General features: G+C 35.1%; 9 protein-coding genes and 1 long non-coding RNA gene across 24 annotated transcripts in view; 6 read left to right on the forward strand and 4 right to left on the reverse strand.

Moving 5' to 3' along the window:
- Positions 1-2,780: 2,780 nt before the first annotated feature.
- LOC111193709 (membrane-spanning 4-domains subfamily A member 4A) lies at positions 2,781-10,501 on the reverse strand. The gene is made up of 5 exons (XM_049479646.1): positions 10,330-10,501; positions 10,115-10,225; positions 8,187-8,243; positions 4,027-4,110; positions 2,781-3,006 (listed from the first exon to the last, which is right to left on the reverse strand). Exons 1-5 carry the CDS (start codon positions 10,492-10,494, stop codon positions 2,863-2,865), a joined length of 561 nt encoding a protein of 186 aa, XP_049335603.1. The 5' UTR covers positions 10,495-10,501; the 3' UTR covers positions 2,781-2,862.
- Positions 10,502-15,339: 4,838 nt separating this feature from the next.
- LOC103032983 (membrane-spanning 4-domains subfamily A member 4A) lies at positions 15,340-22,452 on the reverse strand. Its single transcript, XM_022675238.2, has 7 exons — positions 22,370-22,452; positions 20,367-20,562; positions 19,741-19,848; positions 19,599-19,655; positions 17,990-18,133; positions 17,104-17,217; positions 15,340-17,016 (listed from the first exon to the last, which is right to left on the reverse strand). Exons 2-7 carry the CDS (start codon positions 20,559-20,561, stop codon positions 16,948-16,950), a joined length of 687 nt encoding a protein of 228 aa, XP_022530959.1. The 5' UTR covers position 20,562; positions 22,370-22,452; the 3' UTR covers positions 15,340-16,947.
- Positions 22,453-27,055: 4,603 nt separating this feature from the next.
- Positions 27,056-36,844, forward strand: LOC103027401 (membrane-spanning 4-domains subfamily A member 4D). The gene is made up of 8 exons (XM_007252155.4): positions 27,056-27,165; positions 28,972-29,212; positions 30,434-30,544; positions 30,723-30,779; positions 31,516-31,668; positions 32,618-32,719; positions 35,519-35,608; positions 36,346-36,844. The coding sequence occupies exons 2-8, from the start codon at positions 28,973-28,975 to the stop codon at positions 36,418-36,420; spliced, it is 828 nt and encodes a 275-aa protein (XP_007252217.3). The 5' UTR covers positions 27,056-27,165; position 28,972; the 3' UTR covers positions 36,421-36,844.
- Positions 36,845-37,843: 999 nt separating this feature from the next.
- Positions 37,844-52,819, forward strand: LOC103027108 (uncharacterized). Its single transcript, XM_007252154.3, has 9 exons — positions 37,844-39,608; positions 42,947-43,198; positions 44,312-44,419; positions 47,462-47,542; positions 48,515-48,652; positions 48,847-48,957; positions 50,942-51,022; positions 51,862-51,942; positions 52,106-52,819. The coding sequence occupies exons 2-9, from the start codon at positions 42,968-42,970 to the stop codon at positions 52,208-52,210; spliced, it is 936 nt and encodes a 311-aa protein (XP_007252216.3). The 5' UTR covers positions 37,844-39,608; positions 42,947-42,967; the 3' UTR covers positions 52,211-52,819.
- A 1,365-nt stretch (positions 52,820-54,184) lies between these two features.
- Positions 54,185-72,615, forward strand: LOC111193710 (uncharacterized). Its single transcript, XM_022675242.2, has 8 exons — positions 54,185-54,315; positions 57,968-58,207; positions 59,490-59,597; positions 60,392-60,451; positions 61,384-61,518; positions 61,627-61,737; positions 71,582-71,662; positions 71,826-72,615. Exons 2-8 carry the CDS (start codon positions 57,989-57,991, stop codon positions 71,928-71,930), a joined length of 819 nt encoding a protein of 272 aa, XP_022530963.2. The 5' UTR covers positions 54,185-54,315; positions 57,968-57,988; the 3' UTR covers positions 71,931-72,615.
- Positions 65,979-69,567, reverse strand: LOC125802234 (uncharacterized). Its single transcript, XM_049479595.1, has 2 exons — positions 68,412-69,567; positions 65,979-66,165 (listed from the first exon to the last, which is right to left on the reverse strand). Exons 1-2 carry the CDS (start codon positions 69,478-69,480, stop codon positions 66,083-66,085), a joined length of 1,152 nt encoding a protein of 383 aa, XP_049335552.1. The 5' UTR covers positions 69,481-69,567; the 3' UTR covers positions 65,979-66,082.
- A 160-nt stretch (positions 72,616-72,775) lies between the features above and the next one.
- On the forward strand, positions 72,776-83,866 carry LOC103032370 (membrane-spanning 4-domains subfamily A member 4A). Its single transcript, XM_015606578.3, has 8 exons — positions 72,776-72,885; positions 74,447-74,732; positions 75,593-75,703; positions 75,940-75,996; positions 78,309-78,452; positions 79,836-79,949; positions 81,710-81,790; positions 83,158-83,866. The coding sequence occupies exons 2-8, from the start codon at positions 74,466-74,468 to the stop codon at positions 83,254-83,256; spliced, it is 873 nt and encodes a 290-aa protein (XP_015462064.3). The 5' UTR covers positions 72,776-72,885; positions 74,447-74,465; the 3' UTR covers positions 83,257-83,866.
- A 1,511-nt stretch (positions 83,867-85,377) lies between these two features.
- LOC103032048 (membrane-spanning 4-domains subfamily A member 4A) lies at positions 85,378-116,180 on the forward strand. 3 transcript variants are annotated; one of them, XM_049479597.1, is made up of 8 exons: positions 85,378-85,485; positions 88,030-88,299; positions 90,567-90,674; positions 107,731-107,787; positions 111,436-111,591; positions 112,457-112,570; positions 113,630-113,710; positions 115,089-116,180. In XM_049479597.1, the coding sequence occupies exons 2-8, from the start codon at positions 88,051-88,053 to the stop codon at positions 115,185-115,187; spliced, it is 864 nt and encodes a 287-aa protein (XP_049335554.1). In that variant the 5' UTR covers positions 85,378-85,485; positions 88,030-88,050; the 3' UTR covers positions 115,188-116,180. The 3 variants fall into 3 exon arrangements, with proteins under 3 accessions (XP_049335554.1, XP_015462063.2, XP_022530961.2); XM_015606577.3 differs by lacking the exons at positions 107,731-107,787; positions 111,436-111,591; positions 112,457-112,570; positions 113,630-113,710; positions 115,089-116,180 and adding exons at positions 93,300-93,356; positions 95,391-95,516; positions 97,458-97,571; positions 99,380-99,457; positions 99,623-100,113; XM_022675240.2 differs by lacking the exons at positions 85,378-85,485; positions 88,030-88,299; positions 90,567-90,674 and adding exons at positions 104,888-104,981; positions 105,258-105,628; positions 107,485-107,595.
- LOC125802235 (uncharacterized) lies at positions 90,973-93,293 on the reverse strand. 13 transcript variants are annotated; one of them, XR_007439259.1, is made up of 5 exons: positions 92,267-93,293; positions 92,165-92,232; positions 92,114-92,130; positions 91,978-92,079; positions 90,973-91,858 (listed from the first exon to the last, which is right to left on the reverse strand). It is a non-coding gene; the product is annotated as an uncharacterized LOC125802235 (long non-coding RNA). The 13 variants fall into 13 exon arrangements; XR_007439268.1 differs by having other exon boundaries at positions 90,973-91,245; positions 91,450-91,858; positions 92,114-92,232; XR_007439270.1 differs by having other exon boundaries at positions 90,973-91,092; positions 91,382-91,858; positions 92,114-92,232.
- Positions 116,181-123,287: 7,107 nt separating the features above from the next.
- ms4a17c.1 (membrane-spanning 4-domains, subfamily A, member 17C.1) overlaps positions 123,288-144,179 on the forward strand; it is a 25,769-nt gene continuing 4,877 nt past the window's right edge. The window contains exons 1-7 of the mRNA XM_049479285.1: positions 123,288-123,519; positions 126,372-126,558; positions 131,243-131,356; positions 131,448-131,504; positions 132,080-132,226; positions 132,990-133,097; positions 133,234-133,311. Coding sequence (XP_049335242.1) covers positions 126,400-126,558; positions 131,243-131,356; positions 131,448-131,504; positions 132,080-132,226; positions 132,990-133,097; positions 133,234-133,311 — 663 coding nt within the window. The 5' untranslated portion in view covers positions 123,288-123,519; positions 126,372-126,399. The remainder of the gene's footprint in view (positions 123,520-126,371; positions 126,559-131,242; positions 131,357-131,447; positions 131,505-132,079; positions 132,227-132,989; positions 133,098-133,233; positions 133,312-144,179) is intronic.

Raw genomic sequence — 144,179 nt, forward strand, 5'->3', positions numbered from 1 at the left:
GTGTTATATACTATATATATATATATATACGTATATATATATATATATATATATATATATAGTACAATTGCATATGTTGAAATGCATTAGTAAATATTATACATAATATTTTCCAACATATCTTATATAGGGGTTGTAATCAGTCATTTTTAACTACAGTTAAAGGGGGAGGTAATGAAGGTTTAATCCATACAATTTCTTTTCTTGATGTATGAAAACCATCCAAACATTATAATTATGTTTATTAAAACCTAATAAATAGTTTATTAAAAATCTCTTTTTTTAATTACTACATAAATGGAATGTGTTTAAGTATATAACAGGTGTTGCGTGTTAAGATCCTTCTTTTAAGCAAACACAAGGTGTCACTGTTGAGCAAATTATTGTGGTCTTACAATCAGCCCATCATATAAGTTGTTGGAGATCTATGTGTGCTTGAGTTAGATTGTGATAATGTACCCATGCTATCATTATAGTACAGTTCATTCTCTTTAAACTGAGTTAGATTGTGATAATGTACCCATACTACCTATACAGTAAAGTGAATTATTGGTCAGTAGGTGTTTATTGCACTATATTGCTCTGCATACCTTCAACCTGCATTTGTCAGATCAAGAAGCTGCTATCATATGTTGTAAATGCAGTTATTTATAGGTCACTACATGAGTCATGAACCTGATAAAATCGAGTCACATCAAATCGTACATTTAGAACATAGCAGAGACACATTTTAAAACCAAACAGAAATAAAAAAAAATTACAGAAACTAGGTTTTAACTGATAACAAATTTACTCAAATATAATTCAACAGGAACAAATTTAGAATTTAACAGAAACAAAGTTCTAAATAAAAACAAACTTAGAATTTAACTGAAACAAATTTAGGATTCAACAGAAACAAAAGTATATCGTAACAGAAACTATTATAGAATTTAACAAATATTATAACTAAAGAGAAACAAAGTTTAGAATTGAACAGAAACCATGTTTTAACTAAATATAAACAATTGTTAAATGTAATACAAAATGACTTAACAGAAACAAAGTTCTAAAGTAAAACAAATTAAGAATTTAACAGGAGCAAATTTAGAACTTAACAGAAACAAAGTTCTAAATGAACAGAAACAATATTGCAGTATAACAAAACGTTAAAACTAATGGTGTCAATCGATAAAAAAAAAAATCCGATTATTCACAACAAAATTCTGTGAATAACTGCGATTGCTCGCATTTGTTTTTCTTCAGACGTAAATTATTATAGTGGATATTTAAATGTACATAAAAGAATGAATGTTAGAAATGTAAAATGCAATTACATGTATATTAGTGGTGTCAATAAAAATAATAGTATATACTTGTATGTTTGAGGGGAGGTAAAAATCAACGCACGGTTCTGGAATAAAGAATGCATGATAAATTGGACAGTAAAATTGGTTGTGGGGATTTCTAAATTAGAAACCTAATTAGAACATTTAAAAAATATCAGAGATGAGGAGCAGTGCAGGAGTAAGGGTGTGTGCGTGTGTGTGTGCGCGCGCGTGTATGAGTAAGAGAGAGAGAGAGAGAGAGAGAAACATCTCTAACCGGCTCTAAGCTGGAAGTCTGAACCGGAGTGTTACTGCTGGACCCCTTATGAGCGCGCCCTTCAGTCGTTCAGCCAGAAAATAGATCAGTGCGTTGGGCGGGGTGTCACTCCCCGATCTGTACCCCCTGCCCGATTTGTGCCGCGCAATGTAATTGGCAAGGTAATGCCAAGGTGTACTTCCGCCCACACTGTCGCAAACAGCTCGTACACTGTGGTGTCAAAATTAAGGATTTTAAGTTTTACAGAGCTGTGCAGAGTACATTTTCGTTAAATTCAGCATTCACGCCATCCTCCAACGAAGGAATGGGCAAGGAAAGTGTGTGTGTGTGTGTGTGTGTGTGTGTTGAGAGAGATATGGGTTCGCTCTCATGCTTTTTCTGAGAGTAAAATAAACTGATATTTTGATGAATGTGTTGTACCTGTTATTTATAATAATTTGCTGTGTATTTTAAGAATAAAAATAATTTTTAAATGTGAAGTAATTTACAGACTTGGTATATGTAACAAAAAATAAATAAAAACACCGCAGGCTCACACATTTTAACAGATTATTTTCGATTTTTAATTATTTTAAACACCTATCTGTCTATCTAGAATTCAGAAAACGGAACTTAAGCTTGATCAGCGATCTCACAGCGCCGACAACTGTTGACAGCCGTGGCTGCCCGATCTGCGCCCCCTGCTCAGTGTGCAGTGCGCATGCGCGGCACAAATCCGGCAGGGGGTACAGATCGGGGAGTGACACGGGGGCGGGGCAGATTACGGGCGGAAGAAGGAGTCAAATTTGGTGCCTTAATTAACTTGCATTAAAAAAATAGTAATGCGTTACTGATTACAAATTAAAAGCGTGCGTTAATGCTTTAACATTGACACCCCTAGTTAAAACGTAAGAGAAAGAAGCTCTAAATTTAAAAAAAAATTAAATTGATCTTAGGTAGGTTCAGGGAAGTCAAGCATTGTCCGCAACTAGACGGTGGTTACAGGATGTGCGGGGACAAACATAACCTGCATCTGCAAAACAGATTGGACAAGTAAACCTGTATGATCAGGAAATATGATATCATTTTGTGACTGTGCACTAAAAGATGCCCTAAACTGAAAAAAATGGATAAAATAACAATGTGGTAAATAGAATTTAACTATATCTGGGCATTTTTCACCCCAATCAAAGCGACATATTTAACATTTATACACCAAAACATTTTAAATAATAAGTAAATGCATTATGTGGCACATTTAAACACAAAATGTAAACAATAAACATTTACCTAAGTTTATTATAATATATAGGAAGATATTCTGTCACTGACCGGATCATTGCAGCAGGTGGCTTTGCAAGCAAATGCAGAAGTGCAGATGGAGATGATGAACTCAAGCACAGCTAAAACCAGCTGAATGCCAGCAATTCCATATGACAGTCCCTACAAATAAGTTTTTTCCAGAGAAACGTTTATACTCACAATTACATTAAGGTCTTGCTACATGCTTAAGAAAAAGTTGTATCAAACCTAAAACATGTATAAAATACAACAAAAACATGAAAAATCCTTCACTTCACTGGTAGATTCTTTTCATTTTATTTCCATGATGATTGGAGCAATAGAAATGCTCCAAAATTAATTCACTGTTCTACTTGACTCTTCGTCTCAATTTGATTTATATTTATTAATGAACGTCATGGGCTGCAAAACCATGGGTGCATTTCGCAAACATCAATGGAGCCTAGCATTAAACTAACTTGTTACAATGCATCGTTACAATAATTAAAATCTGAAATACAGTAATTTCTGAAAAGTTCGCTGTACCTTGTTGGTACCACAGAAACCAGGATGTTGGTTTGACTAAAACTAGGTCCTGAAACTAGGTAAAAAATCCCACAGACTTGCCATTTCAGCTGAAGCACCAAAACACAGTATGTCCCAAACGTAAAGGTAGGCTGCTGTTATCAATGAACCACTTGTGCTTATAATACTGCATACTTTACTATTTTTATACATATGTGGATATGTCTAAACAAATTGCTTTTCTTTTGGGACTATTACTTGTACAAAGACCTGCATGTATTCATCCACATTTTAATTATATTTCATTTAATGAGCATTTTTTAGACCCAAAAGCTTCTCAAAAGTATGGTAAACCTGTGTCTCGGACATCAGCCAGTGTATTCATAATCGTTTGGTTTAATAACTTTATGTGAGGGAGTCTTTAGTGGCTGTACATTGTTCACAATAATAAAGGTCCACCAGAACAATTTAAAATTGAGTGTTGTAACATAATCAGTAATTTCTACACAATGCACACATTTATATCTCATAACAATCAATGTGTTCCATTTCATAAATACATTAATTTCTACACAAGTTGGTTAAACAACTTACACACAGATCTTCGGTAGGACGTGAAGATTCATAATAATAATAATTTCTGTTACAATGAATTGCTATAGCAATGTCAATAGCCAGAACGACGATGGATATTCCTGCAGCCACAGCACTGAACACATTCATGACCAGGGAGCCCTTCACCTAACAGAGCAGAGAAACAGAACATACCAGCATGACATCAGCAAAGTCTGATAATACACTTCCACATGTGCTGTCAACCTGGGGTGAATATGTGTCGTATATCTAAATATCAGAAATAGGTAGATTTGTCCCCCTCCTGGTGGTGTCAACCTGTTGGTGGAGGAGGGTGGAGGTGTGTGTTGCGAGCATACCTGTCAAGTTTTAGATTTAAAAATAAGGGATATTTTCCTCTGTCCGGTTAAAGTCGTCCCACCAGCCCAACGAAGGTTCAGTATCCCTTTCCTACATATTATTTTAATACAGCCAAATTAAAAACCCTTTTCTAGATATTTAAAAAAAGTTAAGATTTCATGTCTTTTTTTGGTATAAATGCACGCTTTTATATTATATATTTTGTATTTATTTAAAATTGAACAAAGGGTGCACAAATTCTGCAAAATGTCTGTAGGTGACCTAAACATAGTATCATGAGCTTTTACTAAAAGGACATGGACCAGATATATTCCATCAGTAAAAATTAGTCCTAAGGGGCCTACACAATTAATAATTTTTAATTAATACTTCTTTCTTTTGATCACTCCACCCCTGATCTGTTCAGTTAATTTCGGTCTTCTCCACATTTCTTGTTAAGCTGAGTCACAAGCTGTAATTTTTTTTATTTTAAAAGGTTTAATCTGTGTGTTTTGTTTCGGAGACGAATATTTTTAAGCAGCTATCAGAAAAATCTCATCACAGTTTACATGATTTGCCTACCGTTACCTTTCTTTTAGAAAAATCGCTGTGTCCATATATGTTTTAACATCAGCTGCTCCGACTAGCTGCCTGAACAGCGACGAGGGGCTTCCCCACACTGACCCTCCTTTGCAAGCTGATTGGCTGTTTCTCCTGAAAGGCGGGACTTTCTCTTTGAACCGGCTCCACGATTGGTTAAGAGACACAGAGCGGTCAGTGCCCTGTCTCCTCAATAATATATATTTTTATTTTAATATAATACGGGAAATTTACGGGAAAATACTAAAACGGGAGGACGGCGGGAAAGAGGAGTAAAATACGGTAGTTTCCCGGCCAAAACGGGAGACTTGACAGATATGGTTGCGAGGGATGGGTCCAGGCAGCTGTTATTTATAATACTTTGCTGTGTATTTTTAGAATAAAATTATGTTTTTTATTTAATATATATAAAAATTCTTTGTTAGCTTGAGAAAAAGTACAACTGGTCAAATACCAACCCCCATAAGATGGGCATAACCCAAACAGGTTTGTTATAATGGTAAACTAATTACATTTCTAAAATGTCTTATTCACCCGTTAATACTAAATTGATAAGGCGTAAAATGTTTATATATCAACTGCTCAAGGACAAAGAAAATTATTTTCTGGTTGATGTTTGTATTTTGTTTGTAATTTATCTCCCAGTCTATCTAGATTACAGAAAGATAAACTGCTAGTTAGATAAGGCCTACGCGAATAAATGTGTTTTACTTATTATTTTTTTTATTCATTCATTCATTTGTTCATGACAAGCATTATAAATTGACATTTGAGTATGTAGATGTTAATGTTATCTCTGAAGGTGTGATAAAATGTGAAGTAGTTTACAGACTTGGTATATGTAAAAAAAAATTACGAAAACACCACAGTCTTATACATTTTAACAGATTATTTTCGAATTATAATACGTTTAAACATGTATCAGTCTATTTAGAATTCAGAAAACGGAAGTTAAGCTTGATCAGCGATCTCACAGCGCCGAAAACTGTTGACAGTCGTGGCTACCCGATCTGTGCCCCCTGCTCAGTTTGCAGTGCGCTTGCAGACAGTTGCCAACTGGCTCTGGTTGTTATGTGGTCTTTTACTTTGTTTAGGCTTGAGTTCAGATGCCTGTTCAGAAATGTCCTGCAGTCAATAACTTCACTGACGGTTCTCCACATTAACAATAAGCCCTGTGTAAGCTCTAGCTAAGGTTGAGTGGACATCAACTGCCCTAGCTGATGTTGGCTACCTATTAACTGTTGTAGCCAATGTTGGCAATACATTAACTGCTCTAGCTAATGTCAACTTGACTTTAACTGCTCTAGCTAATGTGGGCTAGCTATTAACTACTTGAGCCAAAGTTAGCTAAACTTAATTGCTCTAACTTATGTTGGATAGTCGTTGTTAGCTTGATTATAACTGCTCCAAAAGATGTTTGCTAGATGTTAACAGCTTTAGCTGATGTTGAGTAGACATTACCTGCTCTAGCCATTGTTGTCAGATGTTAAGGGGAAGTTTCCTTTTTAGAATGCTATGTAATCCAAGACTTGGCTAAATCCCTGCCTGGAAAACTTCCTATGAATGCTTTAGTAGATGTTAACTAGACGTTTACCACTTAAGCAAATGTTTGCTATAGACATGAACTACTCTAGCCACCATGTGCTAAGCGTTAATTCCTTTAGCTGATGTTAGATAGATGCTGACTGCTTCAGCCAGTGTTTGCTGGATGTTAAATGATCTAACCAACGTTTGCTTGGGGGTCATTGCTCTAGCCAATGTTGGTTAAACGCTAATTACTTTAGCCCACTGATTTTGTTCAGTTCAACAATTTTAAATGTGCGAGTTCTTTGCAAACCACAGAAGAATTTGCAATAAATGTAAGGAACAAAAAAGAAATGTTAAGACATCCTTTTCCCTAAAAGCTGGTACCCAGCGAACATTTTTTTGGTTACCAGTTTACTAACATTTTCTGAATGTTACAACTACTGTTCTCAGAAGGTGAAAGTTTTCTGGATGTTCTTAGAATGTTTTTATTTAATGTTTTTAAACACTCTGGAAGTTTCGCTGCAGTGTTACTCAATGTTTTAATTGTTAGTTTAGAGGATGCCACTTTTAATATTTCCATAATTAATGTAGTTAAGTATTTGTCTATCTGGGAACATTATGCAATAAACACTTTAATAACATTGTAATGTAAACCATTATTATGTCACATGCTTTTCGAACGTTCCTGGAACGTTATTTCTGTTATAACACATGCTAACCTTCCTGGAAACTTTTCAAAATGTTGCCAAACTTTGTCTCCGTTAGTTGAGTATTTCATAGTGGTTAGTTTGTCATAGTGGAAATTGAAAATGGAAATTTCCATCTTCATGTTCCTCCTACATATTCTACTGTGGGTGTGAGGTTCTTGAGGTCAAATGCTGTGTGTTCTCTGACCAAAGATGTACGGTGGCCGAGAAAGCCCAGCGCAGTGCAAATTGAAAAGCGCTGCAAAAGCACAAAACACATCCATCAAAATTACAACACAGGCGCAGCAAATAGAAAAACGCACTGCAAAAAGAAAAACGCGCTGCAAATAGAACCACAACACAAGTGAGTCACAACACAACGGAATTTTCCCGGGGGACCTTAAAAGATGCTGTACCAGCTGTGTACAAAGGACAGTAAGTGGCAAACAAGCTTCTGAAAAGTAAGTTATGTTTATTACCTGTGATTACCACGGTTGTGTGCATATTATTAAAAGTTCTGCTTCACAAAACGCCTTGTTTGCCACTTATTGTTCTTTGTACACATAGTGAAGTCCGAGACGTTACTGAAGACGCAGCTTAGCTGGTACAGTATCTTTTAAGGTCCCCCGGGAAAATTCCGTTGTGTTGTGACTCACTTCCGTTGTGTTGTGGTTCTATTTGCAGCGCGTTTTTCTTTTTGCAGCGCGTTTTTCTATTTGCTGCGCCTGTGTTGTAATTTTGATGGATGTGTTTTGTGCTTTTGCAGCGCTTTTCAATTTGCACTGCGTTGGGCTTTCTCGGCCACCATAAAGATGTCTTTAGTTACTGTGCTCAAATATTTCAACTTTAGCTTCAGCTGTCCACAGCACATTGCTCTTTGTCTGGGTGTTATCTGCCACCTTCTTTGCTAAAATAGGGTCTTAAAGTTTGAACTAGGACTGACTTCTCCAAAATCCTCTCTAATGATGTTCTAATCATCTGCGGTATTGCCTTATCTCATAATACTGTTCGAATGAAGCTCAAATGTCCAGATGTTTAAATATTTTCAAAAAGAAAAAGGTTTTGATTTAATTGATTTATTCGATTACTTACCAAACAGCCATGTGCTTTCTTGCTTGCACCAACAGACAGACCCCCTGAGACCATATACTGGCATACAAACAGATAAAAAAAGAGGTATGAACACTAGATTAGACTATACTTTATAGGGCATTATTTTAACGATCTATAGCGCACTAGTTAATTGCGCTGTGCACAGTTGCATTTAGGGGCGTGTCCTGTGTCTGCAGCTCCAATGGCGCAAAGGGTGTGTTTTAATTCCCTTAATTATTCATTGGTGTGTTTTGGGGTAACGTGAGATAAGCCAATCAGTGTGTCTGTAGTTATCCCCTTTAAGAGCGCTGACTTCTGTTCATTCCTATTTTAAGAGAGCATAGGAAACTGCACAGTCACGCTGTGAAGATAAACCCACAGCTCAAATAAGAGTAATGTTATTTTATTCTCTATTCTGTTTATTGTTTATGTAAAAACTGGGTTTGCAACACTGAATATTAATCAAGCAATCGATTATTTACACTGGATAGGGACCCTCATTTACACTTTAAAAGGGATTAAAAATATAAAAAGAATAGAAATAAAAACTGACATTTACTATAGACGAATAAAATATATACATATATATTTTAAAATAGGAAATTTTAAAAAGATAATAAAAATTGACATAAAAAGTAAAGAATTTATATCTTATGAATTAAATAATAATAGCAGTGAAATTAAAGTACAATGATGAGAATGATAAGAAATTATCAAATTTATACCAATAACCTAACAACATGGGAATCATTGGAAAAAATATATATACATTTAATACTTTGATTAATAAAATAATTAAAATAATTAAAATGAATAAAAAATGAATAATGTAAAATATAAACTCATTAAAAAAACTAATTTAAAACAATCACAGGCTTTCTGCGCAGAATAATAAAAGTTTCAGTTTCAGTTAGTTTCAGTTTTAAATCATTGAAACAGCTCATCAAAACCTCAACCTATCCTTTATATTTAACAATATTTGATTAACTTACAGGTCCTTACTTATTTTAATTTAACTAAACTGAGTTTATATTATTTCGCGCTGAATTCAGCTCCACGCTGCGAAAGAGAGAAAGAGAGAGAGAGAGAGAGAGTCGCGACGCATTTTGCCTGATTTCTCTTAATTAATTATCAGTAAATATGTGGCTTTAATAGTGAGTTTATAACATGCATTTTCCTTATTTATTACAACGTTTTTTTTTTTTTTAAGACAGAGGTTATTCTGCGCGCAATGCTGCACACGCTGCAAGCTTTTCTTTGCGTGCCTGACATTTAAGAGAGCTGGACAAGATTTTAACTAGCTAAATTAATAAATTTAATAATTTTATACATTTGCCCTGGTGATAAGAAACATATAGCTTTATATTTCTGTGTATTTCAAATGTTTTAAGATTTATATAATTGACAGGCAGCCTCAGACACCAGGATTGACAATTTCAGTGAATTTCAGTTAAATAATAGCAAAGTTAAATAAAATAAATTTATGTTCAGTCAAAGTGCTTTTCTATTTTAATTTTCCATTTCAAAAACTCCAGCATTTGAGTGAGAATAAGCATCTGTTGAAATTCTTAAACAGCAGAATGCCTGTGTCTGCTATATTTTAAGCTACAGTTATTAAGTTTGTGTACCGAACATAAATATAAACCCTTTAAACTGTCAGAAATAAATATAACTAATAATAATTTATAGTTACTGTGCAGATTTTAAAGTATATTTTATTTTTTATAGTTGATTGCTGAAGGCTGTGGGTGAGGTATATTTTTAAGGACGTGCGCAAGGCGTAAAAATAGACTGTTGACGGGGTGTACAATGGCAATGCGCCAGGCTACACGCCTTGCGCAGGGTGTATGATAGGGCCCATAGTGTTGCAATGAAAACAGCAATCATGAAGGCAATGGTTATTAAAGTTGCACAAAATGTAAACTCACAAACACTGCTCCCCAAAACATGACACCCGTGACCCTGGATACAGACTCAAAAAACAAGGCAGACACAATGCCAAGCATAAACGTTATGATCCCGATCATGATCTGCACAACCTGTAAAATAAATAAATAAATAAATAAAACAAAGCATAAAAGACAAGTACAAAAACGCCTAGAAATAATACTTAAAAATGATAGTATATATATATATTTTTTACCCCTAATGCTTTTGGATCTCCTTTAAGGAGTTGTCTAAATAGGCCTTTAGTGGAGGCTCCTGCTTCAGTATTTTGGCCATAATGTCCCGTTCCAGCTGGTACCACATTGGTCACAATGGTGAAGCCATGGATTGTGTTTTCAGCAGGTTGAACACTTGTGGCCATCTTTAAAACAGTCTGCTAAGAATCACAAGAATAGAAAGAAGAATGAAATATGGCTAAAATAAAAATCCCTAGTGAAAGTTAAAGAGAGAGTTATATAGTACAGGAATACAGTAAAACTTCAGAAAACAAATGTCTAGAGGAGAAGTAACTCAAATGCAGACGAGTCACCAGAATAAAAGATGTCATTTTTTTTACATTCCACTTCAAAATAGTTTCACACTAGATCGGATAGGAAAATCCTCATTAATGGGATTATTCATGTAAACACGCTGACACAAACACAGAAACACACCAAGTTAAATGTTATATTTCCTTTTGAATAAAAATTAAATAAAATTACTAAAACAAAGTAACATGAAAAAGAAGAGACATTTACCAGAACGATAAAGCTCCCGATGCTTCTCGATCACTACTCTTCATCTGCTGGAAACTGTTTGAGGTTTTGAAACATGAGGGGCGTGCACTGACTGATTTTTTTTTGCATGTCAATCTCTTTTTTTTTATTACAGAAAACGTTTCTACTAGCCATAAAAGGCAGTGAGTTTGTAATGAAATTCAGTGTGACATTAAATTAAACTCAAATAAATGTAAAATCACTGGTCAAAAACCCAAATAAACAAAGTTAGTTTGTGGTCAGTAAGTGTGTTTACCTGTAATTAACTCTATATAACAACAATAACCCAAATAAACACAAAGTCTTTGGTCAGTGAGAATATCTACCTGCATATAACTTTATAAAACATTAGAATAAACGCAAATAAACATAAAGTTAGTGGTCAGTGAGTGTGTCTACCTTTAATAAACAATAAATAATACTAATATAAACCCAAATAAACATAAACATAGCAGCCAGTGAGTGTCTACCTCTAATAAACTCTATATAACAATAAAAAACCCAAATAAACATTGTCAGTGGTTAGTTAGTGTATATACCTATATAACAAATTCTATATAACATTAGAATAAAAAATACAGTCAGTCAGTGGTACATACTTTCAGTGGTCAGTGAGTGTATTTACTTGTAATAAACTCTATATAACTTTAGAATAAATCCCCCAAAACATAAAGTCAGTGATTAGTGAATGTATCTACCTATAATAAACTCTATATAACATTGAAATGAACTCAAAGAAACATAAGTCAGTGGTCAGTGAATGTATCTACCTGTAATAAACTGTATATAACATTAGAATAAACTCAAATAATCATGGAACTAGTGGTTAGTTGTCAGATTGTCATTAAAATTACTGGTATGTTGGCTGAGATGTAGGGCAATTTATTTCCTGTACTCTTATGCTGTCAACAGGAAACCGCTTGTTTTTTTTGCATCTGCCATCTGCAAAAGTTGTGGCTGGCTGACCTCAATTTTTCATTTGTTTTCGTTTTTTTTTCATGACTTTATTTCAGGAGTTCTATGTAAAACAAAAATAATATGCCATATCATATATTTAACTGCTTGATATCTTGAGAAAGTAAAAAAAAAAAGTCACATCATATTTATTAACACATTAGTATCAACTAAGAAGGTGTATTTCTTTAAGTTAACACTGGATGATTATATTTTGAGCGGTGGACACTTTCAGGTGGTTTCTAAGCAGCTTGCTGCTAAACTTGTAGTCACTTTTAAGGAATATTCACAGGGGTATACTCGGTGCTTGCTAACGATAACCTAATTAATTGCTAGGTTATTTTTTATAAAGATGCTAAATGGATGATTGATGGTTGCTATCAGTATTTAAAATGGGCTGGTTCAGACAAGTACAGAGTTCTTGTCACGACGGCCACTGCCCCTGCTGACATACCCACTGAGCACTTCCTTTTGCGTCCACAGTTAATCCTGTTGGATGTGGTTCGTCCTTTATGCTGGTATGCTGACATTACCCTGGATACTGTGGCTCTTGATACATCACAAAGACTTCCTGTCTTGGTCACAGATGCGCCGGCAAGACGTGCACCAACAATTTGTCTCTTTTGAACTGGTATGTCACGTAAAGTCAGTGGTCAGTGAGTGTATTTACTTGTAATAAACTCTATATAACTTTAGAATAAACCCAAATGTGAGCCTAAAGACTAAAATCCCTCCAATGTTGTACAGGCTACAAACACAGAGACATTGCGGCACGTCACGCTTCCCCGGAATGGTAATTCGGTTCACCTGTTTCCCGGTATATTTTAAGATGCTACTATCCTTCGTTCATTGTCGAGTATTGCCTTTTGTTCGCATAAAGCATTGTCTGTTTTTTGATCTCCCATAAATTTTGACCCTGCTCTGTGTTTTTTGACCTCTGGAATTCTGGAATTGCCTGTGATATAATTTTGCCTGGTTCTGACCTTGGACTGTTTGGTTTGTTGTTTGCGTGCTTTTTGCCCCTTCACTTAATCTTGTATATATATATATATATGAAGATTTGGCTGTAAATAAAGCCTTTATAGTTCTACATCTGCATTTGTCTTTGTTCTGTCTGGCTACCCTGACAGTACTGACACTTGTACTTTGGAATACCAGGACATTTTCCTGCACACTGGGACTTCTCAGAAGCCACCGGTACAAAAAATGTTACATGTTACAAGATTAAACATGTCTGTTTAAGTCAGTATGTCTTGTCCAACAAAATAGGGAAGAGTCAAACGCATTAATCTGGTAAATGTTGTACTGCGATTCACAAACTAATACTAATACTTAATCATTGATGTTCCGCACTGTAGGTTTTATTAAATCTCTGTGTTAGTTTTATGTATAAAAAATTAATACAACTATGTTTATATTAACCAAAGAAATCTGCCAATGGGCTAAGCTATTTTTTCTTAGTAAAAAAAAGAAAACACAAAAAGACCAGTCAGCAGAGGCTATAATAACACACTGAACTGGTTTATTCTTAAATCCTAGTGGATCAAGTTAAATAAAAAATATTTACGCCTGTAAACACTTATTCTGTACATAAGATAATATCCGTAATATCCAAGTAACCATATGATACTGGAGACTGCAGAAATAACAATCCATCTTGTTGTAGTCAGATGGTATAGGCTTCTGTGTTTTATTACAGGTAATATTAGGCTGCTTTAGGAGACATTACTGCATTTTTTTGTACATTTAAAAATAAAAAAGGTAACTTATTTGATACAACAATTTTTTTGTCGCAAATTTTATTTGTTGTATTTTTTTTTGCATTTTAAATAAATGTATATATAGCTACTACTAATTACAATCACTACATTTTTCTTTGTGTAATTTCATAAACCTTTAAAACTTTTTTAAACAATTTTTATAACTTTTAAAACACTGCTGTCCTGAACATATAAAAGAATAATAAAAAGACATGTTTCAGCACGAGAAGAACAATAAGCCAGAAAGAGTAAAACAAGTAATGTGTGGTTCCCCCTATTTTCGGCCAGTTCCGCCTATTGTGCAATTTCCTTTCTCTCTGTGCCTATCGCGTTAGAGAAATTCAAAACACATTACCTCCCACCTTATAGAAGCACTTAAACCTTATTTTCACAAACAATCTCTTCAAATAAACCCGTTATTTTAATATCACTAACTTAGATGTAAATATGTGAAAAAAATGTGTGGCGCACACTTCGCATTTTCGTTTTTTGTTTTCGATTTTTAATGTTGAACACAATTTAGGGAGCCTAATTTTAAGGGAACAAGGGTGTCGCCATGTTTTCCTGATACAATCAGAGTATGGATGCCCACACAGGAAAAATTCGGTCATTAAACACCACTGGGAGCTGTTGGATCCCATAGGCACAGTGCAGAAAAGCCATGTCACAGACAAAGAAATTTGATTTGAAAATACACATTATTACACACATTATCAGACACCAATATTATGTTAAGGGTTGTTTTTATTAAAATAAAAGCTTAGGTATATATATTTTCCAGTTAATGTAGGGTATTTAAAGCAAAATGTAAAATGGCCGAGATTAGGGGACCCTAATGTGGGGGGCGCCAAACTAACCAAATCTTTAATTCTTAAAAAAAACATTTTCATTCAAAGTCAAATAAATCCTGCATGTTAATCTACACAGATTAACTAAGACTGAGAATAGAGGCCAACACGCTATCAAGCTTTAAGAAATGGAGCTACTTGGCTATTGCAACAACATTGCTACATAGCTAGCTAGTTAGTGATATATCTGGACAAACACACCAACAGTTATGGAGTAATGTTACTCTTACACCAAACAGAAGACATTCCCATTAAATCTGTTATATGTACAACATGTTTTTTTTGGCAATGATATTTTTACTCATACTTGCTGCTCTTCAGTGTTTCTCTTTCTCAGTACAGTCTGACTAGCATTATCCTTGTACCTTCACAGCTTTCACCACAAGTTTTTTCACTATTTATCACTTCCTACATCCTCACAGACACAGACTGAGAGTTTACTTGTAGGGCTGAGTGATATGGAAAAAAAAACTTATCACAATATAGTTTTGTCGCAAAATTTTATTTGTTGTAAAATTTTAGCATTTTAAAGCATTTATCAAGTACAAAGTTACTACTAAGTACATTTTTCTGTAAAAAGAGAAATCACTATATACACGGCTTGGACAATGAAACAGAAACACCTGGTTTTAGACCACAATAATTTATTGTTTCAACGGACAGTTCTGGTGGAAACAGGAGAGTTGAGGTGCACATTGAATTCTGCTGTGATTTGTTTAGTCGTGGTTTTATGTTTTTTGGATACAATCTGGGATAGCACCCAAACATCCCTTTCACACAGCTTCCTCTTGCGTCCACAGTTAATCCTGTTGGATGTGGTTGGTCCTTCTTGGTGGTACGCTGACATTACCTTGGATACTGTGCCTCTTGATACATCACAAAGACTTGCTGTCTTGGTCACAGATGCACCAGCAAGATGTGGACCAACAATTTGTCCTCTTTTGAACTCTGGTATATCACCCATAATGTTGTGTGCAATGCAATATTTTGAGCAAAACTGTGCTCTTACTCTGCTAATTGAACCTTCACACTCTGCTCTTACTGATGCACCAGGCACCAATTTAGCCAAGAAACCTCCCACACTAAAATGACAGGTGTTTCAGTTTTATCATCCAACCCCTGTAGTTTTCCATATCAGTCGATATCAATATGTATCCCAATTTAAATCAAATCACTTTCTGTCGCACTTAAAGGTTTCTTTTTGCTCATAAATGAGAGAATAAGGGAGTTAGTAAATAGTTCAAATTTTATTTAGTCAGAGGTTAACAAATGAACATTAGAACATTATATTACTGTATAAATAAAAAATAAAACACTCAAATCCTGTATATTCAAAGATTAAATGTCACAGTATAACAACTAAATTCTTTGGTCAGTTCCGAATTAATAAAACATTTTAAGCAACTTTCCAATGTGAAAAAAAGAAAACATAAAATTCACTCAGTTTTCCTCAGCTAATGCTCCAAAGCAAAATAGAAAAAGACACAATAAATCCCCTTTAGTGCAGACCTGTCTCTTAGTGCTGTCAAGTTATTATTTGCACCGGACGTACCCTACTACAGGCTCCGGTGCCAGGAAGACAAGTCTGTCCACTGCCTCGGGTTTAAAAGCTGTCCTGTCACAATATTACCACCTGTGCTAAAGACCCTCTCGGCCAGGGAGTTGGTAGGTACTTCAACTAGCTGCCTAAAAACGTGCTTATTGGCATCATATCCTATCGTCCGGCTCGAGACATTGAAAGGTTGAACGAGAAACACATTTACAGTCGTCGCTTTATTGCTGAAACTTCTAATGTTTGCTGTCGGCAAGAACTACACCAAAATAACAATAGACTAGCGAGCTAACAAGCTAACAGGCTAAAACTTGCACTCACACACACACACAGACCCTGCTCTCTCTACCTCACATTCTCACACACACACACACACACACACACACACAAACCCTGCGCTCTCTTTTGACACAAACATTAGCTTGTGAGCTGCTCCGCCTACGCTTTATTCCAGCCACATGATTGGGTCAGCGTGGCGCTATTCCTATTCTCATTGGTTGTTTCTGTTGTTTGTCAGAAACATTCCCGGAACAAGTTATATCAAAGTTTTATCGACTGTGGCTTACATTTCTATCGAGGGATAGTTATTTCGCGATAATTATTGCTCGTTATTGTTTTATCGCAAACCATTATTTCCTGAGAGATACGCTAAATGCTAGCTTAGCATTAGCTGGCTGAGGTAACTGACTGCTAGTGTACGTCCGTTCAGCTAAAAGACTGGCCGCTTTCTCTGTACATTTTAGCCACGTATCAACCTTGCTATAGCAGACCGAAAAGACAGAATACAGTTCAAATTTGTTTTTACACATTCTGTAAGATCAATCTTCTTAGATATAGAAAAAAAAAATTTTGGAATTTATTTAATTTAATTATGCAATTTAATATGCATTTCTTTGAACTATCAACTATCAACAATAAAAATAAGTCATGAAGTCAGGTGTACATTTACTCATATGGTGGGGGATTGACTGCAGATTGGTTAGACACGTTGGGGTTGCTGACCACAAACATCACCTGGAAGAGGAAAATCTTTTGTTAAATTGTATTCAGTGCTGGAAACACAGTATTTTCTAAGAATTAAAGCCTTTTTATGATTCATACCGTAGGTTGCATACAGCAGGTAGCTTTGCATCCAAAGGCTGAGATGGAGATGGAAATGCAGAACTGCAGCAGAGTGAGAATCAGCACCATTAGGAGAAGCAGATAGGACGCAACCTGAAAGAAGGCCCAGAATCATTATGTGTTTCAATTTAATAATGCATCAATATCAATTTATTTTTGATAAAAGAGATTTATTATACAACCCCTCCAACTTGGGAATAACCCTCGAATCAAAGTTTGTGACCTTACCTTTAAGTCAAGGCTGAAAAACTTTTAAACATATACAATTAAACATGTAATAATACATGAAGCTCTGATACTCTGAGAGTATGGTATAGAGACTTATGGAAGATGAAGATGTTTCTTATTTATTCACTAGGGATGCTGGTATTTAATGCATGGCTCATGTCTGTGCTACCTTCTGGCTCCTCCTATAAAGTGCTGTTAAAGCCACCACCAACGTTCTAGTCTATAAAAAACACCATTCTTCCGAAAGTATCCAAAAATCTCTCAAATACCCTTTTTATAATGGTGATTATGACACAATTCTGACAGGTGTTCAACTGGTTTGAGATCATATGATTCACATTGAGTGGTTTATTTGTTTTAATTCTGGATTAAGGTTACAGGGTGTTTCTTTAGAATCTTAAGCAGGTAAAGTCTGTGTTAAGATGGTGAGGACCAGAGTTCAATGCAGTTTGGTGTATTTCCTGCTCTAGCAGGTAAAAATACAGTAGGTGTTCTTAAAGAGGAAAATCACAGAATTATGCATAACTCTGATCTAATGTACTTTGGGGTAAATGAGTAAGATTTAGATAGATATGGAATAGAATTCATTATCAGTTACACAATATAACATTAAAACTAAAACCCTGCAAATACTTACGCTCATGCAGTAGACAGGGTAATAGGAGTAGTAATAGGAATGATACTGGCATAAATTCATTGATGACAAATCAGCGACCAAAATAATAAAGACAATTCCTGCAGTTACAGCGCTGATCACATTCATCCCTAGAGAGCCTTTCACCTAAATAGCAGGGGCAAGAGAGAAAAATAAACAATTTACCAACAAACAGCCACTCATATTACCATTTTTACATTGGTAGAGCTTTTACTCATTGGGTTTCAAAGAAACGTTGTAAATGTAAAATACACTGATCAGCCATAACAATAAAAAATACTGATCCCTGCACTAACCAGGCATAGGCTACAGGGACACCAAGTGCACGCTACTGCAAACAATCTACAATCTACAATCTGCCTGATGTTTTGGAGGATTTTTCTCAATTGTCTGTGTTTTAGTCAGGAGAACTAATATTATCAAGTAGAGTAAACTTACCAGCCAGTACAACTCAATAAAATTAGTTCAGAGAACTTCAACCTAAAAGCTTAAAAATGTATGTGTAGCCACTGAACAAATTTGATTTTAAACAACTTTTAGTCACTACACGTGTCAATGCTCTTTCTACAGTGTTAGTTCATCCAGCTTTCCCATAAGGCTCCTGGGTCCATATATTTGCATATTGGGTGTGGCCTCTCTCTAACCTACCATCCTTGTGTTGTTTGTTGCCCAAAACTAGCTTATCCTAGACATGCAGCTGTTGATTATCAGATTATCAGATGTTGTAAGCTATAAGTGCAAGTTCCTTATATTCTGTGTTTCTTGTGCTCACAGTGTGTTGGCTTGGAGCTATGGGTTAATATTATACTGACCCAGTATAATGCTTCCAGTATGGTGAGAATATCTATGTGTATGTATTAAATAAACTACGTTCTTTAAGCCCACAGGCCAGTTGAGTTAATTAAACTGTTGTTGTGTGAACAAAACTCAGTTAAGCTTAATAAACTTTACAGATTCAAATATTATCATCTAGATTTGACTCATTTGACTTAAAGTTAAATAAACTTTAAATTGTAAGTATTTACAACTTAACTGAGTCAAATCAAAACGAAAACTTGACTGAGCCAATGAATATTTTTTTTTCACTGTGGCATATACAATCGTACAACAGACGTTTTTGTGTTTGGACATTTCCCCATGGGAACCCATTCAAAAGTGTGTGTAAATGTTTGGACACTTTAGAGGGGGGGAGGGGAGAGGCAGCAGAAAGAGGGGCAACCATTTACATTTTTCAATGTTATTAGCGCACTTTTCCAAGCCAACTTTTAAAGTTTGTTTACGCACGTCCCCCCCCGGATTACTTTGTAAATTTGTTTTTTTGGCTTTAATGTCATGGCAGATCTGTGTACACAGCAAAACAGTTTACATTATTAAAGCTATTATCATTAGCTATAGTTCTTTAGCTTTACCAAAAAAACTAAACAAAAAAACTTTAATCTCAGAAAACATGTACCCATATCATCAAAACCATCAATACAACTTTTACAGTACTTTATGTTCATACATTTAGTGGACGCACTGTACTCTATAATGCTCCATTACTAACTGCCTGACTACTGTAATACAAGAACCATGGAAGATATTTACATACCACACAGGGATGAAGCTTGTTCTCTGCCAAAACAGTCAGAGATCCAGCGCTGATGTACTGAGAAAAGGAAGTCACAGCTATTTTAAACCAGTTTCGTTATTAGGAATTACTTGTGGTGTACACTCACTGAAAAAAGACTTACAATTAAAGATCCCCAGAATGCAATGCCACTGTACAGGAAAGTGGATCCACCTTGGCTAACTGCAATGCCAGATGCAATTGTGAAGACACCAATCATTATTTCAACAACCTGTGTGGGAAGAAACAGTTAAATCAGTAGTTTTCCAGGATTTGACTCACAGTATGGCAATCTGCATTACAACCATTGATTAACAGAGAAAAACACTTATTATCTGGCTTAAGTGGCACCTGGCAACAATGTGTTTAAAATGAAATGGAACTGTACTCATTTTGTTTATCCCTTCACCCTGTACCTCAAGTGTTACCTGTGAGTTGTTTATTTCATTTTTATTGTGTCAGAATTGTGTCATTTTTGTGGCGTTTTCACCAGTGAAGAACAGGGTGAAGGAAGAATAATAAAATGTGCAGAGAAACTGATAAAGGATTACAGTCTTATAAGTTCATTAGAGCTGATAAGATTGACAGTAAGTGTAGAAACAAGAAGGTGGTCATAATATTCTGATATGACTGTACACTCCATGTACTTCGTAGCTAAGCAATGTTAAACTTTTTCATTAAACTCTTATAAATATCTGCTACTGTAAATGAAAATGTGTGAAATGTGAATAAAAAGAAGTCATAATTTACCCCCAGTGCTTTTGGCTGTCCCTTCAAAAACTTTCCAAGTAGACCTGAAGAAAGGCTGCTCCCAACACTCCTGACCGGCAGCGTTACCATAGTAGAAAATCCTTGTGCAGGCACATTTTGGATGATCTGAGCTGGAGCAGTTTGTTGTGTGATCACATGGGTGACGACTGGAACTGGATTAACGCTGGTGGACATCCTGCAGAATGTGTGGAAATAGAAAAATTTAAACTTGAACTTCAGACTGGTTAAACATACAGAGCAAATTTTTGGATTTGGAAATCCTGGAGTTAAACAAAAATGTGTGAAAGTGTTCAACTGTGTGAGTTTATTCTCCAACTTAAACTACAAGTTGAGTTGAGGGGAACTCTTTGGTGGTGTAGTATTTCAGAGTTTATTCCAAGATGTTGAGGAGCGTGACTGAACTTTCTAATGGGAGTGTCCCCCAATCCTAGCTCACCATCAGTGTGAAGTCTTGCCCACCATGGCTCCTTCCATGGGGGATTTCATGACATTTTATAGAATGTTTGTTTGGTTTCCAAACATTTTGTTGGCTATAAGAGCAAGTTATCATTTTCTGCACTTTTAAGTGTGACAAAGTGCTGGAAATGCACTGAAAACAGTAGTGTTTTAAGTATTATGATGTTCTTTGGTAATGTTAATTCAATAACACAATTTTTAAGTTGTTTAGGTGCATTAGTTGTTAACACTGTGTAAGAATTTATGATAAAATTAAGTCTAGTTGAGAGCTGTGTTTTAGAGGTAAAAGTCCAACTCCCAGAAAAGAGTTACTATAACTGTTATAGAGTGTATTCGATGGTCACGCATATACACTTAAAATGAATATCAAATTAACTCTCAGGGAGTTTATACCAAAGAATACACACAATAATGCTGTGTATTATCCAACAAACAAATCCCCTCAGAGGATCTTGGAGAAATGGTTATGGAGAAATGGAGAAATTATACATTATATTTAATAAAAAATAATGGGAAAAAATGTCACATATTTAAAAGTGCCTACATTGCTGCCTACATCATACCTTGTGTATTAATACTGAAGCCACCCAAACTATGAAGGAACACATAAGGAATCTTGTAGTAAACTTACAAGTGTTAAACAAACCAAACTAAAATTACTCTGTGAAGCATTTAGGTGGATCTTATCTGGGGTGCTGTTAACTTGTTTATTGGTTTCTGAGGCTGGTAACTTTCTTTTCTGGGGCAGTTCTGATGAGTGCCAGTTTAATCTTAACGTTTTAAGGTCTTTGTGACTGCACTGTTCTTGAGATTTTTTGGATTGAATGATCTTCATTTCTTAAAAGTATTTTTTTCTTTACTTAGTTGAGAAGTTCTTGCCCTAATATGGATTAAAACATTACTAAAACAAAGCTATTCACTGTATACCTGTAACTCTACCTCTTCACAACTTTACAACTGATGCTCTCAAACACATTAAGAGGACAAGCAATTCAAGTAATGAACTCTTGAAAAGTTCAGCACAGCTGTTAACTGAAAGCTATTCCAGGTGACTCTACCTTATAAAGCTGACTGAGAAAATCCAGCCAAGTGCAAAACTGTCATCTAAGCAAGAAGTGCTACTTTGAAAAATCTAAAACATAAAATATGTTCTGATTTTTTTTTTAACACTATTTTGTTTGTTAAATAATTCCATGTTTTTCTTCACAGTTTGTATGACTTTTGTATTCTAACCTTTTACCATGTATAAAATATATCGACTTAATATTATGTAAAACATACAAAATATTGTGCTATTCAATACTCGTCATTGAATGTGTTACTGAATATGAATATGCCAAAATGTACACTGTGAATATTGCAATTAAAATAATAAATGAAATGAAAGTAACAATGACATTTAAGAATATGAAAAAAAAATAATAGACTTGTTTTTATTACAATATATATTTGATTATTTTTTAATTATTTTAACTTTTCCATGTTTTTATGATTCATGTTTTAAAATAAAATATATTTTTTGTTACCTGATGAAAGGGAATGATGTTGCTGGCTCTTGCTGGTAGTTCTGTGGTGTGTCTGTTTCTCTTGTACTGCTTTACATACCTTTTAACTTATGAAACAGCCAGCTGATCATGCACATGAGTTGTTGATATAATGGGGACATTGTTTTTGTATTTCCTTGTTTATTTATTTTCCCCCTTCCTTTTAATTTTGCAGAGTGAGTTTATTTTGAATTATGTAAAGCAGCGCTGTGTCTAATTTTCACCTTAAAATAGCAGATTTTGATGGTACTTTAACTGTATAACAGAAAGGCCAATGAAAAACTTTTAGTTTACTACACGTATCAATGCTCTTTCTACAGTGTTGTTTAATACAGCTTTCCATCTTTGTGTTGTCTATTGTCCAAAGCTACCCTATCCTAGGTGTGCATAAGATGCTGAATTCAGCGCCACCCAGTCATCTGGTTAGCTGGACTACTATCCAGCATGCTGTCCCGCACATCATAAAACACCAGTTCACTTCTCTGCCCAGCTCCACTCCATTTTTAAACCTTTCTAGATTGTTTATTACTTGCTCTTTAGTGCAAGGATATCCTGGCTGAGATAAATCTTCCTCTAGTTCATCCTTCAAATTTATCCTGAAACTCTGGAGAACACCAAATCCAGAGTTAATACTGTGTTTCCTCAGCAGACCGTTGTGCATTCTCAGACACGCCCACAGATGTTGTTTTTTGGTTCCAGAACCTACTTTTGTTGTTGGAAACACAGCGAACCAGAACAGGGCAGGTTACCCATCGGTGGAAAAGCACTAAGTGGGATAGGCTGTAAGAGTCCACTGCCTCTGTTCTGTTTTCCTAGTTGTCACTGTGTTGGCTTGAAACTGCAATATTATTTATATTAAATAAACTAAATTCCTAAAGCCCACTGTACTTGGAAAAAAGCAGCTGCGTTAATTAAACTATTGTTGTGTGAATGAAATTCAGTTAAAGTTGAATAAGTTAAATAAAGTAAAATTGTATATATTTACAGCTTAAGTCAAATAAATATGATAACTTCACTGAATTAAGTTGAACCAATAAATAGTTGACACAGAAAATGTGTTTTTAATAAAAAAAAAACTTCATCTGAGGTTGGAATGGTGTTGGTATTTTGAAAAGTGCAGGATAGACTTTAGAAATTAAAGAAGAAGATGAAGAAAAAGATGCATTGGATTGTAGTTGTGCATTGCACAGCAAAATAATAAACAGAAAAATACTATTACTCGGAAGGAATCATAGAAACGCATCCTCACTGTCACAGTCAGTATACCATCAACATGATCCTTAAACTGCTATATTAAGGTGAAACTGATACATGATTCTGCTTTATATAACTGAACCTGAGTTGACCCTGAAAAAGCACAAGTGAGCAAGTAAACAAATGAACACAGGCAGAGTGTGGGGTGGCTTATACAAAGCAAACTTTTGGAGTTCAAAAATCTGGAGTTAAACAAAAATGTGTGAAAGTGTTAAACTGTGTGAATTTATTCTCCAACTTAAACTACAAGTTGAGTTGAGGGGAACTCTTTGGTGGTTTAGTATTTCAGAGTTAATTCCAAGATGTTGAGGAGCGTGACTGAACTTTCTAATGGGCGTGTCCCCCAATCCTAGCTTACCATCAGTGTGAAGTCTTGCCCACCAGGGCTCCTTCCATGAGGTATTTCATTATAATTTTTATGATGGTTGTTTGCCTAGCTAACATGTTGTTAGCTATTAGAGCAAATCGAGAGCCTCGAGAAAATACCAGCAGCCGACTTTCGATCTTCTCTGAGCCCGGAAACGACAGCGGTGTCTCTTCTGAGGAGCGGGGTGGAGCCTGCATGATAGGGGCTCACCCCGGTTCTGTACAAAGGACAATTTTATCCGATTTTTTGGACTATCACAATTTCCTTTTACACCTTTTTGCATGAAGTTTTAAAACCATGGACTTGCTAAAAAAAAAAACACGGCCGTACACAAAGAACAATAAGAAAAAAACATGTTTTTACCTTCATATGTATGTGGACAAAAAATGTGTTTTACCATGTATGTTATTTTACTCGTTATTTATTTATTTATTCTTTTACCTTTTTTATGGAGTTTAATAAATACATGGGGAAGGGATTTTATTGTTTTAAAGCACCATGTGTATGTATTTTAAAGGAAATGTGACGAATTATTGAACTTTGATTTTATGAATGTACTGTTTTTTTTAAATGCATGGAATCTTTTTAATGTTTTCCACTTGGCTTTTAAAAGAGATGTATTGGTGACAAGAAAAATTGTCGTATTCTGTGCTGTTATGTCTGATAAAGTGCTGGTAATGCACTAAAAATTGTAATGCAAGGTTAAACTTGCCATGCAATTTAAATATACAGGCATAAACTTGTTGATAATGAAATTGTTGTAGTTAGTAATAATGCTTTTTGTTGTGATATTTAAATTAAAAACTGTAGAACGCAATGTATCTTGAGATGCTGTATGAAAACAGCTGCCACCTGTATATTTAACTGTAGCATTAGTGGAAAGACTGGATGGTTAGATTAAATAAGCTTTGTTGTTGAGCCTAAACACCAGGCAAAAATCATCTACTGCATGCAAAAAGAAATTATAGACTGTCACATGAAACATACACTGAAAAAAAATGTAGTAGGATTTACTTAAAAAACCTTAAAAACTTTTTTCCACATAAAAACAGCAAGTAAATTTATCAGAGCATATATTCAAGGAACACCCACGCATATACACTTAAAATTAGTTGATATTAACTCTCAGGGAGCTTATTCCAAAAAACAGAATTTGCTGTGTGGTGATCATCTGACATCCTGAAGTAACTACAATCTTGATGCTTGATGCAATCAAATGCTTACAGCAAACCACTGATTTGTGTTGCCGGCCAATTATTTTCCCTACCACCTTCATAATATTAGACAGTTTGCTTTTACTTAGTAATGTCAGATGTTCACCATTAGAGGCCGTTCTTTAATTGGGCCTCGACCAAATCTGTCCTCCATTGGGGCCCCCAAATCTGACCATCCCAGCTACAGTAAATACGCCAAAAAACAATGTTAATGTGTTACTTATGTAAAGTAAAGAAAAAACATATTTCTATTAAAAAAAACAACAGAAATATCAGTAGAATAACGAATTAATGTCTTAATACTAATTGTCCAAACACACATACCCCCCTCCGTTCCTTGCATTGAACTAGTCCATAATATGATGACGTAACAATGTGCCACACGACGTGTTTCCTCTAATTACATCCACGCCAAAGCAAACACTGGTAATTTAAGGTTACACTGATAGTAAATAAACACAAGAGTGTTACTGACCAAAATAAACGCTTTTTAGAGAGATATAAGTTATGTGTAAATATTTATAAGACAATACCTGACAATCTGTTTTAATGATGTTAATAAACATCACTGTGACAGCGCCAGTCACAGTTTCACTGCAGCAAAGGACGAGGACGTGAATCACTTATCTAACCAGCCTTTACTAATTTCTGCCCCCAATACCCTTTCAATAACCTCCAATAGCCTTTAATAGTCTTCAGTAGCCTTCAACAGTCTAACCTTGCAGCCGTGGTGTGTCCACTAAACTCCGTGGTTATAAACATCCTGAGGTTAGCAGCGCTAACTGACCTGTTTATAATGTAATCCGAGCAGTGACTCCGTGACTCTGCTCTAAACTGCTGCTGTTAGCTACTTGGGCTGAAAGATGAACTGTAGAGAGCTGTATTATCCGGTTAGAGAGGTTAAAACCTTTATTTCATACACAAATGAAATTAAGAAAACTGTAAAAAACGCTCCAGACTGACTGGCTGAGCCTGTAGCCTGTGGCTGGGCTGTAGCTCTGACTGAGTGAAGACGGCGGGGCTTGTGCTGCTGCTGCTGCTGCAGCTCCGACTAGTGGTTGGATGAGGAACTGCAGCTTCCTGTAAGCGAGCAGTTTCACCGGTTTCACCAGTTTCATCCACACACAGCTCTGATTAACTGCTTAACCCTGAACTCCTGAATCAGACCGGCTAAAATCAGAAGAATATCTGCCGATTGCCGATACCATATTTTGGCTGAAAATCGGCCGATACCGATACACTGATTGTTCCATCTCTAGTTATTTGGTTTATTTCAAGAATGAGGGGCCCTTGTTTATATTTTGCCTAGGGCCCCAAAATGGCTAGATCCACCCCTGTTCACCACGCATATATATTAAACATCAAGACACTAGTAGAGACAGTTATTTCAACATATCCTGTTTCCCAAAACTCTTGTATCTCCACTTGTGTTGTTTTTGCACTTTTTGACATAGTATGACTGTGGCAATACGTTTCATGATGAATGAACCAATAGAAATGCTCAAATTGACTTGAATTGAAATTAATTTGTTTTGTCTGACCCCCATTGAAAGTTAAGAAGATATTTTCTTCCCTTGTAAAAATGCCATTTTGTAGTTTCTTTTTATTTTATTTTTTTATAACATATTATATACAGTAATGCTTAGTACTATATAGTGCTGATATAAAGTACATAAAAGATAAAAGTAGGCTGACCATAAAATGAGGCTGTGGCTGCGCTAGACTTTCACCATGACTGATAAAAGATACATCATGTGATTATGTACAGGTGAGTTTAGACAACATTTATCACAGTTTCCTGGTTAATGATGTATCATGTTTCCAAAGGTCGTTTAAAAAGGAATATGTTGTTTTTTCAATCAGGCCTCGAGACTTCAGCAGAAGAGAAAACACCAGCAGCTCCTTAAGTTCCCCACAGAGACGAAAGCTGAAGTTCACCTCAGGTAAAATTAAAACTCTCAATGATTGTCTTAGGCTTGTTTCAGTAAGTGGATTTGATGGCATGTCTATCTATATGTTAATATATACTGTAAATACTAATATTTTAGACTTTGGTTGGTGTGAAAATAAGCTTAGTTTTGTTTTTACAAGACTATTTCACACACTTATTTTTATCGATTTTCTAAAACACTGTTATTTATCTGAATAAAAAAGACCACCTGATTTTCTGGATGGGTTGGTGACTGACTGGCTGGTTTACAACATCATATTGGCTCACGAGAAGTAGCATAGCATAGCATAGCCTTGTTTTTAAGGACAAAATTTATTTAATCTTGTATTTTTCTGATAGTCCTAAATATTAGTGGAGACATTCTGTTCAGTGGTGTGTAGAAAGCTTAACTAGCTCAACAGATGGTAAAGTCAGGTGACAAGGGTTAATTTTTTTAGATTACCGTAGAGACTGAGGTCATAAGGCCTGATTTCTGTACCAGTACATATTCCCATAACTAGTAAGGAACTTTTTTTTAAATTTCTGTCGCCAAGTTTTGCCCAGCTTTGACTTGATCTATCTCCAGTGGTTGGGGTTATGTAAATGTTAAGGTGTAAATATAATGTCAGAACTGTAACATAACTGATTTAAGGTTTTATATCTGGTATTGGACTATTATACAGATCTATTTTAGTGTGCTAATTATTTTAAAGGAGAAAAGGCAGTGTTTGATTTTCACAGTTAGTTTTTTTTTCTTTATTTACGTGTATCCTTCAATACTTTAGCTGTATGAATAATAATGTATAAATCTATTATTAATTGCACCAAAAATGTGTATCAAACAATAATTAATAAAAAGAGGTTATGCAAAATGTGAAATAAATACATTTTTAAGACTTTTAAAATCTCAAAAAACAATGTTCCTACATATTCCAATCTTTGTAGCATACAGTAGTTTAGATCTGCCCATGTATAAAAGAAGCAAACAAGTAAGAACATGAGGCAAAATACAGGGCAACCAATTAAAACAGATTTTGTTTTAAATATATATATGCTTCAAAAACAGTATGTTTAATTGAAAGTGAATAAAGTGAAGCTAGACAACTTTACATATGACTAAAAACCATTGTTATACGGGAACACAGTAAATTTGTCAGTGATAAATTAACACTGTGAGCGTTAACCTATGAACATGCCTTGACCCGGAAAGAGTCAATTTTATGATCTTACTCATTATATTTTGACAGTTGCAGATTTACTTGACTATTTTCCTATACTTTCTATTACAATTACAATTATGATTTTCAGTAACGTTCCTTATCAAACATGAAAGCTTTTTATGTAATGCTTGAAAAGAAATCTTAAAGATTTAGGGGTGTGATGTCAGTCAGAAAATTGACAAAAATGCTGGCCTGTTAAACGTTCCCACTATTAGCTTTAATTTAACACTGTGGAATTACTGTGTAGTATTTTTAAGTTGTGCTTAGCTTCAGTTTTTTAAGTCTATTTACCTCCCTGTATTTTACTGGCCCCCCCTTTTCGAAGTGACTGATTGGCTAGTTTATAGCTTATAGCACCATTATGGCTCACACAGAAGTCACTTAGCATAGCACAGCTTTCTTTTAGTACTTTTAATTTAAAAGCAAAGATAATATTCTAAATATTGACCTGATAATAGTAGGGATCTACTGTTTTACAGAGGAATAAAACTAACTTTCTAAATAAGACAAAATAGGAAATAAAAGATTACAAATAATTGACGAAAAACATGATCTGTTCATTTTTATGGATTTGTCCTGATAAATTCATCTCTGTTAAGGATGTCCGCTCCTGCAGTACTGGAGAATAATCCCAGAGGCTTTATAACGGTGACACAACTGATCCCAAATGGACAACATGGAGCTGGAGCTGGGGCTGGGATCCCTGCTGGTGGGGTCCACATCGTCAGGCTCAATACTGTCGGGGCTCCTGTTGTAACTCAAAGGAGTAACATTAATACAGAAACATCAACTTCTGCCAGATTTGAGATGTTCCTGAAAGTGCAGCCTACAGCACTGGGGGTGAGTTATTTCTCCTGCTTTTTTAAAACATACAGATATAATCAGTGTTTTTTCATTATTTAAAAATATTCTGCATTGTAGATTAATACTAAAGTCATCCAAACTAAAAGGAAAACTTGGCTGGATTTTTTCAGTCAGTTTTATGAGGTAGAGTCACCTGGAATTCAAGCTTTCAGTTAACAGCTGTGCTGAACTTCAAGAACGTCAAGAGTTAATTACTTATATTTCTTGTCCTCTTAATGTGTTTGAGAGCATCAGTTGTAAAGTAGTGAAGAGGTAGAGTTGGTGTACTGTGAATAGCCCTATTTGAGTAATGTTCTAATCGGTATAATGGCAAGAAATAATCAACTAAGTAAGGAAAAAAAAAACTATCCTCAGGTTCAGTCACAAAGACCATCAAAATGTTAAGATAAAACTGGCTCTCATCAGGACTGCCCCACACTGTAAGCCCGGATAAGTTGAGCCAGGAAACTGGTTGCCTTACAAAGTTAAGTAATGGGTTATAAAAACTTAAGTTATTACAACTAAAGTTTTTTTTGTTATACTGTAAAACCAGATAAGTGAAGTTTACTTAACTTTTTTAAAGCAGCCGGTTTGCTCAAATTTTATAAGTAATGGTAAATGAAAACTTGAATTAGCATAAATTAAAACATCAAATTATTACAACAAAAGTGGAAGTTGATTTCACTTTTTTATTTTTGTTATACTATAAGAGCAGATAAGTTGAGTTTATTTAATGTTTTTAAGGTATTTTTTTTGTTGCTCAAATTGTATAAGTAATGGGGAATAAAAACTTGAATTAGCATAAATTAAAACAGTAAATTATTACAGCTAAAGTGGAACTTGACTTATTCCAAGGTAGCCCAGAGGGAATCACTACATACTGATGGTGAGTGTTAGTCAGAAACTGTTGGACACACCCAATATGCAAATAGGTTGTGACAGAAGCCAATGGAAAAGAAGCTGTTAATGGCAACAGAATAAACTCAGTTATTATAAGTTGGTTCAACTCAAAGATCTCAGTTTAAATGTATAGATGTGCCCACGAATGTTCAACTAACTCAAAATAGTTGAGTATTGTTTAGAAATATCCAATTTTATGTAAAACAGACTTAATTTATTTGAGTTCAAACAACTTCTTGTAACTAAGACAAAACAATGATTGAAATGTATGTATTTTACTTCATATCACATTAAAACAAGCCTCTGTTTTCCCCACAGGCTATCCAAATAATAGTTGGGCTCGTATCTTTTGCGTTTGGTGTTATTACGACACTGAATCCTATATTTTCTGGTACAGTAGCTGGAATTCTACTCGTGGGCTCTCTTTTGGTAAGTTTTGGATTATTTGTCTCCTCGTGCTTAGTTTAACTCGTTCTCCTTCCAAAGGCACAATTACAATATACTGGAGAAGTTTGTTCTCTAGATTTGAACTTCTAAAACACGTTCTTCATTTACTAAAATCTATCTACATTTAAAAATAATTACGTTTTTTTTTTCACTCTTACAGTACATTGTCGTTGGCTGTCTGTCTATTGCAGCAGTAAACACACATTGTAGCCGGTTGGTAAGTCAACATCTGTTTCTTACTTGATTTTAGACTAAAAAGAAGGCAGTGGTAACAAGAAAGGAATTTTGCTCACTCATAACTTGTTCAAAAATATGAAAAAAAACTCTGTTCTACACAGTGGCTTTCAAAAATATTCATACCCCTTCAAATTGTTTAACATTTTGTCACCTTAAAACCATAAACGTAAATTTATTTTATTGAGATTATAAGTGATAGACCAGCACAAAGTAGGACATAATTGTCAAGTGGAAAATAATACATGGTTTTCAGATTTTCAAGCGAATAAAAATCTAAAAAGTGCGATATGCAAAAGTATTCATTCCCTCTATATCAATACTTAGTAGAGCCACCTTTTTGGGGGGGGGTATGTCCCTACCAGCTTTGTACATCTAGAGGAAAGAGAGTGTTATACTTTCTAACACATGAATGTTCTTTGAACTAAACCATTCCACTGTAGCTCTGGCTGTATGTTTAGGGTCATTGTCTTGCTGGAAAGTGAATCTCTTTCCCAGTCTCAAATCTTCTGTAGTCACCAACACTGTTTCTTCCAGGATTTCCCTGTATTTAGCTCCATCCATCTTCCCATCAATTCTGATCAGCTTTCCTGTCCCTGCTATAGGAAAGCATTCCCACAGCATGATGCTGCCACCACCATGTTTCCCAGTGAGGATGGTGTGTTCTGGGTGATGATAAATAATAAATCTATTGTGCTGTACTTCTCTTTCTTTTATAGATGCTGATCTGTCAGAGACTTAATGTAGCCAGTGCTGTTATAGCGTCTATAGCTGTCATTTTTATACCAATGGAATTTAGATCATTTACTGATTACCCCCCATGCAACTTCCCCCCGTATTCCGAAAAATGTGAGGCCTACCGAAGATTCAGGGTATGTACTGCTTTCTATTTGTTCTTGTTGTTACAATATTTCTCCCAAATTCCAAATTAAAATATTGTCATTACTTAAAGCATTTATTTGCGGAAAATGAGAAATGGCTGAAATAACAAAAAAGATGCAGAGCTTTCAGACCTCAAACAATGCAAAGAAAACAGGTTCATATTCATAAATGAAGAGTTCAGAAATCAATATTTGGTGGAATAACCCTGTTTTTTTTTTAATCTTGCCATGTTCTCCTCCACCAGTCTTACACACTGCTTTTGGATAACTTTATGCCACTCCTGGTGCAAAAATTCAAGCAGTTCAGCTCAGGTTTGATGGCTTGTGATCATCCATCTTCCTCTTGATTATATTGCAAAGGTTTTCAATTTGGTAAAATCAAAGAAACTCATCCTTTTCCAGAGCTGTATATATAAATAAACAAAACATTAAAAAAAGAAAATAGTAACAAACAATCACAACCTATAGTTGTATATGAGATGTAGGATTAAGAAAATAAACGGCTGCAAAATTCAGTCAGCCTGTGGACTTTAGGTGAGCATTCTTCAGAATCAAACAGTAATCAGCAGTCCCTGTTCCTTTACCAGGGTCATGTCCACATTTTGCAGCCATTTATTGGACAGTAGTAGCTTAAAGCTGCTTCTTTTGTTTAGGCTTAATTGTTTATAAATGCCCACCTGGAACATGATAGTAAAGTATCTAATAAGTAAAAGTAATGAAAGATTGTCTTTGGATAAGAGAGTGTCTTTTGAAGTCCAATAGTACATTTAAATGACTGGATTTCCAGAAAATATTTTTGTTAGATTGTTTTCTGCTGATAAATCTTATCAAATGAAGCAGATTCTCTGTATATCTGGATCTAAAATAAAATCTGAATGATTCATTTTGTCATTGATAAAAGTTTTCTATTTTCTTTTTCTATTTTTGCACTGTATGACAGAATCAGGTCAATGGGGTACATGGAGTTCTGCTGGTTTTCTCTGTGCTCCAGTTAATCATCTCCATTTGCATCACAACCTGTACATGCTGTACCAAACCGACGGTATGAAAGACCTAGTTTTTTATTGTCGTAGCACAGTTAACATTTATTGGCACAGGAAATGAAATGTGTTAGAGACTCTATTACTCTCTTGGCTTCATTTTCTGTAAAATACAACACCGCAGCTCAAGTGTAAAAAGAGTGAACCAGGTTCATTGTGGGTCCTATTGTTCACCCTGCGGAAGGCTCGTTGCAATGTTCTTTGCTATCTTACACCCCGTCAACAGTCTATTTTTACACCTTGTGCCCAGCTGTCCATCCGTATAGGTGCGTCATGCGCCAACACTTTAAAAAGTGATTTTGTGTTTTAGTCAGAAGAAATAATATTATGAAGTTGAGTGAACTTAACGGCGAGTACAACTCAATAAAATCAGTTCAGAGAACTTTAACCTAAAAAACTTAAAAAGCTTTGTTGAGCCAATGAAAAAAATGTGATTTCTACCAACTTTCAGTTACTACATGTATCAATGCTCTTTCTACAGTGTTGTTTCATACAGCTTTCCTATAGGCTTCTGGCATCATATATTTGCAAATTGGATGTGGCCTCTCCATTACTTACCATCTTTGTGTTGTCGGTTGCCCAAAGCTACCTTATCCTAGTCGTGCATTAGTGGATTGAATCTGTGTTAGTTGCCAGGCGTCAGTGTTGTAAACTGTAAGAGAAACCACCTTTATTATGTTGACTTAGAGCTGCAGAGTTTGTTTTTATGCCGCCCCAGTGTTAGGCTGTCATTATTGGCAGTTTAATAAAAATATTCTTAATATTATGAAAATGCCTATACGTATGTTTTAATTCTTTAAGCCCACAATACCTGAAAAAACATTCAAGTTAATTAAACTGTTGTTTTTTGAAAAACTCAGTAAAGTTGAATAAAATTAAATTTTATGTTTTTAGAACTTAACTGAGTCAAAGCAAAATTATAAGATATATAATTATATATAACTCTTAACTCTATATAAGCCAATAAATATTTTTTTTTAGTGAGTAGACTCCCGCTTGGTAAACACACACACAGACACGCAGCAGAGCACAAACCTGACTTTTAACTGCAGAGATGCACAAAGTGCCGCACCATTAACACTACAATTTTTTTTATTTGGGGGGTTTAAGAATTTAAACTTAATTTAAGCATATTTTTATGGAACTGCCAATTCTAACAAGCATAGGAGCGCACACTGCAGATCCAAGCTAACATGCTGTGATCACCAGAAACACAGAATAAAGGTAATTTATTCTTAGAGCCTACAATATTTCAGCCTAACAATCAACACAAATAACACTAGTGCTTGCCTAGGATAAGGTAGCTTTTGGCAAAAGACAACACAAAGATGGTAAGTAAGGCCAAATCCAATATGCATATATATAGTGCCAGGAGCCTTATGGGAAAGCTGTATGAACTAACACTGTAGAAAGAGCATTGACACGTGTAGTATGCTAAAAGCATTTTTAAGTTTTCAGGTTGGACTTTTCTAAACTCATTTTATTATGTTGTACTGGCTGGTAAGTTCACTCAACTTGAGAAAGTTAGTTCTTCTGACTAAAACACAACTTCTCACTTTTTAGAGTGAAGATATGAACAAAATCAGAGCACACTTGTCTCTTAAAGAAAATGACAACAGAGACACGGACACCAAAACACATCCATGATTAATTCATTCCAAAGACACACCAACATGCCAAAAATCCAGCTGCTCAATGCACAATTGGCCTGTGTGCTATAGATCCTTAAAATAGGGCCCTGCAACTTTAAACGCTTCTTCATGCTTCCTGTCACTTCCCTCACTCTTCTTCTGTTATTCTGGAGTCTAACACACCTCCCAATTCTGTTACCTCTATGGACTCCATTTCCCATGATGCTTTACCCACCAATCAGGTCCAGAGGTGTCAAGTAGCGAAGTACAAACACTTTGTTACTTTACTTAAGTAGATATTTTGGTTATCTACACTTTACTGGAGTAATTATAAATGTACTCCTCACATTTTCACACAATTATCTGAACTTTCTACTTCTTACATTTTAAAATAGTCTTGTTACTGCTTTTTCATTTCAGCTTGTTTTCAGATTAATCCAGATAATCTAGATAAACCGCTCCATCCAAATAAAGTGAATTAGATTGTGGTTACACGAGAGGTATAAACAAATACCATTCCGACCATTGGTTTATACGTGATCCATCACACCTGCACACACAGGTCACGCCACACTCCAGCAAGAATATAGCAGACGTATGTAGCCTAGTATGAAGATGATCCATACAGAGACTCAAGAGAATTGAAGCAAATTAAGCTAACCAATTAAGCTTCTTTAATACAGTTGCATTATTTTTCAACATTAATATTTTACACTTTTACTTGAGTAAAAAGCTTAAGTGAATACTTTAATTTAAATACTATCCATACTAATACCTGAGTAATGAATGCAAATAAGTTTGACACAAACACTGTTGTCTGCTGCTGCTCCATTCTAAGCTGTTTTCAAACTGAACACCATCTCTGGCCAATCAGAGAAAACAACATGATCACATGGTTTGTCAGGGCGCTTTTTCCTGTGTTTAGGTTTTTGCCAGTGTGAAAAAAAATAAACCGAGGAGGGAAACGCTCCAAGTAAACAAACTCATCAACTTATTCGGACCTGTAGTTTCAAAATCTAAATCTATCTTTTGCTTGTGCAGATTTTTGGATGTCTACATTCATCTTTGGCTTTGATTTAACTGATATGGATTACCTAGTGTTAAGATTTCTCCCCAACCTAAAACTAGTTTCCACCATGTTTAAACTTAAACTCTCTTTCTATTTTAAAGGCACCTGCTGCATCTGCTGCATCTGCGCCTCCAAGTTATACATCTTGCTACACAATGTCCAATTCATTACAAACTCACAACGGCCAACAGGTAAAATCTGATTTTTCACCTACATTCATTTGAATTAACATGTTATTCAATTTCTTTCTTGGATATGAATGTTGTAAATAGTAATGTAAAGATCTGTATATTCAGTGCATATTCAGTACATATTCAGTGCATATTCAGAGTTACTGTGATGTGACAACAGAACAATTTGGGGTCTACTTTACAAGAAAATACATGTGATAATGAGCTTGGCTGGACCTAAACATAAATATTGTAATTTTTTTTTTTGCCATTTCTCTATATAATTCTTGATTATAAAGCATATCTATTGGTTTGAAGTTGATGCAGTGATACTTTTTATCATAAATCATAGATTTTGTCTTTGCTGTCCAATGAAAAACAAGTATCTCCATTTTTGTAATTTTTTAGATCACTACATAATTTGAACACAAACTGTCTCTTACACTGTGCCAAAAGTTCTTGATAAAGGAATCGAAATAAAAACTTTAAAATTACCTGGAAAAAAAATTGGAAGTTTGGAAGGTTTTTACTTTCTCCTGTAAAGTTATTGTTTTGGATATACTTGTTTTTCATTGGACAGCGACAATATTCATATTATACAATACACCAAATTAGAGTAGAATTCACAATAAATTATCGGCATGACAAAGCTATTTTTCAACATGATCAGTCCTAATTTTGTAGTTCTAGTAAAAATCAAACATGTAACCATAAATGATAAATGAATTAATACATGATAAATATTTGTTTTTTCACAGAATGTGTACTATACTGCAAATCCCAGCAACAATGTAAACAACCCACCTATGGAGGATCCTCCAGCATACAGTTGAAATGGTTTAATTATGATAGACCTGGATGGAGGTCTCTGATGGTGTGCTGATTCAGGAGACTTTCTTTTAGACTATGATCTTTTAAACAATTGTAATTTTCATGTAGAAATGTGTATATATGTGATATTCAGTAATACTTTAACATGATTTGAGGTGTACTACACCAGTTAACCAAATTAGTTTGGAAAAGGCTGACAATAGACTTAAATGTTGGAAAGTTGGGAAAACTGTATGATAGTATATCTGGTCTTTGCTTGGTTTCGTCTTTATATGTCAGTTTGTTTTTACTGGTATTATATGTTTTATCGGTTTCAAAGTAATTACAATGTACCAAAATTACAACAAGGAGAATAAGCACACATGTCATTAAAAAGATAATATAAAAAATAAAGCTTAAGAATAAAGAATAAAGTTTTGTTCCACATTTTGCAGAATAATTTATATTTTCCATTAGTTTCCTATAGTTAAAGAAGGTGGCTGTGGCTCTTTCTTTGACAGAGAATTTGTTTTCTTGGCTATTAATGCAGAATATAAAATCCAAATGATAATACTTTAAACCTTGCTCACTAGAAACGGCTTTGTTTGATTTTTAAAATTGTAGTAAAATTGTATCCAACTTATATATGAAAATTAGAGATTATTATTGCCCAATTTTTAAAACATTATGAAGAAAGCTTAGAAATACAGCTCTGGAAAAAAATAAAAAAAAAGTTTTTTTTTTTTTTTTAAACTTAAAAAAGTTTCTCATCTCTGACAACTTTTTTGAAAATACAAAACACAAAGTTTAACAGTGTTAGATAATCTACATTTTAAAATGGATTTGAAAGCAATCAATAAACTGATCAGTCACACCATTAAAACCACTAACGGATAGGACAAATGTTTTATGTTACAGCTGAGTAGTGCATATACAGTGCAACAATTTAAACTTAAAATTGTTCCTCTTAATGTGAATTTAAATTAGCAGAACAAATATTTTCTACCTAAATAATTCGGGTTGGCCAAATTTGGTAGTTAGCCTCTAGTTGAGGCCAAGTCAACTACTTTACGCATGCCCAATTAGTTCTACAGTTGAACAGGGTCTACTGAACAATTCTGCTTTTAAGTTTTCACCAGATGTTGGTCACGCTATTTGCATATTGGGTGTGTCCGCTCACCTCTCACTCACCATCAGTGTGTAATCCTTCTCCACAGGCTGCTTTTTCTTGGAAATTGTGCTGTTTGGTTTGGTTAACTTTCTGGTTTCAGTGTTGGAAGCTGTAAGAACAAGTGGCTATGTTTTGTGTTGCTACATGTGAATCACAAGTTACATGTCAGACACGTTTCATAGAACTTAAAATGTTTTTTTTTTTTGGTGAGATTAAATGTTTACGATGTTTATACACATGTAAAAATAATTTACTGAACTAAAGTTTGTGCAGTAAGTTTCTCACATTTTTAATTTTTACAGTGATAAGATAAACTATTTTAGTAGTTACTACTTAGAGTGGAACCTCCACAACATTAGGGTTTATGTTATGGCTAATCAGCGCACATGCAAACATTTGCTACTTTTACATTGCTTCCAGCGCATATGTAAAATATAAGAGATGCACTGAAAAGAGAATGTGGAGAATGACTACACACTAATGGTGAGTGAGAGGTGGGAGGACACGCCCAATATGCAAATAGCATGACCAACATCAGGTAAAAACCCCTGCACAATTGCTTAGTAGACCCCGTTCAACTAAAGAGTAAAACTGAGCATGTGCAGTAGTGCAGAGTAGTTATCTTGGTCTCAACTAGGGTTCAACTACAGTTTATAAATTTTGCAACACAAACTATTTAGTTAAAGTGGCAACTTTTACCAAAAACCTAATAAACTTAGGTGAGGTGACTAGTTTGAAATTGTTTACGATGCAGTTCGATAGTTTTTGTCCAGCTGACTTAAAAATCACATTAAGCAGAACAATTTAATTTTTTTTTTTACAGTGAGGGGACTCTACCTCATAAAGCTGACTAAGAAAATGAAAGATGCACACAGTTGTCATCTAACCAAGAAGAGGTGTCTCCTTTAAAGAATGTAAAATATAAAACATATATTTTTTTTGTTGAATAAATAATTCCATATGCATTTCTTAATAGAAAAATTATATAAAAAAAACACTGAATATAAAGTGTGTCCAAACTGTACGACATTTTTGTCACTGTACTTTAGGTACTGGCGGTGATACACATCCTACTATAACTAACTAGCAGAGGGCTAGATTGGCGATGGCTCCATTTTTGAGAGATGTGCTCAAAAATGAGATTTTGGGAGTTTAAGTGTCAGGTCTCAATTTTAAGGAATAACTTTTTAGGATAATACCAGAGAGAGATTTAAGAGTTGAAAATAAAGTTTAGGAGAGTGTCTCAAAATAAGATGAAGGGGAATCTAAGTAATGATCAAATTAATTTAGTGTCTGGCCCAAACTACAGGATTTTTCAACTGATGTTAAAAATATGAGGGATCCCACAGATAAAGACATTTTTTTTACTAATGTTTATGTATTTAATTGCTGGTTGTTGGTTATCAAACTTCCCACACAAAACAATCTGTCCTGAATGACACACCACATACTGTAAGAATATGTATTCCAAGCCAACACCTCAGAACCTCGCGACAGTTTCTTACAAACTGTATGTAAACCATCAGTAAATACGGAAAGTGGTCCTTGAACATCTACAAACATCTACGCTGTCTACTGTATAGACTGTTACCATATATTATTAGACTATAAAAATGTGTCTAAACATTTATTGCTACTATATATCTGGAGTTGGCTCTCTAGGCTCTCGCCATGTCTGTTTAGCCTCAGATGAAGATCAGTGTCGCCCCACACCACATGTAGCGAAACTCAGCACTGACCTTTTTCTATAAACAGAAAGAAAAGTAACACAGAGCAGAAGGACAGAGGGAATTCAGAGACAGGAAGAAGCTTCTGGTGAATATGGTTATTTACTCAGATGGAAGTCTAGTGCGTGGTGAGCTCCATGTGTGTTTCTGGTGGAGTGATTCAGTTAATGGGAGGGGGCTGACATAATCTTGGATGATTACTTGACTACGTGCTGGAGTTCATGTTGGGAGTGGTTTCCGGTTCTGCTGTAGCAGACTGTTGTGGATGTGCTGAGGACACTCTCCAAAAACACAGAGAAACAGAAATAAAGCAGTAAGTGTTCACTTAATATGCATGTTTTAAGCTGTTAGTGTTGTTGTGGTCTTTGCTGAGCTTGTTTGGTGGTGTGGTCTTTATTAATGATTTACTGAATGTTTTATTGCATATGATCAGGATTGACACTCTAATCCATTAGTGAATGTTACAAATTAAGGGATGTTTAGGTGGGTTATCATTGCCTGAAGCAAATTAATTATGTGAATTTTGCTGTTATGGGTGATTCAGCATATAAAGGACACTGTGCAATATACAGTCACTTGTTGGAAGCTAGTAGGTTACTGTAGTTACTATATATATATATATATATATATATATATATATTAGAGATGGACCGATCAGTGTTTTTGGGGCCGATTCTGATCGCCGATCGCTGATAGTGTTCCTGACCAAAAAAAAATCTTTTCAGGAGAGATATAATGTGTAAATATTTATAAGACACCAGAATTGTTATGTCAATACCTCTGGAATGTGTATTCCAACATCAGCCGCCTCAGCCTGTTTTGTCAGCTTACTGCTTAAAATATCTCACTTGCTGTTAATATATAGATAATTATACAATATTTTAATAAGAACAACAGTAATCCATCGCTCCAGAGTTTAGATTGGGCAAAAAATCCAGCCTGGCTCTGCCTGTCCTCATAAACTGTAATTAAGAGCGCGGACCTGATTTAAACTCCATATTTTTAGTAAGTAACGTTCCAGCAATAAAACAGAGCTTTTAACTTGAAAGAACGAAATCTGTTTTAATGATGTAAATAAACATCACTGTGACAGCGCTAGTCACAGTTTCACCGCAGCAAAGCCTGTACTGATTTCTGCCCCCAATAACCCGTTCAGTAACTTCCAATAGCCTTTAATAGTCTTCAGTAGCCTTCAACAGTCTAACCTGGCGGTCGTGTCAACTAAACTCCGTAGTTATAAACATCCTGAGGTGAGCAGCGCTAACTGATCTGGTTATAATGTAATCTGAGCAGTGACTGCTCTAAGCTGCTGCTGTTAGCTTGTGAGCTCACTGATTGGGCAGAAAGATGAACTGTAGAGAGCGGTATTATCCGGTTAAAACCTTTATTTCCTACACAGATGAACTTAAGAAAACTTAAAAAAAAAATTGTTTATTGTTGTAATATTATCCTTTCTAGCCGTGGAAGATTGCTAGCACCTCCCTAATGTAAATATCTCCAGTAGCTAGCATTATGTAGCAGAGCACTACTATAGAATGGCGTCAGGGAGCCAATAAATACCAAGCTGCAGTTCATTAATACATTCTACATGAATAAATCAATGCTACTTTAAACACTTGCTGTCAGTTATTACATTTTAAAGACACAGACTGACTACTGACTTTTGACTCTTTACCTGAAAGATACAAGCTTAACGTTAGCATGCTGCGCTAACCAATCGCTAGCATATGTCTGTAAAGACTTGAGGAATTTCTCTGTACATTTTAGTTACATATGATCTAAATAGCAGTAGCTTTCTGTGTCTATATACAGGATATATGGAGAATATATACATATTCTGTACACATGATAATAAAAACTAAATCATTCAGGTTGATTGGCAAACTTTAAATCCCAGCTCCTTTGAGATAATTAACAAGCACCAGTAGGGGTCTCTTTCTGTCCAAGTTTCTTGCTGATGGTCCTGTAGCCCAGTCCAGCCTGTGCAGGTCTACAGTCTTGTCTATGACATTTTTTGACAACTCTTTATTCATGCATATGGTGATCAGGAGGTTTAAATGGAAGAGACTGAGGCTGTATTCGGAATGGCATACTACTATACTGCGTACTGCATACTGCACTAGTATGTACTGCATACTACACACTGCCCAGTATGTAGTATTCGGTACTGCAACACTTTTGATTGTAGTACCCTACACGGTCCCTGACACACCAATCAGTGCTCTGTAGTGCTCCGAATTCCTTAGAGTGAGTTGTAAACAGAAAGAACATGAAAAATGTCCTACCTTTTCATTATTAAAACTAATGAGATCTGCATACTGTCCAGAACAGCAATTGCTGATTTTATTTTAGAGTTTAGCAGCTAACCCAATTCTAACAACCAATTAGCAGCAGCCCCCACAACCCAAGTATGTTCCAGTTATATTTAAATATGTTTTTCTATTTATTTTAGTAGATTACTATTTTCATCTATGTAAGTACCAACAAGAAGAAAACATTTAAACAAACTCTCATTCATATTTACACAATCTCAACACAAATCAAACAATTGTATTAATTTGTATTCAAATAATTCCCTTATTTAAAAGAAAAATATGTATTTAAACACAGGGAATTATTTATTAAATCAACAGAACGATTTATTAAACAAAGGTAATTATTTATTAAATAAAGAGAACGATTTATTAAAACTGAGGGAATTTTTTATTAAAGTAACAGAATAATTTATTAAAACTGAGGGAATCATTTATTAAAATAACAGAATAATTTATTAAAACTGAGGGAATCATTTATTAAAACTGAGGGAATCATTTATTAAAATAACAGAATAATTTATTAAAACTGAGGGAATAATTTACTGCATCAAGGAAAGTAATGGCTCACCGCTGTCGAGACCCTCCGCTGTCCCCGCCGCGGAAAGCGCTCGGTCGCGGCAGCGGAGGGTCCCGGTCGCCGAAAGCGCTCGGCTGCGGCAGCGGTGGGTCCCCGCCGCGGAGAACGCGCGGCAGCGGAGGGTCCCCACCCGCGGAGAACGCGCGGCAGCGGAGGGTCCCGGCGGCGGACAGCGCTCGGCCGCGGCAGCGGAGGGGGCTCGACAGCGGTGAGCCAATACTTTCCAAAATAATTCCCTTAATTTAAAAAATATATTTATTTATAAAATTTAAAAATCTCTCGCACTCGCCTCCATCTTGTTTTTTTCTGAAGCGAGCTGGAGAAGCCAGTCGCAATGCATGTTGGGATGCAGTACACCGCGAAGATAGCTCCCCATGCACACTGCAAAATCGGAGCGGAGTAGTACACCATCCGGGTACCTGTAGTGCACTACAGATCCTCAGTTTGGTCACATACTGTGTACTGCATACTGGCTTTAGGCAGATTTAGTACGCGAGTAGTATGTAGTATGCCATTCCGAATACAGCCTGATTTTGTGATGGATGTCTTTAATACAAATGACAAGGTGAGATTCTTAAAGAGACAGGACCAATTTATATTATTTTGCTAATATAGTGGACTTATAGCTGCATTTGACTAGTTTAGGAGCAATTTATGTTTTGTTTCAGAGAGAAAACTAATATATTAGTTATAATATAAAATGAATGCACGATGCACAAAGACTTTACTCTTATAATGGATGCTGTGTTTTTTCTACAGGTGAATAAATATTTGATAAGGATGTTTTCTGTTGCTGCTTGGGGCAAAAACCAAGGATTCCCAGCAGAGCAAAATGAAACTATAGTCTGGCATCCCCGGGCTCCTACTGCCAGGGCCCCTACTGCCAGGACCCCTACTGAAAGGTCCCCTACTGCCAGTGCTCCTACTGCCGGGGAACCTACTGGTGGGATCACTGTAGTGGTTGACACGGCGCGTTGGAGATATCAGAAACAGTCGAGAAAAACAATCGGGGTAATCCATTTAATTACTTCAGCAATGGCATCCAACATATATTCTAGAAATGATGGAATAATAAAGTGGAAGTTTGCAATTTGTAGCCTCCACTTTTTTTTTGTAAATTCTACAGGAAAAATAGTAAAAATAATTGCATTATATAATAATAATAATGTTACACTGCAACCAATTTCAGATTTTTTTTTTACAGTAAAATTATTTCATAAATAACAATTTACCATTTTTCTGTTGTAAAACTGTAGAATACGATGAATCTTTTGATGCCTTATAAAACAACCCACCTGTACATTTTCCAATAAAATGTGAGAGATCTGCTAGAGATTTGCTCTCTTGAATATTTAGTTATATTTTCTATAATTGCTTGTTGCCTGGCCTCGGTGTTCTAGACAGTATGTGCAAGTTGCCATTTTCTTTACTGCAAAGCATGACTTTATACTGCCTAAGAACTACAAGTTTCTGCTTCAATGTATTTTACTCTTTATTTACAGTAAAGTATAATTTTATAGTGCTTTATTGGCAACTAAAGACTCTAAACATGTAAAGTACACAGTACAGAATTATTACACTTTTATTGTATATTTATTTATGCCACAAATTTGTAATACTCTAGTTTAGAAAATTACTATTCATATTAAACAGTAATGTGCTATAATCATTCTCCAGAGTGAATTACTGTGAATTACTTGCCATTTTAAATATTATGTATTGAATTATATCAGCTTCTCCATAAATAATTAAGCTACACATAGTGCTAAAGCACTACTGTTATAAAATAATAAAAGTTGAATTGTTCCAAAAATGAATTAGGAGGTTATTAGTGAAGTCAATACTTTTTTAAACTTAAGTACTTATAATAACTTTTGATTTAAACTTAAGTAAGGTGTTGATTTTTAACTAAAGTAGTACACACATCGTGCTTTGCTTAAAATGTGGTGTAAATTAAATTAATTTTTTAAGCAAAGTAAATAATTAATTTTAAATAAAATTTATAAAAACAACAATGTTTTATTCTTAGTTACAACTGTTTTCTATAAAGTCTTCTACTAACAATTATAGGGTTGAACTACATAAATGCAACTTTAATATCTGTATGTTTGTTTCTTTTCTCAGGTTATTCAAATTATATTTGGACTGGTTTTTCTTGCGTTTGGAATTGGCTTTTTAGTCTTCGCCCCGGCTGCTCTCTATATTGGATTTCTTATCTTCAACTGTCTGTCTGTAAGCTCTGAGTTTATTTATTAGGTCCCACTTCATAATAAGTGTCTGTAATAACAGTAATTATTGATGTGACTGTTTTAATATTAACAGTTATTACAAATATTTTGCTCTGTCTAACTGACACACATAAACAAGTGTAATTATAAATTGTATCACCAGTACAACCATAATTAATCTGTATCAATACATACTTTACTGGTACTCACACAGTTATTGCATGGATTGTTAATGGGTGACTAAACAGTTATTTAAGACACTTATTATAAAGGAGGACCATTTATTATATTATACCAGAAATAAACAGATCCTGCTTGCTGAGAATTCACCCTGCCTGTGGTTTAGATTCGTTTGTTAGGCTATGTAAAAGTGTCCCAAATTCATTTTTTTGAACAAATTCAGAATACTGATATTTTTTTAGGCTATTTATATGATATATTTATGACCCATATCTAAAATCTCTGTGGTTTGCACTTTGTAATTGACACGCATGTGTGACAGAGCAATGCTTTACTTTAAGTTTCCCTTTAATCCTTATCAGGATCTTAAGCGCTATGAATGAGTTAAGGCTGCAGCTGAGCTTATCACAGAGAATTTGCTCCAGCCTTGTTGAAAAAAGGACACATTATTCGGACATGGACAAGCTTTTAATGAATTTTTCTTTGATTCTGCAGCCACAATCTGTTACTATGTTCGATCGATTGATTAGGATCGCCACACGGTTACAACATAAACCTCCTACATTAGTGAAACAGAGACATCACCCCATATTTTTTCAGTGCTCTGGTACGCTTGTTGTAAAGCGGCTAAAGTCTTCAAATCACTGCTGATGTTCCTTTTCCCTTCTCTTTACAGTCAGTCATTTTATGACAAGTGGCCCAAATTGAAAGTGAAAATATCAGATTTAATGCATTTTCCGCTGTTTACACTGCCACACAAACAACATACCTGCATCACATATAACATAAAAGATCAGGGGTGGGTTTCCCGAAAACGATCAACCTTAGCGAATAACGAACGAACTAACGAATGACGTGAGTAAAGAACAAGCCAGTTCTGCGAGTGTTTCCCAAAGAGCTTTGCAAAGTGAAAATTAACGAACGAGTTTAAAGAAAGTCTTTGTTGACTCCTCCCCCGAAAAAGAGCACTCAATCGATCCACAAATATCGATTCAACACTGCCAATATGCAGTATTTATTCACTATGACACCCTAAAAACGTAGAAATATTCTGAAATTTAAATTACAAAAGGATGTACTTTGGCATTAATAAAATACTCCTAAATATACATATGACTAAATAAATACTCGAAAATTGAATCTATTTTAAAAGATTAAACTTTTTTTACTTTTTTAAAACTATTATTGTTAATATATATTATATTAATAGATATTATACTAATATTATTAATAGTAATATTGATAGTAATAGTAATGTATTATTATTATAATTATTAATAATATAAAAATAATATAATAATACATATATGTATGTTCCTGTGTATATACATTTTAAACCAACAGGAATATGTTTTATACTTTATACACTTTGTGAAGCTCCAGCTCATCCTAAATCACCATCTCAGTTGGGTTTAGGTCAGGGGATTGTTAAGGCCATGCACCTTTTTGTTTACTAGATAATTCCATATGCGTCAATTAATAGTTCTTTGATGGTTTTAATATTAATCGATGATGAAAAATAGATAAATAAAAACATTGAATGAGACGTGTCCAACTTTTGACTGGTATTTATATATTTGTGAGCTGACACACCCCAGAGTTTGCCCAGATGAACGGCCACAATGTTGGTTAGAAGCACCTGATTAAGGAATAATATTAAAAATTACCTGCACATTCACCGATACCCTTTACAATACGTGTAGGTGTGATTAAAGACACCGCAGGCACCCCCTGCACCAGACCTACAGTACATGGGATTTTCCCAATAGCATGGAAATATATTGTGTTGTGCTTTAATTCCCGGCCTGGTGGGAATTGTGTACAGGTGTGTGTATTCCACAGTAACAGCCTGATTACAGAATCCACGGACTTGGTGACTTTGCAGCTTTGCTTAGACCGTCAGCATCATCTGCAGGAATTGACTGATTGCATTTCTTGCAGCATTAATGTCAAGAACTCTACCATCGCTAATCTGGATTTTAATAATTTATTCTTGGGTTTGATTGGCCAATTCCAATATGCCCAGTTAGAATACAAGCCACAGACAAAGTTGGCATTATAATATAATATAATATAATATAATATAATATAATATAACTCATTTACTCACTTACTCACTCATCGCCTACCGCTTTATCCGTTAAGGGTCGCGGGGGGTGGCTGGAGTTTATACCAGCTGGCATGGGGCGGAAGGCAGGACACACCCTGGACAGGCCGGCAATCCATCGCAGGGCAGACAGACACACAGACACATCCACTCACACACTCACACCTAAGGGGCAATTTTTATCCGACATCTAATTAGCCTGAACGTGCCGTCTTTGGACTGTGGGAGGAAACCGGAGCACCCGCAGACACGGGGAATAATATAATATAATATAATATAATAATAATTATATAATAATTATATAATAATTTAATGGATTATAATTAATAGTAATACATAATTGATTCAACCATGGAAATTATAATTTTTCTCCCTCAAAATTGGCGGTCCCTGGTGTTTAAGGCGCACCAATTTGTCAATGTAGACTGCAGGTCGAGATCCCCTAAAGAAGCTCTTTAAGAATAACGACTGGGTGAGGGCACTCGTCAATCTGCGAGCGAGTACTTTAGTTACGCACGGGTTTGGGAAACACTCTTTAATTAATGATCAATCTTAAGTACGACTTAACGAAGTTCTTAGCGTTACGAAGCTTTCGGGAAACCCACCCCAGATTTGGCCCACATTCACTTCACTTCTGTATGAACAGAGGTATATCAGGGTTATATCAGGGTTCACTAAGATGTGCAGGATCAGGTGGACGACTGGAACACACTGAAATGATTGGTTTGCTAAAATTTTTATTTTCTTTCTCTCTTTTAGCACTTCCTCGCCGGCTGTCTAAGTATTGCATCACCACTGAACAATTCCAATCCCTTTTTTGGATGTCAACATCTGTATTCGGTACAGTGCTGTTCTTTTTTTTATTTCTGATTTCTGAGCAAAGAAGCATTATATAGTGTAAATATAGTTATATAATGTGTAATGTGCAATACATTTTTATGAGTTTTTTATGGTATGGATCAGAAATTCAGTTTAAAGTACAGGTCACACATGTTATTTTTATTTAGTAAAAGACAGAAAAATGTTCTGGCTCAATAGAATCTAAATTAAATTAAATATAAATTATTGTTTCCTTGATATAGTTCAACCACATAGCAAAATTAATTCAGTTGAAATGTTGCACTCATATTGTGTATCGCAGTAGCCACACTAGCTAGCCCACATTACACAATATTACTATGAGGAATATGTAGACCTTAAACTGGGGTGTTTAACTTTTAGGGGTTGAAAAATGCAATTCATTTATTCACACAGAAAAAAACAAGATGACTCTTTTTGGCTATGATGAGAGTATGGGTGTGTATGGGCTAAGAAAATAAAGAAATACAATAAAGAATTAAATAATGGAATAGACCTTAATTCAGTGGGGCTCAAAACAGTAAATTCTCTGAACTAGTTAACAAAATGCCACAAATTTCAAAATAATAACAAAAATAAACAGTGCACCGCCCCCTCGCGCTTCTCAAGCAGCAGCAGCTTGTCACTCACACAGACACAGAGACAGCGCTGTGTATCTACTTTATGTGTCAAGAATCAAAATCATTGTAACATGACATTTGGTTTAATTGGTTTCATTTGGTTTAATTGCCTTTAATTGCACATCCTGCAATGTGACTCTTGCGCATGCGCACATTGCGATGACGATGCTTAAACGATATAATATAGAGCAGCCCTACTATGCATTTTTTTTAAATCTATTATTAGTGTTATAAAAAATGAAACAAATGTAATTGAAAATGACACGAGAATCTTTAAATGCATCTCAAATTTATACTAATAAAATCAGCATTTGCTCTCCTTCATCTCTCGTAGGTGAAAAACTCTGCGTGGGCAAATGTAATCAGTGTTGTAGCTACAACAGTCCTGATTGTTCTACTGCTTTTTGACTTTATCATGGATTTTGGATATGAGTGCAGCGGATTATGGGATTATGACTGCATAGAAGCTAAGGTATGTTTTGCTTTCTTTTTGCTGCATAAAGTCACTAAATTTAAATGGCTTCCACATGCTTTACAACAAAATATGACCTGCAGGAAGAAACTTCTGCAGTTCAAAACTTGACGACCATCTGCGATCTTTAGATATTATGAGATCTTGACAATAATTGGAATATGTTTGTGTTTTGATGTTTCACTCTACATCAGCACCGGATTCATGTGCTCACAGGATTCCTGACGGTGTTCACGTTCTTTGCCTGCTTCAGCTCCGTAATGTTCTTAGGGAACAGATTAAAAGGCTACTGCCCCGAAGCAACGGTGAGAGACCCAGTACCAATAAAATGGACCTTTTGTCCACATAAATTCAGGTGATAAACATGCAACCACTGACTGACAGTCTACAGCTCCATTTGATTGACTGTTTTAAAGTTGGAAAATTTAGCACTTACATGTGTCGAATTCTGAAACTATCAGTAGATTTTTCTTGTATAGAATTATCGTACAAATGCTACTACCACTATTACGACTTTTACTTCTGCTTTAACTGTTTTTGACCCTACAACTTCTATTACTGATGCCACTACTTGTACTAGTACTAAAACTACTACTACTAACATTACTAAAACTACAAAAGCTACTACTTATACTACTACTAATACTAATAATACTTTTACAATTGCTACTACTGATGCCACAACTGCATTCACATTACTGCTGGTACTTCAACTGCTACTTCTAAAGCTACTGCACAGTAAATTCTGTTTTTTGGAATAAACTCCCTGAGAGTTAATATCAACTCATTTTAAGTGTATATGCCTGACCATTGAATACATTCTATAACAGAGTTAAAGTAACTCTATTCTGGGAGTTGGCCTTTTAACTCTGTTCAGGGGCTAAATCTGAACTGTTGTGGGAGTTTTACATTTACATTTACATTTATGGTATTTAGCAGACGCCCTTATCCAGAGCGACTTACAACAGTGCTTCAAAGTTACTTAAGATATCCAAAGCTAGTTTGTAGACTAGGATCAAGAGATACATAGAGCTTAATCATGTCACCCTAGGAACCCTTTTTTTATTATTTTTTTTTTTTATTAGTTTAGGAACTCTTTGAAAAGATGTGTCTTCAGTCGACGTTTGAAGACGGCGAGTGACTCTGCTGTTCTGACATCCAGTGGAAGTTCATTCCACCACCTTGGTGCCAGCACAGAGAAGAGTCTGGATGTCTGTTTTCTGTGTGTTTTGAGTGATGGAGGTTCGAGCCGAGCCGTGCTGGAAGCTCTAAGAGCTCTTGGTGCAGATCTGGCTTTGACCATCGCCATCAAGTATGAAGGTGCTGGTCCGTTTTTTGCCTTGTAGGCCAGCGTCAGGGTTTTGAATCGGATGCGGGCGGCAACAGGAAGCCAGTGGAGGGAGTTAAGATATTTATGCCATCTAGAGTTAATCTACATCTACAGCTCTCAGCTGGAGATAATTTTACCATAAACTCCTTCACAGTGTTAACAAATAATGCAAAGAATTGTATTATTAATCTAATATTATTAAAAAAACATGGAACATTTAAGAGTAAAAAGACAACAAAATTCATCATTACTGATTACAATAACAATCTCATTCTTAACAAGTATGTCAGTGTATATTTTTTCATTGCAGTTCTCAGTGCATTGCCAGCACTGCGTCACACTTAACAGTGCAGAAGATGGTAATTTGCCCTGATAGCCAACAACACAATCGGCTAGGCAAACAATCATTATATAAAATATCATGAAACACCCCATGAAAGGGAGACTTCACACTGATGGTGAGCTAGGATTGGGGGACACGCCCATTAGAGAGTTCAGTCATGCACCTCAACACCTTGGAATAAACTCTGAAATACTACACCACCAAAGATTTAATGGTTGTTTGCCTAGCCGACGTGTTGTTGGCTATAAGAGCAAGTTACCATCTTCTGTACTGTTAAGTGTACTGTTAAAAGTACTGCCAGTGCACTAAGAACTGAAATGCAGGATTAGAGTTGTGATGCAATGTAAAAATTAACGCTGGGAGGGAGATTATGATAAAATTAATTCCAACTGAGAGCTGTATTTTAATGTAGATGGGGTAAGTTTTTTAACTCCCACAACAGTTCAGATTGAACTCCGGTACAGAGTTAAAAGGTCAACTCCCAGAAAAGAGTTAATTTAACTCTGTCATAGAGTGTATTTGATGGTCACGATTATACATTAAAAATAAGTTCTCAGGGAGTTTGTTCCAAAAAACAGAATTTGCTGTGTATGTAACTGCTATCTCTATTTTATAGGGATCTGTTGTCAGTATGCCTCCAACCCAATCAGCTGACTCTTCAATGCCCACTGCATTCCAAGATCCCGCCGGTCATCAGGTAAATAATAGCTGTGAGCTTTTTGTAGGAGGTTTGACTGTATTACTACATAAAAGCAGCGTGTACATGTAATTATGTAATTACTAGTAATTATGTAAGCCCGGATAAGTTGAATTTACTTAAAATATTTGAGGAAAACGGTTGCCTTAAAAAGGTCAAGTAATGGGTAAAGAAAACTTAAGTTAGCATAAATTAAAACATTAAGTTATTACAACTAAAGGGGAAGTTTGTTTATTTCTAAAGTAATCACTACACACTGATGGTGAGTGTCAGAAACTGTTTGACACACCCAGTGTGCAAATAGATTGTGACAGAAGCCAATGGAAAAGAAGCTGTTGGTTCAACTCAAAGATCTCTGTTTAAATGAATTTGTGCCCACAAATGTTCAACTAACTCAAAATAGTTGAGTATTGTTTAGAAATTGTATTTTATGTAAAACAGACTTCTATTACCACTACTGCTGCTACTGTCACTACTACTATGTCTGCTGCTGCTTCTACCATTTCTAAAACCACAAGTGCAATTTTTACTGCAAATGCTGCTATTACTTTTACAACAATTAATACTTTAGTACTTTTACAACTGTTGCTACTACTGTTGATATTACAGTCGGCAGATGCTTAACTGACTTAAAAAAAAAAATAGGTTACAAAAAGCATCACCACAACCAAACTACAGCACTAAAGGCCTTCCTGTACAATTATAATAATATTTTAACAACATAACTTAATATGAATATTGTGTTTTACTGAGTACTTATATTTTTAATGCTTTAAGTATTTATGTCTCTGCTTACATGTCTATTGCTCCATGATAATCTCTGTATCTCTATTTTAAAGGGATCTGTTGTCAGTGTGCCTCCAGCCCAATCAGCCCACGCTTCAGCGCCCACTGCATTCCAAGATTACACAGATCATCGGGTAAATGATAGCTGTGAACTTTTAGTACAAGTTTGACTTTATTAATACATGAGAGCAGCGTGTATATAATTATGTAATTAAATAAATGCTCCATTCATAGCCACTTAAAATAAAATCCAAGATTTGGAGAAGAACATGTAATGAATCTGCTTTTTTTTTGCAGAACTCGTGTTACAGTGATTATGGAACAACAGCGATGGATGTGCACAACACATGTTCAGACGATCCTCCATCATACGATGAATGTGTCCAAACAGACTGGCAATGAAGAAGTTCTGAGAAGTCCTGAGATGATGTCATGATGCTTTTTTTTCAGTTTATAATCTCTTAAATTTTTGTATATTTATAAATGTTCACCACTGCTGTCATATTGATCCCTTAAATGTGCACAATGTTCATTAGAATATTTTCCAGCATTTAAAAAATGTGAGTATTGCAAAACAAATGGCCAAAGGGAATGACTGTAAGTCATGTAAGTGTACTGTAAAAAAAAACTGTGCTGAACAATAGTAGCTGCTTTTTTTCACACTGTGAAGCTCCAGCTCATCCCAAATCACCATCTTAGCTTAGGGTTTAGGTCAGGAGGTTGTGGAGAATTAACACTTATTTTGTTAATTACATAATTCCATATTTGTCCATTAATTGATTTTATACACAGTCTTTTATATTACATTCAGAATGTGTTACAATTCAGAAAATACATTAAAGAAAAAAAAAACAAGAAAAAACATTAAATGCTAAGGTGTGTCTAAACTTATATATTACCCGTATTGCTTTACTGGTTGCGTTGTTGCCATATTGTTTAAAGTGTCTGTGTCATTTGTATCATGTTGTAAGTTTTGTTGTAACTTTTGCTTTAAATAAACTTAAACCTGAAAATTCTCTTTTATTTTTTTAAAGGGCTTTTATTAGGGAAAGCTAATGGCAATATTGGTAGGCTTTTATATAGTGATGGGAATTCCGTCTTTTTCTAGGGAGCCGGCTCTTTCGGCTCCCAAGTGGCTCCTTTGATTTTTTTGTTTGATTAAATCAATTTATTACCAAATTATGTGTAAAATGAATAACTAGTAATTTTATACATAATATAAAATATGTATTATTTAAATGGCTTTATTTATACAAAAATAAATTATGAGTTACAAAAACAAAGGCCCATCTCAAGTAAACAAACAGGTCCAATCTAAATATGTATATTATTTGTAAATTTGCAACTATATACAGCGAAACAAACAGCACCGAACAACAACAAAGTGTCACTCAACAAAATAAAAAATAAATGTGCAAATAAATAAGAAACCAAGAATCGAGGTAATGTTTTTTTTTGCAAACTTTAGCAAAGATTGTTTTTTTTTTTTAAATAAAAAGGAGCTCATCTTTGAAGGTTGATTCTGTTTCTGTTATGATCTGCCCTCTTTGCAGATATTATACGTTTTTTTCATACACTGACCTTAATATAGAGTATATTATTAATATTATTATTTTATTGAGTAAATACTTCATTCACTGTTGTAAATACCTGACCTCAATACCACAATTTAATACACTGTAAACCCGGATAAGTTGAATTTACTTTAAAAATTTGAGGAAACCGGTTGCCTTAAAAATGTTAAGTAATGGGTTAAGAAAACTTAGAACATCAAGTTATTACAACTAAAGGGGAAGTTGATTTTACTTTTTTGTTTTTGTTATATTGTAAGACCATCTTCTCACTGGACTTTACTTCACTTTTGAAATCCTTTATAATTGCTAAGAATAAGAAATGACTAAAAACTGTAAGAATTTATGATGAGCTTTCACTGGCCTCTTGTTAATATTTCTTTATTTTTATACATTTATTTTCTTCCTTAATGTATATTTTTATGCTGTCTTCTATTGTGGTTTATATGTATCATCTTGAAATTTTTAAATAAAAATTTAAATATATATAAAAAAAGTTTGACAGCAAGATAACCGATTATTACACTTTGTATATAATTACACTTTATAACTGAACGAGATGTATACTGTATAATTGTAACTAATAAACCACGTTTATCCAGTGCACTCCCCATCCCATTCCGCTCGTGCTCGGTGTAGACACAACAATCACGTGCGGCAAAAAAAAATCGGCTCACTCTCAGGAGTCGGGTTCCGTCGTTTATTTTAAAGAGCCGTCTCTTAGAGCTGAATCGTTCGCGACTGACCCATCACTACTTTTATAACTGAGGATTTATTGACAATTGCTAGAGGCTGCTTAGAAACCATTTGCCCTTTACATTATGATTCCAAAGGTTATCAGTATTGCACAATGCCAAGAGAACTAAACCTAACAGGAGAAAACACCTAACAGCTCTTTGAGATCTCCACCAAGAAGAAAAACAGATTTCACTTGAGGTAAATATTGTGTATTTTGTATTTAATTTATTCTCCTGTTTTATAAATCTAGATTGTTGTTAAAACTGTACTGTAGATGTGTATTTTCTTTTTATAAGTAATGCATGTACTTTTAGACTAATCAATATGTTTTTGTTTATTGAGATATGTCAACCAGTTTGCTGAAAATCCTGATAGTCCTGCAGGTGTTAAACAATATTTCCTAAAATACTTGAAAGAATTGCCCCAGTTTGTAAAATCTGATGTGAGTTTAACTCCAGTTTGGTTCAGCTGAGGTACTACAGTTTATTTCCGAGGGAGCTGAAATAAATGGGTCATTATCAGAATACTGGTCTTTTTGGCATCTAATATTAAAAAAAAAAATTGTTTCATTATTTTGAGTATTTATCCCATATATAAGACTTCTGACAAAATTTAAATCATATTTAATAATTGTTTAATCATTAAGTTTATTTCCTGTCAAGCTATACAACAGTGTGGATTATGACATGGTGGACATATTTATATGAAAATTGCCACTGAGACCTTAATATGTTCTGAGACACATTAAGATTTTCCAAAAAATGATTTTAATTACCTTATTTTACAAGAACAAGGTTAAGCTTAGGCATTACCTCAGCTAAATGTGAAAACAATATGGGTCAAGTCAGTCAAGTCAATAGGCTTTTATTGTCATTACATCTGAGTAGAGGTACACAGCAGTGGCCTGCAGAGAATATAGAGGGTACCCCTTCCCGCCCCCGCTGTGAAAATCATGAATCTGATTGGTTAGACTGTCCTTCAACGTTGCTAACAGACTCATTACTACACCCTTCAAAAAATCAGGAGAAGGGTCCATGCAGACGCCATTTTTAAAAGCTTTGATTGGTTAGAACCGCTGTCAGTCAGATATGAGTCCTGAAGCAACTAAAAAAAAAAACAGACTAATGCTTTGAATTAGTTGCTGTTTTTTTATTTTTGTTAATTTATGAAATAAATTCTTACACTTACAATAATTATATCATATACTTCCTGATTAAAAATTCTGTAATTATTTACATGCACTTTTTGTCACCCCTTCTCTGAAGGGTTAGAAGGGCCTCACTGCACACCACTGGTACACGGTGTAACGAAATTTCGTTCCTCCGGAACCATGGTGCAACATGGAAAACAATACAATATAGACAAACATAAAATGCAAAAGTGTACTGATAACACTACAATAAATACAATTTATACAACAGACGAGACAGTTTAAAAGACAGGACAATGTAGTACTGATACGATACAATGAAATGTGATAGTGAGAGTAAGGTGCAGAGATATGCAACATACTGTATCATAAAGAACGAGGGCGCGAGTGAGAGAGAGAGAGGAGCAAGGGCGCGGAGAGTGCGGAGCGCGAGGCGAGAGATACAGAGAGCAGCTCAATACATCACAGCCTGTCACCAAGAGAGAGAGAGAAAGTGACCATATCACACTAAATATCACATTAACACACACTACACACACACACACACACACACACTATATACACACACAAAAACAATTTTGGTCTCATTACCTACACTTATTAATTATATGCATTGTTTTAAAATGTAGTATCTGTTCTGTTCTGTTCTACACTCTAGAAATGGTTAATCTCTGAATCAGTTCACTATTCCTCCCCTTTTACTTTACTGTTAAAACTGTGTAACTCAGGTTTTGGCAACACAAATGTAGCACTATTTGTCATGCCAATAAAGCACCTTGAATTGAATTGAATTTTGAGAAAGAGAGATACAGAGAGAGAGAGAGAGAGAGAGAGAGAGAGAAAGAGAGAGAGACCAATGACGGGAGTGAGAGAAAGCGCTGCAATAAAAAAAAAATGGCTAGTGGAAGTGATGGCACGGAGACAGACACCGATTCTCCTCATGAACATTTTCGTCACCTGGTAGGAAACCCACAATTGCAGTGTCATGAGCAAATGTCTACAATGAGCAGTTTCAAAGAACGTATAGTGATTTCTAGCTTGTAGTGTGAAAAAAAATATTTATTTAAATATCTCACGAAAAAGTAAAATGAACTGAACTTTGTTCATAATTAAACTTGTGAACTTTGAACATGAACTGTTCACTTTGAGCATGTATGAACTGAACTTGAACTAGTTCAGAAAAGCTGTGAACTGGCACAACACTGGTAATAGGAGGGTTCTTTCCTGTCTTTGTTTGTATGGGAGGAATGGTGGAAGTTTTCACTTCACTCTCTCTGTGTGTGTGAGAAGTATTAAGTGAAATTAATATTACTAATTGTTGAACATGATGCAGCAAGTGTCTTCCGTGTCTTAAAAATAAAACAATGTAAATGTTGTGATCTCACTGATGTGAAAGGTTTATTTCTTAAAGAGGCGGAGTTATCCCGAGATGACAGAGTGGACAAGGTATTCTCTGACTGATGTTTAAATAGCTTATATATAGCTTAAACATGTAATAATCCTCGAAAAACATATTCAAGACTATAACAAAAACATTAAAAAAATATTTCACCACTTTTTTAATTTAATTGAACTAGGCAGCAATGTGCACAATGCAAATACTGTACCCCACCCTCACATAGAACTTGCACATCTCCAATGTTTACATCTCCAGTAGATAGCATTATGTAGCAGAGTACTACTAAAGAATGGAGGCAGGGAGCCAGTAAATACCAAGCTCATTAATACATTGTACATGAATGAATTAAAGGAAATAAAGCTTTCGATGCTACTTTAAACATGTTGTCAGTTACTACATGTTAAAGACACAGACAGACTACTGACTTTTAACTCTTTAATTAAAAAATACAAGCTTGACGTTAGCATGCTGAGCTAATAGCCAATCGCTAACACATGTCTGTAAAGCTTTAAAACTTCTCTGTGCATTTTAGTTACATATGAACTAAATTCCAGTAGCTTTCTGTGTCTATATACAGGATATAAGGAGAATATACATTTTCTGTATACATAATAATAAAAACTAAATCATTCAGGTGTTGATTGGCAAACTTCAGATGGGACCATACATGAGCTTCTTTAGCAAAAGCATTGCAGGATTGCAATTTGTTTTATGTTAAATGTTTTTACTAATGGTTTTCTTGGTGACTGTGCTCCCAGCTCCCACCAATAGGGACCCCTTTCTCTCCATGTTTCTTGCTGATGGCCCTGTAGCCCATTCCAGCCTTGTGCAGGTCTACAGTCTTGTCTATGATATTTTATGACAACTCTTTAGTCATGCGTATGGTGATCAGGAGGTTTGAATAGAAGAGACTGATTCTGTGATGCGTGTCTTTTATACAAAAGACAAGGTGAGATTCTTAAAGGGACAGGACCATAACCGGACTGTGGGGATCAGAATTCTTGCTGGTTGGCAGGGGATCAAAAACTTAGTTCACTTCTTTGTTAAATACAACTACCATAACAAAACTATAAACCAGGCGATAGTTATTAATAATTATTAATTGTAAAAAGAATTATTTTCCTGTATGTTCCCAATTTATATGCTTTTGGTAAAATATAAGAGTGAACTCTTATAGCTGATTTTAGGAGCAATTTATGTTTTGTTTCAGAGAGAAAACTAATATGTTAGTTATAATCTAATATAAATACACAGTGCACAAAAGCTTTACTCTTATAATGGGTGCTGTGTTTTTTCTACAGGTGAATCAATATCTGATAAGGATGTCTTCTGTTGCTGCTTGGGGCAACAACCCAACAAATGGTTTTAATGCCTTTACAAACCAAGGATTTCCAGCAGAGCAAAATGAAACTCCCTGGGTTCCTACTGCCAGTGCCCCTACTGCCGGGGCACCTACTGCCGGGGCACCTACTGGTGGGATCACTGTAGTGGTTGACACGACACATTGGAGACATCAGAAACTGCCGCTAAAAACAATCGGGGTAATCCATTTAATTACTTCAGCAATGAAATGCAACACAGATTCTAGTAATGATAGAATAATAAAGTGGAAGTTTGCAATTTGTACATTTTCTGTATATTGTCTATCCCTGTTATAGGAAACTCGTATATGTTGCTCTGTAGCAAATTTCAGACATTTTTACAGTAAAATCACACAATAACTGTTTAACAGTTATAATAAAAATAAAAAATGCGCGACAAACGGGCAGTTGTATTTAAAACTTTTTTGATGCTTGACTAAAAAACAGGTAAAACACATAAACTCTACCGCATGCAGAATCTTCTTAAATTGTACCCCATTTTAGACTGTAAAAAGTAACATATAGAATTTACTGTATAAAGCTAAAGCAACAGTTTGCTCTCGCTTTGTTTGGATAGAGTTTTACACCATATTTTGAGTAAATATTACCTAAATTAGACAGCTCCCCCCCCCCAAACCCCACTAACTCAGCATCAGTGTGGACTCCGCCTACTGGAGCTCTATTCTCTTGAATATTCAGTTCTATTTTCTATAACTGCTTGTTGCCTGGCCACAGTGTTGTAGTCAGTGTGTGCATGCATGACTTTATACTTGCTAAGAACTGCTTCAGATAAGTTTCTGCTTCAATGTATTTTACTGTTCATTTACTGTGAAGTAATTTTATAACTTTATTATTGGCAACTAACGTATATATGCTTATAGTAAAGAATTATTACTAATTTATTGTGTATTTATTTATTATTTTACAGTTTATTTAAATTAAATTACTATTTTTATTATACAGTAATATGCTATAATCTTTCTCTACAGTGAATTATTGTAATTTTTCAATCATTAATTGGCAATTTTGTAGTGCTAAATCAAGGTAGTACTGTTATGAATAATAAATGTATAATGTACATTTTTTTCCAAAATTAATTAAAGGTTTTTAGTCAATATTTTTTTTTCTTAAGTAACTAATAATAGCTTTTGATTTAAACATAAGTAAGGTGTTGATTCTTAACTACAGTAGTACACACACATTTTGTGGGGCTTAAAATGTGTTGTAAATTAACTTCACATTACTTCAAGCAAAGTAAATAATTAATTTTAAATACATTTTATTCATTGTTTTTATGAAAACTGTATATTTTTGAAACAAATATTTTTGGTAAAGTTAGCTAGAAATGTGTTGTTTAGTTACTGTTTTTCTAAAAACTATTTACTAATAATGTTTATAGGGTAATAAAAATAAATATACATAAATGCAACTTTAATATCTGAATGTTTCTTTCTTTCCCCAGGTTATTCAAATGATATATGGGGTGGTTTTTCTTGGGTTTGGAATTGGCTTTTTAGTCTTCGCCCCGGCTGCTCTCTATATTGGATTTCTCATCTTCAACTGTCTGTCTGTAAGCTCTGAGTTTATTTATTAGGTCCCACTTTATAGTAAGTGTCTGCAATAACTGTAATTATTGATGTGACTGTTTTAATATTAAGAATTATTACAATTATTTAGCCCTGTCTAACTGACACACATACACAAGTGTAATTATAAGCTATATCACCAGTACAACCATAATTAATCTGTATCAATACATACTTTACTGGAACTCGCACAGTAATTACATGAATTGTTAATGGGTAATAAACAGTAATTTGAGACACTTATTATAAAGTGGGATCATTTCTTATATTATACCAGAAATAAACAGATCCAGCACTCCTCAGTCCTGCTTGCTGAGAATTCACCCTGCCTGTGGTTTAGATTTGTTTGTTAGGCTATGTTCACACAGCAGGTAAAAGTGTCTCAAATTCAATTCAGAATACTGATATTTATTTTATGCTATTTATATAATATATTTGTGATTGACACACGTGTGACAAGTTTCCCTTTAATCCTTATCAGAATCTCAAGAGCTATGTAAAAGCCTTGTGAACTCCAAATTTCAAATCACCGCAAATCTGCAGATATGTATTAGATTTCAATACCACATTGAAGTGGCCCAAAGTGGAAATATCAGATTGAATGCACTTTTTGCTGTTTACAATGCCACACAAACAACATACCTGCATCACGTCTGACATAAAAGATCAGATTTGGCCCGCATTTACTGGGGCAGGACAGGGGAATATCAGGTGCACAACTGGGACACACTGAAATGATTGGTTTGCTAAATATATTTATTTTCTGTCTCTCTTTCAGCACTTCATCGCCGGCTGTCTAAGTATTGCATCACCACTAAACAATCCCAATTCCTCTTTGGTATGTTAACATCTGTATTCCGTACAGTACTGTTCATTTTTTATTTATTCTGATTTCTGAGCAAGGAAATACTATATAGCATAATGGGTACCACTTTAAAATAAGACTACCTTTATAAAGGGTTTATAAATGGTTTAGTTTATTAATGGTTATTAATTAGGTTGTAAATGCCTTACAAATCATTAATAATCAGTTATAACACATACGTAGAAATGTACATAGACCTGTTGTTTGCCAAATAGTGAACCCACAGCCACATAACTGATTATTAATGTTTTTAAGGCATTTATAACCTAATTAGTAACCCTTAATAAACTAACTGTAAACCATTTATAAACCCTTTATAAAGGTAGTCTTATTTTAAAGTGGTACCGCATAATGTTATTTTTATCTTAATTATAGATCAGAAATTCAGTTAAAAGGACAGGTCAAACATTATTTTTATATATTAAAAAAACAGAAAAACGTTCTGGCTTATTAGAATTTAAATTAAATTGAACGTAAAGGGGATTCACTGAATTATTCTATCCTTGATGTAAATCAACCATATAGCAAAATGAATTCAGTTAAAGCGAAACATTAAAGTTAAAAAATAAATTATTGAATGAATTACTTATCATTACAAGATAAAACTATGACATTTGTGTACATACATTTAAGTTAAGGAAAATGTACATTTTAAAGTGATATTTGTTTGATTTTTCATGTTATAACTTTCAAATATTCTAAAGTAAAATGCATTCTGAAAAAAATGACATTACATTTTATAGTAATGTTTTTTTTATAGTAATGTTTGAAAACAATTAAAAAATATATATATTATTAGTGTTAGAAAAAAATAACAAATGTAATAGAAAAACACATGAATCTTTAAATGCATCTCAAATTTATACTAATAAAATCAGCATTCTGCTCTTCTTCATCTCTCGTAGGTGAAAAACTCTAAGCGGGTGAGTGCAATCAGTGTTGTAGCTACAACAATCCTATTGGTTATACTGCTTATTGACTTTGTCGTGGATTTTGTATATAAGTGCAGCGAATGGGATTTCGACTGCAGTAAAGTTAAGGTATGTTGTACTTTTTAAAACCTGACGACCATCTGCGATCTTTAGATATTATGAGATCTGGACAATAATTGGAATATGTTTGTGTTTTGATGTTTCACTCTACATCAGCAACGGATTACGGTGATCACAGGATTCCTGACGGTGTTCACGTTCTTTGCCTGCTTCAGCTCCATGGTGTTCTTAGGGAACAGAAGTAAAGGCTGCTGCTCTGAACAAATGGTGAGAGACCCAGTACCAATAAAATGGACCTTTTGTCCACATGAGTTCTGGTGATAAACGTGTCTTGCAACTGTAACCCAGTTCTAAATAAAGCTCTGGTCACTGGAATAAAAATGATCTATCAGAGTCTAAGAATCACCACTAGTCAATTGGACAGTGTCCCGGGTTCGTTAATGTAGAAAGTAACTAAGAAATATATATATATATATATATATATATATATAGTTTACTTTCTTTTGCGGCCAAAAGAAAAAATAATAATTTGCACAATAAGCACACACCACAACAGTTGCATTTACTTTTGAAAACATTTTTATTATTCAGAAATTTGTGATTTTGTGCATCTGTAAAATGTCACATATATTGTATTCAATTCAGGCATTTCCATAAAACCACAAATACATATGAATGGTCAATTATCAAAGTAACAATAATAAAAAAATAGCTGTAGCTTCTTTCTCTCCTCTCGCTCTCGCTCTCTCGTTCGGCGGCAACCGCTCTTCCCAGGAGTCCCTCTCTCCCTCATGCTCTCTCTTTCATACACGACAACCTCTCTAATATAAGGAATAATACAATTCAGACACGCCGAGAGGGCTTTTTCTAAATTAAACAGTGAATATAATATTTACAAAAGCTGTAAGTTTACGAGCAGCCGAACTACTGACCTCCCTCTAAACTAAAATGCTGCACAATAAGCCTGCAAATGACCATTACATACATTTCTTAGAACCAGTTAAATGTATAACAGCACAATATAAACTTTCAACTTGAACAACTAGCAATTAAACAATTACCTAACACGTTATTAATTATTTTCGTACAGAAACTGAACCTGGTACATGCTTTCAAATAGCTGGCTGCTAATCTTCCCCATAGCTAGCATGAAGCAAACGCGCTCAGAAGTTAAGTGTAAAAATATAAAAAGTATAAAATGTACAGGATAACTTAAATAGTCTTACCTAATATAAAGAATAACATAATTCAGACACGATGAGTGGGCTTTTCTGAATTAAACAGTGAATATAATATTCACAAAAGCTGTACGTTTACGAGCAGCTAAGCTACTGTCCTCCCTCTTAACTGAAATACTGCTCAATAATTCTGACCTACAGAGGGCGCATCAGCTCACTTATGGCCATTACAAAACAGTTAGAGGAAAAGCGTCTGGAAAAATATATTAAAAGTCCTGCACATTTCACATTAAAACAAAATAAGAGAAAAGAAAAATAAAAATAACTTTTTTTTTGCGTGGGTTACACAACCACTGACTGACAGTCTACAGCTTCATTTGATTGACTGTTTTAAAGCACTGGCATGTGCCAAAGTCTGAAACTATCAGTAGAATTTTATAATATAAAATGATCGTAATAATGATACTGCCACTACTACTACTTTTAGCACTGCTTCCACTGTTGTTGCCCCTTCATCTTCTACTACTGATGCCACATCTACATTTATACTACTACTGCTACTACATTTACTAACACTACTGAAGCTACTGCTACTAATAGTACTGCTACTACTGCATTTACACTGCTAGATACTACTACTACTGATACCACTACTACATTTACAACTACTACTACTATTGCTGCAGCTACTGCTACTTATTATGCTATTGCTACTGCTATTACTACTACTGCTATTACTACTACTACTTATACTACTACTGCTAATAATACTAACAATGCTACTACAAATACTGCTGCTTCTACTAATAATGTTACTACTACTACTGCTTCTACTGCTGTTTCATCTAATAATGCTACTACTACTAATACTAGTACTGCTGCTGTTTCTACTAATAATGTTACTACTGCTGCTGCTGCTAATAATGGACTACTTCTACTACTACTGCTGCTACTAATAATGTACTACTTCTACTACTGCTGCTACTAATATACTACTAATACTACTACTACTACTAATGTCCTACTACTGCTGCTACTGCTAATAATGGACTACTTCTACTACTACTGCTGCTACTAATAATGTACTACTTCTACTACTGCTGCTACTAATATACTACTAATACTACTACTACTACTAATGTCCTACTACTGCTGCTACTAATAATGTACTACTTCTACTACTGCTGCTACTAATGTACTACTAATACTACTACTAATGTACTATACTACTGCTGCTACTAATATACTAATACTACTACTACTACTAATGTCCTACTACTGCTGCTACTAATAATGTACTACTTCTACTACTGCTGCTACTAATGTACTACTAATACTACTACTAATGTACTATACTACTGCTGCTACTAATATACTAATACTACTACTACTACTAATGTCCTACTACTGCTGCTACTAATAATGTACTACTTCTACTACTGCTGCTACTAATGTACTACCAATACTACTACTAATGTACTATACTACTGCTGCTACTAATAATGTACTACTTCTACTACTGCTGCTACTAATATACTACTACTTATAATAATACTATACTACTACTAATGTACTACTACTGCTGCTACTACTAATCTACTACTACTGCTGCTACTAATATACTAGTAATAGTAGTAATAATAATACTATACTACTACTACTACTAATGTACTATACTACTGCTGCTACTAATAATGTACTACTTCTACTACTGCTGCTACTAATATACTACTACTTATAATAATACTATACTACTACTACTAATGTACTACTACTGCTGCTACTAATATACTACTGCTTATAATAATACTATACTACTACTACTAATGTACTACTGCTGCTGCTACTAATAATCTACTACTACTGCTGCTACTAATATACTACTACTTATAGTAAGAATAATACTATACTACTACTAATGTACTACTACTGCTGCTACTAATATACTACTAATACTACTACTACTAATGTACTACTACTGCTGCTACTAATAATGTACTACTTCTACTACTGCTGCTACTAATATACTACTACTTATAATAATAATAATACTATAGTACTACTACTAATGTACTACTACTGCTGCTACTACTAATCTACTACTACTGCTGCTACTAATATACTACTACTTATAGTAATAATAATACTATACTACTACTACTACTAATGTACTACTACTGCTGCAACTAATATACTACTAATACTACTGCTTATAATAATACTATACTACTGCTGCTACTAATATAATACTACTTATAATAATACTATACTACTACTACTAATGTACTACTACTGCTACTACTAATATACTACTGCTTATAATAATGCTATACTACTACTACTAATGTACTACTACTGCTGCTACTAATAATCTACTACTACTGCTGCTACTAATATACTACTACTTATAGTAATAATAATACTATACTACTACTAATGTACTACTACTGCTGCTACTAATATACTACTACTACTACTACTAATGTACTACTACTGCTGCTACTAATAATGTACTACTTCTACTACTGCTGCTACTAATATACTACTACTTATAGTAATAATAATACTATACTACTACTAATGTACTACTACTGCTGCTACTAATATACTACTACTACTACTACTACTAATGTACTACTACTGCTGCTACTAATAATGTACTACTTCTACTACTGCTGCTACTAATATACTACTACTTATAATAATAATAATAATAATAATAATAATAATAATAATAATAATAATAATAATAATAATAATAATACTATACTACCACTACTACTAGAACTACTACTACCACCGCTGCTAGTAATAATATTTGTCACGACTGGCTCTAGGCCGTGACAAATGAATGGAAGACACACAGTGTTTAAATGGCAAAAAAATATAAATTTAATGAAGAAATTAGAAAAAGGTTCATGTCCAGACATTTATAAACAAAAAGGCGGCCCAAAGAAAACCTACGTATCAACAAAAAACAACTAAAGCATAATGTCAAACAGAACCAAACCAAGCAGGCCCAGAAAACTGAGCTGCCTGCAGCAAACAGAACAAAAGAAAGGCCTCTCCTAGCACACCTACACAGGTGCATATATTGATTAGGTCTGTAGCCCCACCCCCTAACACCCAATCAGGGTACAGGCACGTCACACACCCCCCCTTAAAAAAACCCCAAAAAAACAAAAAAAACAAAAGAAAAACAGAACTCCAACAGCTTTGATCCAGTCCTGCCATCTCCATGTTTCAAGTCCACTCCACACAACCTCCTCATTCACCAGTTTCCACCAGCAACCCTGGCGCCTAGGAAGCAATTTAAGGTAGAGCCAAGAGGGAGAGAAAGCAAAAAGAGAAAAATTAAAACACTGGAGAAAAACAAGACAGCAGCCTGAATTTATTTACCCAGTGGACCACGGGACAGGGCATCAGCAATTACATTATCCTGGCCCTTGATATGCCGTATGTCTAGGTGGTACCCCTGTAAAAACAGACACCATCTCATCAATCGCTGGTTCGGATTCTGTAAAGAATGCAAAAAAGTCAAGGGGTTATGATCAGTATACACTACCAGAGAACAAGCCGTACCCACATAGACCTCAAAGTGTTTCAGGGCCCAAATTAGGGCCAAAGCCTCCTTTTCTATTACAGAATAATTCAACTGGTAAGAATTAAATTTTCTTGAGAAAAAACCAACAGGGTGATCAACCCCATACTCAGAAGCCTGCATCAGAACTGCCCCAGCACCAACATTGCTGGCATCAACCTGCAATTTAAAACACTGATCCAAACGAGGTGCGGCTAAAACTGGAGCGACTGTTAGAAGTAGCTTTAATTCCTCAAAAGCTTGCTGACAATTTGGAGTCCAATCAAACTTAACTTGATTTCGTAGCAAATTAGTAAGGGGTGCTGCCACTACTGAGAAATTTCTGCAGAAGGCACGGTAGTACCCAACCATCCCAAGAAAACGCATCAATTCTTTTTTTGTGACTGGAGGAGGAAACTGGTCAATAGCTTGCACTTTCGACTTCAACGGGCACACTTTTCCCTGCCCCACAACCATTCCCAGATAGTTAACAGTAGCCTTAGCAAACTCACATTTTAACAGGTTGATTGTAAGATTAGCTTCAACAAATCTATCAAACAGCTCTCGCATACGAAGAAGGTGAGTGTCCCAAGTATTACTGGTCACCACAAGATCATCTAGATAAACTGCACACCCTTCTAATCCAGAGACAACACGATTCATTAATCGCTGAAATGTAGCGGGAGCATTTCGAAGTCCAAAACTCATGACTTTGTAAGAGTACAAACCAGATGGTGTAATGAAAGCAGAAATTTCTTGGGCTCTTGGTGTTAACGGAACCTGCCAATAACCTTTCAATAGATCGAATTTGCTTACAAACTGGGCAGCCCCCACCTGATCGATACAATCATCCACCCGTGGCAAAGGAAAAGAATCAGGCTTGGTCACTGCATTTACCTTTCGATAATCTGTGCAGAACCTGAAAGAACCGTCAGGTTTATTTACCAAAAAACATGGAGAGGCCCAGCTGGAGAAAGAGGGTTCTGCTATGTTGTTTTTAAGCATGTACTCAACTTCTCTATCCAAATGTCTTCTCTTGTCTAGAGAGACACGATAATACCTTTGCCGAATAGGGGTTGCATCACCCACATCAATATCATGCTCTATCCAATTTGTACAGGTAGGTGTATCAGGAAACAGTGACTTGTATTCATAGATCAAGTTAACTAAATCTGCACGTTGTAAAGCAGGTAAATGCCCAAGCATGTCTTGCAGACGAACCTCTGACCGACAATCAAACAAACGCTTCATCTTATCCTGGGAAAGGCTTAACCTTTCCTTAGCAAACTGACCAGCCTCATAGAGACGCCTTTGAAAATCACTGACATAACCTAAAACATGATTAGGTGGCTCCGACATTTTTAAACCATCAGTCAACAGTGACAACGGACCACGCACCTTGTGCGCAAACACAAGCTGGTTAGGGCTAAATCCCAAACTTTCCTGGGACGCCTCCCTAGCAGCCAACAATAACCACGGCAACCCTGCTTCCCAATTGTCTTGCATTTGAACACAGTAAGAACGCAGCAAAGCCTTCAGTGTCTGATGAAATTGTTCTAATGCTCCTTGGCTCTGAGCATGATAAGCAGTAGCTTGGTTATGTTTTACATGAAGCTGCTTCAATACCTGGCTAAACAAACTAGAAGTAAAATTAGACCCTTGATCAGACTGTATAACTCGAGGGATTCCAAAAACTGAGATAAACTGTGTCAAAGCTTTAACCACAGATTTTGCAGTGATAGACCGAAGGAGATAAGTACTCCCGGCTTTGGACTTGGGTAAGGGGCCGACACAGTCCACAATCAGATGTTCAAAAGGCTGACTAATAGCAGGAATAGGGTAAAGTGGAGCAGGTTTCAATGTTTGATTGGGCTTACCCGTTAACTGGCAAGTGTGGCAGGTCTTAATGTATAAAGATACATCCCTTTTTAACTTTGGCCAAAAGAAATGCTGAAGTATCCTATTGTATGTCTTTTTAACTCCCAAATGTCCTGACGCATCATGCGCAGTTTGCAGCACCAGACAACGAAACTTTTTGGGAACTACAATTTGCAGAATGGAGTCTCCCACAAAATGAACTCCATGAGGAACCCATTTTCTCACCAACAGTTCATCCTCCAGGAAATAACCTGAAGATACATCCTCAATAACATCAGCAGGTAGAACTCTGTCAAACAACTCACTGAGAGAAGGATCAGCCACCTGCTCCCTTATCAACTCATCACGGGAAACAGAGAGGGAAGAGGGAATTTCGACTGTTTTACCCTCAGAAATTTCTGTTGGAGACAAAGGAACAGAGGTTAATGGTGTTTTACTCATAGCACGTGTCACAGCACAAGAGTTGAATATCTCAGGGGAAACATCCTCCAAAACACCCATCTGACTGTTTGGTGTTGAAGTTACAACCAAAGATGGAGAACCATTTACCCAGACACGTTCACCAGCAAGATTGTTTCCTAGAATCAAATGCACCCCCTCTACTGGCAAACAAGAACGTACACCCAATTCTACCTCTCCATTAACAAGATCAGATGACAGAACAACTCTATGTAGTGGAACAGTCAGTACTTTTAATCCAATTCCTCTAATTAAGACATCACTGCCTGTATATGAATTAGAAGAAAAAGGCAACACAGACTCTAATATAAAAGATTCTGACACCCCAGTATCCCTCAAAATACGAATGGGAACTTGCTTTGCAGAGCCAACTAAGTGAACAGAACCCTCTGTAACAAATGGAACATACATGGGATCACAAACTTTTCCATCTACAGATTTTAAAACAGGAGGAACTGCTGCAACCAAGCTGACAGATTTTACAGGGGCTGGAGCACTTCTAAAATGTGTTTTAGAGGAAGAAGGGCCCTCTGTTTTTGCCTTCAAAAAAGGACATTCATTTTTCCAGTGACCACTGGCACGACAGTAATGGCAGATATTTTCAAGATTTCTAACCTTAGGTGAACGACTCACTTGCTCCCCTACAGCATACACCCCAGAATTAGAAAAAGGATGCCAATTAGAGTCCCTCTTAACAGACCCTCCATGAAAACGATGACCAAATGAAGCCTTATTAATCAAAACAAATTCATCCACCAAAACAGAAGCCTCATATGCGGTCTTAACTTTGTGCTCAGTCACGTATGTAGCAAGGCGATCAGAAACAGAATTTTTTAATTGTTCCAGCACAATTAAATTCTTTAGATCTTCCAAAGACTTAACTTCCGATGCTGTACACCACCGATTAAAATGCATTAAAATATCCCTTGCAAATTCTACATGTGTTTGTTTCTCCCCTTTTCTCCACAACCTAAACTTTTGCCTGTAAGCCTCCGGAACCAACTCATAGGCCTGTAGAACAGCAGACTTAACTGTTGTATAATCAGATGCATCTTCTACATTTAAAGCAGAATAAGCCTCCTGAGCCTTACCAGTAAACACACACTGCAACAATAGAGTACGTTCTCCATCCTCCAAGGCCTTGGCATCAGCCACACGTTCAAACAATGAGAAAAAACGATCAACATCTCTTTCATCAAACTTAGGGAGTAGCTGAAGATACTTCACTACATCAAAACTAGTTGTCCCAACATTACCAGCTGCAAATCCAGTCCCTGAAAGTCTCCCTGCTTTAACCAAATCCAAACGATACTGTTCAATCTCAAGCTTTTTCTGTTCCAACTCATGCCTAGACAACTCAATCTGCTTTTCCACCTCTAGCTGTGTCTGAATCAACTTCTCTTTAGCAGCAGCCTCTAACAAAATTAGCTCGTTTTGCTGTTCAAATGTTAAAGAAGTTCTCAAAGATAAGGGACTAGTAGAAACTGGTGAAGCCTTCAAAACACCCTGCTCTACTAATGCAGATTTTAATATAGCCTTAATGTTCTCCTTTAAACGCTTATCAGTGATTGATAACCCAACATCATAATGACTAGCAACTTCAAGCAACTGATCTTTAGAAATCCAATAGTGATCCAATAGTGCCTCAGAAGGAGACTCAACAAATTGACTAACAGAAGCCATAGTTAACCAGGGTAAAATAAGCAACCAAACAACTCAACTGGAGGGAAGGGAAAAATGCAATTGCAATTCCCACTAACTAATGAACAAAACTACCTAAACTCAACCTAGTCTTCATACAACTTCCAAGAGTCAAGTCTCTTTAAGCACCCAAATACCAGTAGTCCCCTGGCCAAGGCCACAAAACCCAACCACCATGGCGGTGCCCTCAACCCAGAAGTTGTACAAAAATAAAAAATAAAACAAAATCCCTCAAAATCCACCCCCCAAAGAAAAATGGTGTGCCCAAACACGGACACCCCACTAAACCTACCAAAAGGGAACTGCAACACAAACCCACCCCACCCTGCAGAGCTGTACTCACCCAGAGAAGACCAAACAAATCCAAAGCAAAGCAGGCCCAGCCAAACAATCCTACATGAACTCAAACCAAATCAAACAAAATCCTATACAACCAAAACAAAGACACTGTATGTCCCCATTTAAGCAAAAAAAAAAGAGAAAAAATAGGTAGGACGAGCCCCCACATTTGTCACGACTGGCTCTAGGCCGTGACAAATGAATGGAAGACACACAGTGTTTAAATGGCAAAAAATATAAATTTAATGAAGAAATTAGAAAAAGGTTCATGTCCAGACATTTATAAACAAAAAGGCGGCCCAAAGAAAACCTACGTATCAACAAAAAACAACTAAAGCATAATGTCAAACAGAACCAAACCAAGCAGGCCCAGAAAACTGAGCTGCCTGCAGCAAACAGAACAAAAGAAAGGCCTCTCCTAGCACACCTACACAGGTGCATATATTGATTAGGTCTGTAGCCCCACCCCCTAACACCCAATCAGGGGACAGGCACGTCACATATTCTACTACTAATAATAATAATATACTACTACTGCTGCTATTAATAATATTTTACTACTACTAATAATAATAATCTACTATTACTGCTGCTGCTACTAATATTATACTACAACTACTACTAATATTATACTACTAGTACTACTACTGCTGTGCTGTTGCTACTAATAATGTACTACTACTAATACTACTACTGCTGCTGCTACTAATAATATTCTAGTACTACTACTAGTACCACTACTACTGCTGCTATTTATAATATTCTACTACTAATACTAATAATCTACTACTACTACTACTACTGTTGCTACTAATAATGCTGCTACTTCTACTATTACTAATTTTTGAGAGAGGTTTTGTACAGTGGAATATCACACTGTTGCAACCCACCCTATTCACCTGTGTTTAGGGCAGGGTTGCAGAGTTTGTGTTGGAAAGTTTTGCTCCATGATAATCTCTGTATCTCTATTTTAAAGGAATCTGTTGTCAGTATGCCTCCAACCCAATTAGCCGACTCTTCAATGCCCACTGCATTCCAAGATCCCGCCGGTCATCAGGTAAATGATAGCTGTGCGCTTTTAGTATGAGGTTTGACTTTATTACTAAATGAGAGCAGTGTGTATATAATTATGTAATCAAATAAATGCCCCATTCATGGTAACTCAAAATAAAATCCAAGATTTGGAGAAGAACATGTAATGAATTTGCTTCCTTTCACAGAACTTGAGTTACAGCGAATTTGGAGCAACAGCGATGCATGTGCGCAACACATGTTCAGACGATCCTCCATCATACGAGGAATGTGTCAAAACAGACTGGCAATGAAAAAGTTCTGAGAGGTCCTGAGATGCCATGGACCAATGGGAATGACTAAAGGACACTGAGCAGTGCTTCATTAGTATATTGTATTTTGTATGATGAGCAAATGATACATATTTGGATAGAACACATTGAGGGTTCAGGTCTATAACAGAAATCACATCAAGATAGCATCACACTTCAGGTAAATTAACATTGCTGCTAATGTATTAATACAGCAGAAATTTGTAACTAACGTGTGCCAAACCATTTAAGAGTTATTTACATGGAAAATTGCAAAACAAAACATTTAAAACGTCTTATTGAGGAAATTCTGAAAATAATGAGACAGAGACAGCTTCTCATGTCACTGTTGATTAGAGCTAGGCATCACAGGGCATGCATCTTACCACGTCTTAAAGGAGTTCCTGGAGGTGCTGAACAATAGTTGCTGCTTTTATTTCACACTCTGAAGCTCCAGCTCATCCCAAATCACCCATCTTAGTTTAGGGTTTAGGTCAGGGGATTGTGGAAGACAAACACTTTTTTAGTTTACTACGTAATTCCATAGTATAAATTACATTAAATAAAGAAATAAGGAAAAAGCATTCAATTATAATGTGTGTCCAGACTTATATATTACATGTATTGATTTACTGGGTGTGTTGTTATATTGTTTAAAGTGTCTGTGTAAAGATGTGTCATGTTGTATTATTTTTTTTTTTTTAAGTTGAAATAAAGTTAAACCTGAAAATTCTTTTCCTCAAAAAGGGCTTTTATTGTGGAAAGCTAATGGCAGTATCAGCAGGCTTTTATAACTGTGGGTTTACTGATAATTATGAGGTGTGTTTAAAAACCATGTGCCCTATTATGATTCCAAAGGTTATTAGTATCACACAATGCCAAGAGAACTAAACCGAGGAGAAAACATCTAACAGCTCTTTGAGATCTCCACCAAGAAGAAAAAAAGATTTCACTTCAGGTAAATATTGTGAATGTAAACATTAATTTATTCTCCTGTTTTATAAATTGTGATTGTAGCTTAAACCTTACTGTAGTTGTGTATTTTCAAGATGTTTTTTTATTTAGATAGTCTTAACTGGTGTTAAACAATATTTCCTAAAATAGTAGAAAGGATTGCCTCAGTCTGTCTTTTTCGAGTTCTATCAGTAAAAACCTGATGTTAGTTTAACTCCAGTTTGAGGTACTTGAGCTGAGGTACTACAGTTCATATTTACGGGAGCTGGAAGAAATGGGTTATTATTAGAATACTGGTCTTTTTGGCATCTGATATTCTCAAAAAAATCCAAACTGAGTTAAGATTTTTCACTTATTTGACTATTTATTCCATTTAGAAAAATGAATACGCAGAAATTATATTTAACTTTAATTTATATTTGTTCACTTTTTAACCAGTGTGGATTATGACATGGTGAACATATTCAGTGAAAATTGGAATTTGATGAAAACAGGGTTGACCTTACAAACATAATTAATCACTCATTGAGACCTTTATATGTATCTGCGACACATTTAGATTTTCCAAAAATGATTTTAATTACCTTATTTTACCACAACAGTATGGACAGCTTACGCATTACCTCAGCTAAATGTGAAGACAATATTAGAAATATTAAGTGATATTAAAATTATTAATTGTTAAACATGATGCAGCAAGAATCTTCCGTGTCTTAAAAATAAAACAGTGTGAAGGTTGTGATCTCATTGTTGTGAAAGGTTTCTTTCTTAAAGGGGCAGAGTTATCCCGAGATGACAGAGCTTATATATATAGCTTAAACATATAATAATCCTTAAAACATATTCACATATTCCTTAAAAAATATATTTATTTAACCACTTTAAATTCAACTGAAACAGGCAACAATGCAGACAATACAAATACCCCAACCCCGCATAAAACAAAAGTGTATAAATGTACAGAAAGTACTTAACAATGAATGTTAAAATTCATCTGAATTTGTAATAATATGTTTATTCAGAGTAAACCTTGAAACATTTATTGTTACACAGTGTTTTTATGAAATGTAAACAATAATTCTGTTTATACAAAAGGCACATTATATTAATTATGACAGAGATGGTAAAAGCTAGGATTGGCTAGCATTAGATTTTAGCCAAGCACTCATCACTGTATTTCCAAAATTAGCAAGGTTTGGATGATGAGCTGCTCTCTAGTCTCAACAACACCATGATCTCTTAAAGCAATCATTTTGTAATGTGTGTTTTACAATTTTACCAGCATTGTTGTGGATATTTGGGGTGTAAATATTATCAAGACTGCTGTGTAACATTTTTTTGGAGTTGACCTGTATAAAATACAGTACATATAACAGTAAACATAAAGTTTATAATGTCTTGAAGGAGGAACAGCAGTTCAAGGTCCATTCAGTCCATGAACTTTCATAATTCAGCTATGATAAGATAAATACAGTTTGTAATAAATAAAATTAAAATAAAATTCCTCCTTAAATTCAAACTGATGTTTTTTTGTGTGTTTGTTTGTTTGTTTGTTTGTTTTACAGTTGAACATCTCCGTTGAGGATGTCCACCACTGCAGTACCAGACAACAACCCAAGAAATGGCTTCGTGGTGGTGACCCACGTCATCCCACCACCTGGAACAGGGCAAAATGGAGCTGGACCTGTACCAGGGGTGCCTACTGTGGGATTTCCAACTGCAGGGATCTCTTCCATTGGGGTCCCCAATTACATGGGCATGGCTGTTTCACCAGTCGTCCGTGTGAGCACAGTCATGGCCGCTCCTAACCGACTTGCAAAATTTCTGAAAGGTCAGCCGAAAGCAGTGGGGGTAAGGCTTTTTTCTCATTAGTGGTAACATTTTTGTGGATGATATATCGTCCCAGAAATTATTGCGATAATTAATTAAGAGAATTATTACATGCCTTTTATGTGTTTTGAGCTGCGCAAGGTGTACTATTCCTGTCGTTATGATAGCAAAGACACAGTGACACACCCTAAATTAATCTGCATGATGCACATGTTGACAGCTCGCCTATAAGTCTATAAAATAAAGCCATTACTTGCCTGTTGGCAGCTATGCAAACTTTTCAACAACATCATCGATAAACAAAATACAAGATACATTTTCCCGTCAATGACCTGCTTGTGCACTTTCACAGAGCTGGATACGTCCAAATTGCTGCACTCCTGAAATAGCAATCTGCCAAAGTCAAAGCACACATGGCTCTTAAAAGTAATAGCAAGTGACACACTGATTGGTCTATTTCACATTATGCCCAAAACACACACCCATGATTAATTAAGAGAATCAGATTATTCCTTTTGTGTGTTTTGAGCTGTACAAGGTGTACTTTTCCTGTTGTTATGATAGCAAAGACACAGCGACACACCAAAATTAATCTGTATGGTGCATGTGTTGACGGCTCGCCTATAGGTCCCTAAAGTAGGGTCCTGAATCTTAAAAGGTTGGGAATGAACAGTTAGGCTTGATGAGATAACTTAAACTTATTATGTTGAACATCTTTAAATAATATAAATTACCTCCCAAAAATGTTTTAATGGCATGTATACACCAATATGTTGAGTAATTCTGGAATGTGAAACCACTGATACTATCAAAGCTATATGTCATGATGACAACAAATTAAAATTTAACTCTAAAATCTTTTTTCTTTTTCTTCTTCACAGACAATGGAGATAATGATTGGGATCATAGCTTTTCTGTTTGCAATCGTGTTGACAGTCTCAGCCCCATCAGTTTCAATCTATAGTGGAGTTTTGTACTGGGGCTCTGTGATTGTAAGCCCTGATTTTTTTTATTTTATATTAAATAGATCCAGTGTTTCTCAGTCCTGCTCTCTGAGAGACCTGATATTCTCATTGCTGTAATCTTGCAGGAGTTAAGATCGATCTAATAGATTGATTTGGGTCTCCAAAGTGTACAGGACTGGGATATACTGGAATGCATCGTTTTACATTGCTTAATTGTGCATTTAAGGTTGGAATTAATTGCAATGATTCTCGTTTCTCCTCAGTACATCATCACCGGCTCTCTGACTGTTGCAGCAGAGAACAGCCTCAGCTCCTGTTTGGTATGTCAACATTTATAAAATAACCCATTATTACTTCTGTCAAAAACAAGTTGTTTTTAATACTGACAGTGCAGTTTTACCAGTTTGGCCACAACTTCCTCCCATAATTCTCACTTTTTTACAAAGTCTGGTTTTATTTAGTGATGTAAACACATATTTACAATTGTTGAGTTCAGAATGTAGATTACATTTAATTTATGCTGAAATATGAATGGATTAAATCTCATAACTAACTCTCACTCCTTTTTCCTTTTGCATATTTTGCATTGGTGTTGTTGACTTTTTAAAATTTCAACTGGTACTTGAACATAGTTTACAAAAGGCAATCTGTGTCCATAGTTTAAAACAGAAATTATTTGAATACAAATAAAATCACATTGTGTTGATTTTTGTGTTGAAATATGAATGTATTAAATCTCATAACTAACTCTCACTCTTTCCTTCTTCCTTTTGCATATCTTGGATTGGTGTTGTTGACTTTTTGGAATTTCAGCTGATACTTGCAGATACTTACAGATATTCTTTGTCCAAAGTTTAAAACAGAAACATATTTGGATATAAATAAAATCGCATTGTGTTGATTTTACATTTAGCGTTTTTTGTTTTTTTCACAATTAAAATCCATTATTAAATTTTACAGCATTAAGAAGGAAAAATGCAATTAATTGTTTGATTAAAGGACCGGAAGGAGTGTATTAAGGATTATATTGTCTGTAGAAACTCATAACATGATCTGGATGTATCATCAGATACTAAGGAAACATGATGAGTTTAAGCATCTGGCAGCTCTTTTCAGCAAAACTTTAGCCAGTATTTTCTTATGTGAACTGTGTGGTACATCACAGAAATCTGTGTGGGATTTAGCCTGCAAATCTGCCCACCACCAATCCTCTTAGTTCTATTTCCACACTCAGGGTTGCCAGGTATAGACAACAGCATCCGAACAGTGTGCTGCAGCCATAAAAAATGGGCGAGCTGGCTATTTTTCTGCTGAACAGGTCGTCACTGAGCTTCAGTAAGGTTGCTAACTATTTCTCTGTAATTTATCCCCACCAAAAGTGTAGTAGAGTGTATATTCACTGATCAGCCACAAAGTAAGACTTTGCATCAATATGGCAACCTCCATGAGTTTGGGGTCTGCTTGTTGTTTGTTATAATGAGCAAAGACATTGTATGGAAAGATCTCAAGAGGGCACCCTTAACAATTCTGACCATTTCAACCACCAAGCAACATTGTAGCAAATATCTAGGACCTAATTAGCACCCATCTAGCAACCACTTAGCAACACCACAGCATCCACCTGAGATACCATAGCAACTATGTTGCAACTATGTAATCATACAAACTATGTTTTTATATATGTATTAAATGTATGCATTGTTTTAAATTGAATCAATCAAAACAAGGGCTGTCAACGTTAAAGAGTTAATGCACGTGATTAATTTGGAATCAGTAACAGTAACAGTAACAGTGCTGTGCCGTGTTGATCAGACAGGAGTTTTGGTGGACCAGCACTTACAATTGAATGTGTCTAGCTTTCCCTCTGTAAGCTAAACTTACAATGGGGGCTAAAGCTGCCACTTAAACTGTTCAGTCTCTTAAAACAGAAGTAAATACTGCCGTTTTAGCCAATATAAAGTATACTAACTCTCCGAATTTAGCTTTAAAGCAGAGAAATGCTAAGAGAATAGCTCCGTAGAGACATACACAAACTCTCCAGAACTACTCTTTCTCTCTCTCTCTCTCTCTCTCTCTCTCTCTCTCTCTCTTTCTCACAAAGGCAGGACACGACTGACTCTTAGGCCCGCCCCTTCTCAATGCTGATTGGCTAATAACAATGGCAATCATGCCTTACACTTATCCCATTGGTCATACTAAACAGGAAATTCAGAAAAGGATGTTTTTGCCCCAAGTTGAGTTTTATTACACATAACATGAAATACAATGAAAATACATAAAAAAACATTATTTTTTTATATTTCTTGGTAATTTATCCCCACCAAAAGCGTAGTAAAGGCATTTTTCACAATGACTCATGTATATTCACTGATCAACTGATTAAAATAAAACATAAAAACAATGCAAAGAAATACATAAAAATACACAGGACATTTTAAGGGTCCAACATTTTACCTTTAAATATCCACTATAAAACTTACATCTTAAGAAAAACAAGTGTGATTAATCAGTTAATCACAGAATATTGTTGTAATTAATCTGATTATTTTTTTTTATTATTGATTGACACTACTAATTAAAACCTTTCCTCTGTTAATCCACTCTGCTTTACCTCTCTCTCTCTCTTCTGTAGGTGAATGGCTCTCTGGGAATGAACGTGTTCAGCGCTGTAGTTTCAGGAACAGCCGTCATTATACTGTCAGTGGACGTTAGTGTTGGTCTGGGATACGAACTGTGCTATGGCTCCTTTAGTTACTATGACTGCAAGTCTTTTAAGGTTTGTGTTTGACATGTTATAAGACCAGTTCATTTATATTTTGCTTAGTTAGTTTGACCACAGATTGTATAAAGATTAAGATTAGACATCCTTTATCACTTTTGCACAGCTGTGAACTAAGTCTACGTGTCTAAACTTTGGACCACTGTTGCCTCATTATATTAATGTTATGCTGTCCATGGAGTTATATAAATAACTGAAATGAAATAATAATCCAGTGCCAGTTTTCCTGAAGACCTGAAGACACAGAAAGTAAGCACAATAAGTACAAAAGACAATAAATATATTAAATACAAAAACACTAAAATTTGCATTTACATGTGGCAATGTGTAAAGGCTGTGTGATTAAATTATTCAAATAAAATAACCTATTTCAGATTATAGTAATTCCATGATATGAATCAAACTATAGAATATATATATTTTTTAAACCTAATGAGGTTATTGTACAAAAATAATCAGTGTTTTTTTTAATTTTATTTTGTGCTTTAAAACTGGCAAGATTGCAGCAAGGATGAGAGGGCGGATGTACAGTAGATGCAAGTTTTTTTACTTAAATACACTCAAAACAAATCACAAAACAAGAGAAACAAACTGACTGGACAACAACTAACTGACAAAAGAAAAGAAATCAACTAAGAAAAGCATCAACAAATGCCAAACACGCACAAGAACAGACAAAGTAAGACTGAAACAAAGGGGCTAAATATACACACTGAGAGACTGGGAACACCTGGAGAAGATAACGAGGAGGCGGGGTAACTAATGACCACAGGCGAGAACACTGATGACAAAGCAGAGCTATGTGCTTAAAGAGCCCATGAATAGAAACACAAGCAGCCTAGACAAAGCACAAAGGTGTGACAACAAAAAAACCTAGAAATTTTATTGAGATAAAATTTCCCTTCTGAAAAGTTTCACAATTCATTGTATATTGTCGCTGTCCAAAGAAAAACAAGTATCTTCATTTTTTTTGTTTACTACATAATTTGAACACTCAAATCTATTCACACTATGTTAACATTTTTGATGAATGGATTTTTCCTAAATTTTTCCTAAATTTTCCTAAATTACTTGAAAAACTTCAGGACTAGTTTTACATTGACTTTCAATGAAAGTTAAGAAGGTTTGATCTCTATCCTGTCAAGTTATTGTTTATAGATACATGTTTTTCACTGGACAGCAACAATATATTATTCTCTGAGTGAAATTGGTCATGCTTTCCTCTAGTACTGTCAACTAAAAAGAGAACACTTTAATGAATTATACCATATTTATGTTTGCATTTTTCTTCTGTTAGGATTTGAATTTATTATTGTTTGTCACATTCAGTAAGGAGTCTATTTCTATTTTCTTTTATTTTGCTGTTATGCTGTATATCAGGATCAGACTGCTGGGATCACTGGAGTGCTGCTGGTTTTGTCTGTGCTTCAGTTCATGCTCAGCATCTGTATTTCATCGTTTGGATGCAAAGCCACCTGCTGCAGTGGACCATCAGTGAGTATCAGTGTACTGCTTCTTTAATCAGAAACTTTCAAAAACGCAGACTGAAAACGTATTTTACTATATATTATAAATAATTACTATACCAACCTTTAAACATGGTGGTGGGAGCATAATGCTTTGGACGGGTTTTGCTGCCAGTGAAACTTCTGAATGGAAGCAGCTTAGCATCATTATCCATAACTTAAAAAAAAAGTTGGATAGTTCATAGTTTTTTATTTTAAACTGCATTTAACAGCTCCCTTGCTTGTTGATGGATTGAACACCATAAACACTGCACCAACTGTTAAACATGGTGGTGGGAGCATAATGCTTTGCTGCCAGTAAAACTGATACATTGCACAGACACTAACATTGTTGATTTACAATTATTAGACTAAAGCTTTGTTCAGATTGCCAGCATATCTATGGCATATCTAGATTGCATCCAGGTTGATTGTTAATAGTCTGAACAGGCAGAAACCCCATGAAATCAGATTTTTTGAAAATTGGATCTGAACCACATTTGAAGGTGATTACAAAAGTGATTACAATGATATTTGTACAGATATGTGTCAGTCTAGATGCTGAAATCAGATTTTGTGTATTTTGCATAACTTACAGCGCAATACAACACAACAAATAACAACCTTGTTTAATCCGTAGTGATGGAAGTTCAGGGGTCCAAAATGACCACAAAAAGTTGCACCAACCACTAGAACCCAATGTGATGTATGTGAGTTTCTAAGTGACATTTACTGAACATCATGAGAACATGACAGGACAGTGTGTGAAGGTCAAATTATGTTGTAAATTAAGTGATTTGAAATGTGATTACAATATAATTTGCACAGATGTGTCTCAGTCTGGACGCTCAAATCAGATTTCAAAGTGTGTTTTGTGTCACTTATGTGTCACTTTAACACAACACTACAAACAACAACCGTATGAAATCCATAGTGATGGAAGTGCACTGTATTTCTAAAAAAAAAAGTGTATTTTTTTATTGTCTGGTTGCTTCCGAACATTTGAACAGTTTAAGTGCTTTAATTACATTCCATATAACTAGTTCTGACATGATTTCTAGAGTTTGATGTTAAACCAGTTAACAACAGAAACTGTTCTTGTGTCGTTTGTTACATCAGAATGTTTGTTTTTTATATATCTGACCTTATTTACAGAATGTAGGAGTGCTGGGTTGGTGCTGAACACCAAACTAGTTAATTTTGTGGTGTTCCAACCATTTGAACAAAAATTAAATCCTTCAATTAAACACTTTACACCCTATATAATTAGTTCTGACATGATTTTTAGAGTATGATGTTAAAATACCAGTTATATATAGTTTTATATTATACTATATTATATAGTTTTTGTTTTATTTGTTACATCAGAATTTTAAGTCATGTGCCCACAATAAGAAAAGAAATAATTAAATTTATCTGATTTATTTTTAAATTGGTAAATTAATATTCAGAAATGGCTCTGAGCTCTTATAGGTTAACACAGCAACCAATGCAAATTAATTTGTGATGTCTGGACACTCAAATCTAACCTGATAACTTGCAAACAACAGTATTGGCAGTCATCTCAACATATTTTTAAATTTGAGAAACAAATACATTTTGACTGTAGACTGAATCTCCACAGCCTGAATCTGCAATGTGAAAGGTGTGATCTACAGTAAAGCACCCCAGGAGCTGAATCAGTACAGCACAGTTCTTGAGTTGTGATAAACTGATTCATGATAAACTCTTTATCTCTCCATTTTAAAGGTTCCTGTAGCCAGGGCACCTCCAACCCAAGAAACCCTCTCATCCATACCCACTGCATTCCAAGCTTACAACGGTCAACAGGTAAATGATAGCTGTGGGGTTGTAGCATGAGGTATTACTTGATCGTATCTTAATTATGTACCATCACTGCCCAATGAAATCCTGTACCTGTAGCTCTAAAACAGCAACTTCACAGAAGAGAGATAAAACTTTCTTAACTTTCAGTGGAAGTCAATGTAAAACAAGTTAATTTCAGATATTTTTTTTTATCAAAAAAATTTGACACAGTGTAAGGGAGCGTTTGTGTTTTCGATTTATGTTGTAAACTAAAATTTGTTTGTAAAAAGTGATTTAAAATGCAATTACTATATCATTTGTACAGATGCATCTCAGTCTAGATGCTAAAATGAGATTTTAAAGTGTGTTTTGCGTCACTCACAACAAAACACTACACTACAGGCAACAACTGTATGAAATTCATAGTGATGGAAGTACACTTTATTGGATTTTTAAAAAAATATATTTTAATCTTCAGGTTTGTTCCAACCACTTGAACAATTTAAATGCTTTGATTTAATGTTTTAAAACCTGTATAATTAGTTCTGATATGATTTCTAGAGTAGGATGTTAAAATACCAGTTATTAAATTGTTGTTGTGTCAACTGATACATCAGGATTTTTAGTCATGTGCCCACGATTCATTCCATTCTATTCAGAATGGAAGCCCATTCCTGCCACCTAAAATTTACTTATTGTTAAGTAAACTGATATCTGCTATTATTTTAAGATACTGTTTACATATTTTGAGACATTAACTCATTATTTTGAAAAAAGAAAAATGTTTTTTTCACACTTGCTATCTCAAAATAATGACTTACTATCTCAAAATGATGATATAACAGTTTACTTAATAATATTTTTGTTAGGTTGCTCAAGGTGTCTGTGAGCTAATGTATCGGAACCGAGTCGCTGCACTTTCCTCCGAGCGCACTGTGATGCTACTTAACAATGGTTAAGAGGTGGTGGCTGATTTCACATGTGTCGGAGGAGGCATCTTCATTCTTTTGGTGTTGGGGCATCACTAGTGATGGGGGGAGTCCTAATGAGTGGGTTGGGTAATTGGCTGTGCAAATTGGGGAGAGAATTGGAAAAAAATAAGAAAATACAGTTATACAAGAAGAACAGTGTGTATGGGCTTCCATGGCTGAATGTCTCCTTCCAAGCCTAACATCACCAAAAATAAGGCAGGCTTATAGATACTTTTGCCAATAAACAGTAGTGAACTTGTGTTTCATTGGACAGCAACAATATACTATAAATAATTAAATAAATACCACTAAATACAACTATTCATGACAGGCAGCTCTTCTTTTCTATCCATGCAAAAGTTAACCAACTACTCAAAGCAGACTGAGTAACTAAAATCCATCTGTTCTATCTTTATCCAGAACTTGATCTACATCAATAATCCCAGTGTCAACCAGAACAACACTTCTCCAGAAAATCCTCCACCATACAGCACATGCATCCCCAAACCAGAAGACTAACAAGAATGATGAAAATCAACCTGCAGAAGGGCAGCTCTTTTAGCTTCCAATCTCTAGAGTTATTTTAGATCTATAAAGACCTTCATTACTGCTGTCACATCAAAACCGTGAATTCACATTATCCGTTTTTTTTTTTTAATTAATGACATTTAATTAATTAGACATTAATGACTGCATTCTTCATGGGTTGATGAATTCAACCCTATAAGCACATTGCCAACTGTTAAGCATGGTGGTGGGATAATCATGCTTTGGACTTGTTTGCCTTCTAGTGTAACTGATTTGTTGAAAAACTCTGCAGCATTATTAATCATAACTTCAGAAAGTAAACTGGGTAGTTGAAACTTGTAAACAACTGGGTGCTTCCACAGGACAATGATCATAAACACACAGTAAAAGTGGTTGTAGATTGTGTTTAAAAAAGTCTTGACTGATATTGCCTTAAAAAAAGAGTCAAATATACAACCAGGATTCTGTCAGATGTTGTTAGTTGATGGCAACTAAAACAAGTGTCTAGCTAATAAACAATAAACATTAATGTGTAATGTGTATATTTTGATCATGTCCTGAGATCAGAAAATCTGAAAATAAACATTTGTGACAAAACAAATTTTGTTTTATTTGTAAATGATAGATTGAGGGATTAGTTTGTTGTTTTACATCATTTGAAAGCAGAACTGATACATGTCCATTTAGATAAATGGTGAGGAATAGTGAAATTTTTAATTACTTTATAGCAAACATGAAATACGTTACATACAATTTGCAGCTTTAGCCATTCTAGTGTTAATCATGTATATGCTCATGTTTTTTACCCCAGAAATAATAATACTTTTTTTTTTATTTAGCGCTTTTCTGAAACCCAAAGATGCTTACAGTCATAGAAGATACAAAATAATTTGTTACTAAATTAACATTATGAAAAAAATATAGTAATAATTTGAACACAGTTTTAGTGCATTGCCAGCACTTTGCCACACTTAACAATGCAGGAGATGGTAATTTGTTTTTATAGCCATCAAAATGTAAGCTAAGCAAACAACTACTATATAAAATAAAACAAAATACCCCATAGAAGGAATCCTGGTGGGCAAGACTTCACACTGATGGTGAGCTAGGATTGGGGGACACGCCCTTTAGAGAGTTCAGTCACGCTCCTCAGCACCTCTGCTCTCACCAACTCTGAAATACTACACCACCAAAGAGTTCCCCTCAACTCAGCTTGTAGTTTAAGTTGGAGAATAAACTCACACAATTCTCACACATTTTTGTTTAACTCCAGGTTTTCCAACTCCAGAAACTTGCTGTGTATGGATGGGGGAGACAGAGGCAGAACTTGGTTGAGGCAGGAATAGGGGAAGGGGTGTTATGGGTGGGAGTTGCAGTGGGCAGAGTTTCCACCAAAGTACATGCTTCTGATTGGTCAAGGGAAAAGAACCTCCTGTACATTCAGGGTGGGGCTTGATGACACAGCACATTCTTACTACTTGCCTGAAGACCTGTCAAAATGTTTGATGTGTAAAGCAGACTTATAGTACTCTCTCACTCTTACAGTGCGCATCCACTGCCACTTAAGCCCTGACGCATCCCATTCATTTCAATGGAGAGAGCCGCCCCATGCCGCGGTGCATGCTGGGTTATGTTGCGTTGAGCGCAGCCCCGCCCTCCGGCATGAAAGTTGAGCAGATCTCAACTTTATTCAAATGAATCTGGCCGCCGCGCTGCATCTAGCCAATCAGGGAAGAGCAGGCTGCCACGCCATACACATACAAGCCTCACACACACAGAACAGGCACATTTCAAACACTGAAGAGAGGCAAAAAATGGCGGAATATGGATTTATAGAACTATAGATCACATTGAGTTTTACTAAAAATGTAAAATCTTAAACTTATGATTGACTACATCTGTTGCTTCATTTGAATTAAAAAACGCTACGGACACGCCCACACACGGCAAGCCGAGAGTCCTCCTCCTTGAATGAAGATTTGATTCCTCATAAAAGAGATTTTATAGTGGAAGAGTCCAATCACCGGCAATGAGAGATAGTTATGTCCAATAACTTTTGCGAGGTGTGTTTCTAAACACAAGACCATTTATTCACATCATGATTCCAAAGGTCACAAACATCAAGCAGCCTCAAACTAATCCAACAGATCTAAACAGAAGAGAAAACATCAAATAGCTTCCAGAGATCTGCGCCAAGACGGAGGACAGATTTCATTTCAGGTAAAAAAAAAAGGAAACATTAGCGACTAGTTCTCAAGTTTTGGTAATAATCATTAAAATGTGTTTATTATCAAAACTATAGCTGTGAACTTCCATACTTTAGATAATTGCATAGTTTCAGACTAATTTATAAGTCTCAAAGATAAGTCTGTTACATGAGGGCTACATTTTTTTATGACATCCTTACTGTAATACATACAGTTTTTATTTGTAATAAATGATAATTTTATTCAAAACTTCCCAAAGAGTAAACATACACAGCTCTGGAAAAAAAGAGACCACTTGAAAATGATGAGTTTCTTTGATTTTACCAAATTGAAAACCTCTGGAATATAATCAGGAGGAAGATGGATGATCACAAGCCATCAAACCAAACTGAACTGCTTTATTTTTTTGCACCAGGAGTGACATAAAGTTAACCAAAAGCAGTGTGCAAGACTGGTGGAGGAGAACATGCCTAGATGCATGAAAATTGTAATTAAAAACCAGGGTTCTTCCACCAAATATTGATTTCTGGACTCTTAAAACTATTCGAATATGTATTATTTAACGTTTGAAAGCTCTGCATCTATTTTTTATTTCATCCATTTCTCATTTTCTGCAGATAAATGCTATAAATTACAATATTTTTATTTGGAATTTAGGTGAATTGTATGTAGTTTATAGAATAAAACAACAATGTTCATTTTACTCAAACATATACAAATAAATAGCAAAATCAGAGAAACTGATTCAGAAACTGAAGTGGTCTCTTATTTTTTTCCAGAGCTGTATTTACCAACAAATTACCAATTTATCAACATATCAGTTGTTTGCTTTTATTACTGTACGGTACATTAGTTGCAGGTCTTTGTGAATAACGGAATTTCCAATACAGCACTATCTTATAAAAAGAAGTTTGAGTTGTGTGTTGAAAGTACGTTCTATTTTGGTTGAAAATGAAAGTTAAAAAGAGGTCCTCTTGGTTCAGAATCACAGCCCATAACTCACTCCAAGACATTTATTGTGTGTAAAGTTAATTAATCATTTGCGATTGAATCTATTAATAATAATGGGAAAATATTTGATATATTGTTATTCACTGAATGAGCTCGATTATTACTATATTAAAACTGTATTTCTATGGTTGCCATATTGTTTCTGCTACACGAAAACCTGAAAAGTTTCATTACTTGACATAATGTGAATCTGGTTGTTTCAGTTCTTCTGTACATTGTGTCACTGTCTAATATATTTAATAAGGAATTGACCAATTGAAAGGCTTTTAAAGTGACTTAGAATACAATGTTTTTCATTGTCTTCTGTTGAAAGTTAAGCATTTTAACCAAAATGACATTTGGATGAGGTCATGTTTTAGTGTGATAGTAACAAAGTTTTCACTTAATACATTTTCACTGATTAAATGCAGTGAATGCAGTACACGGCAAAAACAGGAGAGTTGAAATTGAGTTGAGTTAAACAGCTGAGAGTTGATTTTCACTCTCAAAGTGTAATTTTAACTCTTTCTGTGTTAAATGGTGTTCAGTGATGGAGTTATTTAACAGAGTTGAATATTTCAGTGTTAATCCCACTAAACCCAATGAATACTGGCCAACTCCACAGAGAACGTAATTAAACCCCGCCCAGGTAAAAACGTTATTTGCATAATGGGTGTGTCCCCCAGATCCTAACTTACCATCAGTGTGAAATCTTGCCCACCAGGGCTACCTTCCATTGGGTATTGTGTTATGTTTTGTTTAATGGTTATTTGTGTAGTTAATATGTTGTAGGGTATAAGAGCAAGTTACCATCCTTTGTACAGTAAATTGTGATAAAGCGTTGGTAATGCACTAAGAAATACAATGGAAAATTACACGCTAACCTGTCCTGAACAGTAATTAAATAATCAAGTCATATTGATTGACTAATCTTCTTTTCATTTATTATTTTTTTACTCTTTCCAGTGTTAGTGTAACAATTTAGGAAGTTTAGGAAGAAATACAAATGTGAGTTAAAAAGGAACTCTGGCAAGGTTTTAAATGTTTAACTATTTTGAAAGTGTTGATTTAACTCCAAAGAGTGTGGACCTATATAAACCCTGAAAAATAGTTAAAATGAACTCTGTGGGAGTTAATTTAACACTTGCCTTTTTGCTGTGTATAAACTTAAATAATCACAGTTTCCATATCTTTTATAAATATCAATTTTAGATTTGCTCATTTACTTTTTAAAAGAACTTACTCAATGAATAATTTACTACCTTCCTTTAGTCCAGATTTGCCACCGAAGTTCAAGAAATGTCCTGAATGATTTTGTTATGATGAATGTTGTAATAAGTGTTTGTACTAAATCTGCAGCAGGTGTTATAATGGGTGCTACTTTCTTTTATTTTAAAGACAAAGAAAACATCTGTAAAAATGTGAATATTACTTTGTGTTAAGGGTGATAAATATAAATATTGAATGAAATATTTCCCTACAGGAAACTTGGTGTCAGTGATGATGTGTCATCTTTGCTTTAAGGTGATTTGATAGTGATGAGTGATTCTTCAGTGGTTTCTCACAGGTGAATACATCTCCACTGAGGATGTCCACTGTTGTTGTGCCGGGCAGTGACAGAAGTAATGCCTTCATGGTGGTCACCCATGTGTTCCCATCAGCTGCAACAGGGCAAAATGGAGCTGGACCTCAGCCAACTGCTACTGCACTTCCTGTCTCTGCGGTTCCTAATACTGCTCCAGAGTATACTGGAGATACTGGAGTAATACTGAACAGAGAAACAGCTGCTCCAGAACAATTTGTGAAATTTCTGAAAGTGCACCCAAAAGCAATGGGGGTAAGAGATTTCACCCACTTCACCTCACAATCACAAAGTGATATCAAACTTTAACTTTGAAATATGGTTGAAATATTGAGCCCTATCTTACACCCTGTGACGCTCATTGCTATCTCAACCCCAGCAACAGTCTATTTTCATGCCTTACACCTGCATTCTTCAAATAGCAATGGTGCTTCTGAATATACACTGCCTGGCCAAAAAAGTGGCATTGTTTTAATAAGCTTCTGTAATGTCACAAGATTGATTTCAATCCAGTGTTGCACTAATTTTTCAACAAGATCTTGCAGCAGCATTGATGAAGGTAGAGTCTGAGCAACCGCTGCACAAAGCCTTCTCCAGCCCATCTCAACGATTCTCATTGATGTTAAGGTCTGTTAAGGTAATCCATTGATGGAAAAACCTGGTCTATATTCAGTATACTCAGGTAGTCAGCTGACCTCATTCTTTCAGCACATACTGTTACTGAACCTAGACCTGCAGACCAACTGCAGCATCAACCCCACATCATTTACTTAGTTAAATGCAGGCGGTGACATTTTTTTTGGCAAGACGAAGTGCAGTGTGTTCAGGTAAATTCCTAACCTATTGCTATCTTGGTAACAAAAAAAAAAAAAAAAACACAGGTGCTCCACTGACTGAAAACAATTTAGACAGATTTCCAACATCAGACGTTCATTGCTATCTTGGCAGTGAATTGTCAACACAGACACCTCCCCAATGTGAGTACACCCTAGCTTGTTAGGCACAAACAGAAAAGCAGCAGTGCACAAACCCACTGCTTGTGCCTGTTGGCAGCAGTGCAAACATTTACATCAACGTAGCAACCCACCACAAGTCAGAGTGCACTTGGCTTTTAAAGGAAATGGCAAGAGACACACTGATTGGTTTATTACATGTTACATCCAAAACTCATGATTAATTAATAAATATATTTTTCTAATAGTAACTTGCTTAATTTATGCTAAATGAAGTTTTAATTCCCCATTACTTAAAAAAAAATGAGCAAACCTGCAAAGTAAACTCAACTTATCTGGTCTTACACTATAACTAAAATAAAAAAGTTAAATCAACTTCCCCTTTAGCTGTAATAGCTTGATGTTCTAAGTTATACTAACTTAAGTTTTCATTACCCATTACTTAACTTTTTAAAGGCAACCGGTTTCCTTAAATTTTTAAATTCAACTTATCCAGGCTTACAGTGTAGGCTTTAGATTATGGTCCCTTTAAATTACTATTTTAGATTATACACTTTTAAATAGTATGATTCTTCCAGAGTTTAGTGAAGATTAGTTTTCTATTGAAAAAAAATCAAGGTTTCTTCACAAACTTCACTTTTTGGTTTGCTGTTGTTCTTTTCTGTTTTTAAGATTTAAGTCTTACGATATTCCAACAAAATCAGTAATTGTCATATTTAGTAGACACACATTACATTGATTTCAACAACAAAAAACAAATACATGTTGATGTATAAGTATTTTGCTAAAATATTTGCAACCATTTATCATCATAAATGTTGTTTTGAGATTATTTTAACCACATTTCAGGTTTGAAAGTCAGTCAAATGTCAGCTGGGATGTTAAAGATTGACTGAATTTTAGAAGCACTCGTGATGGATTGATAGTGGCAACAGGGTCAATGATACAACATAAAAACTCCCACAGAATTGTTTAACTGAACTAGATACCAGTACACTATCAATTTAATGATGTAACTGACTGCAATGAGGAAGTAAGGCAGCTGCCAGTAAATATACAGCCGTGTTTGTTGGAAGCAGCCATAAAGATCTTACAGTAAGTTCTTCTGCAAGGTGAACATTGTTTTTATGCAATGCAATAATGTAATAGGTTATTATTTTTTTATTATGTTAAACGAAAAAAAAAAAACTATGTAAAAATATGTGCCATCATCTTTGCTAATGTTGTTGAACATTTGTAGATAATGTAAGAAATAATACCATCATGTCTGCACCAGTTTGTTAATTGTAATTTAATTGTATTTGTGAAATCAGTAATTAGCAGCATATATTTTAGTTTTTTTAATGTTATAATGTTCCTGCAGTCACTTCTGTCATAGTCTCATGATGGGAGACCCAAAAAATGCTGTATAATGACTTTAAATACCATATTTAAGTTTTTTCATTAAAAGTGAAATTTCTGAGATTTAAAGTTTTTGCAAAGCAGTCATGAAATATTAACTTAACAAATGAAACTATAAGCTATAAAAATAAACTGCGACAGTAATATCTCTTTTCTTTTTCTTCACAGACAGTGCAGATAATGATCGGGATCATCCATCTTCTGTTCGCAATCGTTTTATCGGTCTCCGCCTCACGAGCAATTGCTTCTGGTGTTGTTTTCTGGGGTCCTGTGATTGTAAGCTAATTTACTATATTATAAGATTTGGGGTGCCTTTCCCAACAACAATTTACAAACAACATTAAGAGTGACACAACGTTAATAACAATTTATTTTTAAGAACAACGCAACGTTCCTAATGAAGCAATGTTAAAATGACACAATGTTAAGAACAACGCAACAGTAAGAATGAAGCAATGTTAAAATGACACAATGTTAAGAACAACTCAACGTTAAGAATGAAGCAATGTTAAAAACAACACAACCTTAAAAAGGACACAACATTAAGAACGATGCAACGGTAAGAAAAATGCAACCTTAAGAATGAGATAACATTAAGAACAAAGCAACATTAAGAATGAAGCAATGTTAAAATCTACACAACCTTACAAACGACACAACCTTAAGAACGATGCAACGGTAAGAAAAATGCAACCTTAAGAATGATGCAACGCTAAGAACAACGCAACATTAAGAAAAATGCAACCCTAAGAACGACGCAAAGTTAAGAACAACGCAACGGTAAGAAAAATGCAACCTTAGGAGCGACGCAATGCTAAGAACAACGCAACATTAAGAAAAATGCAACCTTAACAACAACGCAAAGTTAAGAACAACGCAACGGTAAGAAAAATGCAACCTTAGGAACGACGCAATGCTAAGAACAACGCAACATTAAGAAAAATGCAACCCTAAGAACGACGCAAAGTTAAGAACAACGCAACGGTAAGAAAAATGCAACCTTAGGAACGACGCAATGCTAAGAACAACGCAACATTAAGAAAAATGCAACCTTAAGAATGACGCAGTGCTAAGAAAAATGCAACCTTAAGAACGATGCAGCGTTAAGAACGACACAATGTTAAGAACCACAAAACCTTAAGAACGACACAACGTTAAGAACGAAGCAATGTTAAGAAACCACACAATGTTAAAAGCGACACAACATTAAGAACGACACAACGTTAAGAACGAAGCAATGTTAAGAACCACACAATGTTAAAAGCGACACAGCGTTAAGAACGACACAACGTTAAGAATGACGCAACATTAGGAACAACGCAAGATTAAGAATGACACAACATTAAGAACAACACAACCTTAAGAACGGCACAACATTAAGAACAACACAACATTAAGAACAACACAACATTAAGAACGGCACAACCTTAAGAACGACACAACCTTAAGAACGGCACAACCTTAAGAACGACACAACCTTAAGAACGACACAACCTTAAGAAGGACACAACCTTAAGAACAGCACAACCTTAAGAACAGCACAACCTTAAGAAAGACACAACCTTAAGAAAGACACAACCTTAAGAACGGCACAACCTTAAGAACGGCACAACCTTAAGAACGACACAACCTTAAGAACGGCACAACCTTAAGAACGACACAACCTTAAGAACGGCACAACCTTAAGAAGGACACAACCTTAAGAACGACACAACCTTAAGAACGGCACAACCTTAAGAACGACACAACCTTAAGAACAGCACAACCTTAAGAACAGCACAACCTTAAGAAAGACACAACCTTAAGAAAGACACAACCTTAAGAACGACACAACCTTAAGAAAGACACAACCTTAAGAACGGCACAACCTTAAGAACGACACAACTTTAAGAACAGCACAACCTTAAGAACCACACAATGTTAAAAACGACACAGCGTTAAGAATGACACAGTGTTAAGAACGACACACCGTTAAAAACAAAACACCGCTAAGAATGACACAGCATTGAGAACGACACAGTGTTAAGAATGACACAGCATTAAGAATGACACAGTGTTAAGAACAACACGGCATTAAGACAAACGTTAAGAACGACAAAATAGTAGGAACGTTGCAACGTTAAAAAACACGCAACATTAGGAAAGATGTAACTTTAAAAACGACACAACATTAAGAATGACAAAACATTAAGAATGAAGCAATGTTAAGAGCGACACAAATATAAGAACAATGCAACTTTAAGAACAACAATTATGCTCCTATTTCTCAAAAGCCTTCTTAGTCTCCAAAGTTATGAACGAGTGTTAAAGCAAGCAAATGTGTTTCATATTAAGCCTAAAAAACAAACTTTTATCGGGTTTAATACCTCTGTAAATCTCAGACACTTCAATCAAATTAAATTATTCGTATGACACAATGAAATTATGTAATGAAAAGCTCAGGGTCTGTAGAGAGCGGTCACTCCCACATCACTTCAAAGGGTGATGTCGATCAGCACAAGGCGTCTGTGAGCTGATGTATCTGAACCGAGTCGCTGCGCTTTCCTCCAAGCGCACTGTGATGCTACTCAGCAGCAATTTGAAAAGAGGCGGAGTCTGACTTCACATGTATTGGAGGAGACATGTGCTACTCTTCACCCTCCTGGTGTTGGAGAATCAATAGTGATAAGGGGAGTTCTTATGAGTGAGTTGGGTATTTGGCCTTTAAATAAATTTAAATTGAGGAAAAAAAAGGTTTCCAGATTAATTGCATGCATTAACTTTATTTGCATTCCGTTATTTGAAATATATTTCTCCATTGCCAGAGTTTTACAATTTGACAACCTGGAATACAGAATTTCTCATTTTTACTTGTACATTCTTTATTTGTCAATAAGTGTAATTTTTATTTTACCCCCTCAGTACTTCCTCTCCGGCTCTTATACTATTATAGCAGAAAACCGCCTCAACTCCAGACTGGTAGGTCAACATTTTTGAAGCAATCATTTATTTATTCATACTTGCAATACTTGTTTCTTCTTCAGGCCAATATATTTTGTTTAGCAATAGCATAGCAATAACACACCACCACTTAGCATCCCAAATGATCACAGAAACATGCTAGCATCTCTCTCAAAAATGAAGATTTACCTGGTGATATAGTGCTGATTCACACTAATTCTCAGCTATCAAGTTTCAGATAAGAAGACACTGCACAGACATCAGTTCATCTATGGCTTATTCTGCAAGAAAAATCTACTTTTGGACAAGAATCAAAAGCTTCATATGAAATCATAAGCTATACAATATAATTGATTAACAAAAAAAAAAAGTTTAGACACGCCTTTTCATTATTATAATTCTAAAAACATTAAAAATAGGAAGAAAAAACATATTTAATTATTTAGCAAACAAAACAGTGTTAAAGAAATCACCTGGAATTTCTTGTTCGCTTAATGTATTTGAGAGCATCAGTTGTAAAGTTGTGCGGAGGTGGAGTTGGTATACAGTATTATGACAAGAACTACTCAAACAACTAAAGAAAAAAAAATATGTTAAGAAATAAAGGTCAGTTAATCTGAAAAAAAGAATCCTCAAGTGCATTCAAAATGGGCATCAGAAACATTCTGATGAAACTGGCTCTCATCGGGACCACCCCAGGAAAGGAAGATGATAAGTTTCCTCTGTTGCGCAGGACAACCATGACTTCCTCCTAACTATATTCTTAAACATGGGGATCTCAGACAATGTGCTGTCATGGTTCAGATCATAATGTAGCTCACTGGGCGCTCGTTCAAGGTGTCGTGGCAAGGACAGCTGTCCTCAGCCCACTCCTTATTCACTGGGGTTCCCCAGGGTTCGGTACTGGGACCCCTTCTCTTCTCAATATACACCACCTCTCTAGGTCAGGTTATCCGCTCACACGGCTTTTCCTACCATTGCTTTGCTGATGATCACCTGAAGATCATTCAATCTCTGCATGAATATCGCAGTGTCTCTTAGACATATCCTCATGGATGAAGGAGCATCACCTTCAACTAAATCTCTCAAAGACTGAACTTCTGATATACCAGCGAAACCATCTTTTCAACACAACTTCTCACCGACAAAGGTTGCTAGGAACCTGGGTGTTATGATTGATGACCAGCTCTCCATCACGCATCATGTAGCCTCAGTTGCTCAATCCTGCCGCTTCGCGCTGTGTAACATCAGAAAAACTCAACCGTTTCTGACGCAACAGGCCACCCAACTCCTGGTGCAAGCGGTCGTCATCTCACGCCTCGACTTCTGCAATGCCGTACTAACTGGCCTCCCGGCCTGTGTAGTAAAACCACTACAGATGATTCAGAACGCAGCAGCACGTCTGCTCTTCAACCAACCAAAACGGGCACATGTCACTCCGCTGCTCATTGAGCTCTATTGGCTACCAATTGATGCTCGCATCAAATTCAAAGCTCTTACAATCGCCTACAAGGTGATGACAGAACAGCTCCTTCCTACTTGCACTCACTCCTGAAGGCTTATGCTACCTCCAGGCCGCTGCGCTCCTCCAATGAACGTCGCCTCGCTTTGCCAAACACTCACACAAAGCAATCCAGACTGTTCTCATACAGAGTTCCCCAATGGTGGAACAAACTACCTTCCACTACCAGATCAGACCAGACCAGACAGTGCTCTTGAAAGAGCATGTACTCTCCTAACACCTCTAACACACTAACTACTTCTTACCTCATTTCCTTCTCCCCTCCTTCACTCCTCTATCCCTTTATTTCCTCTTTCACCTCCTTTAGGCCCTGTCTAAAAATGTTTTTACCTTTAACTTCTATTACTTTTGTACTTCACTATTGTAAGTTGCTTTGGACAAAAGCATCTGCTTTTAAAAAAACATTGAATGAAATGTTATGTCCAAACATTTGACTGATACTGTACATCTGTAAAATCTAGGGATGCAAAAATGTATGTTTCCATAGAATTTCATTAAACTACTGTGCTTTACTTCTCTCTTTCCTGTAGATGGAAATCTCCCTGAAATTAAACGGGATTAGCGCTGTGACTGGAGGAGTAGCCTTTGCTATGCTGATGCATGTAACAGTACTTATAGGAAGAGGCGAGTACGGCTATGACAAAAGTCTTTTTACGGTATGTGTTTGATTTTCTGTAAACATTATAAAACACTAGATTTAAATGTCACTATCTTCATCACTTCATCACTATCTGGACTGTATTCTTTTAAATGAGGAGGAGGAATAATGTAACTACCACTGGAATACCTTGCACTCTTCTGACTGAATTCATTGTTTTTTGTATATTTTTTTCCTCATTTAACCTTTATTTATTATTTAGGCAAGTCAATAACCCATAACAGCCCAAACCTAAATCTGAATTTCGATACACAATTCAAAAATGAATCAGTTAAATGAATCTCATTCATGTTAGCGCACCGTTCTCCACTCTCAGTGCTACATATGTGCCACATTGTATAATTAGTTTATTTTGTAATGTGATTCTGTCACTTATTATTTTACTCCTTTTTCATCTGTACATTAAAGCTTTTTAAAATGGCTTCTGCCCCCGCGTGTCTGCGTGACCCTTCTGCTGATTTTTTGAAGGGTGATGTAATGAGAATATAAGCAAAGTCGCAGGACAATCTAACCAATCAGATTCATGATTTTCACTCCAGGGGCGGGGCAATGACTGTCTAACCCCTTCTCAGCGCTCTGCTAATGGGGCTATGCATTGGTTAGTGTAAAACGGAGCTCATGCTGGAGTAGTTCAATAGTTAGCTAACTATAATGGAATTGCGACTGCACATGAGACAGATATTGTGTCATATCTTATTAAAAAGCCTTTTTAAAGGCTGCCCTTTAATGTGAAACTAAATCACAATAATAGGCCGCCTGACTGGTGAGTTTTTGTGTGTACTTAATGTTTTGGCTGACCTGGCGTCTTGTAGGCATACAAATGAGTGATATTTGTTGGCTGGCTGTACTTTTGGGCTGCTAATGTGCATTAAGGTCGTACAACTAAGTCGAGACAGAGAATATGTAGTTCTAATATAAATCTATGTGTAGGTGGTAGGTGTAGGCAGGTGGAGGGGGTGTTTGCCCCTTCGTGATTTCTTATTTTGTTCCATGTTTGTCACTCTTAAATGTTTCAGATCATCAAACTAATTTAAATATTAGTCAAAGACAACACAAGTAAACCCAAAATGCAGTTAAAATGAAGGTTTTTATTATTGAGGGAGAAAATTCCAAACCTACATGACCCTGTGTGAAAACCCCCTGGGTTAAAACACAACTTAACTGTGGTTTATTATACATAAGTTCAATTTCTCTAGCCACATACAGGCCTTATTACTGCCACACCTGTTCTCACTCAAGGAATCACTTAAACAGGACCTGCCTGACTAAGAGAAGCAGACCAAAAGATATTCAAAAGCTAGATATCATGCCAAAGAAATATCCAAAGAAATTCAGGAATAAATGAAAAAGAAGGTAATTGAGATCTATCAGTCTGGAAAAAGGTTATAAAGCCATTTCTAAAGTCTTTCTTAAGACTCTAGCAAACCACAGAAATTGCTATTATCCACAAATGCCGAAAACATGGAACAGTGGTGAACCTTCCCAGGAGTGGCAGGCCGAACAAAATTACCCCTCAGAGAGCAGTGATGATTCATCTTAAGAGGTCACAAAAGACCCCACAACAACATCCAAAGAACTACAGGCCTCACTTGCCTTAATGACTCCACTTTTTCATGAAAAAGCCTGGGCAAAAATGGCCTGCATGGCACAGTGCCAAGAAAAAACAATTCTGAGCAAAAAGAACATTAAGTTTCGTCTCAATTTTGCCAGAAAAAACCTTGATGATCTCCAAGACCTTAAGATGAACGAACTTGGGTTCTGCAGCAGGGCAATGATCCAAAACACACCAGAAAGTCCATCTCTAAATCTAGACGTTAAAAAGGTGTTTTATGCTAGAAATCCTCCAATGTGGTGGAAATACAATCATTCTGCAAAGAGTTATGAGTTTTTTTTGTTATTGCTGTTAACAAGACTAAAGACATTTGTTCTGTTTCATCAGAGTCAGACTGCTGGGATAACTGGAGTGCTCGCGATATTGTCTTTGCTTCAGGCCATCATCAACATCTGCATCTTAAGTTTTGGCTGTAAAACCACCTGCTGCAGTAAACCTCCAGTGAGTGCCACTGCTCCATTTTCCTATTTTAATAACTGAAAGTCATTAACACATCTGTGCACAACTTCATATTTACCCCATAGAAAAACAATATGAAACAACACTGTGATTGCCATTTGCGATAACTACAAAGACTTCATTTAAAGACCACCTACATAGATGATTCATAACACATTCATAAGCATGGAACAATGCATTTCTAAAGCAATATTTGGTAACACTTCATATGAACCCTGCATTCATAATGCCTTATGAATGCATTTATAAAGCATTACGTAACATGCATAGTACCTTATAATGAGCCAGCATAATTGCTCGTAAGTACTTACATCGACATTCATAACACATTATAAACTACAAATATAAGGGTTTATAAAGAAACGGCATATTATGCCTTATAATATCTGTTCATAAGAACATTGTACAATGTAGTGTTATAATGCACTATAACACAGATTTGGTATATTTTGGTATAATGCATTAGTGTTTCCATATGCTTTTTAAACGTGAAGTAAATTTTATTATGCCTTACTGTAATGTCTTATAGAGCATTATGAGTGCTCTTTATTGGCTTTAAGTAAAGTGTGTTTTCAACATGTTTTTAAACAAGTTAATGTTATTATGCCTCACTGTAGGCATTTGAAAAGGCATTTAAAAAACGCACTTCACTTAAAACCAGTAAAGAGCACTCATAATGCTCTATAAGACATTACAGTGAGGCGTAATAAAATTTACTTCCCATTTAAAATGCATATGAAAACTCACTTCACATAAAGTCGGTAATGATTGTATATAAGGCTTTATAATGTGTTACACACGTTTATTAAAGCCTAATTTGAGAAATCATAGCTGCATATTATAATGCATTATACCAAAATATACCAAATCTGTGTTATAGTGCATTACGACACTACATTGTACAATGCTCATATGAACAGACATTATAAGGTATTATACGCCGTTTCTTTATAAACCCTTATACTTGTAGTTTATAATGTGTTATGAATGTCGCTGTAAGTACTTATGAACAATTATACAGGCTTATTACAGTAATTATAAGGTATTATGCATGTCATATAATGCATTAAGAATGCATTTATAATGCATTATGAAAACAGGGTTCATAGGAAGTGTTACCCAATATTTTATTATTGATGCATAGCTTGTGCCAGTATTGCTTAAATAGAGTATTATGAATGAAAAATGTACTAGAAATGTGTTTAAGGGCCACAAAATCATTCAGATTATATATTTTTTTTACATAATCAATATATTGGCCAAACAATATATTGGTCAAACAATATATTGGCAAGAAAAACACTTTGTTTAGATGGACAGAACCAGATCTAATATTCAGCTGGGAGTGAGTGAAGTGCAGGAGAATGTATAGTGAGGTGAAATCAATACTCATTGTGAGTATTGTGAGCTGAGAGATATCATGTGAGGGAGTGAATAAGTGATATCAGTGTGTGTTGCATTGTGGGCAATGGAGTCCGAAGATGGAACTCACTGGTAAACAGATGTAGGATGAACAAGAGCACCTTCAGAGCCAGGTACAACAAAAGCGGGTCTGAATAATCACTTGTTGAATTACAAACAGGTTTAAGTTCTAAGTAATTTATGAAGGTTTTCAGGAAACACTTGTAGTTGCAAGAATGTGTTGAAGAACAAGGTTATGAAGTATGAAGTATTTAGCATTACACATGTTTTGGGAAACACAACCCAGAATTGTACAGGACTAAATACAGATCTGATTAATATACAGTATTAATCAATTATTATGTCTCTGTCATCTCCTTTTTAAAAAGGTGCCAGTAATAGCTAATGCCCCGACCCATGCAACACGTTCGATGGGCAACGTGTACCAAACTACCAATGGTCAACAGGTAAGAGAGGTTTGTGGGATATCAGGACATAGGGCTACCTAAAGTTAATCGTTTTTGTAGGGGGTGCAGATTAAAACGGTAAATATTTAATGAGAATCAAATGTAAACAAGTTACTTAAATGTCAAAAAAAAAATAATGAAAGTTTGACGAATGTCTTTCAACAGAATTTATTTTACGTGAATCCCAGTGTGAACCTGATCAACCCACCCTACAGCCCACCTTCAGACAGACCTCCAGCCTACAGCTAGAGCACACCAGATGATTTCAAATAACAGAAGAACGGAAGAGACCTGGAGAGGGTCTGGAACACAACACAACTGTAACTGTAATCTTTGCAAAATTGTAAATGTAAACAAATTCTCACATTTTAATTATTTTAAATATATAGTATATATATATATATATATATATATATATATATATATATATATATATATATATATATATATATATATATAATGACATTATCAGCTAGTTCAACTGTGCTATAGGTGAGGATGATGTGTCTATGTTAATGTAAATTCATCACTGTATGGGATCATATATTAACTCTCTATGTAATGCTCATTAGTGTTAATACACTTTAGTCCACAAGAAGATCAGCTCTCAAAAGTGTTAAATCAAATCTATGTCCTAATAAAAAATACAATTTGAATGAGACTAATGTGCTTTATTTATGTTATAATGTTTATTGTGTGTTGCAGGAAATCTGCATAGAATGAGGGTGCGGATTTTTATTCATGATGTGATGTGATGCTTTAAAGCCATTGCATCTTATTTGATACATAGGTTTTAAGATCACTACAAAATCAGTGTGATAATTAAAAAAACAGTTTACCTAATTATTGTCAAATATCTAATAAAAACAATTAAACCTTTACACTGAAAGCATAAAAACTAATTACATAAATAAGAAAACAGACTACACCTACCTACACCACATTCCAGCTCAAATAGTTGACAAAGCGGGGAAAAAAAACTACCATCAAAAGTCAACTAAAAAGCACATTTTAAGACTCTGAGGTTAGGTGTCGATAGTTATTTACAGTCATTCACTTAAGAATTCAGCTGCATTTAATAGGTATTAAGATTAATGGAGGATGATTATTTATAGTTAGGTCCATAAATATCAAAATGCCAAATTTACAGTTTGGTACATTCTGGTAGAAAGATAAGCACAGTTGTAATCTTAAAAACTCAAACTCTCCAGAAGACATCAATGGGGGTTGATCACAGAATCCTTTCCATGGTGAAGAAAAACCTCTTCACAACATCCACACAATTGAAAAACACCCTCCAGGAAATAGGTGTATCAGTGTCTCAGTCTACTATAAATAGAAGACTTCATTTCACTCACTTCAGACAAAACTAAAGGTAGAAAGACCCACAAACCAGCAACAACTAAAGAAAAGTAAAGTAAAGACCTGGCAAAGCATCATAAAGGAGGAAAGCCAGTGTTCCAGACTTGAGTCATTGCCTGTAAGGATTCTCAACAAAGTATTAAAAACAAAACATTTTATTTGTGGTAGAGTTAATTTGTTCAATTACTTTTGATGCTTTGTAGACTGAAAGTTGTAATTCCCAAACACTTCATATGATATTTTTGTTCAACCCCTTGAATTAAATCTGAAAGTCTACACTTCAATCACATTTCTTTAATTTAAAATTCAGTGTAATGTTATGCAGAGCCCAAATCATCAAGGTCATGTCACTGTCCAAATATTTATGGCCCTAACTATACTAGGAATCTACTGTAGATCATCCAAGTAAAGTGTTATCATAATTGTTTTGATTATATGTCAACAGGTCAAAGAAATACTCTAGCTTTTAAGAAATACAATCTGTTCTGTTAATCAGGAGATCGCTGGTTCCAATCCAGATCATGCAGCTCGCCATTAGCAGCCGAAGTCAGAGAGAGCACAAATGACAAAGCTTTCTCTAGGTGAGTAGATGGCACTCTCTCCACAGCACTCCCAAAGGGATATTGGTCAGCACAGGTGTCTGTTAGCTGATGTATTGTTACAAAAAACATGGCATTCATTCATCCTAGAGAACACAAGTAGACATTTTAAAAAGTAAACTAAAAATCAACAAAAATGGAGATATTGGTTTTTCAATGGAAAGCGAAGATATCCTCCTGGTGTTGGGGCATTGCTAGTGATAGGGGGAGTGCAGTTGAATGGGTGGGATAATCAGCATAGCTAAAACATATTAAAATATTAAAAACTATAAAATATATATGAATATAAAAATAATAATTTGGTGATTCAGGCTTTAAAGGGTTAAAATGTGTTATTTACAGCTTTTTTGTTTGCTAAAAGTGACGGTTCTATACCATTTGAATAAATAGCAAGTTCCGTTTTGGTTTGAATATTTTTTTTATATGCAAGGAAAATGCAGTTATTCATAGAATCGCTTTTCAATTCCCTATGCAGCACCAACAATAGATCCATTCTGAAAGCAGCAGCCTGTGTGCTGACCAGAAAACAAAGCACTTTAGTTCAGGGGCTTCCTGTTTCATTTCTTACTGATGACCAGCTATTGCTCATGACATTTTAAGTCCCTAATGGCCGAGCTCTGGCCATCTGATTGATCCGTTTACAGCCTGTCCAGACCCCTGAGTTCACATCACAATGAGCCACATTATGGCCTAAATGGTTCGTTGCCTGGGTCAGGGCCAAACCAGGCTCAGATATTGGTCATTTAAAGCCTGTTCCAGTTTGAAACCTTGGTTTTACTACTGTTTTCTACCAGAGCGCCCTCTGTTGTCCTCTATGCTCTATTGGCTGAAGGTAACACAACACTGTGACATGAGTCACACAGTGTCATGTGTCATGCATACAGAAGGCCACTGATCATAAAGTCACTTAACTTACTTATACGGCCTTCAGCACTAGAGCCAGACAGTCAGTCATTAACCATTACTTAATATATACAGTATATGGATACCAAGATAAAGATAGCCTAGGGAAAGACTACACACTGACGGTAGCTAGCTGGCAGGCTAGCTGCGCCTGAAGGACTGTGGTTGGGTTAGCGTAGCTTGCTTTAGCTTAGCATTAGCTTAGCCTAGCCTGGCTGGTTACCGTTCCAGCTATCAGACTGTGGCCGAAGTGATTGATGGATTTTCTTTCTTTTTTTTTCACAAAAGACGAGCCAGGGCTGCGGGCGAGCGTGCCTTGGCCGGGTGCGCTAGCCTGTGCTAAGCTAATGCTGCTGCTGGAGGTGATGATACAAAAATGCCTTGTGTGTATATGCCGTTACTTGGCAACGCGTCTGTGGAGTGATACATATTTACAGTGAGAAGGCCTGCTGTTATCACAAATATCATCTTGGTTAGAACACTTCTCAACCAATCAGATTGTGAGGTTAAAACTAACTTGTAAAACAAAAAATATACACCAGAAAAGTAACTATCTATCTGTAGAACAGTGTTAAAAATAGAAAATACAGACTTTTCTCTTATAAAAAATAAAATACATCTGTTTTGAGATCAAATCCTCTATATTTCTAAACATTACATTATGTATGGACTAATAAAAGATTAAAATCTAACTATTAAATGAAACTGATCTGGAAAAACACTTTCCATAGTATAATCATGGAAGTTTCAAATGATAGTACTGAAGGAATTTGGTGTAATATGATGGCAAAATTAGAAAAAAATAGATAAAAAGATTGGTTGTTTATAAAATAGAATTTAGACTAGTGATGGGTCTGACGACCCTGAAACCTCGACACATGCGCCGAGCTGTCAAGGCGAAACCCCGTGTCGGTGCGCGTATCAAGTTAAGGAAAACCACGTGACCGATACACTTCCTGTATCGTTTGGTAGCGATGGGTCTGACGACACTGAAACTTCAGCGCATGCACCGAGCAAACAAGGCGAACCCCTGTGTCAGACCGCGTATCATTTTAAGGAAAACCACGTGACCGATGCATTTCTTCGCGCAGTTGCTTGCAATGACTTTCTTAGTCCAGCAGATGTCGCCATTAAGTGATACAGCAACACAGTTTCAACACAGTGTCGATACAGTTTGGGAAATGTGCCATACACCCAATGAGGCTTCATCTGCCCATCACTAATTTAGACTCCTATAAAATAAAATAAAAAATCAAAGGATTATCAAATGACATCACTGAAGTCTTGAAGAACAGTTATAATAGTATTCCTGGCAAATGTAGGAAAATTGCATATATTTGGTTGTATATAGACCAGAATTTAGAATCCTATAAAACGTGAAAATCAAAGGGTTGTTATTACACCACTAAATTTCTAAAGATCTAATTTTCCTTTATTCAAGGTATATATGTCAGGCCCGCCCAGCCAAACCAAGCACTCTATGCCCAAATAAGGACTTCCCCTAATTAGAGCGCGCACGCACGCACGCACACACACACACACACACACACACACCCACACGCTCTGAGAGGCACTCCATGCCCAAATAAGGACTTCCTCTAATAAGTAGGAATGGCTGTATGGCTGCGTGTGTGCCCTGATTAGAGATCAGCTTCACCTGGGCAAAGTTGCTTAAAAGCGCGCTGTTTCGCTCTGCTCTCGCCGAGTATTGGTCGCTCTCATGGTCTGTGGTTCCATGTGGTTCCAGCCTGTTTGCAGCTCTACAAAGCGTTCTTATTCCCAAGCCTTTCCTCCCTAGTTCCTGGTGTTTCCCTGGACTCCTCCCTGCCTAAGTATCCCTGTTTAATTCCTTGTGTTTGTTTGCCCAGTTTACCCTTTGTTTTTACCCGTTCCCTGCACTACTTCCTGGTTATATTGTTTTGGCAGTTTCACTTATTCCTTGTTTTCTTTAGTCCCTGTTTCTTTTGGCCCAGTCCAGTTTGCTTTGCCAGTTTTTATATTTGTTTCTTATTTTGCCCTTTAGTGTGTTGCTCTATTCCACTTGATTATTGTTTATTTGTAGTCTTGTTGTTAATTTTTAATAAATTATACTGCTTCGTTTTTCATCTCAGCAGTGTCTCTTATTTCCTTTCTGCCTGTTAACAGTCAGGAACGACAATATATTGCCAGTAGCAATTTGGAGTAATGAAGTAATGGAAAATCAAACCTAGGAATAATCTCCATTCGGTTTTGCATAAACCACTATAAAACCAGCAAGTCGAACAATTATCAAATTACACCACTGAATTTTTGAAGAAGACTTTTTATACCATTAATGACTTAAGTATCAAGTGATATTAACGTTTTGGAGTTTGGAGATTTATCATTTTGGAGTAATGGAAGATCAAACTTTGAAAAAATTTCCATTTGCTGTAATTTTTGCGGGCACCAAAAGCAAAGGCTATTGAGAAACCCAGCAACATGGGAGTAACAGTATAGTAAAACAGTGCATAAGCACTGGCATCTAGCACGTCATATGATTACTGTCAGGAGTGTAGGGAAATCATTTACCATCATTATGATTTCAAAGGTTACCCAAAGTGTGAAGTTATAAAAAGGGAAGGGAACAAACGATAAAGCAAACAGCAGTGCTGTAAGAAGAAAGCGGAATTTCACTTCAGGTAAAAAACATGTAGAAATACCTCTTACGATTTACATCAAGAATAGCAAATTATTTTTTTCAGTCTATATTTGTTGATGGTTTAGGCTTCAAAAGATAAAAAAATTATTATTCAAGGTTGTAAATATATATATTTTTATAGAATCTTCTATATATAGCTATGGTTATGTAGCAAATAGCAACAGCAATGGATCCAATGTAGTTTTAAAATAGCCACTTTATATATTTGATTTACACAAAGCTGGTGTGTTTATTGTTAACAAATGGTTACTTACAGGTGAAACATCTCCATCAAGAATGTCTACCCCTGCTGTACCGGACAGTAATACACAAAATGGCTTTACAATGGTGACCCATCTAATCCCACCAAGTGCAACAGTGCAAAATGGAGCTATGTCTGGGGTTCCTACTGCTGGAGTCCCTACTGCTGGGGTCCCTACTTTCGGAGTCCCTACTGCTGGGGTCCCTACTTTCGGAGTCCCTACTGCTGGGGTCCCTTATTTCGGAGGCCCTACTGCTGGGGTTCCTACTTTCGGAGTCCCTACTTTTGGTGTCCCCTCTGTTGGAGTCCCCAGTGTTGGAGTCCCCAATGGAGTACCCAATGTCAAACTTGGAAAATTTCTAAAAATACAACCAAAAGCATTGGGGGTAAGATCATTTATTCACTCAATTATAAAATGGCATTACTTTCTACAAAGCCTTACATTTGTAAAACTTCCAGTTTACCACTGAACCAATATTTCATTAATAGTTTAAGTGAGAGGAAGTGACATTTGCCTTCAGACGTCTCTCAACTGATTTTAAATGAAATCTATAGGTGTCAAGTAACAACGTACTAATACTAGAACTAATATTTCTTTACTTATGTAGAAATGTTGGTTATCTACATTTTACTAGAGTAGTAGTTATTTTTAGACAAATTATTACTTCTACTTCTTATATTTTACAGTTATCTGAACTTTCTACTGTTACATTTTAAAAATAGCGTCAATACTCCTACAAAAACACCTATCCAGATAAATTTCTCCATCAGGATAGAGTAAATTTGATTGTGATTGGATGTAGAGACGTAGAAGATTTAGGAGAACTTGAGTTCTCGAAATGTCCCAACTAAGCCTCTTTAACATATTGGCATTGTACTAAAATGCATGAATTCTCAATGGGCATAAATGCATCTGAAACAGGGAGCCTAGTGCATCCCAAATTTAGCAGCATTCAATTTTAATATAACATTCTAATCATTATGCCTTTTAGAAAGGGGGGGGGGGAGGGGGGAAAGTGCACTATAGGCCACTATAGGCATTTTTTTCTCTTACATTACTTTTACTTTTATACTTTAAGTAGTTTTGAAAGCAGTACTTTTATACTTTTACTTGAGTAAAAAGCTTAAGTTGATACTTCAACTTCTACAAAAGTATTATAAACCGAAGTATCAATACTTCTACCTGAGTGATGAATGTGAATACTTTTGACACCTATTTAAAGTCACAGAATTCTCAAGAAAGATTTGGACATGGTATGACTTGTGCACTGTAAAAACTGTATTTGTCATTATCAAACATTAGAAGAAATAATTTCTTAGACCTGAGATGGGTTTCTTGAAAGTTTTTTAGTAGAAAGATGATTTTTAGATGGTCGAGCAAGCTTCATACTGAGCTCTCTCTCTCTCTCTCTCTCTCTCTCTCTCTCTCTCTCTCTCTCTCTCTCTCTCTCTCTTTCTCTCTCTCTCTCTCTCCCTCTCCCTCTCCCTCTCCCTCTCCCTCTCCATGTTAAGCTTTTTTAAATGCTAAGATGCTTTTGGGAAACTTGGCCCTGATTGGTAAATATGTACTAGCTCCAGCAACCTAGTTTAAAGCCTGTGCTACCTTAACATACAGCTAGATAGCTTTAAAGTGTAGTGAGAAACATTTTGGGCATCTGTTTCTGGTTCATGATTTGAATTTTATACAATTTGTTAGCAACATTAGCACTCAGGCTCCAGTTTAAAATCAGATAATTAATTATTTCTCTTCAGCTTATTGAAATTCTTTTTCTTACGGCTGAACTAAAGCTAACACTCTAATGACACTATAATGTGTGTGTACCAGACACTATTCAGTGCGACCTAAATACCAGGACAGTAATAAACGTGGTAATAAATGGCTGCCTGCAATGATAAGAGACTTTCCAAGGAAGTTAAGTGACTGATTAATTAACTGCTATCAAAATATTCCATCACAGTTTTATGAGCAGAGAAAACAATTGGACTTTGGGGTTTGGCATCCATAAAAAATAAAATAAAATAAAAATAAAATAAAATAAAATGAGAGTAAATATTTTTGTGGTGTTCAAAATTATTTGCATTTACTGCAAAGGTGTGAAAGTGAAATACACTCCCCAAACTGTAGGGGGAGCCCAACTGTTACCAAAATGAACAATTCTAATAATAATTCATAATAATAATTATGCTTTTACTGCTTTCAACAACATGTTGAGGTAATGTATCTTGTTTTTTTCTTCCACAGACTGTCCAAATATTAACCGGGGTGATAACTCTGGTGTTTGGCATAGTGCAGCTATTCGGCCAATTACCGTTTTCTGTTTTTTCTGGAATTTATTTCTGGGGCTCTTTGATCGTAAGCTACGAGTTTTTTGCTATATTACTATTATTATTATTATTATTATTATTATTATTGTTTTTACATTTGTACAAAAAAAAACACAAATGTCGATACAACTGCAATAAATTGTCATTTTTGTTCACCCTGTAGTACATCAGTGCTGGCTCTCTGAGCGTCAGTGCAGAGAAGAAACTCAACTCCTGTCTGGTATGTCAGCATCTGTATTTATTTTAACCTTAGAATTTAGCAAAATGTAATTACATTTAATTTACAGTAAAATGCACATATACATGTTTTGTCACGTCCCTGCAAAAACCTTGTACTTCCCTGACATAATATGCAGTGCCTTAAAAGTTTGACTTTGCTACTTGCTTTTTTGTCATGCTTTTAGAATATCAAATAGATTTTCATTAATTAGTTTAATTAATTTAGAAACCTGAGTTCACATTTTCTAGCCTTGACAGGCTGGAAGTCATAATTAATGGACATTAAGAAATTCTCTGAATTGTCTTACAGTAATAGTTTTACATTGTTTTGTAAAACTATTAAAACTATTGAGTTCCTTCTATTGTAAATCTGCCATTTTTGAGATACAGTGACTGTTATGATATGATTAATATATCAAATATAAAAGTTTCTTGTATTTATTTGTGTATTTATATTTTACTATTTATAAATATATCATATTTATATTAGTGTATTTATAGTGGGTTTTACATATGCATTCCATGACTAGTATTTTGCTGGGTGAATAAGTTTAAAACAGCTTTTCACAAATTCTAATAGTTATAGTTTTTCTCAGTTTGATGCATTTCTCAAATTAGAATTAATATTTGCACCACAGTGTGGGCATTTCTCGAAACAGTTTGTACAAACAGCACAACATAATGATGAGCAAGGTAATACCCAATGATATGTATTTATATCAGTGAACCTGTCGGAGTCGTCAGAATGAAGAGTTCTTTAGTCATTGATTATGAACAAGTCAGTCTAAATGATTGGTCATGTGATCGTCTTTCAGTTTACTCTATAAGGACTTTACAACATAGAAGTTTTGATGTCTGAGTGAGAATTATTTAAACATTCTGCACTTTTTCTTGTGAATCATAAATCAGTTTCAGCAATACAAAATGACACTTTACTGTTTATGAAAACCTGACTTCGAATAGAATTCGCTTCTATTATTTTACTGTTTATGCAGTAATTTATTCACAGATCATGTTGTGACGGACACAGACGTTTTATCAGGTTAAAGCTCAGCTTCATCCAGGTGTATAGTTTTGCCTTATTTCAGTTTCATTATGTTACATTCCAGAATTTACAACATGACTTTTATGAATTACAAACATTATTATTCTGAACACGATACAGTTATAAATACATATCAGATGTTAATTTTAAAAATCACAGCAATGGTCATTTACGGTACTATGTATCTTTATACGACGATCTATCATAATATTATGACCACCTGCTTGATTCTACATGCACTATCCATTTTTCAGCTCCCCTGAGTGTATAGGAGCACTTTAATTACTCATCAATTCAGGAGATATTTACCAGAAAAAATCCTAATAGAAATGTATAAAATCTGCATTACAGGCTCTGATTACTAGTTTAACTGAAATGAATGTAAAAATGAATGCAGTGATATGATGGTGAGCTGTTTTGTAAGTAAGCCAGTTCAGCAGAATAATGTATAATATATTGTGATCTGCAAGACAGAAGCAACTGATAATTTAAGAGACTGCTGACAATAGTACGAAATAATTTGCTGTTTGTATAAAATAAATGAGAAATGCCTTCTGTGATGTGCACCATTGACTAGATGATGTGCAGATTGAACACCTTGTTTTTGAGAAATTCAATTCTGATGTGAGAAATGCTCCAAAGCAACCGAGAAAAACTGTGAAACATGTTAATCGAATGTATATAGTGTGATAGCAACATGAATTGTATGAACAGTATAGTTCACAATAGACAAATGTTGTGTTACAGTTTTTCTCAGTCACTTAGGTGCATTTCTCGAAACAGAATTAATATTTGCACCACAGTGTGGACATTTCTCAAAACAGTTTGTACAAACAGTACCACATAATAGATGAGCAGCTAATGCTCATACTTCCCTCAATATCCTTAGTTCATGCCCCAAAGGTGCATATTTATGTCAGTGAATGTGTCAGAGTAATCAGAATGGCCCATCTTTGTCATTGATTTCAAACAAGACATTCAAAATGATTAGTCATATAGTCATGTATCAGTTTACTCTGTAAGGATTTTCTCAATAATGTTTTGATGACAAATTGAAAATTCTTAGTAAAGCACATAGTTACACATTACTGTTTGTGGGAGCCTGATTGCAAGAAATTGGACACAATTCAAATTCATGTATTTATGTTTGTGCAGAAATTGATTGACAGACCACATAATTGTAACAAAACAAAACAAAAATAAAAAAAATCATTTCTGTCAAAAGATTACATAGCACAAAGGAAAGAACATTTTCAGAAATGTAAACCTAGAAAACTGTAGCAATGTACAGAGCAAATCACAGTGCAATCTTTCTGTACTTCCTCACGTTCCTGTCTGTTGAGCCACATATTCTCATCCACATCACAACGGATAGCTTCCCTTACCCTCCTAAGAACTATGGGTGCATCCCTTAGTTCTTTTCTTCTTTCTGGCTGTTGAGCCTTTTTTTCTTTGTAATACTGTAATTGTAATAAATACTGTGTTGTGCACATTCTATATACGCTTGCCAATTGAAAGTTTATGAGATGCACCTTTGAGCCATTTAAAAAAACTGCTTGATCATTTGTTCATTTTGAGCTACACACACTTCGCTTCATTAGAAAAATCAGTATTCAGGAGTGCTAATCATCCGTTCAAGAAGATATTTACCTAAAAAGTCCAATAAAAATGTATAAAGTCTGCTTCAAAGGTCCTGAAAACTGGCTAAACTATTTTGCTATTGAGATGGCATTATGGCGACTTTTCCAATTAACTAATATCTAGGGGTTTAGGTTGTTAGAGCAGTTCAGCAGAGTGATGTATAATGCATTGTGATCTACATGACAAAAGCAATCGATAATTTGGGAAACAGCAGACAGATATACAGAATCATTTGCTGTTTGTATAAAATAAATGAGAAATGGCTTCTGTGATCTGCACAAGTGACTAGATGATGTGCAGATTGGACAACTGGTTTTGAGAAATTCAATTCTGATGTGAAAAATCTTCCAAAGCGACTGAGAAAAACTGTAAGTGTATTTTATCAGGTTACATCCAGCTTCATTCCAGTTCCATTATGTTACATTCCAGTTTTTTTTTTTTACTTTTATGAATTACATTCTTCAATATTCTGGACCAGATAAAGTTATGTAGCACTTCAGTTAGTCATCAATTCACCAATTTACCAGAAAACAAATCTAAAAGAAATGTAAAACATCTGTTTTACAGGCTCTGACATTTAACTAATTTGAATGTAGGGGCATATATAGTAAACTAATAGATAGATGTTCTGTTGTGGTGGGTAAGCCGGTTTAGCAGAGAAATGTGTAATATATTGTGATCTGCAGGACAGAAGCGATTAATAATTTGTGAAAATACAGAATCATTTGCTGTTTGTTTAAAATAAATGAGAAATGGCTTCTTTGATGAGCACAAGTGACTAGATGATGTGCAGATAGAACAACTTGTTTTGATAAATTCAATTCTGATGTGAGAAACGCTCCAAAACGGCCGAGAAAAACAAGGTGGATACAGCATTCATTCATCAAAATATTTATCTGAAATGGTCTCAGCTCAGTTTAAGTGGAAGCAGTGATGCAGATGTTCTGTTTTTCTGGTTTACAGGTGAAGGCGTCTCTGATAATGAACGTGTTCAGTGCTATAACTGCAGCAGTAGCCATCTTATTGCTGTCATTGGACTTTTTGGTACAAACAGGATATGACCCTTGCTACTACCCCTACAACAACTACGAGGCATGCCAGGCCTACCTTCAGTTCTTGGTGTGTTGGATTTTTTTTTTTGTCATCTCAAAATATTGGCCAAGTATATATATTTTTTTTAAATAATGAGATATTGTCTTAACATATACAGTAGATGTAGTGTTTTTGGATTATATAATCAAAATAAGGATATATTGTCTCAAAATAATACCTCAATAGCATCTCAAAATTGTGTGATATTGTCTCAAAATGGTAATTTAATAGCATCTCAAAGTCTCTCAAAATAATGACTAGTATTATCTCAAAATCATGACTTAATAGCTTCTCAAAATAATTTAGTTTAGTTAGTGTCTCACAATAATGAGATAGTGTCTAAAAATGATTAATATCATCTCAAAATAATGAGATAGCATCTCAAAATATTTAGTGTCTCCGAATAATGAGACAGTGTCTCAGAATATTTAGATAGTGTCTTAGAATAATGAGTATGTTTTATATTATAATGAGTAACGTATCTCAAAATAATGAGAGTGTCTCAGAATAATGAGATGTTTTATATTATAATGATTAATCGTATCTCAAAATATTGAGATAGTGTCTCAGAATAATGAGTGTTTGAAAATAATGATTAATAGCATCAAAAATAATGTGACAGTGTCTCGGAATAATGAGAGAGTATTTTTTTTAATAATTACTTAGTTTAAATGATTCAAAATGCATTTTAGCATGAATTTACTGTATAAAATCTCCAGTAACACTATTATAAGTTTTTTTTTTTTTTTTAGCTGCAGTAAAAAATATGTGCAATCCACTTTCAATCATCTGGAGTTGTCTGTCTGAATTGGAGGTTCCTGGTATATGATATTTAATAATATTATTTTTGTTATTAAGAAGATATTGTTTGTGTTTTGAATGTGAATATCAGAGTCGGACACAGGGGATCAGTGGAGTGCTGCTGGTTTTCTCTTTGCTTCAGTTCATCATCTCCATCTGCGTCTCAGCGTTCGGATGCAAAGCCACCTGCTGCAATGACCCAATGGTAAGTATCCCTGCACCAATAAAAAAACAGCATTAAACCATGATACAGTACATAAACAACATAATGACTTAGTGTCTCTGGATTATATCATCTCAAATAATGACCTACTATCTTAAAATAATGAGATATTGTCTCAAAATGAAGATTTAATATCATCTCAAAATAATTAAATATTGTATCAAAATGAAGACTTACTATCATTTTAAAATAATGAGATATCATCTCAAAATGAAGATTTAATATCATCTCAAAATAATGAGATATTGTATCAAAATAATTACTTAATATAATCTCAAAATAATGAGATATTGTCTCAAAATGAAGATTTAATATCATCTCACAATATCTACTTAATATCATCTCTAAATAATTACTTAATATCATCTCATAATAATGAGATATTGTCTTAAAACCATTACTTAATATAATTTCAAAATAATGAGCTATTATCTCAAACTAATAACCTAATATCATCTCAAAATAATTACTTAATATCATGTCAAAATAATGAGCTATTATCTCAAAATAATAACCTTATATCATCTCAAAATAATGATGTTACCTCAAAATAATTACTTAATATCATCTCAAAAATAATGACCTAATATCATCTCAAAATAATGAGATAGCATCTTAAAATATTGAGATATTATTAAAGATTTAAAATAGATAAATAATTATATCTCAAATGCCTTTATAGCATCTTAACATAATAAGACAGTGTCTTAAAACAATGATAAAGTATTATCTCAAAATAATGAGATAGCGTCTCGAAATAATGACCTGAAAAAGAAGGGTTTAAAAAAATAAGATAATAAGAAGTGTTTGAAAATAATGACTTAATTAATTTAAAAACAAATGCTCTTATAGCATCTTAAAATAAAGAAACAGTGTCTCAAAATAATGAGAGTGTCTTAAAAGTAGTGGATTATTTCCAGATGCAGGAATGCGCTTCCAGAGGAACTTCCCCTGGCCTGGAGTAACATTGGTTCCACCCTGTATAAATCAGAATGTGGTCATCAGTATATATCAGTAACTGAATTTCTGTCTGTTTTTAAGGTCTCTGTTGTAACTGTAGCTCCGACTCCAGCAGCTTGCTGTTCCTTAACCAATCCTTTCTATGCACCCAGCAGACCTCAGGTAAATAACCTCAGAATTTATGTTGCATACACAATTAAATATATGAATGATTGAAATCTATAGTCTAAATCTGTGCTTCTCATAACTGTAGAGTTATTTGTGTTGTTTCTGTGAAAAAAACCATTAGATCTGATATCAATCAATAAATCAAAAATCAATCAACCTTTATTTTCACTTACTAATACGTTGAAGAAAACGCTCATTTTAAAGCAGCCAAGCATTTATAACTTAAAGGGACTGAAAAAAAAATTAAGTTAACATTAAAATCAACTATTAACTCAGGTAAGCTAAAATAAGGAACTTCATATAAAAAAACAAATGGTAACTGCCTTTGAAAAACAAACAAACAATTTAAGATTTAATTAAGAAGGAATTAAATAATTTTGAATTAAAAGATAAGTGGACAGGCTAAAATTCAAAGCAATAAAAAATATAAATAATTAGAATAGTAAAAGATAATAAATGCAAATAAAAAAATAACTGACAAAAAATTAAGTAGCTAAAAATAACACAAAAATCACAAAGACAGTCAATGATAGAAATAATAAAAGAAAAAAAAAAAGAAGACAAAATAAGTAAATATATGGAGGCCAAAAGGCCAAAAGAAAAACAGGGAATAAAATAAATAAAATAAATTAAATGCCAAAACATAAAATAGAACATAAAATAAATAAACTGGGAAAATAAATAAAACAAATAAAAATATAATAGAAAAACTAATAAACAGTTACAGGCTGTCTGAAGGTGGTTAGAAAATAAAAGTGTAAAATGATTTAATGACACCAGTGAGTTTAGCTTTAAACTTTCCTGTAGTGAATTCCAGGTAGTTCAGTGAGTAGAGATACTGAGATATACATAAATCCATACATCAGTTCTTTCCTCTCAACACATCAGCATTATAATCAACATCAATTTCATATCGGCCCGTATTTTTATTTTAAATATAAAAAATTGCACAATATATATATTTTTTATAAATGTGACCATTGTATAGTTACAGATTTATGTTTCATATTGCATAAAAAAAGAACATATGACGACATAAATGATTAGATTCATTTAATCAGACAGATTTTCTCTCTTCTGGTGTTCATACTGAGGGCTTATACAGGCCTCAGAATTTTCCCTATTGGCCAAAATATTTTATATAAAATTTTGTTTTAATCAGACTGTCATGGAAATTATGAGTAACATTAATATTATTATTGATAGAGTCTTTATTATTTATTATGAAGGTTTATTTGGTTCTCAGGGTTATTGCAGTATATGAGTGTAATATGATATCACTGAGCATTTTGCAGATGTCATCATTAAATTAATAAGAAAATATGTGAATATATATATATTTTTAATTATTAACTGTTGTCCTGTTTTACAGGACGTGTTTTACATTGCAAATCCTAATGTGAATGTGAACAACACACCTACCCAGAATCCTCCAGCATACGTCCCAAACTCTCAAAAACCTGATGAGTGAAACTAATGGAAGAAGACCTCAGACAATAACTGCATAAAGATGCTGCATTTTGCTCTGTAATCTTTTTAATCACTTAATTATATTGTTATTGTTGATGTGATGGTAAAATCCCAGCTCATATCAAATCAAATGTGTTTATATAAAGCTTTTTACAAGTGATGTTGCAAAACAGCTTTACAGAAATCTGGTAGCAAAAGAGAAGGCGAAGAAAAAACACACAACTCTCAGAGAGCGACAGCAGCCTGGAAAAAACTTCCTCAGATCTGAAGGAACCAATCCTCCTCTGGTCAGACTACTTAAAAAATAATGATAACCAATCACTACACAGAAATATAGATATGTTTTGTTCTAGTGTGCTGACATAATAAGAGAAGTAGTCACAGAAATAATGAACATAGCAATAATAAAATAAAGTATATTTCTCTTTTATAAAATGTATTTCTTCCTTATTTAGGATAATGGACCAATAAAAAAATACTCCATTGTAACCCTGAATACAAAAAATACCAATGCAAAAAAAAAAAGTAAACATCAATTCAAGCATCAAGTCATTTACATAATGCTAACTATATTTTGTTTGTTTTCAAACCTGGCAACACGGGAACACTGGAAAAAATAGGAAAATAGGAAATAGGAAAAATTTTATATTTAATTTTTTAAAATAAAAATTACGAAGTAGGGCAGGCTGAGTTTACTTTTGTTGCTTTTTGCTAAATAAACTTTTGTTAAGTCAGATTTTTTTCTTTAAAACTTAAAACAAACGTAAAACAATTTACAATAATACTTGAGAACTGGACATGTTTAGACCAATGGTTGGTTAATAGGCCAGTTATTATAAAGACAAACAAACTCTCTAAAAACTGAACAATCCTGATTTTATTATTATAAATGAACACAATGAGTTAAGAGTTGGATTTATTTGTCCCACATTAAATATCCCATTAAACAACATGAAATACCAAAAGTTTTAATAAAAAATGTTTTAATATTTAATGTACTGTCTGTGTATTTGTTTTCTGGAACAAAGATTCAGCATGGGGAAACTAATAATCTAGTACCGCATTACTTAACTGGGATGGGTTTTCCAAAAGCTTTGTAACGCTAAGAACTTCGTTACAGTTTTTCCACATTCTACATCCACAAAATGTGGAACTATGCACACAAATCCAAAAACATGAAGCTCATGTGTCGACATTGTGACTCCAAACTGCTAAACTCTAAACACAATTCCACATGTTCTCACTCAAATATCATTCTAAATCACAGCTTTACAAATCACTAAACACAACTTGCATCATTTAGTACAACTTGGTCACCTGATCTTCAAATACATAAATTATAAAAACATTTTTGTGACCTCTTTGTGTGTAAACTGATCTTCCTCCTCATGTTTCTCATTGTATTTACATCAGTGAAAATTACAGTTATGCAACAAACAACATACAGTAAAAATGGCTTGTACTATATATTTGTGTCGCATATACATGTAGTACTGAAATGCTCTATGGGGAGGTACTACACCGCACCAAATAAATCATAAAAAAAAAACAGAAAGCCAAAATATTTGTTTAATGGACTTAACCAAGTACTTCTGATAATAGTGCTCTGAATTGATCTTGTCAGTGATGCTCTGTAAGAGATGAGTATCTGTTTGTTTTGTTTTGGTGGGAGAAATCAGTTTTGCGTGAGATTTGTGGAGTTTCAACAAAGCAGTTAATAATTTTCTGTTTGTGTTTAGAGTTTTGAGAAACTGAGCCAAGTTTCTAGAAATACGTTTAAACGCTTGGGAAAAAACTGTAATTGTACTTAAAATTGATCGTTAATTAAACAGTGCTTTCCCAACCCGTGGGTAACTGAAGTACTATGTAAACTCGCTCGCAGATTAACGAGTAACCCGACCCAGTTGTTAATCAGAAAGAACTACTTAAAGGGCATTCTGCTTGCAGTTCAGCACCTTAAACACCAGGGCCTTACTGCACACCACTTATACTTAATAATCAGATGCAACATTGTGGATGTTCATCTTGGCAAACTCCGGGGTGTGTCAGCTCGCAAATATATATGTTCCAGTCTAAAGTTTGGACACGTCTCATTTAATGTTTTTCTTTATTTTTTTTATTTAATTTATTTTCTACATTGTAAATTAATATTAAACCCACGACAACTATTAATTGATGCATATGTAACTATTTAGTAAACAAAAAAGGGCATGGCCTTCACAATCTCCTGACCTAAACCCAACTGAGATGTGATTTGAGGAGATTTGGGATGAGCTGGATCTTCAGTGTGAAGAAAAAGCAGCAACTATTGTTCAACACCTCCAGGAACTCCTTCAAGACGCTGAGAAAACTGTTCCAGGTGACTCTCCCACATGAAGACACTGAGATTAAAATACCAAGAGTGTTCAGATCTGTCCTCAAAGATAAATGTGGTACTTAAAAGAATCTAAAGTATAAAATATATTCTGGTCTGTTTAACACTTTTTTTGTTTACAAATTAATTTTGCATGTTCCTTTAGAGCTTTAATATCTTTAACATTAAATTTACAGTATAAAAAAATCATAAAAATAAATAACACATTAATAAGAAGAGCTGTGTCCAAACTTTTGATTGGCACTGTAGGACTGTAAGAAGCTAAACCTTTAAAAATAAATGTGCCACTATTTATATTTTTTATATTGTAAATTTAATGTTTCTACTGTGTTTACTATGTTTTACCATGTTTTTGCCATGTTTACATGTTTTATAGTTTCACCATGTTTTTATCATGTTTTTCCCATATTTTCTATGCTTTACCATGTTTACAGTGTTTTACCACATTTACTGTTTTACTATATATTTTACTATGTTTTTGTAGTTTTACCATGTTTCTACTGTGTAAAAACATGGTAACAACATGGTAAACCTATAAAAACATGGTAAACATGGTAAAAAGATGGTAAACATGGTTAAAACATGGTAAACCAATAAAAACATGGTAAACATGGTAAAAAGATGGTAAACATGGTTAAAACATGGTAAACCAATAAAAACATGGTAAACATGGTTAAAACATGGTAAACCTATAAAAACATGGTAAACCAATAAAAACATGGTAAAAACATGGTAAAAACCTGGTAAAAACCTGGTAAACCAATAAAAACATGGTAAACATGGTAAAACATGGTAAAAACCTGGTAAACCAATAAAAACATGGTAAAAAAAACATGTTAAAAACATGGTAAACATGGTAAAAACATGGTAAAACAATAAAAACATGGTAAACATGGTAAACCAATAAAAACATGGTAAACATGGTAAAAACCTGGTAAAAACCTGGTAAACCAATAAAAACATGGTAAACATGGTAAAACATGGTAAAAACCTGGTAAACCAATAAAAACATGGGAAAAACATGTTAAAAACATGGTAAACATGGTAAAAACATGGTAAACCAATAAAAACATGGTAAACCAATAAAAACATGGTAAACATGGTAAAACATGGTAAAAACCTGGTAAACCAATAAAAACATGGGAAAAACATGGGAAAAACATGGTAAACATGGTAAAAACATGGTAAACCAATAAAAATATGGTACACATGGTAAAACATGGTAAAAACCAGGTAAACCAATAAAAACATGGGAAAAACATGTTAAAAACATGGTAAACCAATAAAAACGTGGTAAACATGGTAAACCAATAAAAACATGGGAAAAACATGTTAAAAACATGGTAAACATGGTAAAAACATGGTAAACCAATAAAAACATGGTAAACCAATAAAAACATGGTAAACATGGTAAAACATGGTAAAAACCTGGTAAACCAATAAAAACATGGGAAAAACATGGGAAAAACATGGTAAACATGGTAAAAACATGGTAAACCAATAAAAACATGGTACACATGGTAAAACATGGTAAAAACCAGGTAAACCAATAAAAACATGGGAAAAACATGTTAAAAACATGGTAAACCAATAAAAACGTGGTAAACATGGTAAACCAATAAAAACATGGTAAACCTATAAAAAACATGGTAAACATAGTAAACATGGTAAAAACATGGTAAAAAACATGGTAAACATGGTAAAACATGGTAAAAACATGGTAAACATGGTAAACATGGTAAAACATGGTAAACCAATAAAAACATGGTAAACCTATAAAAAACATGGCAAAAACATGGTAAACCAATAAAAAACATGGTAAACAAGGTAAAATTCTAAAAACATGGTAAACATGGAAAAAACATGGTAAACATGGTAAAACTAGGTAAACACAGTAAAAACAAGGCAAACACGGTAAAAACATGGTAAACATGGTATAAACATGGTAAAACAGAAAATATGGTAAAAACACGGTAAACATGGTAAAAACATGGTAAAACAGAAAATATGATAAAAACACGGTAAATATGGTAAAAACACGGTAAACATGGTAAAAACATGGTAAAACATAGTAAACATGGTAAAAACATGGTAAACATGGTAAAAACATTGTAAAAACATGGCAAACATGGTAAAAACATGGTAAACCTATAAAAACATGCTAAACATGGTAAAAACATGGTAAACCTATAAAAACACGGTAAACATGGTAAAACAGAAAATATGGTAAAAACACGGTAAACATGGTAAAAACATGGTAAAACATAGTAAACATGGTAAAAACATGGTAAACATGGTAAACAAGATAAAAACATTGTAAAAACATGGCAAACATGGTAAAAACATGGTAAACCTATAAAAACATGGTAAACATGGTAAAACAGAAAATATGGTAAAAACATAGATATAGATAGATAGATATTTATTGATTTATTGATCACCTAGGGGAAATTCTAGACATCCAGCAGCAGGTATAATACACAAAGTTACAAAATGAAAAATATAAAGATATAAAGATACATATAAATACAATCAAATAAAAAAATAGAATGTATAATGTAAAAACGCAGTCTTTAGTGTGTGTGTAATGTAGAATGGAGGTAGTGCAGTTGAACAATAGACAGTGAACACCAGTTGATGTGCATAAAGTGAGGATAACTGATGTCAGCCATGCAAAAAGTGCAAATACACAGTTATATAATAATTTAAATTTAGCAGTGCAAAAGATATGTAAACAGTAGATGAATGAACTAGTGAATGAACTACTAGTGCAAAATAGGGTAGAACTATAGCTGAGGGTGTGGCCATGGTGTGGCCAGAGTTGCCAGAATGAAAAAGTGTCACAGAGTCTTCAGTTTGCTGTGCTGAGAGGAGTTGAAAAGTCTTATGGCCGGAGGGACAAAAGACTTTCAGAGTCTGTTTGTGGAGCAGGACTGGGACAGCAGTCTGCCGGTGAATGAGCTCCTCTGCCTGGTGATGGTGCTATGCAGAGGGTGGTGAACATTGTCCATGATGTTCAGCAGCTTGCTGAGGGCCCTCCTCTCTGCCAGTGGTGTTAAGGGCTCCAGCTTTAGTCCCAGCACAGAACCAGCTTTCCTCACCAGCCTGTCCAGTCGTCCAGCGTCCCTCTTGCTGATGCTGCCTCCCCAACACACTACAGCGTAAAAGAGGACGCTAGCTACCACAGACTGGTAGAACATCAGGAGGAGTTTCTGGCAGATGTTGAAAGACCTGAGCCTTCTGAGGAAGTACAGCCTGCTCTGTGCCTTCCTGTGGAGGGAGTCAGTGTTCACTGACCAGTCCAGCCTATCTTCCAGGTGCACACCAAAGTATCCGTAGGACTTGACCACCTCCACATCGACCCCCTCGATGGAGGTTGGCTGCTGAGCAGAGGGCCTGGACCTCCTGAAGTCTATACACATCTCCTTGGTTTTGGAGATGTTCAGCTGCAGATGGTTCATCTTGCACCACACCACAAATTCCTCAACCAGGTTTCTGTTCTCCCTCTCATCACCACACGCACACACCCCACGATTGCAGTGTCGTCAGAGAACTTCTGCATGTGGCATGACTCCGAGTGATATTTGAAGTCTGATGTGTACAGTGTGAACAGGACTGGAGAGAGAACAGTCCCCTGTGGTGCTCCTGTGCTGCTGATCACTGTATCAGAGGAGCAGTCCCATGGTAAACATGGTAAAAACATGGTAAACCTATAAAAACATGGTAAACATGGTAAAAACATGGTAAACATGGTAAAAACCTGGTAAACCTATATGGTAAACATGGTAAAAACCTGGTAAACCTATAAAAACATGGTAAACATGGTAAAAACATTTTACCAACCTTCACCTAAGTTCTCTTTCCACTTATCGTTAGTAGTTGTTTTTATTTTCTTCTTTTCTCACTAATGAGCAGGTCCCTAAACTTCCTTTCTGTTTCTTTTATTCCTTAATTGGTTCCCACCTGTAATTTCTGTCTGGTTCTCATCCACATATTCCTGTTTATCGGCTACTTTAAACTTTCCATTCGTTAGAAAAGAAAAAAAAAACTCCCCGTTTGCGTAATATCTTGACGTTCTTCTATTTCAGCAGTTTATGGCATTTCCTTTATGCCAACCATCCCATCAGATAAGGTAAACAGCACAACTGAAAGTCAGGATAAAATCACAACAGCAGTCCTGACATGTCAGAAGAGGAGATTGGGTTTGTTGGGACAAATTTCTTTTTACTCCCTCTTTCCAAGAACTACAATCAAATAAAAGCACAATATAAGTAAAATATGAGTTACATTAGTTGTAAATAAAACTGTGTGTGTGTGTGTCTATATATATATATATATATATATATATATATATAGAGAGAGAGAGAGAGAGAGAGAGACAGAGAGAGAGAGAGAGAGAGAGAGAGAGAGAGAGAGAGAGAGAGAGCTCTCGAGGGAGCTCAATATATTCGCGTTGGTTTATTACTCTGCGCTGGCGCTACTGGGTCCTAATGGCCCTCGTTTGTTTTTCTGCACTGGGATTATGTTCTACAGCCTACACTTGCACATTTTTACTAAGTACTTATTTTGCACTAAGCCTTTTTATTTATACTAAAACGTTTACATATTATATATATATATATATATATATATATATATATATATATATATATATATATATATATATAGTTTTCACTGTGTGTCCTAAATAATAGTGTTTTTTCATTATTCTGTGAAAAACTCTTATAATATTTATTATTATAAGCAGCTAAAAATAAATATCTAGTAAAGTAAATCAGTCTTGCTGTTAGTTTAAGTATTGGATATATTGGACCTGATCAATATACTCAAAGGCATAGGCTGCTCTGACTGATTTTTAGTAATCTACATGTATCCTGTCTGATTATCAAGAAAAATAAGTCAGCCTGATGTTCATGTATTTTGTCAAAGTAATAAGCCATGTAATGAACTATAGATATCTTAGGTGAATATATTTGAAGTCTATACATTCAAAAATAAGTTTAAAAAAAAAAACAGGCGCATGGTAACATTTTGAACAAAACATGGCCAGTTTCAGGAAAATATAACAGTCCTCCTTCCTTTTACATTTGAAATGATTTTTTGAGCAGCCATATGGCTTCTGGAGAAAAAGAGCCCATGGCATGACGCTGTCTGATATAATTACTGTGTTATAAAACCTGAGAGATGAACTGGCAAAAACGGAGAAAAAATACACCAAAACCTGGTTTCCAATATTTTTTCTGCTTTTTAAAGGTTCATCCATGTTTTTTTACTTTATGTGATGTTGTATGTTGTAAAATTAAAGAACAGTTCCAAAATTTGTCATACAGTGTAAACCCAAAGTTAGTGATGGTGTTACTAGTTTTAACGTTAGGGTAAAACTGGTAAATATGCTGCCAGCTCTCTCACTGTCTTGGAACTTCCGGTTTAGAAGCGTACCCCTTAGCCTTGCTTTCGTTTCAAAATGGGCGTGGAGTGAACAACGTGCATTCTGAATGTAGGGGAACACACACACACACAAACACACACACTGTGTGAGGCTAGAAGAGACACACTGTGTGAGGCAGGAAAAAACAACAAGTGAACCCGCCTCCCCACTTATCAAATTCCATTGAGCGGAGCAGAGAGAAGCTCCTCCTCTCAGCGGATTCTGTTACCATGACAAGCTTTTCCTGTCACAGCAGCACAGACTCTCAGGGGAAATAACACACACACACACACACACACACACACACACACACACACACACACACAACCCCTCAGCACGTACACACACAAAGCAGCACACACGCATACACACAGCTTTCCTGGAAGAGAACAGCCTTCCCTGGCCATTTGACACCAGATTTCACATCCGCAAAATATCAGTTATTAAAAGAGAAGTTCTTCTTCTTCAGAAGAGAAACAGCTCACAGTGAAGTGACTCAACCAGAGGAGTATAACACAGCCTTCATTTCAGGTAGATACAGTTTATTTATCAACTGGATCAGTATCTCTATGGCTTGGGCTAATCTTAACACATCGTTTTTTAGTCTTCTGGCTTATAATTTAATGAAATTAAGTATTTTCTTTAGTTGTTGACATGTAGGTCACTTTATAAGTTGTTTTTCAATAATTCAAATTATTGTTTACATTTTATGTTGACTTAAAAAGCATTGCTATAACTCAAATCCTTGTATCTCTAGTTTTGTCCTGTACTTTTTTTTTTACAAAATGTGATTCTGAGAGTTTTTTTCAGATTAACTTAGTTGAGTTAAGTCACTTTGGTTCGTAAGTCAGGCCTACATGACGCTTTAAAAAGTATATCTGCTGGATTAGTTTCGTTTCTTACATTATTTACTTCCACTGTGTGATAGACAGTTTTTTAGTTTTCGTATCTTTGATTGCAACGCTGTTATTTTCTGTTGGATTATTTTAAGAGCATGTTGACAATATACAGTATCGGCAGAGGTGTTAATTAATGAACTACAAATACTTTGTTACTTTTATTAAGTACAAATGTTGGTTATCTATACTTTACTGGAGTAATGATTATTTTTCAGGTGGCTTTTTAATTCTACTCTGTACATTTTAACACAATTATCTGAACTTTATACTCCTTACATTTTAAAAAGCCTCATTGCTTATATTACATTTTAGCTTGTTTTTAATCTGACTTCTTAGCATTAAAAACCCTATCCAGATAAATCTCTCCATCCAGATAGAGTGAATTAGATTGTTGTTTCTCACACCCAATTGTTTTATAAACGATCCATCACGCCTGCACACATCACAATGTCACACTCCAACAAGAACAGAGTAGACATATGTAGTCTAGTATGAAGATGATTCATGCAGAGACTCAAGAGAACTCAAGCAGCAAAATGTCAGAAAACTAAGCTTCTTTAATATATTTGTATAGTAGTAAATACATTATTTTGAATTAGCATTTATCCAGCTGAAACAGGAAGCCTTGTACATTCCAAATTCAAAATGAATGATTAAATATAACATTAAAGTCATTATGACTTTTAGAAAAATGCATGTGTTTTAAGGAGGAGAGGTAGTGCACTATAGGCTCCTGTGGTGCAACCTAAGCTTTTGTGCTTAATGGCATTTTTTCCTCTTTCATTACTTTTACTTTTATACTTTAAGTAGTTTTTGAAAGCAGTACATTTAAACTTTTACTAGAGTAAAAAGCTTGAGATGTTACTTTAATTTCTACAGAAGTATTTTAAACCATAGTATCTAAACATCTACCTGAGTAATGAATGTAAATACTTTTGATACAGTGAATAACAGTAAATAGTTTAGATACACTACTTCTCATTTAATGATTTATTTTCTTTATTTTTATTATTTTCTACATTCAGTACTAAAGACATCAAAACTATCAAGAAACACTATGAAGAAATGTGTTCTTTCTTACTTTACCTTTTTCCAAGTAGCACAATTTGCTTTGATGCCAACTCTATATTTAAGAAGGAGTTGTAGAGATTCTTTTACTTCACTCAGCGCTCCAACTTTTCCCAATCAACACCTGGGTTGGGTTTTTATGTCAGGTGTTTGTGAAGGCCAAGCACTTTTTGTTTACTACCTAATTGCAGATGTGTACTATAATACAAATAAATAACAAATATTAATGAGAGTTTGTGTCCAAACTTTTGACTGGTACTGTAATTTTTAAAGCATATTGAGGATATCACCAGAGCTTAAAGAAGACTGACCCAGCATAATGGAAACAAGTTGGTTTGTCTTTTTACATTGTGAAAAAGTTCCATGATGAATCGACCAATAGAATTGCTCCAAATTTATTACTTGGAATTGGAAATTGGAATTTACACCAGTTTAGAAGAAGTTTTGCTTTTCCTGTGTAAATTATATATTTTTTCAGTTTAACAGTGACTATAGAGTATTTCTTCTTGTTTATTTGCAAAATTTAACTGAATGGTTTTTGTTTTTTCACCAACCAGAAGAGCAGAGATCTTTATTACCAGCCTGAATAAAAATGTTTGTCTCAGACAGTGACTAATTTCTCAACACAGGAAGTGTTTCATAACCACAGTATAAGATAACATCACAGATTGCACAACACATTTAGCAAAAAAGAAAAACACAGTAAAAACATGCTTTGGCATGAAGTGAAACCAGTTTAACCAAGTCCAAACCTGTGATTTACTGCCATGCCTGAAAAAACAGAAATTCAGTTGTTTAGTTTCATTTTCAGTATGAGCTATATCTGTACTCTGTTCTGTGCATGTTTTTGTGGTAACAATTTAAATGTCTGTAATATGTGGTAACTGTAAATGTCAAGTTTACACTCTATAAACATTCCCGTAACACATTATAATGTATTCATAAGGAATTATAAACATGGTTATACATATTTATAAAAAATGTATAACACTATTATATTATAGACATGTTTATTATGCACTATGAATTGTGATTTTGAAAATCACAATCAGCTGTGCTTGTAATATATTACACATCTGGGTTTAAATATCATATGTCTGTCAGTATCTAATACAGTATACTCCCACAATGGACAGTATGTGTACAGAGTGTACAGCAACACATTAATATATATTAAACATTATGAGTGGTTAAATGTAATTATAAAATCTTATAGACATATGCATACGTAAAAAATTGAATGCATAACAAAACATGGCTATAATGTGTTATACATTTTTATAAATATGTATAACTATGTTTATAATGCTTTAGAAATAGAAATGTCTACATTCTGTGTATATGCCTATGCAAATATGGTAATATATATAACTACTCCACATCTATTTGTCTGTCTGTTTGTCTGTCTGTCTGTAGTACTGACAGAGTCCAGCCTGCTGTAAGGATGTCTGGTCCAGCTGTACCTCTCACCAACGTGGGAAATGGCTACACCATTGTGACCCATGTGTTCTCCCCACAAACAGGCACGAGTGAAACACAGCAAAATGTCTCCAGCGGTGGATCACTTAAAAAATTTCTGAAAGGAGAACCAAAAGCACTAGGAGTAAGTCACTTAATCACAACACAACACCGTCACCAATTGTTCAATATTTCACTAAATATTATTTATTTATTGTTACAACCCGATCTAGGGGGAGGCTGTAACAGAAAATAAAAGACCCTCTGCCAGACCAAATACCGGATACAGAAAATAAAATAAACCAGGATAATTTTACTGATAAAAATAAGGAAATCTGGCTTCAGGGGTGAGCATAAGCCAAAAAACAAATCCAACTAAGGGGTGGTCCCCTATTATCGGCTGTACCCCTATAACCACCCAGGTCTGTTTATAGTGCAATTTCCCTTTTTCTTTCTGCAAATCACTTCAAGGAACTTCAAAACACGTCAGCTCCCGCTTTAAACAAACACTTAAACTTTATTCTCACAAACAATCACGTCACAAAAAATTATTTTAGTATCGCTAACTGTCACGGGTGCCAAACACAGGACAGACAAGTGCGGATACCAAACATACAATTTCATAATCAAAGAAGCAGGCTTAGTAGAATTATCAAGAACACACACAGTCAGTAACCAAATGGTAGCAAAGGTACACAACATACCAGAGTGGGCAGGCAAAGAGGTCATACACGGGAAATCCAAAAGCAAGGCAAAAGGGAAAGGCAAAGGGACAGTCAAAAATACAAAACTAGGTAAATACTGAAAAAGCTAGCAATAAACAAAAGGACTAGACAAAAGAGTAGTTGATAATAAAAAGAGGGTCAGAAACAAAAGTTTAAAAGGCAAAGGAAACTAGAGGTAAAAGAGCTATGGAAATAGATTCAGTACCGGGCGAGGAGTGAAGTCTGTACTGCCATACTTGGCAAGAGCGGACTTGGGAAGTTCGGATCGCGAGTGCATTCTCCTGAGGATGGGAGGAAGTGGGAGGGTTGTTGTGTAATTGAAACAGCTGTGTACTTGATGACATCACCCTCTTAGAGGAGCAGAAAGCGTTGTTCAGAAAACATAGGAGCAAATTTTCACCTAGCTACTTTCTTAATAAATTAACTACATATATGAAGTGTAAACCCCTACATTCTACACCCTACACCCTACGCCAAAAAATAACTTAAAACATTGTTTTAGCACACAGCAGTACTGTTTTGAAAACGTACAGGTGCTTACAGGTATGTACCTTCTCATCCTGCATTGCGCTGATACTGCTGCGAGGTGCATTCTGGGTTATCGGGCTGTAAGAAGTTCACACAAGTCACCTTCCATGCATTCTCGATAAAGTGGGAGGAGCAAGAACAAAAGTAAAGACAAGAACGCAGATTGAGAAACGGCCCATCTGTGTGATCATTAGACACATGGCGAGCCGGAACGCCGAGGTGTCACGTGATCCTGCATATCCGGAGGGTTGAGCACAGGTGAATTCTAGGAAATTAAGTCTTTCTAGCGAGCAGGCAGACAGACAGTGACAGGACTGACATTAACAATGTTGTAAATCTGTGGGTAAAAAACTGTGCGGAGCGTGCATCACATTTCCGTAGCGCAAAAACCTTTTTAATTTTTAGATTTTAATGTTGTACCCTATTTAGGGTCCCTAAAAAGTGAACAAGGTTGTGGCCATATTTTTCTGACATAATCTATAACATAATTTTGGATGCCCACACAGGACAAATTTGATGTCATTGTACACCACTGGGAGCCGCTGGATCCCATAGGCACAGTGCAGAAACGCCATGTCTCTAATAGGCGGTGCAGTCAAAGACGCGGTCCACACAAATAAATAAGCCCAGCAATTTGAAAAAAAAAAACACATTATTACACACATTATCAGCCTCCAATATCAGGTTAAGAGTTCTTATTATAAAAATAAAAGCTTAGGTATACACATTTTCCAGTGTAGGGTGTAGGGTAAGGTATATTTTAAGATGAATGTAAGGTGGTTGAAGATAGGGGACCCTTGTTATTCTGCAGGTCCTGCTGCTGAGAGGCACCTAAGTAATCAAAACTGTAATTCTATTAAAAAAAAAAAAACATTTTCCTTTAAAGTCAAAAGAATCCTGGATGTTAATCTACACATCTCTCATTTAAACTGTTTATTTGCTGTTTCTTTGCAGTAAGATTAGACAACTAAACTGAGCCTGCAAAATAAAGAAAACAAAATACACATACTACCCTCTCTCCTTGTCACCAAAAGGTAGTAAAACTAAATGGCACTCACCCCCTACTTAATCGAAAAAACTGTGCCAAAAACTAAAACAACAAACGGAACACAAAATGGAGGAGATGGGTTAATTTTTTTTTTTTTATTGAAAACTTCAAATGTACAACACTGTAAGGCATTACCATTATAAAGTCATGAAACAGTAATGTGCCTTAAGACACCTATTACATCAATAGAACATTGACTTATAAATCTGTAAAACTGTAGAAACAATCTTCCAGAGAAAACATTTATTATCAAACTGACTTAAAAAAATAAATAAATAAATAATAATAATAAAAAAATATAATAATAAAAAAAATATATATATATAGGACAACAAATATATAATAATAATAAAATGAATACAAATTAGGTTACTTCATTAGTGGGGTTATTTGTCAGTAGTTTGTGTAGATCTTTAGCTATTTTGGATTTCATCAATTTTAGGGACTTTAGGTACAGTTGAATTTCAATATAGTAGCATGTAAAAATGGGTGGGATTTTTATAAGATTTGGGCAGAATAAGCAATATATTAACCAACAGGTCCAATTTTGGATTATCTAATGTTACACCAAAAACAATAGTATTATAATCTATCTTAGTAATTGTATTGGTTTTGTTGTTTAACCATTCCATGTATGTGAGCAAGAAACAAAGAGGTGTTCGATTGTTTCAACATCACAGTTGCAAAATATACATTCCTTTATTTCAAAGCCAAATCTTAGTTTTATAAATTCACTGGAAGGGTAGCTATTATTCATTATTTTGTAGTGGATTTCTTTTGTTTTGGGTGGAACTGGGTATTTGAGGAATTAAGTTCTCAGTTTGAATATTTCTTGCTTATCAAACACAGTCATAATATTATTTCTATTGGACTGAGCAGGATATAAATCGTTGGTTAGAATGGATCTCATGAATTTGTTCGAGCATTTTTTATCAAGAAAATGAATTCCATTTAGGTGATGGGTTGATATGAGCAGGATATTTTATTCGAGGTCAGGAAAGGGGAGGAGCCCTGAATGTCTCTCTTGGGTCAGGTTTTTCCTGGTCCTTTTAAAGGGGGTGTCTCTGGTGGCCAATCAAGGTCCTGCACCTAAAAAACTTAAAATACACCACCCGCTCAGACGAACATGCAAAAAGAAAGGTACAACCAGGGGTCGTATATTTATAAAAAAAAACAGGTACAAACAGATAGAGAACTGAACACAATGTATGATTACAGGTAGAAAATTTATTTATTTCAGGCCTTAATATTTTAATGCAAGCTGAATTTTTTCTGAGGTCATCTAATGTACCATCTTGGGATGCTTCAAGTACCACCAGTGGTACCCCTACCACAGTTTGAGAACTGCTTTGAGAACTAGAAACAAAATAAATAACAAAACAGCTTATCAAAGCAATTATACCCTTTTAAAAGTGATATCAAATTTGTAATCAATCATATTTTCATAAGATACTGTTCACTGTTAAATATGTGAACAAACATAATAAACACAACATGAATTAGTGGTTCATCCCACATAGCTTGTTTTAACACGATAAACACGAAGACTACAGTCCCATAATACTCACCTCTGAACCGTGAATGAGTTAGCGGATAATGCTAATGCTGCTCCAGCAGTGCTAGCTGGGGTTAGCAGCAGTCTACATTCCAAAAATACTCACGTCTGAGTGGCAAGAGAGCTAGTGCTTAGCACGGTTACCGGTTAATGTAAATAAAAAATTGCTGTGCTTTTCAATATATTACGTTTTATTCCTTCCATCAAACCTAGTAGACCACTGTGCTTTTAGAATGAATATATTAGATGGTGCATTAAATGCACAGTAAACAAAAGCAGCTTGCATAAACATAAAGCTATAAAGAAAAATTAGGAAAGGCTCATAGGGAAGTTGCTAAATATCTAAATTTGTGGAGGAGAAACATGTTTGACGGCTTCTCTTCCTCCCAATGTAATGTCCTAAAAATTTCTTAGCACCACCCTGTTATTATGGTGAGCTTTAAATCAGCCTAATGAATAGGCTGGGTCTCTTAAACTGAACTATGATATACTCACATATAAAGGACAAAATAATTAGCGCTTAGCGTGGTTAGCAGCTAATGCTAATGCTGATCCAGCATTGCTAGCCGGGGTTAGCAGCAGGCTACAGGCCGATAATACTCACTTCTGAACGGCGAAAGACCTAGCTCTGAAAAGATAGCTCTGAAAAATATCTCTTATGATGTTGCACTTTAGTGTAGTGGCTTTACTGCTCCTTACAACCTGACTGGTAAAATTTATACATAAGGCACACCGGATTATAAGAGGCACTGATGATTTTTGGGAAAATTAAAGGATTTTAAGGGCACCTTATTGTGTGAAAAATACAATAATACTTTAGCTGAGGTAAAGCATTTATATTTGAAACAGAATGTCAGGTTACCATGAACAGTTCAAACAGTTAGATGATAAATATTCTTTTTGAAAATCTTTTTTTAAGAATATTGACATGGATCAAACATCTTGTTGTGGTGTTTTTTTTTTTTTTCAACAGACCGTCCAAATAATGATTGGTCTGTTGATGTTCCTGTTTGGTATCGTGATATCGAACAATGCCCAGCCTGCCATTACCGTCTACAGTGGCATCTCCTTCTGGGGGTCATTGCTGGTAAGCTTTCTCTATTTTTATTCTATCTGATTGAATATAAAGAACAAATTCTCAGTACCAGTTTAACAGAGAAAATTTCCCTCTCATGCAGTTTATCGTCACCGGCTCGCTCGCTGTTTCAGCAAGCAACAAGCTCCATCGCTGTGTGGTATGTAAATACAAACTACTAGAGTCTCATTCTGCATTCGATTTCAGCTTGGATGTTGAAATTGCATAGCTGCGAGTTGGAAATCGTAACGGGAATGATTCTACGAGTTGGATATCTAGTTTGGAAAGCAGCAGTATTAAACAGTTTATAACCACCATACATGTTGGATGCACAGAATACTGCATAATGTATTGTTATCAGTTGGTATAGCTGGCAGTGCTAATTTGGGACAGTAATAGCTGATATCTGAATGTTTTACTGAAACGCAGTCCGCACTGGCGTCAGACGTCTGAGCTAAACGGAACTCACCATTACTTTGCTTACGTTTATTGTAGAAAGGTGTATAGCAGAATTTCAACTACACTGAAGTTGTTTAAAGGGCATACAGATGAAACTAGCTCCTTTGTAAAAATGACTTATTTGCTATATTGATATTGTTAATTAAGGATGACTGATTAAGATAAATTAAAGTGGGTCTGTTATGTCTCAGTGATTACAGCACTGTTTTTTAATAACTAATGTTTTAAATTCTTCTGATGTTTTCGATGTTCTCTTGTATTGTGTTTGTTTTTTAGGTGAATGGTGCTTTGACAATGAATGTGTTTAGCACAATAACTGCAGCAATAGCCATCATCTTGCTTTCCATGGATTTGGTGTTCTCACAACCGTGCTATTACGATTATGATTATGGATACGGAAGCCGATACAGATGTTCCTCCAGGGTAATACTGTTTCATTTTTGTCATGTTCACTTGAACATCTTTTAGAAGTAAAGTAATATTATCTTTTAAAAAACCTTGTTCATTTGTTTATTTTTTTAGTTTAAATTGCCATTAAGTTTAACTTTTTAACATTTTAAAGACATTTTTTGACACTTTACATTAAAGGTACATAATAAACATAATATTACTATATTAATATAATATTACTTAACGATTTAACAATGTTATTACTGTTGTAAATAGGCTGGGTGGTTTTTATATACGAGATATAAGGAGAGACAATATTGTTTATATTGATATAGACTATATATATTATGTGTCTCTTGTTTTTGGACTATTTTGGGGGGGAAAAAACATTTTATTGGAAGACTCTATTATAGTTTATAATTAGTGTAATTTTAATTGCCTTTCAGGATATGGTACTGGGTGATAAAAGTGCCCATATAAAAACATGTAGTTTTGTCTCGGAAGTTTCTTTTTGTTATTATCTTATGAGATGAAACAAATATGGAGATATATATTGTATATCGCCATTCAGAAAAATAATATCAAGATATACATTTTGAACCGTATCGCCCAGCCCTAGTTGTAATCACTGTTATGTTTTATTTGTGACCTTTATTGTATAGTGTTGCTGATCTTTCTGAGAAGATTACAATGTTACAAAGGTAGCAAATTGCATAAAAAAAAACATGAACATTTTGAACTTGAGATCATATTGCACCAAAACTGTGATTTTTTCTGCCCTTTATTTCGGAACCAGTCCAATGGCATTGCCGGAGTGCTGCTGGTTTTCTGTGTGCTTCAGTTCATCATCTCCATCTTTATCGCAGCCCATTCCTGTCGCGCTTCCTGCAACACTGAACCTACAGTGGGTATTAAAAATAAATGTAGAATGATGTTTATTGTTCATTGTGTTCCTATTGTCAGCATCATCTGGTGTAATGACCTCATTTAATGACTCATCCTGTGCAGCATTTTTATACATAAAGTTTGTATTACTGCAGGTGAACATCACTGTGGTTCCAAACCAAGAAGGATTCTGTTCAGTGGTCAATCCCTTCCCCACTCAGAACAACCCACAGGTACGACAAGACTTTACAACTTTACACCCACCTGTTGTGTGTTTTTGAAGCGTGATTTCCGTTGTGGTGGAATTTTGTATTCTTAGGAATCAAACCCAGACTCAGAATCTCTATTATCAAAAGGTAAAGCTTTATTCTGCAGAAGAGAACCTTGTCAGATAGTGACAGTGTTCTGACCAAAAAACGGCCAAGAGGTCGCTTAAGTACAATTCACAACGCCTCTTACCCTATGAGCCAGGTGTCTGGAAAATTCCATTACTTCAGCAAGCAGAAACAAAATCATAATAAGGTCACAGGTGACATAACGTCTATATGGAACGAGACACTTCCGCCCTCGCTCAATCGCATGAGCTGCAGAGAGTCGAGGAAAGAGTGACACACTTGCCTTTGAAATATAGAAAAACATTTTTCTTTTTAGAATCACATAATACACATTTAATTTGCCACTACACCGTCTGACAGTGAATCATCAGGGAAATGTTTTAGTTCATCTCACTCATTCACTAGAGGCTAACGGGCACATCCAACATCACTAACACAGTGTTAGCATGCCGGACACCAGGCTCACCCAACAGCGCCAACTCACCAATAGCATACCAGCGATTGGGCTCATATAACATTGCTAACGCAATGTTTCGCAATAAAATTCAACGCAATGAAATTCCACGCAAGGAAATTCAATTAGCACACTGGCAACCAGACATCCAACATTTCTTTCTTTCACTGTTTGACTTTGGCTGTAACTAAAAACTTCACTGGTCAGTATTGGGCCAATACTATGCTACTGGCTGCTAACATACTTGTACAGGCCCTGAAACCAACAATCTGATACCTACTGCACATTGTTGCAGTAACAAACAGACAACTTCATCACTCAAGTCTGAATTATATATACAGCTCTGGAAAAAAATAAAAGACTACCTAATAATTATGAGTTTCTTTGATTTTACCAAATTGAAAACCTCTGGAATATAATCAAGTGGAAGATGGATGATCGCAAGCCATCAAATCAAGCTGAACTGCTTGAATGTTTGCACCAGGAGTAAAGGCATAAATATATCCAAAAGCAGTGTTTAAAACTGGTGGAGGAAAACCAAGATGCCATGATGCATGAAAACTATGATTAAAAAACAGGGTTATTCCCTTTCTGAACTCTGCATCTTTTTTGTTATTTCTGTCATTTCTCTTTTTCTGCAAATAAATTCTCTAAATGATAATATTTTTATTTGGAAATTGGGAAAAATGTTGTCCAAAGGTTATAGAATAAAACTAACTCAACCATATACCTATAAATAGCAAAATCAATCAGAGAAACTTATTCAGAAACTTCCAGAGCTGTATTTAGTCTCTGATCCACAGCACTGCACAGCATTAGAGACAGTATTTTGCTGTATATCTGGGACGGAGACAATAATAATAGTGTAGTGTAGTTTAGGCCTGGCAGACTAGATTTAGACTGAAATGTTTACAGTGTTATAATATCACAGGGATGATTTGATTCTTTTAAAATTAGAATACTTTAACAAGTTATGCAGTTTCAGTTAGTGAGTTTACATAAGAACATAAATACTTGTGTAGCTGCATACATCACTTTTTTTTTGGAAAGAGGAAACATGTGTGGGTGCGAGCGTGCGCGAGCAAACGTGTGAGAGAGAGAGAGCACTGGAGATCCTACTTTAACCAGACAGTGCAAGAATTCTCACTTTGTGCTCATAGCAGAGCTTATAGTGAACTTAGGAAGTAACAACATAACGTTACATTTTTGATAAATCAGTAATCGAGAGCTTTTCCACCCGATTCCAACTACCCCAATTTCTGATCACATGATCGGGTCTGGGACATCCCTTATTTAAACTTACGACTAGCCAGGGGCGGATTTTACCATCATGCAAACCAAGCAATTGCTTGGGGCCCCGTGCTGGCCAAAGAGGAAAAAACTAAAAAAAAACAAAGAAAAAAAAACACCTGCATTATTTCTTATTTGTACACGCAAGTTAAGCCAGGTGAGGTAGACTAAGGTAACTTCGGCACAACCATGAAACGGTCTTATCCCAGCGGTGCCCAAAAAAGAAAGAAAATTAAGAAAAGCACAGAAAGCTTGACAAAGCTAAAAAAAAAATTTGCAGCAGCAAGAATTTAAATGTCGGACGAGGATGAGGGAGTCAATATTGAATTTTGCTTTACAAAAGAATCCTTTTAAGCAGGGACCCCGGAAAAAAACATTGCTTGGAGCCCCAGAACTTTCAAATCTGCCCCTGCGACTACCCCGAGCAGCTCCGCAAACCATACTTATCACTAGTGAAGGTCCACCCTGAAGTCAAAAAGTTTATACATACAACGCAAAATATCCACAAGCAGTAGAAACACGCTGCTAAAAACAAGTATCCAAGTGAAATTTACATCTAGACGCCGCCCGCTCAGCCCCTCTCACCCCTGTTATTAATCTCCTGTATTTCCATGAAAGTCCCATCTAATTGGTTGATATGGCGCTGACGTCACATAATAATACTCGAAATTAATTAAAACTAACTGTTTGCATTGCACTACTTTACACTAAAAACTTCACATTTACATAACGCTCCTGATTGCTGTATCTACGGAGCCCCTAAGGTGACATGATGTGCCACGACTTATTAAGGCATGGGAATGACATCCTAATGTGTGGGAATGAGATAATTATTTAACACATGTGAATGAGATAATTAAGCCATGGCCACGACTTATTAAGGCATGGGAATGAGATAATTGAGTTGTAGCCAGAGAATAATAAAGGTATATGAAGAAACTGAATATTGAATACGAAGAGTAAATTGGTTTCTTTTTATTTTCCTCTTGGAATGAATTATGGTGATATTTTGGAGTCTCTTGCAGTGAGACATGGCATAATTCCAAGTTAAAGATACTTAATTTTCATACTAAAAGCTGATTGGCTCACAGGCAGACAATATGCAGACCCGTTTACCTTCCTCAGGCAGTCATATTGCTGTTAGCTGTGAAACCAAAGTACTTTGTGGCCTCCCCTTAATGGCTACATTTTAATTAACTCTTTCCAATGCCTTAATAAGTCGTGGCCACACCTTAATTATCTCAATCCCACGAATTATGATCTCATTCCCATGCCTTAATTATACTGTTTCCTCACATTAGGTTCTCATTCCCATGCATTAATCATTTCTATGGCCATGCCATAGGATCCCATTCAAACGCCTTAATAAGTTGTGGCCACGCATTATTAGGGGCTCCATATGTATCAGTATCAGCAAGTACAAAAATAAGTGTACTTGTAATGGTGTACGTACATGGTTGGTAAAAATGGTGTAGATATATCCCTTTTATGTATTATTTAGGCATTTTAATGTTTAAGGGGGCTACAGTCTTGTCTGTGAAAGTTTTCATTGGTTATCAGCACCCAAATGTAAAACGTGAACAGTAGTAACCAGTGGATGTTTTCTTTCTTGAGCAGCTTTTGTAGGGCTGTGTAATTAGCAGAGGAGATGGATCAGGTGTGTGCTAGTTGAGAGAACAGGTTCCTCTGGGATTTCTGTTGGAAACCACAGACTCTCAGGGATTTATTACAGCCTTTGGAGTCTGAGTCACCAAAATTAATTATTAATTCCTGCTTTAATATTTACTGTTCTTTAAAATATTCAGACAATAGCACATTTATTTACCTCGCAGAGATGTTTTACTACGTAATAAAATAAAATTGGTTAACTCTGCAGCTAATAAAAAAAAGTATATTCTTGAATGTAGTGGAATTTATGAATCTGGCAAAACTGTAAGTCACAAATTCAAATCCTTTAACCGAAAAAGAAATAAAAAAGAGCACACCAAGAGATGGTATGTTAATTGGCGTCTTATGAAAGGTTCTTTAAAGAACAAAACAGTTATCACTTAATTAAATAAAAGCTATTTTAACACTTTAAAAAATATATTACATTAAACATTTAGTTCACTTCAAAATCATATTAGCAAAACATAAATTTAACCCTATTATGTAATCATTCACATAATACTCAAATGATTGTTGTTGTTTTTTAGGGTTCAAGCACCGAAGGTGCGTAGAACCCTATTGTTTTTGCTAAGATTTTTCTTCTTTAGGGTTCAAGCACCGAAGGTGCGTAGAACCCTATTGTTTTTGCTAAGATTTTTCTTCTTCTTATTATTATTATTATTATTATTCTTTTTCTCCTGTAAAAACAGTTGTGCAGCCTAAACCGTAAGTCATAGAGAAATGAAACTTGGTAGGTAGATGTAGGATCAGTGCATCTCGGTGGACAACAAAAATGGCACCGATTGGTCAAGTGGTGGCGCTATAAACAAGGAAATTCATTTTTCACAATTTTCTCAATAACTCAAAAACCATAAGACCTACATTCAAAATTCTTTTTTTGATGGATTCCTTGGGTCAATACCAACAACTTTCCAATTTGGACCATGCACTTCCGTCTATATAGATTTTGTGCTAATTTGCATAATATGCAAAACCTACTTTTGCAAACTAGTCCTAGGAATTTTGACCAATCCTGGCATGTTTGGTATCAAAACACTCGTGAGAGCATGCGCTTCAATATTCATTAAGAAAAAGTTGAAATATGTAAACAATATGGCCGCCATATGCAAATTAGTCCTTCCGGATATATGCCCCATTCACTTCAAGAGGTAAATTTGGAGCACTGTTTCTCAGCAACCGTGCAACCTAGCAAGTTGAAACTTTGCATGCAGAATCTATCATACAGCCTCTAAAGGATGTTCAAAGGGCAACTTAATCAATCAACATGGCTGAACACCATCAGCCAATCAGCATTCAGCAGACATTTTGGCAGGCTGAATGTTGCCCAATCTGGATGATATTTGGCAGTTATGTTCAGGTGGAGACACTGTAGTGACCTGCAAAGTGCTGAAACAATCCGCCCACTGGGGGGCGCTGTTCCAAAAAAACGAGTATATGTCAATCATGCTGTACTATTTTGACATCTAATTGTTTTTGCCATATTTAGTACAGTGGCTCTGACAAATTTCTCAATACAACTATGTTTAAAAAGTGCTTTGTTCATTCATAATTGCTAATTGTTTGAAAATAGCTATATTGAAACTACTCTCTGGATATTTGGCCTATCACCTCCATTTCAGTCTTGCTGCACACTGTAGAGTCTCTAGGTAAATGTTCATTAAAAACATTTGTGAAAATTTCACATACAATACTCTCCAGGCATCAAGCAATCTGTGCGTCCTTGGAATTTCTAACCTAAATTGCTGTAACTCTGCAGTATTTGCTGTAATCTCACAATGTTAAAGACCTCTGTACAATATCACTCTGATGAAGCGCCATTTAATACAGAACTACATTAAGAATAACTTGACATTACATGTCATATCAGAACATTCACTCCTTTGTGCCTCTTCTCAACATTAATAACAGGTGAAAGACTTTTGATCATTTTAAATGTGACAGAATGTCTCCAATTGTGTTAGACCTTCTTACACATCACCATCCTATGCTCTAGTAGGCACCATTGTGCTAGTTGGTGCTTGATGAAGCGCCATTTAATTCAGAACTAGATTTATAATAACTTCGTAATTACATGTCACATCAGAACATTCACTCCTTTGTGTTAATTTAAACTTGTTTGGTCAAACATTTCAGCTTGTTCTGCAAAGGTTCAAAGGTCAATCTGAATACCACTTTGTGAACATTCTGGTTGAAGCCACCTGATCAATACCAATAACATGTAGACACCTTTTGACTAGTTCTAACTCACTTAATGAATATCCTACAAAGTTCACTAGATTTACATGTGAATTTAAGCACTGATCAGGTTGAAAGGCCTCTGCTCAACATTAATAACAGGTGAAAAACTTGATAATTTCTAAATGTGACAGGGCATCTCCAATCATATTAGACCTTCTTACACATCACCATTCAATGCTCCAGTAGGCACCATTGTGCAAGTTGGTGCTTGAACCCGATGATTGCCGCTTGTGGCTATATTATTATTATTATTATTATTATTATTCTTTTTCTCCTGAAAAAACAGTTGTGCAGCCTAAACCGTAAGTCATAGAGAAATGAAACTTGGTAGGTAGATGTAGGATCAGTGCATCTCGGTGGACAACAAAAATGGCACCGATTGGTCAAGTGGTGGCGCTATAAACAAGGAAATTCATTTTTCACAATTTTCTCAATAACTCAAAAACCATAAGACCTACATTCAAAATTCTTTTTTTGATGGATTCCTTGGGTCAATACCAACAACTTTCCAATTTGGACCATGCACTTCCGTCTATATAGATTTTTTGCTAATTTGCATAATATGCAAAACCTACTTTTGCAAACTAGTCCTAGGAATTTTGACCAATCCTGGCATGTTTGGTATCAAAACACTCGTGAGAGCATGCGCTTCAATATTCATTAAGAAAAAGTTGAAATATGTAAACAATATGGCCGCCATATGCAAATTAGTCCTTCCGGATATATGCCCCATTCACTTCAAGAGGTAAATTTGGAGCACTGTTTCTCAGCAACCGTGCAACCTAGCAAGTTGAAACTTTGCATGCAGAATCTATCATACAGCCTCTAAAGGATGTTCAAAGGGCAACTTAATCAATCAACATGGCTGAACACCATCAGCCAATCAGCATTCAGCAGACATTTTGGCAGGCTGAATGTTGCCCAATCTGGATGATATTTGGCAGTTATGTTCAGGTGGAGACATTGTAGTGACCTGCAAAGTGCTGAAACAATCCGCCCACTGGGGGGCGCTGTTCCAAAAAAACGAGTATATGTCAATCATGCTGTACTATTTTGACATCTAATTGTTTTTGCCATATTTAGTACAGTGGCTCTGACAAATTTCTCAATACAACTATGTTTAAAAAGTGCTTTGTTCATTCATAATTGCTAATTGTTTGAAAATAGCTATATTGAAACTACTCTCTGGATATTTGGCCTATCACCTCCATTTCAGTCTTGCTGCACACTGTAGAGTCTCTAGGTAAATGTTCATTAAAAACATTTGTGAAAATTTCACATACAATACTCTCCAGGCATCAAGCAATCTGTGCGTCCTTGGAATTTCTAACCTAAATTGCTGTAACTCTGCAGTATTTGCTGTAATCTCACAATGTTAAAGACCTCTGTACAATATCACTCTGATGAAGCGCCATTTAATACAGAACTAGATTAAGAATAACTTGACATTACATGTCATATCAGAACATTCACTCCTTTGTGCCTCTTCTCAACATTAATAACAGGTGAAAGACTTTTGATCATTTCTAAATGTGACAGAATGTCTCCAATTGTGTTAGACCTTCTTACACATCACCATCCTATGCTCTAGTAGGCACCATTGTGCTAGTTGGTGCTTGATGAAGCGCCATTTAATTCAGAACTAGATTTATAATAACTTCGTAATTACATGTCATATCAGAACATTCACTCCTTTGTGTTAATTCAAACTTGTTTGGTCAAACATTTCAGCTTGTTCTGCAAAGGTTCAAAGGTCAATCTGAATACCACTTTGTGAACATTCTGGTTGAAGCCACCTGATCAATACCAATAACATGTAGACACCTTTTGACTAGTTCTAACTCACTTAATGAATATCCTACAAAGTTCACTAGATCTACATGTGAATTTAAGCACTGATCAGGTTGAAAGGCCTCTGCTCAACATTAATAACAGGTATGGAGTTAAATCAGTGTCACCAGAACCTGAAACAAAAAAACATGATTCTTGAAAATAAAGAGTGTGTAATCTGGTGTTCTTGAAAAATTTACCTTCAAATATTTAGATATTTAAAATTCAGGTCTTGAAATTTCAGATAAGGACTGTTTTAAAAAATTCAGGTACAAAATTTTTAAGTAAAAAAAAAAATCATGTAGCAAAAAAATAATTCAGGGATTAAAAATTCAGGTTGTAAAAATTCAGGTTATAAAAATTCAGGTCGAAAAAATGCAGGTTATAAAAATTCAAGTTGTAAAAATTCAGGTAAAAAAAATTCAGGTCGAAAAATTTCAGGGAAACATCCGGGGTACACAGAATGACCAATCAAGCGCAGAGCTAATCGAGCTCACAGCGGCCAATCACAACACAGCTCTGAAGCCTGTGGGAGCTGCGTCTTTTTTCACCTGTGGAGAAGCTCCGTGGCAGCTGCTGGGAGAACACAGCTCCTACAGTCGTAAGTAAACTATAACTTGTTTACTCGTCCTCACGTTCGTAAAAACTCTTAAAACTAGTGTTTATTGTTGAAATGGTTGTGTGTTCATGATTGGAAGTGGCTCAGAGCGCGAAATTACGTTAGGTTAGGAGAGGGTCAAGTTAGCTAAGTTTAGCTTAGTTAAACCTAATTTAGCTTACTTTAGGCTAGTTTAGCTTACTTTAGCTTAGTTAAGCCTAGTTTAGCTTACTTTAGCCTAGTTTAGCTTACTTTAGCTTAGTTAAGCCTAGTTTATCTTAGTTAAGCCTAGTTTAGCTTACTTTAGCCTATTTTAGGTTAGTTAAGCCTAATTTAGCTTACTTTAGCCTAGTTTAGCTTAGTTAAGCCTAGTTTAGCTTACTTTAGGCTAGTTTAGCTTACTTTAGCTTAATTAAGCCTAGTTTATCTTAGTTTGGGTTAGTTTAGGTGAAGTGATGTGAGGCAAGGTGAGGTTACGTTATTTGAGTCTAGTTTAGCTCAGTTTAGGTGAGGTATCTTATGTGTTGTTAGGTAGCTGGCATTGAGACTGGGTGACTGGATGAAAAATAAACAGTGGGTAAATTAGCTATTTCATGGATTTGTAGAGCGTCCTCTTATCTCAGTGGTTTAATTAATTATTTAAGTTCATTTAATTAATTATGAATTATTAACAAGTAATGTTGAATCATAGCATATTTGAAGTACATGTTATACACATGCATCTTGTGCAAACGTTTAGGCACAGTTGTGTTGCCAGTGATGTTCAAATGTTTGCATAAAACTGTTATTATTATTTGTGTTATTTATGATTTAACTGCTGACTACGGCAAAAACATTTCAGGAGAATAGTTACTGTATTCTAATCCGTGTATCATTCGTTCATTTGATATTCAATTGAGAATCAAAATCGGAAAATTAAAAAACCAATTCGTTTTTTCGTTTTTTCGTTTTTGAATATAATACCAAAAAACGAATAACGGCTTGTATTTTGTATTTTTATTTGGTTATCCAAACAAAAATTGGAAATTTAAAAAACGGACCAGGAGCCGAATTTGATTTTGATTTTGAACTTGACCCATTTGTGTGCCCCGGAAGTTACTGATTTGTTTATTCTTGGTGGGTTTCTGTTGCGCGGGAGTTCACTGCAGTGTTATCTACACAGTCTGTATTGCTGTAGGCTTTGGATGGAGTTGAGGATGGAGAGTTTTATCTTGTTCAGAGGAACTAAACGCGTTGCAGTGAAAGAAGACGATATGACAACAGAAAAAATCGGCAGGATCTTTCAGGTGTTTGTCTAACGTTCCGTAGCTAAATGTCATATTTAGTTAATACCTTCAAAAAGATCTTTAATTAGGCCAGAATGTGGTTCCAGTCCGGCCATGCTGCCTACAGCAATACAGACTGTGTAGATAACACTGCAGTGAACTCCCGCGCAACAGAAACCCACCAAGAATAAACAAATCGGTAACTTCCGGGGCACACAAATGGGTCAAGTTCAAAATCAAAATCAAATTCGGCTCCTGGTCCGTTTTTTAAATTTCCAATTTTTGTTTGGATAACCAAATAAAAATACAAAATACAAGCCGTTATTCGTTTTTTGGTATTATATTCAAAAACGAAAAAACGAAAAAACGAATTGGTTTTTTAATTTTCCGATTTTGATTCTCAATTGAATATCAAATGAACGAATGATACACGGATTTATTCTAAACATATTAGGGCTGTACCCGGCTCAGGATTTTGTCAGTCAAATTGGGTTTGTCCATCAATACCAACGGTTCGACTATTTGTTTCCACCCACCCATAGATTATTTAGCAATCAGTGTATCAAATTGCACGTTCCAGTTCTGACGCATTAAGAAGAATACTGTAAACAGTCTGCATTGCAGCCTAATTTAATTACTGACATATCCTACCAGACAACACAAGTGTATTTATGCTAAAAAAAATGAGAAATGCTTAGTGTTTCAATTATTTGCATACAAATGTATTCTGTTGTGTTTTGTAGATTTGTCTGATGTTTGCAGACTCTGGGGAAACCACTCCACATCATGCTTTGGAAGCTGCTTTGCCTCCTAAATGGGTACAAACGAAGTTCTGTTTTAAAACATTTTGTTGCCAATAAATGACAGTTATCTATTTTATGTTCTTTGGCTGTCACCTACTTGTATTGCTAAGATAAGGTCAGAACAGTCTGATATAATGTACAAACAGTAGTATGAAAAAGTCTGGGCACCCCTGATCATTTTCAAAAATGTTCTTTATAAGTCGTTGGTTGTTTGGATCAGCAATTTCAGTAAAATATATCATAAAGCAGATGAAGACAGTGATATTTGAGAAATGAAATGAAGTTTATATGATTTATTGAAAGTGTTCAATAATTCTTTACAAAAGCCAGGTGCAGAAATTTGGGCGTCCCAAAAGAAAAATTACATCCATATTTAGTAGCTCCTTGTTTTGCAGATTAGCAGCCTATAAACACTTTCTGTAGCTTCCAATGAGAGTCTGGCTTCTGGTTAAAGGAATATTTTACCATTTTTCTTCATTTCCAGTTCAGTCAGGTTTAATGGTTTCTGATCATGAACAGCCCGCTTTAAATCACACCACAGATTTTCAATAATATCCAAGTTTGGGAACTGAGATGATCATTCCAGAATGTCATACTTGTTCCTCTGCATGAATTCTTAA

The sequence above is a fragment of the Astyanax mexicanus genome, chromosome 5 (genome assembly GCF_023375975.1).
Source record: "Astyanax mexicanus isolate ESR-SI-001 chromosome 5, AstMex3_surface, whole genome shotgun sequence".
Lineage (NCBI taxonomy): Eukaryota > Metazoa > Chordata > Actinopteri > Characiformes > Acestrorhamphidae > Astyanax > Astyanax mexicanus.

What these genes read in the sequence shown, in the direction of transcription:
- LOC111193709 (XM_049479646.1), bottom strand. Translation starts at nt 10,494, where the DNA reads ATGGCCACAAGTGTTCAACCTGCTGAAAACACAATCCATGGCTTCACC. An exon ending in AGAAAGCACATGGCTGTTTG is followed by an intron (nt 4,111 to 8,186) that starts GTAAGTAATCGA and finishes CTGCTCTGTTAG; the next exon opens with GTGAAGGGCTCCCTGGTCAT. An exon ending in TGGCTATTGACATTGCTATA is followed by an intron (nt 3,007 to 4,026) that starts GCAATTCATTGT and finishes ACTTATTTGTAG; the next exon opens with GGACTGTCATATGGAATTGC.
- LOC103032983 (XM_022675238.2), bottom strand. Translation starts at nt 20,561, where the DNA reads ATGTCCACCAGCGTTAATCCAGTTCCAGTCGTCACCCATGTGATCACA. An exon ending in ACCCTGTCTACTGCATGAGC is followed by an intron (nt 17,218 to 17,989) that starts GTAAGTATTTGC and finishes GCCTTCTTTCAG; the next exon opens with GTTGCGTCCTATCTGCTTCT. An exon ending in CCTGCTGTATGCAACCTACG is followed by an intron (nt 17,017 to 17,103) that starts GTATGAATCATA and finishes TTCCTCTTCCAG; the next exon opens with GTGATGTTTGTGGTCAGCAA.
- LOC103027401 (XM_007252155.4), top strand. Translation starts at nt 28,973, where the DNA reads ATGTCCGCTCCTGCAGTACTGGAGAATAATCCCAGAGGCTTTATAACG. An exon ending in TGCAGCCTACAGCACTGGGG is followed by an intron (nt 29,213 to 30,433) that starts GTGAGTTATTTC and finishes TTTTCCCCACAG; the next exon opens with GCTATCCAAATAATAGTTGG. An exon ending in ACACACATTGTAGCCGGTTG is followed by an intron (nt 30,780 to 31,515) that starts GTAAGTCAACAT and finishes TTTCTTTTATAG; the next exon opens with ATGCTGATCTGTCAGAGACT.
- LOC103027108 (XM_007252154.3), top strand. Translation starts at nt 42,968, where the DNA reads ATGTTTTCTGTTGCTGCTTGGGGCAAAAACCAAGGATTCCCAGCAGAG. An exon ending in ATGACTGCATAGAAGCTAAG is followed by an intron (nt 48,653 to 48,846) that starts GTATGTTTTGCT and finishes ACTCTACATCAG; the next exon opens with CACCGGATTCATGTGCTCAC. An exon ending in GCTACTGCCCCGAAGCAACG is followed by an intron (nt 48,958 to 50,941) that starts GTGAGAGACCCA and finishes TCTATTTTATAG; the next exon opens with GGATCTGTTGTCAGTATGCC.
- LOC111193710 (XM_022675242.2), top strand. Translation starts at nt 57,989, where the DNA reads ATGTCTTCTGTTGCTGCTTGGGGCAACAACCCAACAAATGGTTTTAAT. An exon ending in ACAATCCCAATTCCTCTTTG is followed by an intron (nt 60,452 to 61,383) that starts GTATGTTAACAT and finishes CATCTCTCGTAG; the next exon opens with GTGAAAAACTCTAAGCGGGT. An exon ending in GCTGCTGCTCTGAACAAATG is followed by an intron (nt 61,738 to 71,581) that starts GTGAGAGACCCA and finishes TCTATTTTAAAG; the next exon opens with GAATCTGTTGTCAGTATGCC.
- LOC125802234 (XM_049479595.1), bottom strand. Translation starts at nt 69,480, where the DNA reads ATGCATTTTAATCGGTGGTGTACAGCATCGGAAGTTAAGTCTTTGGAA. An exon ending in GGTGGCTGATCCTTCTCTCA is followed by an intron (nt 66,166 to 68,411) that starts GTGAGTTGTTTG and finishes CATTCTTTACAG; the next exon opens with AATCCGAACCAGCGATTGAT.
- LOC103032370 (XM_015606578.3), top strand. Translation starts at nt 74,466, where the DNA reads ATGTCCACCACTGCAGTACCAGACAACAACCCAAGAAATGGCTTCGTG. An exon ending in TGTACTGGGGCTCTGTGATT is followed by an intron (nt 75,704 to 75,939) that starts GTAAGCCCTGAT and finishes GTTTCTCCTCAG; the next exon opens with TACATCATCACCGGCTCTCT. An exon ending in AAGCTTACAACGGTCAACAG is followed by an intron (nt 81,791 to 83,157) that starts GTAAATGATAGC and finishes ATCTTTATCCAG; the next exon opens with AACTTGATCTACATCAATAA.
- LOC103032048 (XM_022675240.2), top strand. Translation starts at nt 105,278, where the DNA reads ATGTCTACCCCTGCTGTACCGGACAGTAATACACAAAATGGCTTTACA. An exon ending in AGAAACTCAACTCCTGTCTG is followed by an intron (nt 107,788 to 111,435) that starts GTATGTCAGCAT and finishes TCTGGTTTACAG; the next exon opens with GTGAAGGCGTCTCTGATAAT. An exon ending in ATGCACCCAGCAGACCTCAG is followed by an intron (nt 113,711 to 115,088) that starts GTAAATAACCTC and finishes CCTGTTTTACAG; the next exon opens with GACGTGTTTTACATTGCAAA.